General features: G+C 43.2%; 2 protein-coding genes and 2 pseudogenes across 9 annotated transcripts in view; 3 read left to right on the forward strand and 1 right to left on the reverse strand.

Annotated features, from left to right (window-relative positions):
* ARHGEF37 (Rho guanine nucleotide exchange factor 37) overlaps nt 1-2513 on the reverse strand; it is a 54520-nt gene extending 52007 nt beyond the window's left edge. For both annotated transcript variants that reach the window (XM_050794006.1, XM_050794007.1), the window contains exon 1: nt 2337-2513. The gene's annotated coding sequence lies outside the window, so the exon portion shown is untranslated. The remainder of the gene's footprint in view (nt 1-2336) is intronic.
* A 26303-nt stretch (nt 2514-28816) lies between these two features.
* On the forward strand, nt 28817-29366 carry LOC126956799 (60S ribosomal protein L17-like; annotated as a pseudogene).
* Nucleotides 29367-34278: 4912 nt separating this feature from the next.
* On the forward strand, nt 34279-92541 carry CSNK1A1 (casein kinase 1 alpha 1). 6 transcript variants are annotated; one of them, XM_050794030.1, is made up of 11 exons: nt 34279-35006; nt 35677-35783; nt 61446-61572; nt 66329-66427; nt 68834-68917; nt 73501-73640; nt 74855-74933; nt 76749-76823; nt 79531-79637; nt 81393-81541; nt 90006-92541. In XM_050794030.1, the coding sequence occupies exons 1-11, from the start codon at nt 34884-34886 to the stop codon at nt 90011-90013; spliced, it is 1098 nt and encodes a 365-aa protein (XP_050649987.1). In that variant the 5' UTR covers nt 34279-34883; the 3' UTR covers nt 90014-92541. The 6 variants fall into 6 exon arrangements, with proteins under 6 accessions (XP_050649987.1, XP_050649989.1, XP_050649986.1 ...); XM_050794032.1 differs by having other exon boundaries at nt 81393-81505; XM_050794029.1 differs by lacking the exon at nt 90006-92541 and adding an exon at nt 87603-89434.
* Nucleotides 90687-92541, forward strand: LOC126956095 (uncharacterized; annotated as a pseudogene). Its single transcript, XR_007726244.1, has one exon. The product of XR_007726244.1 is annotated as an uncharacterized LOC126956095 (transcript).
* Nucleotides 92542-144179: the final 51638 nt, after the last annotated feature.

Below are 144179 nucleotides of genomic sequence, written 5' to 3' on the forward strand. Positions count from 1 at the left end.
TGACCAGCGTGGGCAATATAGCAAGACCCTGTGTCTACAAAATGTAAAAAATTAGCCAGGTATGGTGGCATATGCCTGTAGTCCCAGCTACTCAGAAGGCTGAGGCAGGAGGATTGCTTGAACCTGGGCGGTTGAGGCTGCAGTGAGCTGTGACTGCACCACTGCACTCAGCCTGGGTGACAGAGCAAGGAGGCCCTGTCTCGAAATAAACAAATAAATAAACAAATTATTTAGCCTATCAATAAACAAGCAATAGGCTTTGGACCGTCAAGCTCTACAAAGGCCATTTTGCTTCTGTTACAGCACACGAAAACACATTCCCTACCTCATTAGTTAAATAAAAAGCCATTTATTTGATCTAGGGCAGAATCAACCAAGGCACTGTTTACCACAGTGATCTGCTGATCCAAGAGGGATGTGAGCCAACTGCCAGCAACTCCTATTCCCTGGCAGAAATTCAGCTGAGGCTCTATTGCTGGGCAAGGGTGGGTGCTGCTCAGGTCCCAGTTTACGTCCTCTTTCTTCTCATTTAAAAACAAACTCTATAGGCCAGGCACTGTGGCTCACGCCTGTAATCCCAGCACTTTGGGAGGCCAAGGTGGGTGGATTGCCTGAGCTCAGGAGTTTGCAACCAGCCAGGGCAACACGGTGAAATCTCGTCTCTACTAAAATACAAAAAATTAACCAGGCGTAGTGGCGTGTGCCTGTAGTCCCAGCTACTTGGGAGGCTGAGGCAGGAGAACTGCTTGAACCTGGGAGGTGGAGTTTGCAGTGAGCCAAGATCATGCCATTGCACTCCAGCCTGGGAGACAGAGCGAGACTCTGTCTAAAAACAAAACAAAACAAAACTCTATAGGTGTTGACCCCATTTGAAAGAGGCCAGTGAAGCCCAATAAACACTCCTTGTTACAGTATCTGGTAGTTTCTACTTTCAGCTTTTGACTTGGAGTCAAATATTGAGGGTAGTGTCTTGCTGCACCCTTATTTAGGATACCATCACGAAGGTATGTGGTGTGGTCTACAAGTCATAATAGGGCTGACTTTACTTTTTCATGTTTATAATTTTTTTAATTGTATTTTATTTCAGATACAACCCAATTTCTTCCAGGTCATCACCCTTTCCTAACTAGCACAGTTTTGATTCACTGGGTTTTGTGTGTCATCACTTTTTAAAAAATTAATGCATAAATAATAATTAATAACAGATGTACATAGTTTCAGGGTACCTGTGATACTTTAATATATTTATAAAGATCAAATCAGTGTACTTGGGATAGCTATCACTTTAAATATTTGTCTTTTCTTTATGCTAGAACCATTCAAATTATTCTCTTCTAGCTATTTTGAAATATACAACAGATTATTGTAAACTATAGTCACCCCATAATCTTCAGCACTTTTATTGAGCATATATTATGTCAGGCACTGGCCTTTACTTTCATTCTTAAGTCTGACAATAACCTGGAGGATGAAGTAGATACTCTTATCCCCAGTCTACACATAAAACTGTGCCTTGAAGAGGTTAAACTTTGCTTCCTGGATCACACAGCTAGCTGTCTGGACGTACGGCAAGTACTCCTCCACCAGCTGCCTCCCTTCAAAGGAGCAAAGAAAGTGCTCTGAAACCACCGTGCCTGGGTGCCAGCCTGCAGGAATTCATGTCAAATCTCAAACTGCGTACAAGGCCTTCTGTGAACCCTTCTACGGGGAGTGGACACAGATCTCTAAGGGGTCAGGGACCCCCAGAAGGTTAAGAATCAGTGCCTGGGCAGGCTGTCCGCTTCCCCACTGTAAGTTTCTGGCGTTCAGAAGCCGGACGTTCTGACTTCTAGTCCCAGCTTTGTCACCACTTTTCTGAGGGACCTTAGCCAAGTCACCTCACCTATGGATCACGGATTTCTGTTCTCTTTTTTCCTGGCCTTGACTGTCTATTCAAAATTATATTTTGCTTGGCAAGGATTCTTTACCATTGTTTGTAGTTTTCCACTGTTACAATGTATGCATTCTTACTGAAAGCTGTCTCAAATCCCGCACGGAAGAAGGCAGAGAGAAACAGGAACAAAGAATAATAATGTTTTTCCTGGCCAGCTTACCTCCCTGGGCCTCAGTTTCCCACCTGTAAAACGACTAAGGTAGGCCACATGGACCAGGTGGCTTACATTCCCATAAGGCTCAAGACACAAAGCTAGTTACCAAGCAAGTTGGGACCCAGGAGGTCGTCGCATCCTGCCTTTCTCTGACCCACCTCCCTTTTCTGATCCTACCAGCAGCTGTTTCCTGCACCCCTCCCCAGCCCCATCCTGCTTGACCAGGCCCCAGTCGCCCGGCGGACTCACCCGCGCGCGCAAGGTGCCTGCCGGCGCTCACACACGGAGCTTGGCCGCCCGGGAGACAGAGCAGCTGGGGCGGGAGGGGTGCGTCGCCCAGCTACCCGCAACCGCGCCGCTTCGCGCGGCTCTGCCCACCGAGGGCGCTGGCGGGCGCAGCTATGCCCACGCTGCTGCCTGCGTGCGTGCGCCGCGAGGGGGTGGCTGGTCCCCAGCCTTTGTTAATTGTCTTTCTGGAGCCAGGTTGTTTTCCGTTCGCTGCTCCCGGAGTCAGTCCCGGCCGGCTCGGAACCGTGCCCTGGCTGGCAGCCAACCCGAAGCATTGCAGGCGGAGTTTAGCTACGTGCCGGCACCCAACCTCCCGCGGCCTCTCGTTAAGCCACCTTCTCCGCTGGCCAGTCATCCCGAAAACAGGAGCCGGCATTTAGGCCACCCGGTGGGAATGCTGACGCCGATATTATTGGATACCTGTGCTCCTGCCGGAATCACCGAACTTTAGGGCTGGGCCTCGATTTAATTCTGAGTGTTGGCTGCCGAGGAGCCCTTGGTTCGTGCCCCAGCTCTCCTGGGAGCCCTGCACAACCTTAGCCAGGTCGCCCAGTCTCTTTTTTTTTTTTTTTTTTTTTTTTTTTGAGACGGAGTCTCGCTCTGTCGCCCAGGCTGGAGTGCAGTGGCCGGGTCTCAGCTCACTGCAAGCTCCGCCTCCCGGGTTCACGCCATTCTCCTGCCTCAGCCTCCGGAGTAGCTGGGACTACAGGCGCCCGCCACCTCGCCCGGCTAGTTTTTTGTATTTTTAGTAGAGACGGGGTTTCACCATGTTAGCCAGGATGGTCTCGATCTCCTGACCTTGTGATCCGCCCGTCTCGGCCTCCCAAAGTGCTGGGATTACAGGCTTGAGCCACCGCGCCCGGCCAAGGTCGCCCAGTCTCTTACATGACATGACGGTGTTGGTCCATTCTTTCACTCTACTGGGAGCAAGACACTGTTCTGGGCACAGAGAACTCAACAGTTAACACGATAGACAAAGTCCTGGCCTTCTTGGGCTCTTGTCCTAGACACTAAATCCACCATTGAAAGTGATAGTTGCTATGAAACGCATGTAAACTTCCATATCGGGGCAACCAAACCTTGTTTGTAGCGTCAGGAATGGACTAGATTAGCTTTTCTCATTCTGCCAGTTCTTTTATTCTTATTTTCATTTTTAGGGCTTAATTTAGGGCTTATTATTTATTATTACTGCTGGTAGTAGTCGTATTGCTTGCTAAGGGCCAGGCACTATACTAAATGTTTTACTTGTACTGTCTCAATTATCTCATTCACAACTTCTCCAAGAGATGGGTATCATTATTATCCTCATTTTCAAGAGAGAGAAACTTGAGCTACAGAGGTGAAAATAACTTGCCCATGACACACAACTACTAAGTGACAGGGCCAGTATTCGAATTCAGACTACCTGAGGGTTCAGGGTGCTTAACCACCACTCTACACCCATAAAACATGAAAACAAGAATAGTGTCTTCTCTTGAATGTGACAGATGAGGGCAACTGAAGGGGAGAGGGGTGGTTTAGCTTGCAGAAGAGAAAAAGCAAAGGTGCCGGGCACGGTGACTCACGGCTGTAATCCCAGGACTTTGAGAAGCTGAGGTGGGCAGATCACGAGGTCAAGAGATCGAGACCATCCTGGCCAACATAGTGAAATCACATCTCTACTAAAAATACAAAAATTAGCTGGGCGTGGTGGTGCACACCTGTAATCCCAGCCGCTTGGGAGGCTGAGGCAGGAGACTCACTTGAACCCTGGAGGCAAAGGTTACAGTGAGCCAAGATCGCGCCACTGGACTCCAGCTTGGCCACAGAGCAAGACTCCATCAAAAAAAAAAAAAAAGAAAAGAAAAGAAAAGAAAAAAAAAGAAAAGTAAGAGGAGGGGAAGTTGAGGACTTTTCAAAAAAGTAGTCCTATGGATTAGACCTAACCTACATGACCTTAGAGGCCTCCAGGATGCAGAAAACTATAAGGAGATGCATTGCAATTTAATATGTAAGGAAGAACTTTTCTAACAATTAGAGTATTTCAAAAATCACATCAGTTGGCGGGGGACGGTGGTTCACCCCTGTAATCCCAGCACTTTGGGAGGCCAAAGAAGGTAGATCACTTGAGGTCAGGCGTTCGAGGCCAACCTGGCCAACATGTTGAAACTCCATCTCTACTAAAAATACAAAAATTAGCTGGGCATGGTGGTGGGCACCTGTAATCCCAGCTACTCAGAAGGCTGAGACATAAGAATTGCTTGAACACTGGAGACGGAGTGCAAGCTTCACTTGCAGTGAGCCAAGATTGCACCACTGCACTCCAGCCTGGGCGACAGAGCGAGACTGTCCCAAAAATCATAATAATAATAACGTCAGTTGCCTGGAGAGCATATCCTGTCACTAAAAGTAAACATTTCAAGTAGAGAAGCTTGTTAGGGATGCTTCAAAGAAAAGTCAGGTGCAAGTTAAAAATTGATTAAGGTGATCGCTAAGGTTCCCTTCAATGCTGATATTTTGTCTATTCTAACCTACTGATAAAGAAACTAACCGAGTCCTAGAGTGGCTAAGTGGCTTGTCCAAAGTCAGCTGGGAAGTGAAGAGCTGACCCCAAAGCTGAGTCTGATTCCTAGATCAGACTTCCTGATTGTTTCCAGGTGAGGGTCTTGTGAGTGCTCAATGCCTCAGTTCACACTCCTGTAAAGTATGTGCCTGACCAGTTTTTCCTGAATGTATGAAATAATCTGCTTTACATGTTTTACTTTGCATTTTTTTTTTCAGAAGTATGTGATGGAATACTTTGCACTTCTAATGTGTGCCCATCTTCCTTGCTTGTGTTGAGTATTCTGTGGTTTTAGATGTAAGTGTCAACACTCCCCGGGGCAACTGCTGTATTATAGGATCCCAAGTATTTATTTGGCAATTTAAGGAGACCGAAATAAGCTGGATAATATTTTTCATTTGAAACTGATGTTTATTTGATTCTATTTTAGGACTCAGTTATTTTGAGTGGCATTTCTAATGCACTGCCACTAACTCCACCATCTTTCACCTGAGTCACACGGATCTTGATGAGCAGCAATCTACTTGTTGACTTTAGAAGGGGCATTATTTTCTCAATCCTCTGGAGAGCTGTTGGTTTGCTTTTGACTGGAAACCTCTAACAAAGGAATCTATGTGATTTCTAGAACAGTTACAAAGAAATGAACATCACCTTGCCCTCAGTGACACAAATCAAAAGGGTTCCCTTTCACTTCTACCTTCGACAGAGTGATCCATTTTTAAATTTTATGTATTTTGAAAAGAAAATACATTTGCCAGTTCAAAATTCAAAAGTATACTGTCAGGGTTAGCTTATTGATCTTTAGATTCCTCTTATTGCCTGGCATAATGCCTTGTGCATAGTAGGTGCTGAATAAGTGTTTGTTGAATGGGTGGATGAGTGAGTGTGAAGACGTTGTAGGAGGCAAAGAAAGAGGTGGATAAGGGTGGGGCAGCAGATATTTGAGAGTCAAGAGACAACAGCCCCTTTCCTTGGTATTTCTTCTTTTGCCTGAGGTGTATGGGCCTTAAAGCGAGCCCTCACAGAACTCCTAGACCAGTTGCAAATTTGACCATGACTTTATTAAGGGATTTTTACTAAAATAAGCAGCACTGGAGTCTTTAGGGTTGCACATTACCTAAAGACTAGCTACTAGCCAGAGTCCATGGTTGCAAGCAACAAAAGCTGATTCTGGTTAACCAAAGCAGAAAAGGAATTTCTTGAAAGAGTATTGAGGAGCTGAAAGAATCAGTAGAAAGGTAAGAGAACTGGGTTAGTAATATAGACAGGCACCATAGGAGGCCAGGTGGCCAGACCCACAGAGGAGACCATGCCAGAGGAAGGATGCTTCTGCTGGACACTGGCAATGCCACTGGCCCTGCCATTCAGGCTCTGGTCCTGGGGACTGGATGCCATAGATGACCTAGCTGCTATTACTGGTACTGAATATTGAATGTCACCACCACTGAAATTCACTAAAATTTACTGAATGAACTTTACACATTGCCTGCTTCTCTTCACTCTTCTTTCCAGAATCATAATCAGAGAAAACTGATACCAAGTTCTTTTGGCTTCCATGAATGAGATCCAGGGCCCTGCTTTACACAATGTCCTGCTTCCCAAATGCATAATGGTAACATGGAGGCTGGGCAACCAGGAAAATGACAAATGTCCACATAGCAATCATCTTCTAATAATTTGTAGGCCCCAAACTAAAAGGATTGAAGAATATAATCTGTATAATGTGCTTAATACAGCAACTGAGTTGAACTCTCAAAACCTGGACAAGTTGGTGCTATGTTTGTTTCTCAACCTTTTACAATTTTAGCTAATCAGAGAACTTCTTTATAGCACTAATACTTTCTTCCCATACCATTTTTTTAATCATTAGAATCACTTGCAGTCCCAGAGGTAAGCAAAGGAAAGTTGAGAAGAAAGAGGTAAGTTGTGCCAAATGTGTACTTAGCACCACAATACGGGCAATGCTATGAGTCAAGTAAATATATTTTTCTGATAAATTTTTAAAAAGCTGTCTACCTCTTTTAGAGTCTCAGTCTTGGGATCATATCTAATTTTTTATTCTACTTTGTAAAATCTACCATTCTTTCCATAGTAATAATGAAAATAGGTGCTACTTATTGAGTGCCTAATACATGTCAGTAATGTTTCATAGATTGGTTCTAATCCTGACAATCATCCTATATGACAGATATTATTCACATCTTACAGATGATGAAATTGAGGCTCAGAAAGATTAAGTAACTTGTCCAAGATTATATAGCTCATAGGTGACTGGGATTTGAAGCCAAGTCTACTACTATACCACAGTGTCTCTCATGTGGTTGCTTTCTGCAAAGATCTCTATAACCATGTGAAAAATGTATTCTACTAAGTCTAGAACATACTTTTTTTTTTTTTTTTTTTTTTTTTTTTTGAGACGGAGTCTCGCTCTGTGGCCCAGGCTGGGGTGCAGTGGCCGGATCTCAGCTCACTGCAAGCTCCGCCTCCCGGGTTCACACCATTCTCCTGCCTCAGCCTCCCGAGTAGCTGGGACTACAGGCGCCCGCCACCTCGCCCGGCTAGTTTTTTGCACTTTTTAGTAGAGACGGGGTTTCACCATGTTAGCCAGGATGGTCTCGATCTCCTGACCTCGTGATCCGCCCATCTCGGCCTCCCAAAGTGCTGGGATTACAGGCTTGAGCCACCGCGCCCGGCCTAGAACATAAGTTTTGAGAATTATTTCTTCTGTCTCCTGAGATACCATTTTTTTTTTTTTTTTTTTGAGACAGAGTCTCTCACTCTGTTGCCCAGTCTGAAGTGCAGTGGCACGATCTCAGCTCACTGCAACCTCTGCCTCCCAGGTTTAAGCGATTCTCCTGCCTTGGCCTCCCTAGTAGCTGGGATTATAGGCATGCACCACCATGCCCGGCTAATTTTTGTATTTTTAGTAGAGATGGGTTTTCACCATGTCATCCAGGCTGGTCTCGAACTCCTGACCTCAGGTGATCCACCTGCCTCACCTCCCAAAGTGCTGGGATAACAGGTGTGAGCCACCATGCCCAGCTCTGCGATATCAATCTGTAAGAAAGACAAGTCAAGAAATTATTGGTTGGCCGGGCATGATGGCTCACGCCTGTAATCCCAGCACTTTGGGAGGCAGAGGTGGGTGGATCACAAGGTCAAGAGATCGAGACAATCCTGGCCAACATGGTGAAACCCTATCTCTACTAAAAATACAAAAATTAGCTGGCCATGGTGGTGCACACTTGTAGTCCCAGCTACTCAGGAGGCTGAGGTAGGAGAATTTCTTGAACCCGGGAGGTGGAGGTTGCAGTGAGCCAAGATTGCGCCAGTGCGCTCCAGCCTGGTGACAGAGTGAGACTCCGTCTAAAAAAATTAATAATAAAAAGAAAAGAAATTATTGGTTGCCGTGTCTTTAGCAGAATTAAACATTTACCACATAACAAATTTAGCAGCCTCATTACTAATGTACAATAATTTTTATAACAAGAGTGTCTGCTTTATTGAGCCTATAAGCCAGGCATTGTGCTAGATGATTCTAAAAGGTAAGTATTACCATCTTCTTTTTACAAATGAGAAACCTGAAAATTTGAGAGATTCAGAAGCTCACACAGGCCTCGCTACTAGGAAATGGCAGAACTGGGGCTGAAACCTCAGTAGTATGACTTCAAAGGCTGCATTTCTTCCAGCGTCTCATACCCTCTCTGGCCCTATTTTATAATTTGTTTGTTTGTTTATTTGTTTGCTTTTGAGACAGAGTCTCGCTTTGTCACTCAGGGTGGAGTGCAATGGCATGATGTTGACTCACTGCAACTTCTGCCTCCTGGGCTCAGGAGATTCTCATGCCTAGGCCTCCAGAGCAGCTGGGATTGCAAGCATGTGCCACCATGCCCAGCTAATTTTGTATTTTCAGTAAAGATGGGGTTTCACCATGTTGGCCAGGCTGGTCTCAAACTCCTGACTTCAGGTGATCTGCCCACCTCGGCCTCCCAAAGTGCTGGGATTAAAGGCATGAGCCTCCTCGTCTGGCCCTGTTTCACATTTTCTATTGAAAACCACCACTTGGCCAGGTGCCAACACGCCCAGCTAATTTTTTGTATTTTTTTGTTGGGGGATGGGGAGCAGGGGTTCACCTTGTTGCCCAGGCTAGTCTCGAATTCTCTCAGCTCAAGCAATCTGCCCAGCTACTTAGGATGCTGAGGCATGAGAATTGCTTGAACCCAGGAGGCAGAGGTTGCAGTGAGCTGAGATTGCATCACTGCACTCCAGCCTGGGCGACACGGCAAGAGTCTGTCTCAAAAAAAAAAAAAAAAAAATACTCCTTTAGTTGCAGCGATGGAAATCCAACTTATCCCAAAACTGCAATGTCCAATAGAGGAAAGGACCATCTCTACTTTGTGTCTCTTCAAGAGAGGACGCCCCTTGAAGAAGCTCTCCAGCAGACCCTTCCTCATGTCTCATGTCTCATTGCTTAGGATAGTATCCCGTGTGCATACCTAAACCAATGACTGGCCTAGATGGATGAAGACCCAAGATTGGGTCAGTCCCCTGAGCATGGAGTCATGTAGCCTTAACAAAATTGGGATCTTGTTGGGTAAGAGGAAAGAAAAAGGGGAATGCTTTTAGGGAGGCAGCCAACAGTGTCTGCTACAACAGGGAGTTGGCAATTCTACAGTGAAATTAGGGAGCCAAAGGTAAGGTGACCTTTCCTACCGAGTCTGTAAAGAAACATTTCTTACCAGGAAAATGAAAAGTTGTATCAGACAGAAAGTACAGACAAGGCATAACAATATGAAACTAGCTTGTGTTTTCCAGAAACTGCAGGCACTTCATTATAAATGGATTGAATGATCTGCATGGATTGTTCAGTGATAGACAAGACTGGAGGCATAAGCAGGCACCAGATCATGGAGGGCATGGGTGCCATACTCAAGAATTTAAATGCAATCTGTAGGTAATGGGGGAGCCATTGAAGAATGAGGACAGCATAATATTATTTAATTCTAGAAAGATCATCTGTCCAGAGAGTGGAAAATGGATCCCAGAAGACATAAGGCTGACATGATAAATCATTTAGGAAGTTGTAGTATTCAGCCAAGGGAGAGACAAAGCCTAGGATTAAGGCTGCAGAGATAGTGAGGTAGAAGGGGAGAAAGTAACAGTAAAACGTTGATGGAGTATCTATAGAATTTGGTGACCTATGGGATGTAAGGAGATGAGTACCTGGGCTGACTCTGGGATTTCTGTCTTGGATAGTCAGATGGATGATGGATGAGATAAATTTTGGGCTAGCTGATACCTGTGCTATGCAAGTGAAAGTGTCAACGGGAAGATGGATGTAAGGTACTGAGAGAGGGAAGTTTGGATTGGCAATATAGACTAGGAGGTCACTGGTATATCCATTGTACATGAAGCCATAAGATGAGTGAGATCACTTAGGAAAGCAGTAAATGCATGAAAAGAAGAGGGCTAAGGCCAAAGAACTGGTGAACACAACCAAGGGGCAGACAAAGAAAGGGGAGCCAGCAAATAATGAGATGGAGCAGTCACATAGACCTGTGAGGAGACCCCACCTTTTAGTGAACTTCTGGATAGACAATATCCTCCAACTTCTGTGTTTCAGTCTGGTCCCATACCATCAGATAAAATTACAGTTGAAATTCTGGATCAATACCCTTCCAAGTATTGTCTGAATGATTGTAATATTTAATTTTCATTTATTGGTTTCTAGATGAAAGTCCCCTCTGTTAGTGCACCTCTGCTAGAAACTGCATGAGAAAAAAGTCTAGTGAAAAGGAAACTCCCTCTCCTGAAACATGCATTCAGTTCCTTGGAATACAGTCTCAAGGTCTTGTCGCTACAGATTTAATGATCTGCCATTGTGTGGGCAAGGATAGAAATAATTTATAAGGATGCAAGTTGATACAGCCATTTTCACTCAGATATTTCATTTCTATTAATTTATCTATCACACAAAGCGTGTAAAGATATTTTTATAAGGATGTTTATTATGACTTAAAAAACATCCAAGTGAAAAGTTAAAAATAGTCCATATAACTATCAACAGGATACTGGTTAATAAATCCCAGTATGTTCATTCACACAGTGGAATACTATGCAGCCAATAAGAACAAGGTTAATCTGGCTGGGCGCGGTGGCTCAAGCCTGTAATCCCAGCACTTTGGGAGGCCGAGACGGGCGGATCACGAGGTCAGGAGATCGAGACCATCCTGGCTAACACGGTGAAACCCCGTCTCTACTAAAAAATACGAAAAAACTAGCCGGGCGAGGTGGCGGGCACCTGTAATCCCAGCTACTCGGGAGGCTGAGGCAGGAGAATGGTGTAAACCCGGGAGGCAGAGCTTGCAGTGAGCTGAGATCCGGCCACTGCACTTCAGCCTGGGCTACAGAGCGAGACTCTGTCTCAAAAAACAAAAAAAAAATAAAAATAAATAAAAAAAAAAAGAACAAGGTTAATCTATGAGTATTGACATGTAAGGATATCTATGCTATAGATATGATACACTGTGAACTTTACAAAACAGGTTGTAGGCCATATATTTATATATATGTGTAAATATATATGGTGCATGTATAATCTACTGAATCATTCAGCAGATATTATTGAAGCAGGCACTGTTTTGGGGATACATTAGTAAACAGGCCAGAAAAACTTCCTGTCTCATTGAGCTAATGTTCTAGTGAAGGAGGTAAAGTCAATAAAACAGTAAACACACACACACAAACACAAACACACACAATTTTAGATACTAATACATGCCATGAAGGAAAATAAAGCAAGGTAAGAAGTTGAAGAGTAACTGGGTATTGAGTGGGTATGGGTAAGGGGATATTTTAAATAATTTGGTCAAGAAAAGTGCTCCTATGGCGAGAACATTTTAGCAGTGACTGGAATGAAGTAAGGGAATGTATTAGGGTTCTCCAGAGAAAAAGAACTAACAGGGTGTGTATACATACACACACAGAGAGGTTTATTTTGGGGAATTGGCTAATGTGATTATGAGACTTGGAATGCTGTGGTTTGGATACAGTTTGTTTGTCCCTACCAAAACTCATGTTGAAATGTGTTCCCCATGTGGTGGTGTTGGGAGGTGGGGCCTAATGAGAGGTGTGTGGAATATGGAGGCTTTACCCTCATGGGTGTCTTGGTACCATCCTCAAGGTAGTGAGTAAATTCTTACTGTGGTGGGACTGGATTAGTTCTTGCAGGAATGGATTAGTTCCTGTGAGAGTAAGTTGTTATAAAGCCAGGATGCCCTTTGGGTTTTCTCTCTTTGCATGTGTCTACTTCCGCTTTGACCTTTTCTGCCAGATTATGACACAGCACAGAAGTCCTTGCCAGAAGCCAGGGCCATGCCTTTGAACTTCCGAGCCTACAGATTTGTGAGCTAAATAAATTGTTTTGTTTTGTTTTGTTTTAAATAAATTACCTAGTCTTAGGTGTTCTTTCATAGCAACACAAAATGGACTAAGATACTTGGTAAGTCCAAAATCTGCAGTGTAGGCTGGCAGGCTGGAGATTCAGGGAAGAGTTGTAGTTTCAGCCCAAACACAATCAGTTTGGCAGAATTCCTTTTTGCTTGGAAGAGGTCAGTCTTTGTTCTCTTAAGGCCTTTAACTGATTGGATAAGGCTTACCCACATTATGGAGGACTTTTTACTCAAAGTCCACTGATGTAAAGGTTAATCTCATCCAAAAACACTTTCACAGAAATATCCAGAATAATGTTTGACCAAATATCTGGACACTGAGGCCCAGCCAAGTTGATATGTTAACCCTCATAAGTCCATCACTTGTCAGCTTGGTACCCATATGCATCTCCGTAAACCATACTTCCAAATAACAATAACAAGTTCATACTTCCACCTGATACTACACACTGTTCTGCATACAACTGAAAATGCACCAACCCTTTCCCCAGAAGAGAATGCAAAGTCCTTGGGTAATGTTTACGTGTCTCCTTGATAGCCTGTAACTTAAATACTACCATGTAAAGTTAACGATATTTACATACTATGATATTAAGTCAATATACCCTATGTTACATAAGAGGATAAAAGAAAGAAGAAACAAACTATATATTCACTCCATATAGATAACCAGTTTTTCCACCATCACTGGTTGAAAAGACTTTCTTTTCCTCCATTGAATTGCTTTGATACTTTGGTTGCAAATCAATTGCCCATATAAGGGTGGTTCTATTTCTGGACTCTCTATTCAGTTCAATGTATCAATTTATCTAATCCTATTCCAGTATTACACTATCTTGATTATAGTAGCTTTATATAATAGGAAGTCTTGAAGCCAGGTATTGTAAGACCTCCAAGTTTGTTCTTATTTTTTCGGGGGTGTTTTGGCTATGCTAGGTCTTTTGCACTTTCATATAATTTTAAAAATCAGCTTGTCAACTTTTTTTTTTTTTTTTTTTTTTTTTTTTTTTTTTTTGAGACGGAGTCTCACTCTGTCCCCCAGGCTGGAGTGCAGTGGCCAGATCTCAGCTCACTGCAAGCTCCGCCTCCCGGGTTCACGCCATTCTCCTGCCTCAGCCTCCCAAGTAGCTGGGACTACAGGCGCCCGCCACGGCGCCCGGCTAGTTTTTTGTATTTTTTAGTAGAGACGGGGTTTCACCGTTTTAGCCAGGATGGTCTCGATCTCCTGACCTCATGATCTGCCCGTCTCGGCCTCCCAAAGTGCTGGGATTACAGGCTTGAGCCACCGCGCCCGGCCGTCAACTTTTTTTTATTTTCACTTTCATATAATTTTAAAAATCAGCTTGTCAACTTTTTTTTATTTTATTTTTGAGACAGGGTCTCACTCTGTCACCCAGGCTGAGTGCAGTGGAGAGATTATAGCTCACTGCAGCCTCGACCTTTTGGGCTCAAGCAGTCATCCCAACTCAGCCTCCTAAGTAGCACGCACCACCATACCCAGCTAACTTTTTATTTTTTATAAAGACAGGGTCTTGCTATGTTGCCCAAGCTGGTTTCAAACTCCTGGGCTCAAGTAGTGCTCCTGCTTCGGTCTCCCAAAGTGTTAGGATTACAGGTGTGCACCACCATGCCTGACCCAGGTTGTCAATTTCTATTTTTAAATAGCCTGCTGTGATTTTGATTAGGATTGAATTTAATCTGTGGATCAATTTGGTGATAAGTGACACCTTAACACTTTTTGAGTCTTCCAATCGATAAACATGCACTGTATCCCCATTTATGTAGGTCTTCTTTAATTTCTCTCAGCAAAGTTTTTAGTTTTCAGTGTAGAGGTCATATTCAACTTTTGTTGATTCCATAAAAATTTTATTTTTGTCTGTAATCCAGCTACTCAGGAGGCTGAGGCACAAGAATTGCTTGAACCTAGGAGGCAGAGGTTGCAGTGAGCCGAGGTTGTGTCACTGCATGCCAGCCTGGGTGACAGAAAGAGACTCTGTCTCAAAACAAAACAAAACAAAACTTGGCCAGTCGTGGTGGCTCATGCCTGTAATTCCAGCACTTTGGGATGCTAAAGTGGGTGGATCACCTGAGATCAGGAGTTCCAGACCAGCTTGAACAACATGGTGAAACCCCATCTCTACTAATTACAAAAAATTAGCTGGGCATGGTGGCGCATGCCTGTAATCCCAGCTACTTGGGAGGCTGAGGCAGGAGAATCACTTGAACCTGAGAGGCAGAGGTTGCAGTGAGCCAAGATTATGTCATTGCACTCCAGCCTAGGCAGCAAGAGTGAAACTCCATCTCAAACAAAAACAAAAACAAAACAAAATCTAGCCAATTAAACATCTTTATTTTTGTGTACAATGTAAGTTAAACTTTTTTTTTTTGAGACAGAGTCTCGCTCTGTCGCCTAGACTGGAGTGCACTGGCATGATCTCGGCTCACTGCAACCTCCGCCTCCTGGGTTCAAGCAATTCTTCTGCCTCAGCCTCCTGAGTAGCTGGGACTGCAGGTGTGCACCACTGCGCCTGGCTAAGTTTTGTAATTTTAGTAGAGATGGAGTTTCACCGTATTGGCCAGGGTGGTCTTGAACTCCTGACCTCATGATCCACTCGCCTCTGCCTCCCAAAGTACTGGGATTAGAGGTATGAGCCACCATGCCTGGCCAAACTGTTTTTGTCTTTTTTGAGACGGAGTTTCGCACTTGTTGTCCAGGCTTGAGTGCAATGGCAGGATCTCAGCTCACTGCAACCTCTGCCTCCCAGGTTCAAGCGGTTTTCCTGCCTCAGCCTCCCAAGTAATTGGGATTACAGGTGCCCACCACAACGCCCAGCTAATTTTGTATTTTTTTTTTTTTAGTAGAGATGGAGTTTCGCCATGTTGGTCAGCCTGGTCTCAAACTCCTGACCTCAGATGATCCACCCGCCTCGGCCTCCCAAAGTGCTGGGATTACAGGTGTGAGCCACTGCGCCCGGTAATATAAGTTAAACTTTAATTTTAATTTTCCAATTGTTTGTTGCTAGCATAGAGATAAATAACTAAGTTAGATATATTGACCTTGTACCTGGAAACCTTGCTAAATTCATTTATTAGTTTTAGTAGGTGTGTTAAAAATTCATGATTTCCTATGTACAAAATCATATCATCTGTGATTAGAGAAAATTCTACTTCATTCTGTCAAATTTTTATGCTTTGTATATCTTTTCTTGCATTATTGTACTGGCTGGGAATTACTACTGCATACACATTAGAATGAATAAACATTAAAAACACTAAAAGCATCCAATATAATACAGTACTCCTACTTGGGAAAAAAAGTTTAGCAGTTCTAATAAAGTTAAACATATGGTCAGGCGCGGTGGCTTATACTTGTAATCCCAGCACTTTGGGAGGTCAAGGTGGGAAGATCATCTGAGGTCAGGAGTTGGAGCCAGCCTAGCAAACATGGTGAAACCCCTGCTCCATGAAAAACACAAAAATTAGCTGGGCGTGGTGGTGCGCACCTGTAATCCCAGCTACTTGGGAGGGAGGCTGAAGCTGGAGAATCGCTTGAACTTGGGAGGCAGAGGTTGTAGTAAGCTGAGACCGCGCCACTGCACTCCAGCCGGGGTGACAGAGCAAGACTCCGTCTCAAAATAAATAAATAAGGCTGGGCGTGGTAGCTCACGCCTGTAATCCCAGCACTTTGGGAGGCCGAGGTGGGCAGATCACCTGAGGTCAGGAGTTCAAGACCAGTTTGGCCAACATAGTGAAACCCCGCCTCTACTAAAAATACAAAAATTAGCCAGGCATGGTGGCAGGTGCCTGTAGTCCCAGCTACTCGGGAGGCTAAGGCAGGAGAATCGCTTGAACTTGGGAGGCAGAGGTTGCAGTGAGCAGAGATTGCACTGCTGCATTCCAGCCTGAGGCGACAGAGTAAGACTCCATCTCAAAAATAAATAAATAAAAATAAAAATAAATAAACAAAAATAAACAGAAGTTTCTCTTATTAGGACCCAGCAATTCAACTAGTAGGTATTTGACCAAAATAAATGAAAACATGTGCCCACAGAAAGTCATGTACAAAAATGTATATACCTTCTTTATTTATAATAGCCAAAATTTTAAAACCTATGTATCCACTTATAGTATAAAGGATAAACTGTGTCACATCCAAAAAACAAAGTACTACTTTACAACAAAATGAAACAAACTACTAATGTATACAACAACATGAATGTATCTCACATATATTAGGCTGAACAAAAGAAGCTGGACACAAAGAGCACATACTATATGACTTCATATACATAAATATACACACATATTTTTTAGAACAGGGAAAACAAATCTATGATAAAAAAAATCAGAACAGTTGTTATCTCTGAATGGGGAAGTGACTGACTAGGAAAAGACTTATAGGAACTTTCTAGAGTGATGGTAATATATTGTATCTTTTTTTTTTTTTTTTTTTGAGATGGAGTCTTGCTCTGTTGCCTAGAGTGGAGTGTAATGGCACAATCTCAGCTCACTGCAACCTCTGCCTCCTGGGTTCCAGCGATTCTCCCTGCCTCAGCCTCCCAAGTAACTGGGATTACAGGCGCACGCCACCATGCCCAGCTAATTTTTGTATTTTTAGTAGAGACGGGGGTTTCGCCATGTTGGCCAAGCTGGTCTCAAACTCCTGACCTCAGGCGATCCGCCCACCTCGGCCTACCAAAATGCTGGGATTACAGGCATAAGTCACCGTGCCTGGCCAATGTACTGTATCTCGATAGGAGTGTGGGATACAAGGTATATGCATTTGTTAAAGCTCAGAGAATTGCACACCTAACATTGTATATTTCTCAGTATGTAAATTTTACTTCAAAACATTGTATAAATAAATACTGAATTTTAATTAGGTTTGCTTTCTCAGAGGTACAGGTTAGCAATTCTGAATCTATCTTAAATAAGTGTATTGGCCAGGCTTAAATAAGTGTATTGGCCAGGCTCGGCGGCTCATGCCTATGATCACAGCACTTTGGGAGGCCAAGGCAGGAGTACTCTTTGAGCACAGGAATTCAAGACCAGCCTAGGCGATATGGTGAAACCCTGTCTCTACAAAATAAACAAATAAAAAAATTACCCAGGTGTGGTGGTGCACACCTGTAGTCCCAGCTACACAGGAGCCTGAGGTGGGAGGATAACTTGAACCAGAGATTAGATAGATAGATAGATAGATAGATAGATAGATAGATAGATAGATAGATAATGAGAATCAGGTTTCTGACTGTTGAGGGAAAAAGTGTGTGCAAAAGAAGAACACTAGAATGTACCTTGTGAAGTTGGACTGGAATTAGATGCATATAAACTGATGAGAGAGAGAAAGAGAGGAAGAGATATCTGTTTGCTAAGAGGTCCTAGAAGTAATGACAAACCAATAGAGATAAACACATTTGGCATCCAGATCTTAGTTTCTAAAATACTACCATTCTCCACTAAGAGGAACCAGGGATCCTCAAAGAAATGGCTGATTCCATGGCTAAGGGAGAGAAAGTGCAAAAAGGGTCTGAAACAATTTATGCCAAAAAGAAAGTGTCAAAGAATCAAGGGGACATGTTAAAATAACATAGGAGCCAAAGGATCAGGAGTCAGCTTGAAGGGGCTTTCACTGACCAAATCTGACATAATTTAACCATCAGAATCAACATTAACAGGTTATAATCCATTAAGTAAAATAATAATCCATAAGTTCATACTGATATAAATAACTGGATGTATAAAGAAAGGAATGAAGAAGAATATAAAATTCAACTAATAAATATAGAAGGAGTGGTATATTTAGAAAAACCTTAACGGATGCCACAGTGAAAGTTTAGTGTGGAACAGCATATTTATGTAGTCTCAAAATACCTTGCCACACATTACTTATTAACAAACAAAAGGGAAATGGTAGTGGAATAACTTTGTGGACACCACCTTAACCAAAAGATAAAAGCTAATGTTATCAATACTGAGATATGCTGGGCTGGCATAATGTAATTTTTGATGTGATGCAAAGGAAAGGACACAATGTTATTTCAGAGGTATTCCTGCCAAAAAGCATAACCTGAATCTTATCATGTACAAACAAACTAAATGCAAATTAAAGGACGTTTTACAGAGAAACTGGTTTGTAGTTTTCAAAAATGTCAAGGTGAAGAAACATAAAAGCTGAAAATTCCAGATGGAAGGAAATTAAGACAACAAGAAATAATACAATGTTTGATCCTGAATTGAATCCTGGACTGGTAAAAAATATAAATCATTATTCAGACAATCAATGAAATCTGAATATGGACTATGGATTAGACAATAGTATTGTATCAATATTAAATTCCTTGAATTTGATAAATTACTACAGTTATAAAGAAAATGTAGTCTTGTTATTAGGAAATATACACTGAAGTATTTAATGAGTAAGTGACATGATTATATATATAATTAGAAGAGATATATATACACACATATATACATATAAAATTGAAAGTGGGGAGTAGAATGACATGTAGTTCTCAGTGAGATAACGGTTCTGTTGGATTGACAGAGAAAGCTATAACCATTAACAAGTGAATAAACTGGTCCTTGTCACACACTGGAAGGACAGTGAACTTGAAATTTCATGTCTTGGCTCCTCCACTTACTATCTTTTGTAACTTTGGGCAAGTTAACTAGCCTGTCTTATACTTAGTTTCCTCATTTATGTGAGCTAGGTATAAAAATCTGGGGTGATAATAATCCCCACAACATAGGGGTTTTTTTGTTGCTGTTGTTGTTTGGTTGGTTTTTGTGGGGCAGGGGGTGGTGTTGAGACAAAGTCTTGCTCTGTCACCCAGGCTGGAGTGCAGTGGCACAATCTTAGCTCACTGCAACTGCTGCCTCCCAGGTTCAAGTGAATTCTCCTGCCTCAGCCTCCCGAGTAGCTGGGATTACAGGCGCCTGCCACCATGACCAACTAATTTTTGTATTTTTAGAGACAGGGTTTCACCATGTTGGCCAGGCTGGTCTCGAACTCTTGACCTCAGGTGATCCACCCACCTCAGCCTCCCAAAGTGCTGGGATTACAGGTGTGAGCCATCGTGCCTAGCCCATGTAGGGTTTTTGAAGCTACAGATAAAATAGAGTTTCTGGGTCGGGTGCGGTGGTGCAGGCCTGTAATCCCAGCACTTTGGGAGACCAAGGCAGGTGGATCACCTGAGGTTAGGAGTTCCTGATGAGCCCAACTAACATGGTGAAACCCTGTCTCTACTAAATATAAAAAAACTAGCCAGGCGTGGTGGCACATGCCTGTAATCCAAGCTACTTGGGAGGCTGAGATAGGTAAATTGCTTGCACCTGGGAGGTGGAAGTTGCAGTGAGCAGAGATTGCACCATTGCACTCTAGCCTGGGCAACAAGAGGGAAACTCTGTCTCAAAAAAAAAAAAAAAAAAAAAAAAAAAAAAAAAAAAAAAAAAAAATTAGAGTTTCTGACATTACAAAGCTAAGACCAGATCATGGAATCACATGTCCTCACCAAGTCACGATGACCGTGAAAGGCCCTGTCTGATCAGTAGTATAGTCTAGATCTAGGCTGTAAACCTCATAAGGGCTGGGGCTATCTTTTTTGTTCTTCATTGCAGTCCCAGCACTTAGTACAGTGACTGGTCCAAAGTGGTATTCAATAAATAAGCCCAGTGCTTACAGCCTTAGAGACATGACTGATGGCTATCATTGCTGGTGGCCACCTATAAGACTAGGTATATTTCAGTGTCTCTTGGTAGCCAGTATGCTTTTGCCATTCATAAATATATGTTGTATAGTAGACAGTAGCACTGACCTGGGAATCTGGAAAACTGCCATTATTTTGACTTTGTCCCCTGCTGCCTATGCCTGTCACCCATTAAGCCACAAAATATTTACTAAATACTTATTACCCAGTGTGCTAATGCTGGGGACACAGTGCAGATATAACTGTAACAGGACTTATTCTCTGCTGTCATGGCTTATCGGTCCACATAGCAATTATAATACAGTTAGATGGCACAATACTAGAAGGAAGAACAGGGTGCTTTGGGAATAAATAAAAGGCCCCGTTCTTCTTATCCTGCATACATGAATTGATGTGCCCTAATTTGGTCCTTTTCATTTACCTTGTTCTGAAAGCACCATAGGTTTGCTGAATCCCCTAATACTTACCTAGCTCCTCCAATGTTATTTTGGCCTCCTTGACTGTAGCTCCTTCCTGGGTATTTAATATCTGACTGTCCAGATTCAGCTTTCTGGCTGTTCATGGTGCTAGGCCACAGTAGGCTGGCTAGAATAACAACTACTGATCATATCCTCAAGATGGCAGTATTGTATAACCATTAAGACCATGATGTGGCATGGGTTCATTAACATACCTTGCTGTGCCATACCATGGGATCTATTAAGAGGATGTCTGGGGTTTTCTTTTGTTTTGTTTTCTGAGACAGTTTCACTCTTGTTGCCCAGGCTGGAGTGCAATGGTGCGACCTCGGTTCACGGCAACCTCCGCCTCCTGGGTTCAGGCAATTCTCCTGCCTCAGCCTCTTGAGTAGCTGGGATTACAGGCATGCACCACCACGCCTAGCAAACCTTGTATTTTTAGTAGAGACGGGGTTTCTCCATGTTGGTCAGGCTGGTCTCGAACTCCTGGCCTCAGGTGATCCACCCGCTTTGGCCTCCCAAAGTGCTGGGATTACAGGCGGAAGCCACCGTGCCCAGCAGAGGACGTCTGTTTTTATATCTTCCCTTAATCTTGAAAGAGATGAGCAGTTTCCTTTCCAGGGTGTTTTGTAGTCCTGAGATGCATAAACTGGAGAAATGAAAAAGCAGGTTCTTTGGAGTAAGAAAAATTTGAGTTCAAGTACAAGATGCATCCTTGACTCTTTTTGTGCACCTGGGCAAGTTAAGTAAGATATCTGGGCTTAAGTTGCCCTATCTGAAATTTAAAATAATGAAATTATTTTCCCAGTGAAATTTTTTTATGACATAAAATACCATAGGTAAGACTAATATTGTATAAAGCACTGTATAAATATTAAAGCACTTTGGGAGGCTGAGTGGATGGATTGCTTGAGGACAGGAGTTCGAGACCAGCCTTGTCAACACAGCGAAACCCTGTCCATCTCTACTAAAAATACAAAAATTAGCCAGGCGTGTTGGTGCATGTTTACAATTTCAGCAACTCAGGAGGCTGAGGCATAAGAATTGCTTGAATCCAGGAGGTGGAGGCTGCAGTGAGCCGAGATCGTGCCACTGCACTCCAGACTGGCCGACAGAGTGAGACTCTGTTTCAAAAAAAAAAAAAAATTAAACTAATTATTACCTATGTGTGGGAAAATCAATCAGGGTAGATGAAAACTCAAACTCAGTATCTTCACATTGATTAGAAGAAAGGTTCTAAAATCTTTAGAATAATCTAGAAATTTTTATCTCTGTTTCCTATGACACATCTGAAAGTCTACAGTGATGACCTTGTCAAAAGGAATCTTCTACATGAAGATATCAGAAGTGGTAATGTCATAGTTGTTACACTTTCTTATTTTTGGCTTTGGACAATAATTGTTAAGTTTCTATTTCAGCTGAAAGCTTGTCTCCCTCCCCCAGGAAGGTTAGAGAAAGTCACCTTTGGCTTGAATTGCCTAATAATAACAGCAGCAGGGTTTATTTCTAAGAGGTTTATGGCCCAAACAAAGTGTTCTCACATATCCCATATCAACTAGGGCAGAAGCTATGGCAATCAATGATACAGTGTAGGACAAAAAAAATACAGGCCTGGCCGGGCGCGGTGGCTCAAGCCTGTAATCCCAGCACTTTGGGAGGCTGAGACGGGAGGATCATGAGGTCAGGAGATCGAGACCATCCTGGCTAACACGGTGAAACCCCATCTCTACTAAAAAATACAAAAAACTAGCCAGGCGAGGTGGCGGGCGCCTGTAGTCCCAGCTACTCGGGAGGCTGAGGCAGGAGAATGGCGTGAACCCGGGAGGCGGAGCTTGCAGTGAGCTGAGATCCGGCCACTTCACTCCAGCCCTGGCGACAGAGCGAGACTCTGTCTCAAAAAAAAAAAAAAAAATACAGGCTAAGAAGAATGACAGAACTTGAAATTCTAAGCAACAAATCATCAAAACATGGCTTCCATATAGGTTAGAGGGGGCTAGAAGGTAAGTAGAAAGAGTCTTAAGTCTATCATTTGCCTGGCCTACAGAACACACACAGGGAAGCAAGATTTAGGAGTTCAGATCAGGTTCCGAGTCTGACAGGAAGCAAGAAGGGTGTAGAAAGGCTGGTGGGTAGCTAAGGTTTAAATAGGTCAATTGGCTTTAGAATCTGACAGGGAGAGGCAGAAGAAATGAACGCTGATGAGGTAGGAATACGCAGCATTGTCTAGGAAGGATGGCTAGTGGGTACAGAAAGACAGAGGTGAGTAACCGGGATCAGATAGCTGGATCAAGGAACCGGAGAGCACACCAGGAACTACTGGGTTTGAGATTCAGACACGATGAAGATAGGTGCTGACTCTCAAAACTGTGGGAGTTCGGGCACAGCTGGAAGTCAGACCCTGACAGAACACCAAGCGGCAGAACTGAGATTCATTGAGTTGCAGATGAATTGTGTAAACGAGCCATGCCGGGAGGGGGATGATTTAAGTCAAATGTAGGCCTACTTATGTAGTCTCTGCTACTTTACTCCCCATTCAGATCTAGAACAGGCAGTAAGCTCTGGACAGGACATATTCCCTGTAAAAGTAAACAGACATACATCATAGAACAGAGGTGTGGAATGTAAGGAATCCTTCTCAAAAGCTGGTGTTCTTGGGTAAGCTCCGGCTTCCTCACACATACAATGGATACAATAGCTGCGGTTACCTAGCTCGTATACTGGCCAGGAAAAGCACAAGTTAGTGAATCACAAAATATGAGCTATACAGTGCCATATAAATACAAACTGACTTTGTATGCTTTGTAGATTAGGGCCCTAAAACCCAAAGTTCTTTTTTTGTCCAAAGTTCTTTTTTTCCCTACTCAGGGTCCTGGCTCTGTTCACTGCAGAAAGTCTTTTTGCAGTGGTGTTGGGCTTAGCAGGATGAAATGGGAGCAGTTAGTTCATTTTCTGTGATAAGCATCAGTGCTTCCTGGCATTAGCATGGAGAGTTAAGAGTTAACAGGATGTGTTCTTAGGACCAGCTCTCCTCAGGAATGGCAACTCAAGCATCTTCCAAATTTAGTCTCACAAAGAAGAGTTAGATTACTATAGTGAGTAATAATGAGTCACGAGGAGCAGTTTCATGCCCTTGCTAATGAACAATGCAGAGGAAGAGAACAGCAGCTGAGAAAAGAAAGGGACATAGAAATTGCAGAAACTCCAAAACACTATAAAATTCTTCCAAATAAAAATAGCTAACACAAATATTCCAAAATGTCACATATGACAGCACATTTCCAGGAATTAATGGTTGTTGTGATTAAAATAGAAAATTTAAAATACAATTTGATTATCTAAATATTGCTGGGACAGACTGATCAGAATAAGGTAATGGGAGTGGGATAGGAAACGCAGGCGAAATGCAGCATTTAGTCTTTTTTTGTGCTTCTCAAGTCCTGGCCTCATCAGTAATGTTTTCAATGAGTAGACAGAACATTGATGACTTGAATTTCCTCCCTGTCAGGACATATCTCTAGCATTGTATATATTACACTGCAGAGTGTTCATTGCAGACAAATGAGTTAAAGCCTCAGGCATTATTTCACAGTAACTCTTTGCCAAGAATAAGACTATGTTGAAGAGCAAAAGTCATTTTGTGTTTTCCCTTTATGAAAATCTATGGAAGGACTTTTCAGACTAAAAGAGATTTACAGAGGTCACTTAAGTAATGCCTCTCCCCTACCTCCAGGGAAAGCGATACTGAAAACTAAGGTATAATTACTGCGTCTTTTCTTTTTTTTTTGATATGGAGTCTTGCTCTGTCACCCAGGCTGGAGCGCAGTGGCGCGATCTAGGCTCACTGCAAGCTCTGCCTCTTGGGTTCACGCCATTCTCCGGCTTCAGCCTCCTGAGGAACTGGGACTACAGGCGCCCGCCACCACGCCCAGCTAATTTTTTGTATTTTTAGTAGAGATGAGATTTCACCGTGTTAGCCAGGATGGTCTTGATCTCCTGACCTTGTGATCCGCCCGCCTCGGCCTCCCAAAGTGCTGGGATTAGAGGCATGAGCCACTGCACCAGGCTTTTTTTTTTTTTTTTTTTTTGATATGGAGTCTTGCTCTGTCGCCCAAGCTGGAGTGTAGTGGTGTGATCTCGGCTCACTGCAACCTCTGCCTCCCGGGTTCAAGTGATTCTCCTGCCTCAGCCTCCCGAGTAGCTGGGACTACAGGTGCTTGCTACCACGCCCAGCTAATTTTTGTATTTTTAGTAGAGAAGGGGTTTCACCATGTTGGCCAGTCTGGTCTCAAACTCCTGACCTTGTGATCCACCTGCCTCGGCCTCCCAAAGTGCTGGGATTACAGGCGTGAGCCACCATGCCCAGCCAAATTATTGCCTTTTTAAAATACTTTAGAAAGAAAGCTACTTCTGTCTCTCTCTCTCTTTTTAAATAGATACGGGGTCTCATGAAGTTTTCCAGGCCCGTCTCGAACTCCTGAGCTCTAGCAATCCTCCTACCTTGACCTCTGAAAGTGTTAAGGATTACAGGCATGAGCCACTGCGCCCACCCTCTAATCTCTTCTAATTTGGGAATATCTTCTAATTTCTTTTTTTTTTTTTTTTTTTTTTTTTTTGAGACAGAGTCTCGCTCTGTCACCTAGGCTAGAGTGCAGCGGCAAGATCTTGGCTCACTGCAACCTCCGCCTCCCAGGTTCAAGCAATTCTCCTGTCTCAGGCTCCCAAGTAGCTGGGATTACAGGTGCCTGCCACCACACCTGGCTATTTTTGTATTTTTAGTAGAGATGGTGTTTCACTTTGTTGGTCAGGCTGGTCTCGAACTCCTGACTTCAGGTGATCCATCTGCCTCGGCCTCCCAAAGTGCTGGGATTACAGGCGTGAGCCACTGCGCCTGGCCAGTATCTTCTAATTTCTAACTACCTATTTATTGCTATGATTCGTGGTTAGAGAATCTGATTTTCCTAACATTTAAGTGTTAAGGAGCACAAGTCAAGATCTGCCTGTCAGAGTTTTACATTTTATCTGAATTTTAAGAAGCTGTAAAAGACAAAGAGTATGTTAGTTTCTTCCTTCTACTTCAAAATATAGGAGTCATCGTCAGTAATAGCACAATTTTTTTTTCTTTGAAAGTACAAACAGGGTTTTACCATATTGCCCAGGCTGGTCTCAAACTCCTGAGCTCAAATCATTTGCCCCCCTCGCCCTCCCAAAGTGTTGGGATTACAGGCATGAGCCACTGCACCCAGCCAATATCACAATATTTTTAAAGCAATCTTAAAATCTGACTTATCTTTTAAAAGATTACAACATTGAAGCCCAGGAAAATATTTAAGGGAGGGTCACAATTAAATTTAGATTTCCTGACCAAGGTCAGGGTAATATTTTCTGACATAATTTAATCTGTCCTTAAATACCCAACTAAAGGGATAATTTGGTTTCTCTTCTCCCACCCCAAAATAATTTTTAAGAATAAAATAGGCCAGGAGTGGTGGCTTACACTTATAATCCCAGCACTTTGGGAGGCCAAGGCAGGCGGATCACCTGAGGTCGAGAGTTCAAGACCAGCTTGACCATCATGGAGAACCCCCTCTACTGAAAATACAAAATTAGCCTAGCTGGGCATGGTGGCGCATGCCTATAATCCCAACTACTCGGGAGGCTGAGGCAGGAGAATCATTTGAACCCGGGAGGCAGAAGTTGCAGTAAGCCAAGATCATGCCATTGCACTCCAGCCTGGGCAACAAGAGTGAAACAAAAGACATGAGACTACTTTTTCTTATACTCGGTTCACTGTAGTTTTGATTTTGAAGACATCTGTTCCCTTTTCCAGGAAACTCATTCTCCTCACCCCTGCCCCCTGCCGCTTGCTTTCACCGAATCTAAGTATCTGTAGAACTCAATTGCTTCACTAACAGGCAACAAATGTGTCTTGTTAGCTATGTCATGAAACAGACATTTTTAATAGCACGAGCACATCCTTGCAAACAACAGACTTGCAAAATTCTTGAGATTTTGAAATTGGGGGGGGGGGAGAGAGAATAGGGGAATTGCACAATTAAATTTATTGAGTTTTAGAGCAATATGCTGGTCAGAAAAGAAAACCTAACAATCTCTTTTAAGTCTGTAAAGATAAATGAAAAGATTAAATAGTCCAGGAATACGGGTTTAATCACCACAAACTATATCAAAACACAATTGGAAATTGTTGTTTATGATACAAGGAACTTTAAGAAGAGTAGCATTTCCAGAAATATATCCTAACCAATTAATTTTAGATGCCAGCAAAGATTTAGCTACAGGAATATTCATTACAGCATTACTTTGTTTATATTAGCAAAAGTTTGGAAACAACCAGAATACTCAACTAGGATTGGTTAGATGTTGTTCCATCAATATGATTCATATCTAACATACGGACATTAAAAATGATATTTCAGAAAATTAGTTGTATGGAAACAGGTCTCCGACAAATCATTACATGAAAAACACAGATATCAAAACAAAATGTACACCATAACCAGTTTTTGCAAATTTTTTTTGTCCCCTCGCTGGGACGGAGTCTTGTTCTGTCGCCCAGGCTGGAGTGCAGTGGTGCGATCTTGGCTCACTGCAACCTCTGCCTCCTGGGTTCAAGCTATTCTCCTGCCTCAGCCTCCTGAGTAGCTGGGACTACAGGTACATGCCACTGCGCCCAGCCAGTTTTTGCAAATTTTAAGAAATGAAAAATAAAATATGTACTTACATTTTTTGGGACAGGGTCTTGCTCTGTTGCCCAGGCTACAATGCAGTAGTGTGATATGCAGATATAGTGATATACATACACATATAAACATATGCATAGAAAAATGCTGGAATTTTATACAGCAAAATGTTAACATTTGGTGATTATCTCTAAGAGTTTTTTTCCAATTTATCTAAATTTTCTAGATTTTTCAAATGTCACATTTATAAGGAAAAGAACAGTAAATATTTTATACATATATAAATATATATATACACACAGATATACTTTTTTTAAAGATCATTAGGTTGTCTGGTTGGGTGCAGTGGCTCACACCTGTAATCCCAGCACTTTAGGAGGCTGAGGCGGGAGGATCACTTGAGCCCAGGTATTCAAGACCAGTCTGAACAATATGGTGAGACCCCCGTCTCTGTTTCTTTCTTTCTTTTTTTCTTTTTTGAGACCAAGTCTTGCTCTGTCACCCAGGCTGGAGTGCAGTGGCGTGATCTCAGCTCACTACAACACTACAACCTTTGCCTCCTGGGTTCAAGCCATTTGCCTGTCTCAGCCTCCTGAGTAGCTGGGATTACAGGTGCAAGCCACCATGCCCAGCTAATTTTTGTATTTTTAGTAGAGACAGGATTTCACCATGTTGGTCAGGCTGGTCTCAAACTCCTGACCTTGTGATCTGCCCAACTCAGCCTCCCAAGGTGCTGGGATTACAGGCGTGAGCCACGGTGCCCGGCCAGTCCCCGTCTCTATTTCTAAAAACAACAACAACAACAAAAAACAAAAAAACGGCCAGGCACAGTGGCTTATGCCTGTAATCACAGCACCTCGGGAGGCCAAGGCGGGTGGATCATCTGAGGTCAGGAGTTTGAGACCAGCCTGGCTAACACGGCAAAACCCCGTCTCTGCCCATTTCTACTAAAAATACAATAATTAGCCGGGCATGGTGGCAGGCATCTGTAATCCCAGCTACTTGGGAGGCAGAGGCAGGAGAATTGCTTGAACCCAGGAGACGGAGGTTGCAGTGAGCCAAGATCAAGCCATTGCACTCCAGCCTGGGAGACAGAGTGAGACTGTCTCAAAAAAAAAAAAAAAAAAAAATCATTGGGTAATAAACATATGGAACTTACCAATCCTTAGAATCTAGAAGCTATAGGAATGAAAAGAATACATATATTCAAAAAATGACATTAATTGAAATACATTTACGGTTAATGAGGCCATAAAAAGTAAGAAATATATGCAGAATGTCTCAAATGTGTTTGAAGTTGCTAACTGTGGAAGCTAAAGCAACTCCTCCTGGATAAGAGGCTAAAGCAACTCCATGTTAGGCCAGGTGCAGTGGCACATGCCTGTGGTCCCATCTACTCGGGAGGTTAAGGCAGAGGCTTGCCTGAGCCTGGGAGATTAAGGTTGCAGTGAGCCATGATTATACCACTGCACTCCAGCAAGGGCAACAGAGCGAGACCCTGTCCCAAATAAATAAATAAATAAATAAATAAATAAATAAATAAAGCAGCTCTTTCCCTAAGTGACCTGAGGTAATCTGTGAAAATGGTTCACTATTCACTTGACCCGGAGAACCCCACGAAATCATGCAAATCAAGAGGTTCCAATCTTCATGTTCACTTTAAGAACACTCGTGAAACTGCCCAGGCCATCAAGGGTATGTATATACGAAAAGCCACGAAGTATCTGAAAGATGTCACTTTACAGAAACAGTGCGTACCATTCCGACGATACAATGGTGGAGTTGGCAGGTGTGCCCAGGTCAAGCAGTGGGGCTGGACACAAGGTCGGTGGCCCAAAAAGAGTGCTGAATTTTGCTGCACATGCTTAAAAACACAGAGAGTAATGCTGAACATAAGGGTTTAGATGCAGATTCTCTGGTCACTGAGCATATCCAAGTGAACAAAGCACCTAAGATGTGCCGCCGGACCTACAGAGCTCATGGTCAGATTAACCTATACATGAGCTCTCCCTGCCACATTGAGATGATCCTTACTGAAAAGGAACAGATTGTTCTGAAACGAGAAGAGGAGGTTTTTGTTTCCAGAAGAAAAAGATATCCCAGAAGAAACAAAAACTTATGGCATGGGAGTAAATTCAGCATTAAAATAAATGTAATTAAAAGAATAAATAAATAAACAAACAAACAAAGCAACTCCATCTTGGAAACTAAACCACTATTTTGGTTTAACTGCAGTTCCAGGAAGTCCTTGAAAATTCCCAGTTTATCTATTGTTCCTTGTGTAACAGCAGATATTTACTGTAAATCCTACTCTTAGGTCAAACAACTTTGATGTTATCCACTTCAATGGTCCTACAGCTCATATCTGAACCACTCCTTTCCCTGTGGTATATAAGCCCCGGGTCTAGTGGGTAATGGCATGGGGATCTACCATCTTGGCTTCTGTTCCTTGAACTCAATTGCTTCTGTTCATAATTCCCTATTAAATGTTTCTTTCTAAAATATTGTATTTGTCAGCTTCTTTCTTCAGCATCCCAACTTCCTCAGACTTTGGGGTACTTTTGCACAGACGTGCCTACCGCAAAACACTGTCATAGATACAGCAATCCACTTTCACAAAACCCCATGGACAATGCAGAGGGGGAGAACAGGGACTGATTAAAGAAAGGGACAGAAATGGCATCACTATCCAAGACTGAAAAACAGGCTGAATGCATTATCGCTCTGACCCAACTGCATATTTCTAATGTCTTCATGTTTTCAGTCACTCCATGACTTCCCTTATGCTGATTATGCACAGGACTATGTAAGACTTAACACCTGACACTGGTGGCTCACACCTGTAATCCCAGCATTTTGGGAGGCTGAGGCAGGCGGATAATCTGAAGTCAAGAATTTGAGACCAGCCTGGCCAACATGGAGAAACCCTATCTCTACTAAAAATACAAAATTACGGCCAGGCACAGTGGCTCGTGACTGTAATCCCAGCACTTTGGGAGGCTGAGGGGGGTGGATCACCTGAGGTCAGAGGTTTGAAACCAGCCTGGTCAACATGGTGAAACTCCATCTCTACTAAAAATACAAAATCAGCTGGGTGTGGTGGTACACGCCTGTAATCCCAGCTACTTGGGAGGCTGAGGCAGGAGAATTGCTTGAACCTGGGAGGCAGGGGTTGCAGTGAGGCAAAATCGCGCCATTACACTCCGGGCTGGACAACAAGAGTGAGACTCCATCTCAAAAAAAAAAAAAAGAAAAAAAAGAAAGAAAGAAATACAAAAATTAGCTGGGCATGGTGGAACATGCCTGTAATCCCAGCTACTCAAGAGGTTGAGGCAGGAGAATCACTTGTACCCAGGAGGCGGAGGTTGCAGTGAGCTGAGATTGTGCCACTGCACTCCAGCCTGGGCGACAGAGTGAGACTCCATCTCAAAAAAAAAAATAAATAAATAAAATAAACAACACCTGGGACACGGACGTTTCTAAGGCATTCCATTTTTCTACTTACTTACACTAAACAATTCTAGAGATTGGCAGGCTACCCTTCTGTTTTTAGCATCCATCTAGACTTCTTGTGCTTGTCTCTATCATTTCACTCGAAGCATGTTCTGGCTACCAGTGACCGTTCCTTGAGTAAACACTGTGGCTTAAAAAAACCAGTTTTTGTTTTTATTATTTAAAAACACTTTTGTAGAGATGGGGTCTATGTTGCTCAGGCTGATTTTGAACTCCTGGCCTCACAAGATCCTCCTATCTCAGCCTCCCAAAGTGCAGGGATTATAGGCATGAGTCACCACACCCAGCCAAGAAAAAAAAAAGTTAATAAAATTCATCTCGAATTCCCTACGAACACAGAAGTAATCCCTGGGACATGATTGTCCAAATTTGTGTTCTACTCTTTCCCTTTTCTCTTTCTTTTGGTAGTAGTTGTGGCTCTAGTCCTGTCATTGCCACTAAGATATCTATGATTTTGGGCAAGTCACTTTGTCTTACTGGGGCACAAATGACATGTGTGAAAGTACTCTAAATTGCAGGCTGGGTACAGTGGTTCATGCCTGTAATCCTAGCAGTTTGGGAGGATGATGCATGAGGATCACTTGAGTCCAGCAGTTCAAGACCAGCCTGGGCAACAAGGCAAGACACTATTTCTACAAAAAGTTAAAAAAAAAAAAAAAAAAAAGACATTAGCCAGGCATGGTGGTGCCTGCCTATAGTCCTAGCTACTGGGGAAGCTTGAGGCAGGGGGATTGCTTGAGCCCATGAGGTCCAGACTACAGTGAGCTATGGTGGTGCCATTGTACTCCAGCCTGGGTGACAGAGTAAGACTTTGACTCATAAGTAAATTGCAAAGCATTAAAAAAATACAATTATTATTATTGAACTAGGTGATCTCTATATTTCCCTCAAGGTCTACAATTTTTATTCTACACTTTTGATATTTTTAGTGAATGCATCTGATCTAGGAGCCAGAAATTGCTCTTTGGTACATTTAGAAGACTCCTTTCTTTTTTTTTTTTTTGAGACAGAGTCTCACTCTGTAGCCCAGGCTGGAGTGCAGTGGCACGATCTCAGTCACTGCAACTTCCACCTCTTGGGTTCAAGCGATTCTCCTGCCTCAGCCTCCCGAGTAGCTGGGACTACAGGCGCCCGCCACCACGCCCGGCTAATTTTTGTATTTTTTAGTAGAGATGGGGTTTCACCATATTGGCCAAGCTGTTCTTGAACTCCTGACCTTGTGATCCGCCTGCCTCGGCCTCCAAAGTGCTTGGATTACAGGCGTGAGCCACCGCACCCGGGCTCAACTTTTAATCAAGCAAGAATATTTAAAAAACCAAAACCACCTACCATCGGCACCATTTCATAAAAGAGCATTTTAATGACACATATGTGAAAAGACTAAATCTCAGAATGAAATATGTGAAATCAGATAAATATATGAAAAATGTATTGCTTACTTTTCTCACATCCTCATGGAAAACTTTGTTAGCGACTTGCACCTGTCCATACACAGACCTTTGGGAATCACTAATTTAGATCACTCCATGCCCACCCTTACCCCGCCCCTGGCTTCATTGAGCATTTTTATCACAACACCAAAATATCATTCTAAATGTATACCTCATTCCCTTATGGAGAACTCCCCAAGCTGAGGAATCCATTAAACTTTGGATGTGTGTGAGAAAATTAGCAGAAGAGGAGTGATCTCTGGAAAATTCAAGATGCTTAAACTTGGCTTTTTTTTTTTTTTAAGACCAGAATTAATTAATTAATTTTTAGACGGAGTTTTGCTCTGTCTCCAGGCTGGGGTGCAGCGGCACCATCTCGGCTCACTGCAACCTCCGCCTCCCGGGTTCAAGCGATTCTCCTGCCTCAGCCTCCTGAGTAGCTGGGACTACAGGCAGACGCTACCATGCGCAGCTAGTTTTTGTATTTTTAGTAGAGACGGGGTTTCACCATGTTGGCCAGAATGGTCTCGAACTCCTGACCTCAGGTGATCCACTCGCCTCTGGCCTCCCAAAGTGCTGGGATTACAGGTGTGAGCCACTGCACCCGGCTGCGTTTTAGGCCAGAATTTAACAGCAGATTTTAACTTAGTCAAAACATGCTTTAGAGTCACCAAAGGCGAACGATGTCTAATAGTGGTGATTTGGGAGTTGGGCACCCTGGGTGTTGGTTGTGCCTTAAAACTTCATGCTAAACTTTAGGGGAAGTCTCTTCCCCTCTCTTCAGTTATCTTCCGAGATGAACCCTATTACTAACCTTAATTACTTGATCACCTTTCAAAGTTGCAGTTAAAATTCTTCACATTTTTCTCTCATTTCTATTTAATTAATTATTTTTTTGAGAGAGGGTCTCTCTGTTGCCCAGGCTGGAGTGCAGTAGCGTGATCTAGTCTCACCGCAACCTCCGCTTCCGAGTAGCTGGGGTTACAAGTGTACGTCATCACACCCAGCTAATTTTTGTATTTTTAGTAGATACGGGGTTTCGCCATGTTGGTCAGGCTGGTCTCGAACAACTGACCTCAAGTCATCTGCCCGCCCCGGCCTCCCAAAGTGGTGGGATTACAGGCGTGAGCCACTGCGCCCAGCCCTCATTTCTATTTTAATTAAATTTTATTTAGGATAGGCTTAGCTTAAATGTTTACGACTGAGGTCTGACTTAAGATGATAGCATAAACCATGGAGGTTTCTTTTGTGAACATTACTATTACTCAACCCAATTTTCCCAGGTCAAATTTTGTAATACAAAACGTGGTCAAGATTTGATTCTCTGATCGATTTTTAGTAAAAAAGAAAAAAATTTCCGTGTAGCTTTAAATGTTGTCAATTAAATTTTGTAATAGTTACCTCTACTCTGTTCAGGTTAATACTGCGGTTTTCAACATGACCAACATACGATTCTTTGTTGTTGTTTTGGTGGGGTTGGGGGGGCATAACAGTTTTTTCACTCTTGTTAAATTAATTTTCTGTTGATTCCATCTAACCCTAATCTTCACTATGAACAAGATACTGAGTTTTCTTCTTAAGATCAAAAGTGGTAGTGAGGCAATAATGCAAAGACGTAGGACGGCAGGAGGATTCCGGCTTCTTTCTTTTTTCCCCTCCTGTGGAAAGAGGGTCTATAACACTCCGTAGTAGAGAAGAAAATTCTAATTATGAAGGGTAATTAGCTAGGTTTTGCTATAACCGAGAGCCCTGAACGATTCCTCAACGCGGGCTGCTTTTCTCTTCCTCTCCACCAGAGGCGATAGCCTCTTTCCAAACAGAAACTGGGTTGGAATAGGCCGGTCCGGGGGAGCGGCCAGAAGAAAGATCAAAGATTAAAAACCGCCTCAAAGAGCAAAGGTCAATACCCAACTCCTAAGGAGGCCTGACACGAAACATGAAGGTGACTCCTCCCAACATCGAGGCCTGGGGCCACTCAGCCTTCCAGAGACCCTGCGGGTCCGAGGCGAGTAACAGGTAACACCGGCTGAGCCGCCGCCGACCGGAAGTGGAAGAAAGCCCGGGGCGGGGTGAGGCAGGCCGCGGCACGCCTGCGCAGTCAGCAGGAGTTGCAGCGCTCATGCGCTACTGGGCGGTGACAGGGTGACGCTCGGAGCGTGGGCCGCGACTCTCACGGATCCGGTTCCGCCCTCTCGCTGCCGATCCTTCGGAGCGAGCGCCCCAGATCCCTTTCCCAGAGTGCTCTGCGCCGTGAAGAAGCGACTCCCGGGGACTGGGGGCATTTTGTGTTGGCTGGAGCTGGAGTAACAAGATGGCGGCGTCGGCGGAGTGACAGGGGTCCCTCAGGGCCGGAGCCGGCGGCAGTGGTGGTAGCTGTATCGCCGCCCTAGCTCACCGCGCCCCTTTTCCAGCCCGCGACGTCGCCGCGCAAGCGAGGCAGCGGCGGCCGCCGAGAAACAAGTGGCCCAGCCTGGTAACCGCGAGAAGCCCTTCACAAACTGCGGCCTGGCAAAAAGAAACCTGACTGAGCGGCGGTGATCAGGTTCCCCTCGGCTGATTCTGGGCCCCGAACGCCGGTAAAGGCCTCCGTGTTCTATTTCCTGCCGCCTTCCTCCGTAGCCTTGCCCAGTGTAGGAGCCCCAGAGGCCTCCGTCGTCTTCCCAGAGGTGTCGGGGCTTGGCCCCAGACTCCATCTTCGTCTCTCAGGATGGCGAGTAGCAGCGGCTCTAAGGCCGAATTCATTGTCGGAGGGAAATATAAACTGGTACGGAAGATCGGGTCTGGCTCCTTCGGGGACATCTATCTGGCGATCAACATCACCAACGGCGAGGTAATCACCTGGGGTGGGGTTCACGATAACGCTGCGCTTTTCCTCATTCCCCCCACCACCACCGCGCACCCCCAAAGTGCTCGGGCCTCTCCTCACCGCACGCACTCGCCAGGGAGTCCAGGGAGCTAGTTTTCCTGGCTTGCGATCCTCGCCCGCTCTCTCCCTAAAAGGGTCAAGAACCCGATAGAAAGGTTGGGGGAACTAGTTTCCCAGCTTGTTAAACACGTCCCATAAATGTCCCTTCGTCGAGCTGTTTTTTTTTTAACCGACTTTTAAGGTGGAAACGGCAAAATCCTCTTTCTGTGATTCCCATGCTTTGCTTTGCTTTTCTTTTATTTAATTCTTAATCCTACTGGGCCTCTTGTTCCAATTAGAACAGTTTCCGATCGCCTAGTTCCTTAAAAACCTCTCACTACGTTCAGAGGTTGCCTCTTTTTTCTGGATGAATCATTTTCCTGCACTTTAGAGGACGTACGATTTCGTCACTACCCCCTGAAGAGGCCTTTGAGGCTGGTTGCCTCGTTTTATAATTACAGAGAGCTTTCTCTTTCCAGCTTTTCACTTCTTCCTTGTAGTCGCGACTTGGAGTTTTGTTAATGTCTCTCTCCTTTCCTAAATGACACTGAATCCGTAGGGATGTTGATGCCATCATCCCCTCTTTCCCCTGCAGGAAGTGGCAGTGAAGCTAGAATCTCAGAAGGCCAGGCATCCCCAGTTGCTGTACGAGAGCAAGCTCTATAAGATTCTTCAAGGTGGGGTTGGCATCCCCCACATACGGTAAGAACCCCGTGCATGTAGGCGATCCGCTGAGGGAAGCACGGAATGGGGAAGTGGGTAGAGGCAGGTAATGAGACCAGCTGAATCCGGGTCTTGTTTTAGTTACCTGGGTTCCTTGTAGCTGGTGCCTTCCTGTAAGTCATCGCAATCACTGAGTAAATTTCAATTTGCCAACTTATTTCATTGTATTACACTGCTCCATTTCGCTTCCGTCATTCTCTTCCCGAGGCTTTCGTTTGCAGTTATGCGTGCGGGTCATCTTTGATCCCTACGCGGAAGGGTTGGCTGCTGCCTTTTTTACGGCGGCACGTCTGATGTTCTTAGGTTTGTCCAGTGAAGTGGATTTGAAGGTGCTGAAGCGACCCGGCAGTGTCAGTTCGAGTTGCTATTGGAGCTGGCTTGGGAAATGGCTGCTCTTTTGTTGTGTTTTTGTTCCAACATGTCTTCCTCCTCCGCTTAGAAAATGGCGGAACGACGTGACTCAACCCCATATTCCTGCCCTTTTCTCAGCTTGGGTTCACAAATTATGCTTCCTTGATTCCTCCTTTAGCAGCCCCGAGTGGATTAAACCTTTCAAAAGCCAAGAATAAAGCTGCAGGAGGCGGTGTGGGGGTTCGAGGAAGGAGATGGCATAGTGACAATGTTTGTGATCTCTGCAGCAGATGTGACATGAAATTGTTGAATTATACTATGTAAAATCCTTTGTGGTTCTTTTAAAAGTGTTAATTACTCTTTCCTTTCGTGAATGGTCATATTTGGCACATTTCAGTCGGGACTAAATTTGTATAGGTAATGGCAAAGGCAGTTTGAGCAGCACCAACTATGTTAAAATTTACTCAAATCAATTGTATTAAAAGAAATCTTAATCACTTAGCCACACTTTGATAAGTAATTTTAACCTGTTGAGTTTGGCAGTAAATCTTAATATCAGAGAAATTGCGGCCTTTGTTGGTGTGGAATATTGGTGAGTGCAAATAGCAGTAACGAGGATAAAAGATGACGAGATAGAAAGACATTGTTCTGTCAAATGGTTAACTTTACTTTGGAGGGTTTTAGAGTAATGTTTTAACTTTTGGGATTAAAGAGCCTCTTCATGGAATGGAGACTAAAATATAGTTTAAAACCAAGCTATTTTTCAGCAACAATCTAAAATACCTTTTGCAAAAATATTCAGAATAGGTGAGAATGGTGTTTACTGTTTGCTGGAGACTCTTTTTTTTTTTTTGAGACTGAGTTTTCGCTCTTGTCGATCAGGCTGGAGTGCAGTGAATGGCACGATCTTGGCTCACTGCAACCTCTGCCTCCTGGGTTCAAGCGATTCTAGTGCCTCAGCCTCCTGAGTAGCTGGGATTACAGGCGCCCGCCACCACACCCAGCTAATTTTTGTATTTTAGTTTCACCATGTTGGCCAGGCTGTACTCGAACCCCTGACCTCAGGTGATCCACCTGCCTCGGCCTCCCAAAGTGCTGGGATTACAGGCATGAGCAACCGTGCCCAGGTTTTTTTCTTTTGAAACGAAGTCTTACTCTGTTGCCCAGTCTGGAGTGCAGTGGCGCAACCTTGGCTAACTGCAGCCTCTGCCTCCCAGGTTCAAGTGATCCTCCTGCTTCAGCCTCCCAAGTAGCTGGAATTACAGGCTTGCACTACTATGCCAGGTTAATTTTTGATTTTTAGTAGAGACAAGGTTTTGCTATGTTGGCCATGCTGGTCTCCAGCTCCACACTTCAGTTGATCCACCTCCCTCGGCCTCCCAAAGTGCTGGGATTATAGGCGTGAGCCACCAGGCCCGGCCTGTAGCCCCTTTTTTCTATTCCAGTTTGTATTTTTCGTATCTTGAATTAAGGACTGGGTTGCATAGTCTTTACATGGAAACAACCCAAATAAAACTGTCCTTAAAAATAAGTTCCAGCCGGGGCTGGGCGCGGTGGCTCAAGCCTGTAATCCCAGCACTTTGGGAGGCCGAGACGGGCGGATCACGAGGTCAGGAGATCGAGACCATCCTGGCTAACACGGTGAAACCCCGTCTCTACTAAAAAAATACAAAAAACTAGCGGGGTGAGTTGGCGGGCGCCTGTAGTCCCAGCTACTCCGGAGGCTGAGGCGGGAGAATGGTGTAAACCCGGGAGGCGGAGCTTGCAGTGAGCTGAGATCTGGCCACTGCACTCCAGCCCGGGCGACAGAGCGCGACTCCGTCTCAAAAAAAAAAAAAAAAATTTTTCAACCGGGCGTGGTGGCTCATGCCTGTAATCCAAGCATTTTAGGAGGCCAAGGCAGGCGGGTCACTTGAAGTCAGGAGTTCGACACCAGCCTGGCCAACATGGTGAAACCCTGTCTCTACTAAAAATACAAAAATTAGCTGGGCATGGTGGCGCGTGCCTGTAATCCCAGCTATTCGGGAGGCTGAAGCAGGAGAATAGCTTGAACCTGGGAGTTGGAGGTTGCCGTGAGTGGAGATGGCGCCACCGCACTCCAGCCTGGCGACAAAGCGAGACTCCATCAAAAAAACACACATACACAAAAAAAGAAACAAAGTTCCAATGCTGATTTATAGTTTTAATGGAGAATTGAATGATAAAATGTGCTATTGGTTGTAAATGAGCAAGTAAATCTTTTGGAAGAAAATTTCAAATTTCTTTTATGAGGTGAATATTAATATGAAATCTGAGATGATATAGATTTGAGGTTTTAAAATCATTCTTGCCTTTAAAAAAAACCTACTATGTGGGAAAATAAGCCCCTCCTGATTTGCTTTCCATCACTATAGTTTTTCCTAGAATTTCATATAAATGGAATCATACAAAATGAGGTCATTTGTGTCTGGCACTTTTCACTTAACATAATGTTTTTGAGATTCATCTATGTTGGGAGATTTTATAAATTTCACAAATCAGGTTAAATTTAATGTATTTGAAATCATTAAAAAGCATTAAGCATTGTCATTTTCAGTGCTAAACCGAAGTACAGTACATGTCCTTTTATCTGGTAGCTTTTATTTAAGACCTGATACAGACCCATAAGGGCAATGAGTAATGTACTGAATAAGCACATGAATAAATTAACTTCTGAGCAGAATTATAGTAATAGGTGCCTATTATAAGGTGGTGAGTGCAGAGAGAGTTATGGTAGTTTTAAGCTGTCTGTGGGTGGGGCTAAACAGATTAACCTCGCTTTCAAGTTAAGGCTTCTTGAGAGGAGATGGGATTTCAGGATCTGGCTCTAAGGAAGAAAGCTTGGTGAACTGGTTTGGTAAGGCATCCAAGAATAGAGAGTGTGGCTTCTGGGTGTAGTCTCTAAGGCAGAACACAGTAATTGGATGAGAGTGTGGAAAGGGTAAATTTGCTTTAGGAGTGGTAGGGTCAGGTATATGGAAACAAAAGTGGTTCATTGGTTTTAAAGTGAAATGTAAAAAAAAAAAAAAAAAAGAAAAACTGTTTCCATTGAAGCGAAAAGGATAAAGATTTACGTAAACGTTCTTTATTTGGATAGCAACATCTTTCCATCCCCCTCAGTTTGTTCCCCACTATTTCTGTATCACCTATGCATGGTACATATTTAATAAATATTTACTTGGTAAGTATTGAATTAAGTTGACTATTTAGTGTTAGCTAGATAAAAGTTATGTGTTATCTATTGTTTTAGAAGTGTTGTCACTAATTTTAAAAAGTTAGATTTTGCTGCCTTTATCCTTCATATACAAATTTGTTCAATCACTTCCCTATGTTTTGTGTTACAAAACTCCGTGTAGGATTTGCTTTTTTTTTTTTGACGTGGAGTCTCACTCTGTCACCACGCTGGAGTGCAGTGGTACAATCTTGGCTCACTGCAACCTCCACCTCCTGGGTTCAAGTGATTCTCCTGCCTCAGCCTCCTGAGTAGCTGGGACTACAGGCACATGCCACCACGCCCAGCTAATTTTTGTATTTTTAATAGAGACGGGGCTTTACCATGTTGGCCAGGATGGTCTCTATCTCTTGACCTCGTGATCTGCTCACCTCGGCCTCCCAAAGTGCTGGGATTACAGGCATGAGCCACCGCACCCAGCCAGAATTTGCTTTAAAGATACTTTGGTATATCTTGCAACAGAGACTGAAAATTATCTGGCCTGCATAGATGACCTGCTTAATCAGGTCCTTCCTGTGTAATTTGAGAGACCTGTTGTTAAGAAGCATAGCATCCAGATTGAAGAGCAAGGATAAACTGGGCGCTGTGGCTCACGCCTGTAATCCTAGCACTTTGGGAGGCTGAGGTGGGCAGATTGCCTGAGCTCAGGAGTTCGAGACCAGCCTGGGCAGTAGAGACAGGTGAAACCCTGCCTCTACTAAAATACAAAAAAAAAAAAAAAAAGTTAGCCTGGTGTGGCGGCGTGCGCCTGTAGTGCCAGCTACTCAGGAGGCTGAGGCAGGAGAATTGCTTGAACATGGGAGGTGGAGGTTGCAGTGAGCCAAGATCGTACCACTGCACTCCAGCCTGGGCTACAGAATGAGACTCCGTATCAAAAAAAAAAAAAAAGAAAAGAAAAAAGAGGCCGGGCGCGGTGGCTCAAGCCTGTAATCCCAGCACTTTGGGAGGCCGAGACGGGCGGATCACGAGGTCAGGAGATCGAGACCATCCTGGCTAACACAGTGAAACCCGGTCTCTACTAAAAAATACAAAAAACTAGCCGGGCGAGGTGGCGGGCGCCTGTAGTCCCAGCTACTCGGGAGGCTGAGGCAGGAGAATGGCGTAAACCCGGGAGGCGGAGCTTGCAGTGAGCCGAGATCCGGCCACTGCGCTCCAGCCTGGGCGACAGAGCAAGACTCTGTCTCAAAAAAAAAAAAAAAAAAAAAAAAAAAAAAAGAAGAAAAAAAAAGCAAGGGTGAGAGAATGGTATCCATTTTCTTGATATTTTAAGAAAAGAAGCTTCCGGTTCTAGGCGCTTTGGGAGCCACAGCTTAAGGTACAGACATGGCCAAGTCCAAGAACCACACCACACACAAGCAGTCCCAAAAATGGCACAGAAATGGTGGACCCCAGGTTCCTGAGGAGCATGCACTTTGCCAAGAAGCACAAGAAGGGCCTGAATAAGATGCAGGCCAACAATGCCAAGGCCATGAGTGCATGTGCTGAGGCTAGCAAGACCCTCGTAAAGCCCAAGGAGGTTAAGCCCAAGATCCCAAAGGGTGTCAGCTGCAAACTCAATTGACTTGCCTACATTGCCCACCCAAGCTTGGGAAGCATACTTGTGTCCTCATTGCCAAGGGGCTCAGGCTGTGCCAGCCAAGGCCAAGAATCAACCAAGGCCCAGGCTGCAGCTCCAGCTTCAGTTCCAGCTCAGGCTCCCAAAGGCGCCCAGGCCTGTACAAAGGCTTCAGAGTAGGTATCTCTGTCTGCCAATGTGAGGACAGAAGGACTGGTGCGAGCCCTGGGCTGCCGTCTTCATGGGACTGGGGGCCTCCTGTGCTATTTGTACAAATAAACCTGAGGCAGGAAAAAAAAAAAAAGAAAATCCTTGGACCTTGTGAATTAATATGTGAGAGCTCACTTAAAATTACAGTTGACTCTTGAACAATGCTAGGGTTAGGGGCACTGAACCCCAACCCACTCCTACTATGCCCCGCAGTCAGGAATCCAAGTATAACTTTTTTTTTTTTTTTTGAGATGGAATCTTGCTCTGTCCCCAGGCTGGAGTGCAATGGTGTGATCTTGGCTCACTGCAACCTCTGCCTTCCAGGTTCATGGGATTACAGGCGCGCCGCCACACTCAGCTAAGTTTTGTATTTTTAGTGAAGATGGGGTTTCACTGGGATGGCCAGGCTAGTCTCAAACTCCTGACCTCAGATGATCCAACCACCTTGGCCTGCCAAAGTGCTGGGATTACAGGCGTGGACCACTTTTGACTCCCCAAAAACTTAACTACTAGTAGACTACTGTTCACTGGTAGCTTTACCAATAACATGAATGGTCAATACATATATATATATATATATATATATATATATATATATATATGTATATATATATATATGTATATGTATAAAGCTCTTCACCCTCATCATCCTCACTTTGGGCTGAGGAGGAAGAAGAGGGGTTGATCTTGTTTGGGTAGCAGAGGCAGAAAAAAACCTGTGTATAAGTGGACCTGTGCATTTCAAGTCCCTTTTGTTCAAGGGTCAGCTGTATTGAGTTTCTGTTAAAACCTTTTTTTGTGTGTTCCATTCTCAATTGAATTAATAAGTTCTCCAAATGAACAATTTTAAAAATTTATTATTATTTTTATATAGATGGGCTCTTGCTATATTGCCCAGGCTGATCTTGTACTCCTGAGCTCAAGTGCTCCTCCTGCCTCGGCCCCCCAAAGCGCTGGGATTATAGGCATCAGCAACTGTGCAGCAACCCAAGAAACAATTATGACATACCGAAAAATTCTTATCTAGATAGGTTTTGGAGGTTTGAGCTGTAGATCTGCCATGTGGTATTGACTGGGTGATCTACAGTCAGTCAGTTCCTTAATCTGTGTGAGCCCATCTGTTTCCTCATTTAGAAAATAAAAAAAGGATTGTTCTAAATGAAAAGGAGAGTGCTGAACAGAAAGATTTAGGGCTTCTTTTGCCAGCTAAATACTCATTTCCATTTGCCTTTGCATACTGAGCTTTTGGGTGGGGTTTTGTTTGAACAAGGGTTCCCTACTTAAAAGTGTCACTGGCCTCATTGATCCTAAGGCCTTTTAGTCCTGGAATTTTAAGACCTATTTTCAAAGGATAGTAGCTAGAAAGAAAGCATTCCAGCAGTTTGATATTGTGTCTACTACTGCCTTCCTTTCTTGTTTTTCCTATTTTTCTTTCATCTTTTATTAGTTTTATTTTTAGCGGCAGGTTCTTGCGCTGTCACCCAGGCAGAGTGCAGTGGCTATTCAGAAGCATGATAATAGCACACTACAGCCTCAAACTCCTGGACTCAAATGATCCTCCTGCCCCTCAGCCTCCTGAGTAGCTGGGACTGCAGATGAATGCCACCTCTCCCAGCTGCCTGGTGTTTTTTAATCACTATTTTTGCCCTCTGTGTCTGAAGGTCAAATGTTTTAGAATGTATTTATAAAGCACTAGTTAATCCTTACTCTTCACTTTTAAAAGCAGCTTAATCTTATCTTTGGCACTGAGCATATATCCTGTGAATAACATAATGGCTGTTACCAGAGAACAGATGATGCTGCTTTGCGTATGTCTTCATTAAGATATATTACAGTATTCATGCTTAGCTTGGACTTAAAAAAAAACCAGGAAAACATACATCACAGATCGTGAGAAATGTGCTTTTTAACTCGAAGGAAAACTGAATTCATGGAGCTGCTTTATACTGGCTTATGAGATAATGTAATAATGCTAGGTAGCATTTTAAGCTAGACAAAATGTTAGAGATGTATATAGCCCTATTCCTACTAATACAAATTAGACTGTTGAATCTCAGGGGAGTTACTAGAGTGTCCTGACTTCCAGTTCTCCTGAGAATCATTATCGCCTTTATGTCAAGCCCAAATCATGCCTGTTCACACCCTCCATATCGTTCCATTTGATGCTGGAGAGCCATCCTGTACTTCTTCACTTGTTGGCATTTTGCCTCATAGAGAAGCTGAAGAGCTCTTATATAAATATAAGTAACCTATTTGTATTTAATTAGATGCTTATGATTCAGGGTGTTCTTATTCTCCCTTTTGAATCTGTGGATTGCAGGATAAAAACTTGTTAGAAATTACTAATTTGTGGCCAGGCGCGGTTGTTCCCACCTGTAATCCCAGCACTTTGGGAGGCTGAGACAGGCGGATCACCTGAGGTCAGGAGTTCGAAACCAGGCTGGCCCACATGGTGAAACCCTATCTCTACTGAAATATAAAAATTAGCCAGGCATGGTGGTGTGCTCCTGTAGTCCCGGCTACTCGGGAGGCTGAGTCAGGAGAATTGCTTGAGCCCGGGAGGCAGAGGTTGCAGTGAGCTGAGATCACGCCACTGCACTCCAGCCTGGGTGACAGAGCAAGACTCTGTCTCAAAAAAAAAAAAAAAATGTGTGTGTATATATATATATTTGTATCTCATTTTGGAGTAAATACTGGAACCCATGTAAAGTATGTGGGTTGTCCTTGGCTTTAGTCAGTGGTCCCCAGCCTTTTTGGCACCAGGGACAGGTTTTGTGGAAGACAGTTTTTCCACAGACCAGAGCTAGTGGGGGGTGGGGTGGGGGTGGGAATGATTTTGAGATGATTCAAGTGCATCACATTTATTGTGCACTTGATTTCTGTTACTATTATATTGTAACATATAATGAAATAATTAAACAACTCACCTTAATGTAGAATCAATGGGAGCCCTGGGCTTGCTTTCCTGCAACTAAATGGTTCCGTCTGGGAGTCATGGGAGACAGTAACAGATCATCAGGCATTAGATTCTCATAAGGAATGCACAACCTAGATGCCTGCAGTTCACAGCAGGGTTTGCGCTCCTATGAGAATCGAATTCTGCTGTTGATCTGACAGGAGGCTGAGCTCAGGCGGTAATGCCAGCACTGGGGAGTGGCTGTAAATACAGATGAAGCTGCACTTTGCTTCTATACTGGATACCGGTCAGTGGCCCAGGGATCAAGGACCCTTGGCTTTAGTCGTTTCTGGAGCTAGATCTTTTTTTTTTTTTTTTGAGACGGAGGCTCACTCCGTTGCCCAGACTGGAGTGCAATGGTGTAATCTTGGCTTACTGCAACCTCCACTTCCCGGGTTCAGGTGATTCTTCTGCCTCAGCCTCCTGAGTAGCTAGGACTACAGGCATATACCACCATGCCTGGCTAATTTTTTTGTATTTTTAGTAGAGATGAGGTTTCACTGTATTGGCCAGGCTGGTCTCGAACTCCTGACCTCAAGTGATCCACCTGCCTCAGCCTCCCAAAGTGCTGGGATTACAGGTGTGAGCCACCGCACCTGACTGGATCATTTTGTTTTAAAGTATATTTAAGCTGTACCTAAAATATCATTAAATCTTGGTTTTCTCATGATCTGTCACTGTTTACCAGGGATTTTTGCTGTCAAGAATTCTGTAAAGTGAAAAGTTAGAATTTGGAACAAATGTTACAAAGTTAGTCCTTGAGTTTAACATAAGTTTTTCTGAGCTTATCTGAGTGTCTTCATAACTTTCATCATTTAACTTGGTGTTCAGTGTATGAACACAGGTAAAATGATGCTTTATTTTGTTACTGTTTTTGCTTCCATTTTCAATCTCAGGTGGCCTTAAAATTTTGGTTGACTGGCCAGGTGTGGTAGCTCATGCCACACCTGTAATCCCAGCACTTTGGGAGGCCAAGGCGGGCGGATCACTTTAAGTCAGGAGTTCGACACCAGCCTGGCCAACATGGTGAAATCCCGTCTCTACTAAAAATACAAAAATTAGCTGGCCATGGTGGCGGGTGCCTGTAATCCCAGCTACTTGGGAGGCTGAGGCAGAAGAACCGCTTGATCCCAGGAGATGGAGGTTGCAGTGAGCCAAGATCATGCCACCGCACTCTGGCCTGGGTGACAGATGGAGACTCCATCTCAAAAAAAAAAAAAAAAAGAAGAAGAAAGAAAATCGGTTGACCAGTACTAACATAGCATAAACTAATGCATGTTTTAGTGGGATTTTTATTTTTTGAGGTGGAGTCTTGCTCTGTTGCCCAGGCTGGAGTGCAGTGGCGCAATCTCGGCTCACTGCAAACTCTGCCTCCCGGGTTCCAGTGATTCTCCTGGCTCAGCCTCTGGAGTAGCTGGGACTACATGTAGGTGCCCGCCATAGCCGGCTAATTTTTTTGTATTTTTGTAGAAACGGGGTTTCACCATATTGGCCAGGCTGGTCTTGAACTCCTGACTTTGTGATCCGCCCGCCTTGACCTATCAAAGTGCTGGGATTGGCAGGCGTGAGCCACCATACCCTGCCGGATCAGTTTTGACAAATGCATATGTTGGTATAAACTACATCCTTATTGAGATAAGGACTATTTGATTTTTTCTTTGTATGCACACACTGCCCGTCCTTGGTAAGTTCTATTCTGTGACAGTGTTAGTTTTATTTTATTTACTTATTTTTTTAAGTCTGTCTTTTGGATTATAGCCAAGCATTATTTTTCTCTCCAGTCCCCAGTTAAGCATTATTTTGATGTTGGTTTTACTATAGATTAATAGTCTGTTTATCACCATCAGGTACATTATAGGATTTATCTGACAAAATTATCAGATGGTGGTTGTGTTGCAGGTGATGGTAGTGAGTATGGTATTCAGTGATCATTGATATCTTTACCTTGCTCTCCTTCGAAGAACTAGAATACTGCCTTTTTCTTGTCAGTGTGAGCAGTGGGGCATGTTACGGCCTTTTAATGGGGATTTTGGAAGTGCTGTACAAAAAGGTTTAGCTGAAGAGAGTACATTTCGATCCTCAACATAAAGGGAAATGGAAAGAGCATTGTATTATGAGTCAGGGTTCTGCCTGTGATGCCGTCTAGCTTTGAACCTATTAATAGAATGAATTATATAATTTGTAAAGTCAGGTTTTACTTATAAAAGGGTTTTCGAAAGCCCAACAAGGCCTTAAGAGTTTTTTAATGCATAACATAAATTGATGGAATCAGTAGGACAGAAGATGCCTCTTGTTCTCTGATATAATGATTTGTTCTAACTTTAAGGTATAATTGCCTTTTAGTTATTCGTAATGTTGATAAGTACTTTTGAAATAAGGGAATAATTGGTTGAATTCAGTGTGGCTAAACATTCTTTTTTCCCTCTGCATGCAACAAAAAGAGTCCCAATATTATCCAGGCATTGCATATGGTCTCATTTAATCATTACACCAATGTTGTAAGTTGGTGTTTCATATAAAGTGTGTGAGTCAAAGTGGTTAATTTGCCTGAAGTCACGCAGCTAATGTGTGATTTGTACAGGTCCTGCTGCATCTTTCCACTCTACCAGTGGTTCTCAAATTTTGCTACAAATGGAATCAAATGGCAAACTTAAAAAAAAAAAAAAAGACACCTAATCCCTAACCACAAGTATTTTGATTTAATTAAATTGGGATATGATGTAGGTGTCATGATTTTTAAAAACTCCCCAGGTGATTCTGATATGTAACAATAGTTATTAATCCCCAAAATATAATAATTAATAACAATTAATAATTTTTACTTTGCTACTCACCTCCATCAACCCCCATCTTTTCCTAGAACTACAACCTAATAAGGCTATACTCTTTTCTCTCTCTCTCTTTTTTTTTTAAAGAGTTGGGTTCTTGCTAGGCCATCTACGCCTGGAGTACAGTGGCTCAATCATAGCTTACTGCAGCCTTGAACTCCTGGGCTCCAGTGATCACCCTATCTCAGACTTCTCCAGTGATCATCCTATCTCAGCCTTCTAAGTAGCTGAGACTACAGGCATACACCACCACACTTGGCTAATTTTTATTTTTATTTTTTAGAAATAGAGTCTCCTTGTGTTGCCCAGGCTGTAAGGCTGTGTTCTTAATTTATATACTTCCTCCTGTAATTAGGAGGTTAATTCAGGAAATCCTGTAATAGGCATCATGATACTGGAAAGTACACTATAATTCCATGTAATCAAATGCTTTGATTTCTGGAAAGTATCTAAAATCGATGTGTGAAACCATTGACCTCTTCACATGTTTCAGATGCATTCCTACAAGAATACATTCTAGAAACTCCTTGAGGGAGAGAACTGTCTTACTCGTAGAGGTATCTTGTGTTTCTTATTGTGCTGGGTACAATAATGAAATTCTATTTTTATTATATAGCTATATACATTTAATTTTTTTTTTTTTTTTTGAGACGGAGTTTTGCTCTTGTCCAGGCTGGAGTGCAATGGCGCAGTCTCGGCTCATTGCAACATCTGCCTCCTGGGTTCAAGTGATTCTCCTGCCTCAGCCTCCTGAGTAGCTGGGATTAGGGGCATGCGCCACCACACCCGGCTAATTTTGTATTTTTAGTTGAGATGGGGTTTCTCCATGTTGGCCAGGCTGGTCTCCAACTCTTGGTCTCAAGTGATCCAGCTGCTTTGGCCTCCCAAAGTGCTAGGATTACAGGTGTGAGCCACTGTGCCCAGCCATTCACTGTTTATTTAGGTTGAGTTTGGTTTTGTGTTTGGCTGTTTGCCTTTGATTGAATTATTACCACCAAGCTCTACTTACAGAAATCCTAGTGTTCCCATTTTTGAACCTCCATAATATTATTTTTTATTTCTCTTAGAGAAGGGAGTGTTGTTAGCTTCTACTCTTCCTATGAGAGCTCTGATAGTTTGAGACTATCTTGGTGAATTTAACATACAACACCTTGTACAGTACCTTGTAGAGAACAAGCATTTCTTTCATTCAGTTGACATTCACATGAGCGTACCTACCCTGTGCCAGACACAGTGTAAGAAACTGGGCAGCCGGGTGCGGTGGCTCACGCCTGTAACCCCAGCACTTTGGGAGGCCAAGGCGGGCGGATCACCTGAGGTGGGGAGTTCAAGACCAGCCTGACCAACGTGGAGAAACTCCATCTCTACTAAAAATACAAAATTAGCTGAGCGTGGTGGCATGTGCCTGTGTAATCCCAGCTACTAGGGAGGCTGAGGCAGGAGAATCGCCCGAACCTGGGAGGCAGAGGTTGCGGTGAGCCGGGATTACGCCATTGCACTCCAGCCTGGGCATTAAGAGTGAAACTCCATCTCAAAAAAACAAAAACAAACAAAAAAAATACTGAGCATAATTCATTGAACAGACAATGATTTTGTGAGGCTTGCATTCTTTTTGAGCATCTGCTCTGAGCCTGGCATATAATTATGAATTTGTCTCCTCCTGAAAAGTAGGAGGAAAGATGTCTAAATCTCAAACTATGTGAGGACATGAATGTTTACTTAAAAGGGTAGCATATTGAGATGAGCCTCAAACAGTACTCTGAAACATTTAGAGATTGCCTTGGTTAGTTGCAACAGTAGGACCCTTAAGACTCTATTCGTGTGAATCCTGGTTAAGTCTGCATTTTTCAAACCTCAGCTGTGTATAAATAATTACCACCTACAGAGTTTGTAAAAAATGCAGGTTACACTGCACTACCAACAGATTTTTGTTTGACCAATTCTGGAGTGGAGACCAAGAGTTGTTTTTTTGTTTTCTTTGTTTTTTGTTTGTTTTTATTTTTGTTTTTATATAATTACCACGAGGAATTTCTACTAAAGACCAGAGAACCACACTGAGAAATTCTGTGCTGAGATTTGTGGCACTTCATTGTATCAAGCTGTTGAGGGTAGTTAGTGAATTTTGCTGAGTGCTGTGGCTGTTGTAGGAAATGGTATTGTCTTGGTTGTTGGCATTTTATCATTGTTGGCCAACTGTTTTTTGTTTGTTTTTCCCTAGAGACGGAGTCTCGCTCTGTTCCTCAGGCTTGGAGTGCAGTGGCGCAATTTCGGCTCACTGCAGCCTCTGCCTCCTGGGTTCAAGTGATTCTCCTGCCTCAGCTCCCTGAGTAGCTGGAATTACAGGTGCCCACCACTGCACCCGGCTAGTTTTTGTACTTTGAATAGAGATGGGGTTTCACCATGTTGGCCAGGCTGGTCTCAAACTCCTGACCTCAAGTGATCCACCTGACTCAGCCTCCCAAAGTGCTGAGATTACAGGCGTGAGCCACTGTGCCTGGCCAGGCAACTGCTTTTTGTAGTAAGAATAATAATCCCTTCTTCTCCATTTTCATTTTCCCCTTTGCTGTGTGTTATGTTTCCAGCCCAGACCTTGTGTTGTTTCTTTTGTATTTGCTACTTAAAACAAACATTATATCAAACTTTGGAATTTTATTGTTTTCTTTTTGTATTCATTTTCTCCACTAATGTAGATAATTTACTTTTGCCTTTTTGTATAGTTTTCATCTACAGTTTCTTATCTAGAATACTTAGCTCTATCCGTTTAAAGAGGATTTGCTAAGCAAATTAATGAAAAGTAGGGGGAAGTGTTCCCTTCATCCAGTTATTTGTTCTCTTAGTATCTTCATACAGAAAACACTATCTGTAATACAAGTGCTAACTTACAGTGCAAAAATTACCCTAAAGAAAACCATCTGAGGCTGGGCACGGTGGCTCACTACTGTAATCCCAGCACTTTGGGAGGCCGAGGCAGGCGGATCACCTGAGGTTGGTTGTTGGAGACCAGTCTGACCAACATGGAGAAACCCCATATCTACGAAAAATACAAAATCAATCGGGTGTGGTGGCGCATGCCTGTAATACCAGCTACTTGGCAGGAGAATCACTTGAACCCAGGAGGCAGAGGTTGTGGTGAGCCGAGATCATGCCGTTGTATTCCAGCCTGGGCAATGAGAGCAAAACTCCGTCTCAAAAAAAAAAAAAAACCATTTGGTGGCTCACCCCTGTAATCTCAGCACTTTGGGAGGCTGAGGCAGGTGGATCACTTGAGGTCAGGAGTTTGAGACCAGCCCGCCCAACATGGCAAAACCCTGTCTCTACTCAAAATACACAGAAAAATTCTGAGTGTGGCAGCATATGCTGTAATCCCAGCTACTCAGGAGGCTGAGGCGGGAGAATCACCTGAACCTCGGAGGCAGAGGTTGCAGTGAGCCGAGATTATGCCAGTACACTCCAGTCTGGGCAACAGAGTTACACTCCATTTCAAAACAAAAACAAAGAAAGAAAAAGAAAGCCATTTGGTCTCTTAATGGTGTATTAGGGAATATTTTGTAGGAGTATGTTTGATTTCTTTTTTTTTCTGAAACTTTTTAATGTACATGTTACCCCTTTTTGAGGAGTGGAGGTAAGTCACTTGAGCCTTAAGAATTTGAGGTTTGAGGCCGGGCGCGGTGGCTCAAACCTGTAATCCCAGCACTTTGGGAGGCCGAGACGGGCGGATCACAAGGTCAGGAGATCGAGACCATCCTGGCTAACACGGCGAAACCCCGTCTCTACTAAAAACACAAAAAATTAGCTGGGCGAGGTGGCGGCGCCTGTGGTCCCAGCTACTCGGGAGGCTGAGGCAGGAGAATGGCGGGAACCCGGGAGGCGGAGCTTGCAGTGAGCTGAGATCTGGCCACTGCACTCCAGCCTGGGCGACAGAGCGAGACTCCGTCTCAAAAAAAAAAAAAAAAAAAAAAGAATTTGAGGTTTGAATTAGGGAGTTAGGAAGGGGTGCCAATTTTAATATTTTACAAGTATGGTGGATGGTAATGGCTTTGGACATGTTGAAATTAAGGTGAATGGCATATCCTGTATTTTACTCTTGTGTAGTTACGTTAGCAGCAAATACAGAACTGAGCCTAGGCCAGGGAATTGGGACTGGGTTAGATCTAAGCAAGATCAGCATATAAGTGATAGTGGAGAAAGTAAATTGAGAGGTGAGGACTCAGGAGAAGAAATTTGGAATTAATAAAGCAGGAGGAGAGTCAGGATAATGCGCTGTTGAAGTTAAAGAAAGTAAGTTTTTAGGAGGAGATAACTTGTATCCAAGAAGTAGGAAAGAAAGACTTAAAGCGTTTGGGATTTGGCTGTGTTAGAGCTCCGTACACAACAGGTGATCAGTAAAGTTACTTGTCTCAATGGTAGGGTCTGAGGATAATCTGAAGAGGGAGTAAGTATATAGAATTGAAAGGATAAGCAGAGGCCATATTTAGGAATTTTTTAATGTATGAAACTCTTGCTTTTTTTGTAGGTAAAGGGCTTTTTTTGGGGGGGGGGCGGGGAGGCATGGTCTCACTGTCACCCAGGCTGGAGTGCAGTGGCTAGCCTCAACCTCCTAGGCTCAAGTGATCGTCCTGCCTCAGCCTCCTGGGGACTACAGGCACATGCCACCACCCCTGGCTAATTTTTTGTTTTTTATAGAGAGACCGGGGTCTGTCTTTGTTGGCCTAGGCTAATCTCCAGGCACCTGAGCTCCAGTGATCCTCCCACTTTGACCTCCCAAAGTGTTGGGATTATATGTGTGAGCTATCGCATGGCTCCTTTAGTTTTTATAACAGAGAAATGACACAGTAAAACTGTAGAGGGGTAACTGGAACTAGGAGAATATTTAATAAGCTAATACAATAATACAGGCATCTTTCAAAATTTAGCCCCGGTGCTAACATTTCTAGGAAGCCACTTTCTTTTTTTTTTGAGTCAAGAGTCTCGCTCTGTGGCCAGGCTGGAGTGCAGTGGCACCATCTCAGCTCACTGCAACCCCCACCTCCCGGGTTCAAGTAATTCTCCTGCCTCAGCCTCCAGAGAGTAGCTGGGACTACAGGCTCACGCCACCATGCCCAGCTAATTTTTGTATTTTTAGTAGAGACAGGATTTCACCATGTTGACCAGGATGGTCTCAATCTCTTGACCTTGTGATCTGCCTGCCTTGGCCTCCCAAAGTGCTGGGATTACAGGCCTGAGCCACCATGCCTGACCAGAAGCCTTCTTTTTTATCTTGTAAATAAATTGCTTCTTCCTGTATTTTGTATTTATGGTCACCTTTATATTGCACTTGTCATTTACCAGTTCTTCAACAGCTTTATTGATTATAATTTACCCACATAAAGGTTAACGTATTTAGGGTGTATAGTTTGTTTCTTAGTATATGTACAAAGTTGTACAACCATTACCATAATTCAAATTTAGAATATTTTCCTCATCCCAAAAAGAAATCTTGAATCCATTGTCGGTCACTCCATTTCCCGTCAGCCCTAGGCAACTACTAATCTACTTTTATATATTTGCCTATTAGAAAACTTTTGATCAAGCTTTTGTAATTTGTATTATGAAGACTGTAAGTACATTTTCCACTTCCCGGTGAAAAAGTATATTTTAACATTGGTACCTCCCTGGACCTTCCAGTTCTCCATATGCTGGCCCTCAATACCATTGCTATCAATGTTGGAGCAGTGATGACAATAACTGACAAAAGTTAGGTCATTTGTGATATTTTTTTTTTTTTTGCAACTACATCCTAGCTCAGTTATTTGTGATCTTTGAAATAACACTTTGGGTATTATGGGGAAAATAACTATGTTAATGGGAACCAAGAAAAAATGAGAGTAAGTTGCAAATATAAACCAGGTTTTCAAAAAATTACCTGAAGAAGAAAATAAGGTCATCTTACACACTGTACCAACCTAAGATGTCACTTAGTTTTTTGTGAGCACCAGACTTCAGCCTGATGCCAATCCTCCCCTTTACCCGGCACTCTTCCATCTATCCTTTAAGAATCAACCTTACTTCTTCAGAGAAACTTTCCCTGATGCCTCCCTTAAAAAAATAGATTGGATCCCCATAATTTGTGCCCCCACAATAGCACTCTTCTCTCCTTCATCATGGTATTTATCCCCTTTCCCCACTATAAGCCACGAAAGCAGCAATTATTTAGTTTTGTCTAGTTAGCTACTCTAAATATTGAATGGATAAATGAATAGTAGCTTTGATAGTGAACAGTGATAAAGTTTTTTGTCTTGTGTTTTTATAATTTTTGGAGTTAAGGAACATCTACATATCTTTGAAGGCAAAGGGCAAGGAACAAAGGTGGAGAATATGAAAATGTACCATAATTCAAGCATCTTAGGGGTAATGTTGTAAGCAAAGGATTAGTAGTAACAAGGCGGCAAGAAGAGAGAAAACAAATCTTAGTTGCCTACGTTACTGCTGAGCAAAACATACATGATTTTCAAATATTAGATCTTATTCTACAGGCTATTTATCTCAAAAGTTGCTTTGGAACAGGGGCTCTTAACCTGGTTCATAACTATATCCACCCCCCATGAGATCTGTGTATTTAGACAGGTAAGGAAAATTACATTTTTATTTTCATGAGCCTCTCACTCAAATCTAGTATTTCTTTTTGATTTTAAGTGTAAGTAGGAAACCTCGTGAGTTTTAGCAGAACCTTTGACTTTGTCACCAATATAAATCACTGATTTTGGGGTGGGGGTGGACGGAGTTTTGCTCTTATCGCCCAGGCTGGAGTGCAATGGCATGATCTTGGCCCACTGCAACTCCCACCTCCCAGGTTCAAGTGATTCTCCTTAGCCTCCCAAGTAGCTGGGATCGTAGGCGCCCACTGCCATGCCTGGCTAATATTTACATTTTTAATAGAGATGGGGTTTCACCATGTCGGCCAGGCTGGTCTCAAACTCCTGACCTCAGGTGATCCGTCTGCCTCAGCCTCCGAAAGTGCTGCAATTACAGGTGTGAGCCACTGCACTGAGCCACTGCGCCCGGCTGAAATCACAGATATTTTTATATCACGTTATTGTTGCAGGTATCTTAAAATATGGTTTACATTCATTAGTATGTCAAAATTATAGCATTTGTTAGACCTGCTCCTATATTTAATGCATTAATAAGGAGAGTGTGGGGCTGGGCACCGTGGCTGACACCAGTAATTCCAGCATTTTAGGAGGCCAAGGTGGGCAGATCACATGAGACCAGTAGTTCAAGATTAGCCTGGCCAACATGGTGAAACCCTGTCTCTACTAAAAATACAAAAATCAGCCAGGAGTGGTGGCATATGCCTGTAATCCCAGCAGATGGATGCGGCATGAGAATCTCTTGAACCCGGGAGGCAGAGATCATAGTGAACCAAGATCACACCATTGCACTCCAGCCTGGGTGACACAGCGAGATCCTGTCTCGAAAAATAATAATAATGAGAGCGTGTATATTACTATATCCCAAATTGTTTTTTTTTTGTTTTTTTGAGACAGAGTCTTGCTATGTCGCCCAAACTGGAGTGCAGTGGCGCAAGTTCGGCTCACTGCAATCTGCAGTCTCTGCCTCCTGAGTAGCTGGGATTACAGGCCCCTGCCAGCATGTGCGGCTAATTTTTTTTTTTTTTTTTTTTAGTAGAGACAGGGTTTCGCCATGTTGGCTAGGCTGGTCTTGAGCTCCTGACCTCAAGTGATCCGCCCACCTTGGCCTCCCAGAGTGTTGGGATTACAGGCTTGAGCCACTGAGCCTGGCTCAAAATTGATTTTCTTTTCTTTGTTTTTTCTTTGGTTTTTTTTTTTTTTTTTTTTTTTTTTGAGACAGAGTTTTGTTCTTGTTGCCCAGGCTGGAGTGCAATGGTGTGATCTTGGCTCACTGCAGCCTCCGCCTCCCGGGTTCAAGCGATTCTCCTGCCTCAGCCTTCCAAGTTGCTGGATTACAGGAATGCTAATTTTGTATTTTTATTAGAGATGGGATTTCTCCATGTTTGTCAGGCTGGTCTCGAATTCCCGACCTCAGGTGATTCACCCGCCTTGGCCTCCCAAAGTGCTGGGATTACAGGCATAAGCCACCGTGCCTGGCCCCAAAATTGATTTTTTAGAAGTAATTTTATGCTAGTTCAATTTCGTTATAATTTATTTTCTTTATAATGCCTTGTATTTTATGTATTTAAAACATCATTCTGAGAAGAGATGTATGAGGAGAAGTATCTGTGGCTTTGAGAATATATCTGTGTATAATGAATGGCAAATAGCTGTTAAGAATGGCATACACAAATATGAGTGTATAGGAAAATTAAAAGGATTTTAGAGAAAAGGGAACAGAGTAGCTGGAAGTGTTTTTTTTCTTTTTTTGGTTTGTTTGTTTTTTATTTTTTTCTTTTTTTGAAACGGAGTCTCGCTTTGTCATCCAGGCTGGAGTGCAATGGTGAGATCTCAGCTCATGGCAACCTCTGCTGCCTGGGTTCAAGCAATTTTCCTGTCTCAGTCTCCTGAGTAGCTAGAACTATAGGTGCCCACCACCACGCCCGGTTAATTTTTGTATTTTTAGTAGAAACCGGGTTTCACCATATTGGTCAGACTGGTCACGAACTCCTGACCTCATGATCCGCCAGCCTCAGCTTCCCAAAGTGCTAGGATTACAGGCGTGAGCCACCGCCCTCGGCCTGAGTAGCTGGAACTGTTAGCAATAGTATCCTAAAGAGACAATTTGAGCTAGTTCTTACAGTTCAGCAAGATCTTACTAGGCCGAATTCCTTTTCTGCTCCCATAAAAAGGAGCATAAAGGTTGGATGATGATGGGTTGGCAAGGGACTAAGTTTGAGAGACGGTATCTTCAGGATATCTTGTAGGTGCTATTAAAATTGGATGTATTCTAGCTCTGATTCAGTGTTGATACTTTTTAGTTGTTCACTGAAGACTCTGACATTAATAACCGAAAGATTGGAAAATGACTTTTTACTTCTATAATTATTTGGCTTATTTGAATTAGGGATAAATAGATGCTTCCTGATGACTTCACTTTGAGTGCAGGGAGTGTTTCTGCATTTCTTGTTTTGTTTTCCTTATCTGCCAAATCAAGCATTCCCTAGACTGTTACAGCTTCTAATATGAGTTTTCATTATTTTACTCAGCAAATGTTTTGAGCATTTCTTGTGTATGCTGGGAATACAGGATTGTGAACAAGACAGATATAATGACTACCCCTAATTAAGTTGATAGTCTGAAGGGTAAGATTAAATTTTTTTTACTGTTATTTTTGTCCTAGTCATGGTGATGGAACTAACATGTATTTGGGTACTTTAAAGTGCATATTACAATAATTACACTGATTTATTCTGGAATATTCTAGGTTTCATAGTAATACTTAAATATTTTTATATGAAAAATATGTATTTCTTTTTTCTCAAATACTCCCATTTTCATGAAGAGATTTTTCAGGAAAAGCAAACCCCTAGCTTGAAATCTCCAGCTATAGTATAACACTTCCTAACTGGTAACCATGTCATTGTCATTCCTTCCCCTACTCCTCCATTTCCATGTTGTATACTGATGCCAAGGCTAATAAGTACTGATTTTAATTATGTCTCAGCCACAAACTGTAGTAATAGTTCACCCAGTTATTTACAGCATTTAAAGCTCATAAGCCTTGCACTGAAGAACCTATACTACAGCTTTATGTATCTGCCACCTCGACTCTTCCCTTTATGACAGCCCATGCTTCAAAATGGTTTGCCCCTGCCTGGTAAGCCCTCTTCTGCCTTGTTTATCAAAACACTGTTCATCCTTCAGGATCTGACTGGTAGCAGACTATTTTCCTAATACGTCTTCAGACAGATTTAGTTCTCATTGATCTTTTGTGTGAATTGTGTTAGCATTTTTTGTCAGCCTCATTGACTTTTGCATGTATTGTCTTACATTTGTGCTTTTTGTATGTCTTAATTTTTAAATTAGATTTAATTTGGATATGCATTTAGAGGAAAGGACATAAGAGCAGAGAGATAGACCTTGCCTTCTCTTGGCATCATCTTCAGACCTTAGATACTTTTATTATGCTGTAAGTAAGTAATGATGGTTGTATAAATTATGAACTCATTCTTCAGCCTACTTTTAGGTAACACTGAAGTCTAAAGGTATAGATTTGAAACAAATGGAAAATGAGAACCCTGAACATTTTGTCTTTTTAAAATTATTATTTTTACTTTCACCCACTAAATTACTTGATTTTTTAAAAATGTTTTGTGACTATTAGGAAGAATAAAGGCCAAATCAATTGGAGTACTTTTTTTAGTCTCATAAATACCTGAGTACCTGCAATGTGCACATAACTTTACCACTGTACACTTAGTAGCAACACATCTTGTACTTAATGTCTAAAGGTAAGACCTGTGGTTTCTAGTTTGAAGGCCTAGAAAGTAGAGAATAAGAGTGAGATTTTTGTGTTGGTGTTTGAGACTATAAACTTAAATGGCCTCAGAGAATCGGGTTAGTGCTTTTTCATTACTCAGGTTCTGTGAAAAGACTATTCAAATAAAAATAAAGCTGTAAGCTCTATCCTACCAGGTATAGAGACAAACACAAAAGTAACAGTAGATGAATATTGTCAAGGGGTTAAGACTGTGGATACAAGCAATAGTTAATGGCTTTGGGAATTCTAGGAAATAGGAGACCAATGTGGGATCGTGACATACGGAAGGTTTCTTTGGCATCTGGGTTTTAAGGTTGGGATTGAAGGTAGAGAAAAGCTCTCAGAATAGACGTGGGAGGCATGGAGGTGAAGGTAGAAACTAAGAATAAGATTGGAATAAGCAGAACACCACTTCTTATTCTGAATCTGTGTGTGATAATGTCTGAATGAGTTAGTCCAGATGGAAAAGCACAGATGGAGGGTGTGACGTGCTAGCTTTAGAGAATTAAGTTATATATTCCTTGAGACCAAAGGAAGTGTGAAAGATGCAAACACCTGTCTCTTAGCTTTAAGGAGTTATAGTACCGGTCCATAGAAAAGAAAGTCCTAGTTGTTTTAGAACTGCATGGTTGCTCCACAGGGAAAAATGCCTTTGAAATGCTTATTTTTTTAAGCTATTTTTCAATGAAGTATTTAATCCTCCTGACTTTGAGAATAGTGAATATGTCTTGTGTTCATAAATTTAAGCAAGGGTTAAGAGTGCACAGTGTGTGTGTTTTAAGTGTGCTTCTCAATTCATCTAATTCTTCCCAGTTTCTAATTATTAAGGGAGTTAGAGGTTTACATGCAGGTGATTTTGTTAGAGGCTTACTTTGCAGATGATTTCTTTATGAAATCATGTTAATTGCATGAAAATATGAAGTCTGAATTTGTGCCTTTTACATTACAGGTTTGTGTTTGGGCTTAGATGGATGGTTATAACATTTGCTTATTTTTTGTAGTTTTACGTCTGAGCCATCAGTGGAAACCTGTCTAGAGCTGAGATGTGGTCTTTTTTTTTTTTTTTTTGAGACGGAGTCTCGCTGTGTCGCCCAGGCTGGAGTGCAGTGGCCGGATCTCAGCTCACTGCAAGCTCTGCCTCCCGGGTTTTTACGCCATTCTCCTGCCTCAGCCTCCCGAGTAGCCGGGACTACAGGCGCCCGCCACCTCGCCCGGCTAGTTTTTTTTTGTATTTTTTAGTAGAGACGGGGTTTCACCGTGTTAGCCAGGATGGTCTCGAACTCCTGACCTCGTGATCCGCCCGTCTCGGCCTCCCGAAGTGCTGGGATTACAGGCTTGAGCCACCGCGCCCGGCCAAGATGTGGTCTTATAAATAAGAGTTGATTTATGCCTTCCCTTTTGCCTATTTGACTTTTTGTGCCTTCTTCCTTAGCTCTTTCTGGATTTGGTGTTCTCTTTTTCTTAAAAGCCTAGATAAATTAGATTTATATTAAACAAGTGTTGAATGTTTATAATGGTAGGTTTGTGACAGCTCTTTAGTCCAGATTTGCCTATCATATAAAAAGGAAGAGGGGAAATAACCGAAGAAAATAAAATGAGGAAAAGAGAAAGGAGAACACAGCTTATTTGCTTTATCACTTACCTTTTAATACTGTTATTATGTATTACCCAAAGCATCACTGTGGGCTTCTTTCAAGTAAATGTTTTCAGCGAATGTGAAAGGTGTTGAATTCCCATAGGGAGAATAAAGAGTGGAAGAGGGAAAATAACGGCAGCTTTAGTACACTGTTTTAAGCAATATGGACAAAACTGTCTCTTCTGGCTGGGTGCAGTGGCTCACACCTGTAATCCCAGCACTTTGGGAGGCCGAGAGGTGGATCACCTGAGGTCAGGAGTTCGAGACCAGCCTGGCCAACAAGGTGAAACCCCGTCTCTACTAAAAATACAAAAAATAGCTGGGTGTGGTGGCAGGTGCCTATAATCCCAGCTACTTGGGAGGCAGAGGTTGCAGTGAGCCAAGATCGCACCACTGCACTCCAGCCTAGGGGATAGAGCGAGAGACTCTCAAAAAAACAAAACAAAACAAAAAAAACCTGGCTCTTTTGCTATCACGTTGACACATTTGTTTCCTAGGAAGTGGGCAAGACCTCTAGAAGGTTAAGCAGACACTCTTCCCTTACTGGAGTATCTTTTTCTGCAAAGAGGATGTGGAAATGGATTTGATTTTGTGTGCTTGACAGTTATCCATGTGTCAGGTTTGGGAAGTAGTTCTCAAGAACAACTGAAACAAAAGTCGTAGGAAGGAACTGAACTTTTTGGCTTATAATCCTCTTAGGATCTCTTACTCTCAACATTAGATTCTAGGGAGCATATTTATTATACCTGACTATGAGACCTACCTGAATAGGTCTGAAATTAAAGCTCTCTGATTTGAGGCTTCCCCTCTGCCCTTTCTCAAGTGCTAAGCCTGAAATTTCTGTAGTTTTGGTAGATGCCATCAAGGGTTAATGGGTGCCCAGGACCACTAGTTAGAATAGACTATTTTCTTAAAGAAGAAACACAAGAGTAGCACATCTGTATAGTTATCTTTGCATTTTCTAGAAAAATATTATTAAAAGATTAAATCCTCATACTCTAGTTTTAATATTGATTTTCTTGAATCTTTGGCATTTATCAGCAAAGCAAGAAATGGCACTAAACAGTTTCCTACTTGACTGATACTTGTTATAATTTTGACACAGATTTTAGTTTTTTGAAAAAGCTGGTGAGGTTCAGTGGTTCAACCTGTAATACCAGTGATTTGGGAGGCTGAGGCAGGAGGATCTTTTGAGCCCAGAAGTTAGAGACTAGCCTGGGCAACATAGGGAGACTCTGCCTTTACAAGAAATTTAAAAGACCCTGTCTCTACCAAAAACGTTTTAAAAATTTAGCTGGTCATGATGGCACGTCTATCATCCCAGCTACTTGGGAAACTGAAATAGGAGGATTGCTTGAGATCAGGTCAAAGGCTGCAGTGAGTTGCGATTGCACCACTGCACCCCAGCCTGGCAACAGAGCGAGACCCTGTCTAAAAATAAATGAATAAATAAATAAATAGATAAATAAGGAGGAAGGAAGGAAAAGAAAGAAAAGCCTGTTCTCCCCTTTTGAATATTTTTAAAACATAAAGCTTTCCAGATACGGTAAATTTTGGTGTTGGTTCTTTTCAGAATTAACAAAAAAATGACTCCAGTTTAAGCTTTAAAATAACTTTTTAAACAAAATTTTAAGTATCACCCAATTTTCTTAGCAGAATTTGATATCTAGAAAAGTTTGAAAGAAAAATGGTAGTGCTTCTTTTAAGGAAAGTACTCTTACCAGAATCATAGGCATCAAAATTTGAAATAATTTATTGCAGTGATTTTCAGTCCTTGGGATAAATGAAACTGGCAATTGATACTTCTTGAGTTATTAGGGACACATTGTGTACAGTAATACAGCCCAGGATAATTAAAACATGATTCCAGTTAAAAGCAAATAAATGTCATTAGTTTGTTATACGGGTTATTTTCTGTGATCTGAAACTAAGCAAAAATATGACTCCCTTTTGAATAAGGACAAGTAGTTATTGATTAAATGCAGTTTGGTAGAACTGGGATGGGAATTCAGATAAAAGAAATCTTTGCTTTCTGAAACATTTTGGAATGACTGATATAGTCATCTTCATTTCTTCTGTTACAAAGTAAATTCAGGTGAGATTAAGGAATTTGCTAAAGGCCACAGGAATCAGTGGCCAGTGGGTGTAAAATCCAGCTGCCCTGGTAACAGGAGATTTTAAGGCTACTATGCATGTCCTATCTATATAGGAGAATGGAGTTGCATGACAGGGGAAAAAATGTCTCATTACCCTTGTTTTGTCTTGGGCCTTGTAGTTAATTAGCGTGTTTGTCTCCCGGGTAGGGGAACATTTGCCTTAAATAATACCTACTCAGAGAAAGAAAACTATCTTATTCTTAGGGTTGATGATATTAAGTGATAGCTTTATGTAATACCCTCTCTTCTCCTTTTGTTTCGTTAGGTGGTATGGTCAGGAAAAAGACTACAATGTACTAGTCATGGATCTTCTGGGACCTAGCCTCGAAGACCTCTTCAATTTCTGTTCAAGAAGGTTCACAATGAAAACTGTACTTATGTTAGCTGACCAGGTATGTGAAATTTTGATTAGAATATAAACTGAGAATAGTACTGTTGACTGGAATTTCATTATATATAAATCAGAGTATTAAAATCCTGTGCATCACTATTTAACCTTAGCATAGGCAGAAAAAAAATAATAATGTAACTTGTAGATATTTTCCTATGGGAATAAGACAAAAACTGGAATTATCTTGGTTTCTTACTCATCTGTAGTCTAGTAGTTTTCAATCTGCTCCTTCAGATGAAGTTTTAGTGTCAAATATAGCAGGTTATTGTAAGATTTTGTTTGGAGAAAGAGTTTAGAGTGTATGTATGCATATAATTGTAGATAAATGTATATTGACATTTTGTTTAAATTAAGCAAAATTGAATATTATGTATTACGTGTGGGACTCTTAGAAAAGCTATATTTTTGAGGATAAAAAGGTCCTGAAGTAATTTAAGGAAGAATTTTTTAACCCAAGTAGATGCTGCTTGTTGTAATGGATTCTCAACCATTTGTATTACTTAAGACCTAGGAAATTTCGAAGATGTCATGAATTAGATTGATGCATTGGCTGTAGGTTAGATTAAATGGTTTTTACAGCCAAAGTTTGGATATTTCGATCTTAAGAAATGAGAAAGATAGAGTAAGGAACAAACCTTAAGGGAAAAGATAATACATTAAGATAATAATTGGTAAATATCAAGAAATGTATAATTTTTTATTTTGATCAATATTTGTTGCCTTTAAGGGCAGGAAAATGTTGGAAATGCTTCAAGTTAAACTCGGTGTGCTTATAAAAATACTATGAAGAGAATGACATTTAAAAATGTAGATTGGATGTCATAAAGTGGATGTCATAAAGTATAATGAGATAAACAGAATTGGTATTTGAAGTGGAATTTTAGTAAGTTTGTAAATTCAGAAGGATGAAGAGAAGTAGGTTAATGGGCACAAAAATACAGTTAGGAGGAATAAGTTCTAGTATTACATTGTATAGTAGGGAAATTATAGTTAACAATAGCTTATCGTTTATTTCAAAATAGCTAGAAGAGTAGAATTGTAATGTTCCCAACACAAAATATAAATGTTTGAAGTAATGAGTATTCCAACTACCCTGATTTGATCATTATACATTGTATACATGTATCAAAATATCACACACACCCCATAAATGTATACAACTAGTGTAGATCAATGACAAATAATTCAAAGGATTAGAAAGCAGTACCCATTTTCTGTAATCAGCACCTGATACTCCCCAAGCTTCTTAACCTTAAAAGTACTGAGTGGCTCAAGCAAATGTGAGCAAATTGTGATATTTGTGGCACAAAACAAACTCAAGCATTAAAAGGTTAAAAGTGGCCTGGCATACTGGCTCTCGCCTGTAATCCGGCACTTTGGCAGATTGAGCCAGGAGGATCTCTTGAGCCCAGGAGTTCCAGGCTACAGTGATCTATAGTAATGCCACTGCACTCCAGCCTAAGCGATAGAGCCAAGACCCCATCTCTTTTAAGTTAACAGCCTTTAATACCAGCCGGGCTTGGTGGCTCACGCCTGTTGTCCCAGCACTTTGAGAAGCCAAGGCCGGTAGATCACCTGAGGTCAGGAGTTCGAGACCAGCCTGGCCAACATGGTGAAACCCATCTCTACTAAAAGTACAAAAATTAGCTGGGCATGGTGGCTCACGCCTGTAATCCCAGCTACCCGGGAGGCTGAGGCATGAGAATCGTATGAACCCAGGAGGTGGAGATTGCAGTGAGCCAAGATTGTGCCACTACACTCCAGCCTGGGGCATAGAACGAGACTCTGTCTCCAAGGAAAAAAAAAAAAGCCTTTAATTTTTTTTTTTTTTTTTTTTGAAATGGAGTCTTGCTCTGTCGTCCAGGCTGGAGTGCAGTGGCGCGATCTCTGCTCACTGCAAGCTCCGCCGCCTACCAGGTTCACGCCATTCTCCTGCCTCAGCCTCCCTAGAAGCCGGGACTACAGGCGCCCGCCACCACGCCCGGCTAATTTTTTTGTATTTTTAGTAGAGACGTGGTTTTACCGTGTTCGCCAGGATGGTCTCGATCTCCTGACCTCATGATCCGCCCGCCTTGGCCTCCCAAAGTGCTGGGATTACAGGCGTGAGCCACCGCGCCTGGCCTAATACATTTTAACTAACATATATGAGTGAATCCTAATAAAAGAGTTATGGCTTATATTTTGTTTGTTCAGTAACACATAAGCATCCATACATTGAACATGTATTGAGATCCTACCACTGTACTTAGTGCTGGGGGTTGGGGTGGCAAAAATAAGAATTAGTCTCTTCCCTCTAGAAAGAAACTTAGAGTCTAACAAAGAAAGATAGAAAAATAAGATGTTCCATCCTTGTTGTAGAGTTGTAGAAGTCTCTGTTGGGTACATGGGTGACAAATGTGAAAAAATGTAATTCTGAGGAAGGGAGATACAAGAAAGCTTTCATTTAAGGTAGTTAACACCTAAGTCTTGCTCTGCAGATGATAGGTAACAGGTGTAAGTTGTTTAAGCCAGAGATTACTGGTTTGGCTTCAGAAGACATTCGTCAAGGTAGAAGAGTACAATTTAGAATCTGTGTATTCATGATAATAAAAGCTCTGGGGAAAATGGGGACAAATAAAAAATAGAATCCTAACACATACTACTGGGAAGAGCAAGAACATATGGACAGAAAGATAATGTTGGCAGTCTTTGGATACGGAATCTATTTAAAAATACAACTTCTAAGTAAGTGTCTTACAGAAAAGATAGAGGTTGGGTGTGGTGGCTCATGCCAGCAATCCCAGCACTTTGGGAGGCTGAAGTGGGAGGATCACTTGAGCTCAGGAGTTCGAGACCAGCCTGGGCAACATAACGATACCCTACTTTCCACAAAAAGTACAAAAAGTATCTGGGCATGGTAACGTGCACGTTTGTAGTCCCAGCTTCTCAGGGGGCTGAGCTGAAATGATCACTTGAGCCCCGGAGGTTGAGGCTGCTGTGAGCCATGATCTTGCCACTGTACCCCAGCTTGGGTGACAAAGTGAGACTCTGTCTCAAAAAAAAAAAAAACAAAAAAACTTCTATTGTATACAAGAAATTCCATAAACAGTCAAAATAAAAAATACTTAATATAAATCTGTTTACATAATGACAGATAAAAGATTGTTTGTTGTATGATGAGAACTCCTAAAAGCTAACAAGAAGACAATAGGCTGAAAGAAAAATAGGCAAAGAGTGGAGCTTGACAGTACATGGAAGAGTAAATCCTCATAAAAGGGCCAGGCGCAGTGGCTCACGCCTGTAATCCCAGCTCTTTGGGAGGCCGAGACAGGTGGATCATTTTAGGCCAGGAGCTCGAAACCAACATGGTGAAACTCCATCTCTACTAAAAATACAAAAAGGTACCCAGGCGTGTGGCGAGTGCCTGTAATCCCAACTACTCGGGAGGCTGAGGCGGGAGAATCACTTGAACCCAGGAGGCAGAGGTTGCAGTGAGCTGAGATTGCACCACTGCATTCCAGCCTGGGCAGCAGAGTGAGTGAGACTCTGTCTCAAAAAAAAAAAAAAAAAAATCCTCATGCAAGGATTTACTCCTAAATCGAGGCCGGGCATGGTAGTTCACGCCTGTAATACTACCACATTGGGAGGTTGAGGCAGGAGGATCTCCTGAACCCAGGAGTTCGAGAGCAGTTGGGCAGCATAACGATATACCGTCTCTACCAAAAATTAAAAATTAGCTGATGCAAAAAAATTAGCCAGATGTGGTGGCATGCACCTTACAGTTTCAGCTACTCCAGAGGGTGAAGCGTGAGGATCACTGGAGCCTGGAAGGTTGAGGCAGCAGTGGGTTATGGTCACTTCATTGCACTTTAGCCTAGGTGACAGAGCGAGGCCCTGTCTCAAAAAAAAACCAGAAGAGTAAATCCAAATTGTTACGGCCTATTGTGAAAGGCAGTGTGATATTATCTATCAAAATGAAAAATACAACCCAGCAACTCCCCATAATTATATGGGGTTTGAAGCCCATAGAAATAAAAGCACTAGTGAGTAAAGATACATGTCTATTAATGGCATTATTTATAGGAGGAGAAAGTGGAAAACAATCTGAGAATACTGTGAGTTGGGGAAGACATAACATCTCTACCACAAAATATCTGTAGCCATTAAAAAGGATATTTGAGCTATAATGTTTGACTTTGCATAATTTCCAATAAATTGATTAAGGAAAGCTGTTAAGAATGGCATGTTTAATATTTAACTTTTGAAATGAGATTACATAAGAATTATAACAACTACTTATAGCTTTATCTGCCAATCTGTCAACATTCCCCACTCCCAAATATATGTGTGTCTGTGTGCGTATGTATATCTAACAGCATGGAATTAGGTCTGGGTAATACCAGGCCATTTTAACAGGTTACTTTAGAAGGCCTAGGATTGAGTGTGGAAAGTTTTTATTTTATTTCCTTTATCGTAGCAACTGAAACAATTCTAAAGGTATTCTTTTTATTATTTGAAAATCACAAACACCAAGTCTTCCTATGGGATTAGACCCTGCCATGGTTTTAATCATTAATACTAGAAGGTGAAGCCAAAGGACACAGCAGGTGTGTGCTTACTAGAAATAAATGGAGAACTTAGTTGTCCTTTCCATTTCATTTTTTCTAACACTGTCTTTGTGAACTCTAAATAATTGAGACACTGAAATACTTAAGAAATAATGTGTTGTTTTTCATTTACTGCTTAACTCAATTATCTCTCCCTTCCTTTTTTTCCAGATGATCAGTAGAATTGAATATGTGCATACAAAGAATTTTATACACAGAGACATTAAACCAGATAACTTCCTAATGGGTATTGGGCGTCACTGTAATAAGGTTAGTCAAATGCTCTTTGCATGAAAGAACAAAGAGTAAAGTTTCAACAAGAATTGCTTTGGTAAACTTTTCAATCTTTTAAAAAGCCATAGTAAGTTGAATTTGCTGTTGACAGTTGCTTTAAAAGATTGTGCTATAAGGATAATCAGCTAACTCCATTAACTTAGTAACTTGAAATAAATTCTCTTCAACTTACCCAACGGAGGTTAGTTACCTATATGGAAATATAAAATTCTAAGGGCTGTATAATGAACTGTAGTTGTCTAAGTTATTTAACTGTTGAACAGTTGTATCTATTTTTCATTCACAAAAATAGCAAAAACCCCCATATTCTTTTCTTCCTGAATGCTTAAAACCAGATTTTAACCTTTGGCTCTGAAGTGTGGGTTTTTATAATATATGTGCTTGTGCCAGTATGGGAACACTGACTTATGTGTCACCATGGTGTTAACATTTGCTGACTGAGCATGGTTGATAATGAGAATTCTTCAGTCCTTGAATTTGTGTATTTAAAAGGATAACTTTTGGGCCTGCTTCAAAAGTAGTTGACAGTTTTTTACTTGGGTGCCAAATTGGGTGAGTTCTCCACCCCTTCCTCTCCCTTTAAAGGAAAATGTAGACAAGTGAAATGAACATTCATACAACAAAACTAGTGTTCATTTGGGGTCTCTGAGAGTGGTTCAATTTATGGGGTGATTGGGTTTTAGCTAGTGGCGCATGATTGCAGTTAGAAACTAATTGTGCTGACATTTTTTTCTGTAATGATTAGTCTTACTGAGTGAATTGCTTTCTTTATCGATACTATGTTGAGCTCGGGCAGACAGGCAGCATTGGCAATGCACTAAGCATGTTGTGATCTGATGATCTATCTGATAGAAATTCTCAACTTCAGGACAACTTGGGGGCTTTTTTGTTTTTTGTGGCTTTTTTGTTTTGTTTTTTTGGAAGGAAGATGCCCATTTGTTTTACTAAACTATTAGGAAATGTTTGGTGTTTTTAGGTCTAGCTATAAATGTTTACCTTTGTTTGCCTGTATGAATGCCAACTGGGAGCCATTACCATTAGAATTGGTGTTATTTGTTAATGTGAGATACTGATGTTGGTCTGATCAGGTTTTAGGAAATTAAATATTTTTGTTCAGCTTTAAATAATGAAAGGTGTTTAAATATACACATATCTTGTCATTCCCAAGTTGCATTAAAAAATATTTTGTAGCTTTTCTCTGAAGTATCCAGGTTTTTATTACTGTAAAGCCTGGTAATACAGTTGAAAAAAAAAATTACTGTTCTTAAATTTTGGGGCAGTTTTGTCCATTTGACTCCAATCTTCTTGGCCATTTCCCAGCCCTCTCCTTCCCGTTTTCTTACCCCCTAAAAACCCATTATCACCATGTGATTCCTATTCTGCATCGTTGACATTGCAGTACATGGTTTTTGCCTTAAATTTAAATGATGACCTAGATATCACTTTGCCTTCCCCCCACAACCCCCTTAAGAATAGCTTGTTAATCACATAGTTGTCTTAAGGAAGTGTAAGTTACCTAGTGGTGAAAACCTTTTTAGGAGGTTTAGGTCTCCTTTTCTCCTTGCAGATATTAAAAATAATTTTGTGGAGCTGCTTGCTGTTTAACACTGTTTTAGAGAGGCCCTGGGGTAGAAGCATAAAGTGTTTTACTCAACTAAGATTCAAATGCTAAATGCTGCTTTTGAACATTTTAGATTAGTGTTTTGTTTATGTAGTTGCTTTTTAGTGTTTTCTGTATTGTAGTTTGAAGAATGCCAGTTGTATGAGACTGGATTCTTTGGTCAGCTTGTTCCAGTAGTTTTCTATTCATGGGGAAAAAAAGGTTTTGGGGGACTTTTGAGGACAATTTTTAAAGTTAAATTTTCTTATTTGGAAAATTGTTCTGAATTTGATATTTAGGAGTGGCCACTCCAATCTTAGTGAATTTGCTCATCTCTTCCAGTAATCAGCCCTGCATGCTTACGAAAATAAATTTTAAGGTGACTAAATGCCTTCTACCTCTTCCTTACTGAAGATTTTTTTCCCCCGTACAACCTTTTTTTGGGGGGGAAGGGCAGATTGTGGTACCAAAGATTGCAGATCTAAATTCCCCATTTTTGATTAAAAAAATTAAAGAGCCAAATGTCACCATTGCTATCCCTGTTTCAGGCAGTGACACAAAATAGTGGCATTAAAAACCTGAGTAATTTCCAGAATTCAAATGTTCTTGAGCATGTGATTCTTATTTGGAAAACTGAGAAGCTACAGTGCTTGGTGGAAGAAGGATGGCATTTGGCTACCCTGTTCTTTCTCTAATGCCTCGGTGTTGCCTGTCTGCGCCGGCCATTGTTGCAATGTAAGCAATACTGTTTGATGCACTGCCACCCTCTATTGTCTGTTTAGTGTTTAGAATCTCCAGTGGGGAAGAGGAAAAGAAGCATGACTGTTAGTACTTCTCAGGACCCATCTTTCTCAGGATTAAACCAGGTCTGAAACTGTCTCCTATTCCAACCTCAATCCCAAATTCATGTGCTTTTCTTTTTTATTGTTTTATTTTGATGATTTTTGTTTTGTTTTAATTCTGGAGAATGTAGATCTTGCTCAAGCACCTCTTACGTTGGCATTATTCAGACATACTTGGCAAACATAACATTACTAAGATATTTCTTTGTGGCTTTTGCTTTAAACTTATAAAGTTTAGAAAAAAGCTAAATGAAAATAGGATATTATGTTTAGATCTCTAACATACATATGAGGAAATGATGTTGGTCTAGTATTGAAATTGTTTACCTAATAGTAAACTTGAGATAGATCATTAGTTTTTAAAAATTTATTTGGAGTTACACAACTTAATGCACGAAATATATTTAAATTCAGTTCTTCAGTGCTGTATAATGAATATATTCTACCTCACCTCTCTTCCCCTTCCCTAAGGAACTTCAGGTAAGTGTAGATCAGATTTCAGATCTAGTGTTTCTAGAACTTATTTCCTCAGTCTGTCTTCTCAACTCTAGCAAATGGATATTTACAGAGCATTATATGCTCTGGAACTAGAAGATACTGCATTCTTAACAATATAACAATAACATAGCTTAAGCACTTATCAAGCTATATGGTAAATTACCATTAGTAATACTTCGAAATATATTAAATTTAGTTTTTGACAGGCTGGATAAAACACCCTACTGATTTTCTTAATTTGTAAGTAGAACTCTTCATATTTTCTTATACTTTTGTTGAAGTTAAATAGCTTTTTTTCCACAAAATTTAAGTTCATAAATGTTCATGCTTCTGAGCAAATGAATCTTAATCATTCAGTTTAGTATACAGTGAAGAGGAAGTATTGGCATGAGTGATCAAAAAACAAAAAACATACTTTGTAATACCTTAATTATCCACATGTATCATCTGGATAATCATTTAATCCTTTTCCACACTGCCCAACTTTATTCCAGGAACCACCTCCAGCTATTAAAAAAGGTTTCAGAAATTCAGTTATTTTTATTCAGGCAAAGAAGTACCAAGTATTGTGACTAGTTAGATAAGGGGTGGGGGGAAGACAGTAGATGGTGGATCATTAGGCATATTATAAGAATAAAACTCTAGTTTTATAGTGCCTCATTTTTACTTACCCATTCACATATTTTGCTTACATTTCGTAGCATCATTTAATAATTTACATAGAAAGTTGTATTAAATTGTTTAGATTTTGTACATACAGGTTAGCTAGGTTTTTAGTAAAATGACCTTGTGAATATTTTAGAAGGGCAGGGGAAATTAATGACCCCTGGTTAGGAAAAAAAAATTGCTGCAAGTACTAAACACTAAAATTAGCAACAGTGATTTTGAAGAAAATGTGCCTCTAGTGAATGGAATTATGGAATTATCTCCCTGCTTTTTTTGGTTTTTGTTTTTTTTTTTTTTTTTTTTGTTTTTGGTGTTTTGTTTTGTTTTGTTTGTTTTGTTTTGAGACAGAGTTTCACTCTGTTGCCCAGGCTAGAGCGTAGAGTGCAATGGCGTGATCTCGGCCCACTGCAACTTCCACCTCCCAGGTTCAAGCAGTTCTGCCACAGCCTCCTGAATAGCTGGGATTACAGGTGCACACCACCATGCCCAGCTAATTTTTGTATTTTTAGTGGAGATGGGGTTTTACCATGTTGGCCAGGCTTGTCTTGAACTCCTGACCTCAAGTGATCCACCTGCCTTGGTCTCCCAAAGTGCTGGGATTGTAGGCGTGAGCCACTGCGCCCGGTCAATTTATCCCCTATTTATCAACTCAGTTCCCTGTGCCTTTGAAGAATAGGCTGCATTGTTTAAAATGGACGCACATTTTACTTATAACATGTAGTCAGTAGAAACCCACAGAAAAGTTGCTTGACCCATTGAAGGAAGTATGTGTGTCTTTGCACATAAAAGCGTATAATAAAAATGCATTATCTTATGCTTATTTGGTACTGACTTTTCCTCATTTGGTTCTGCCTTTACATATTTACAGCTTTTTGGTTGTATCTGTGGCATCATGTGGTTTCATGTAAACACTTCCATTATATGTTTATATTTATTAGTTTTAAACAGCAAAGCATACAGAGAGCTACTAAAGAAGCTTGATAGGTACCTGAAGGTAATGAACCACCAAGAGTTTTATTTCCTTTTTTAATTTCAAGTAGTTTTCCTTTCAGTTGTTTACTGAGAATAGGCTATCTTTGTTCAGTAGTAACATTTTTTTCCTGACGTATTTTCAGTATTTATAAGAGGAGAACGTTTAAAATTATTTGCTCTTTAGATTTTTGTTTTTAGATTGAGATGTTTAAGATCGTGTTTACATATTTGTAGTTTTCTTGATAAATAAGATTTCCTCCTTTAGCATTGTGGGAGGAAAGCACTCTCCAGTGAACACTGACTTTTTATAAAGCAGTCTTTTGGTTGTGAGAAAGTATCTGGTTATTGAGTCACAAATGGAGCTATTGAATATAGATTTAGACATGAATAAATTGTTAGACATACTCATGTCAGAGCTCTTCCCTTTTGTCCTTCATTTTAAAGTACCAAAGGAAACAGTCCTAGAAAATGTGAACTGGAGGAAATTCTGTGTACTAATCACTCTTCATTCAATGTCTACATATTTCTTAGAGATATTTTAAAATGCCATGAAGCTGAATGTCCTTTTGTGTTTATTTTCCCCATGTTTTCTTTTCACTATGAATCTGCAGAACTTAATCATCATTTTTGTTTGCTTAACAAATGTATTTTGCTCATTTTAATATTTGTGTACTGATCTGGTTTTCATATCAAGAGAAACGTAAAGTATGAGCTTTATTTCTTACTGTTTTACAACACACATTTTCCTGTAATGACTTGATTGCTTAGGAAGGGAATTTAATCTTTTTACTTAAGAGAGTCTTCATCCACTTAACATTTACTAATAATTTAATCTTCATTCTTTTATAGTAGACTAAGTAAAAATCAGTATCTCGTTGTTGACCTGGTGACTGAAGCTCAACTGTCAGTGTCTTTACTGTCCAAAGTATAATTGAGAATAGGTTATAATGCTTGGCTGAAATAGATGTTACTCATCTTCCTAAGAGAGGTACTTGGTCAGATCTTTATAACGTAAATCAGTAACTTGCTTTATTTATTGACATGAAATCTGCAGGTTAGGTGATCGAGTTTCCCAGCACATCACAAATTATAAACTGTCAAAAGGGACCCAATAGCCTAATGGAGAGAAGAACTACAAAATTTAGGACTAACTAGGAGCACAATAGACTAGGGCTATATAGTGTGAGGGCACATAGACCTGCCTAGCTTAATATCTGTAGATTAACTTTTATTAAAATACAGCAAATAGGTGATTTTATGACAAAAGCCAAAATTTTAAGTAAAGATTATTTCTTTTCATATGGTAGGTAAATATGAATATGTTTTGGGTTTCTTTTTCATAAAAATAGTTATTTGCTTTTAAAAGGCCTAAGTTCTGGAGCGTAAACTTGAATTACATACAATTAGCTACGTTATAAATGAATACCTTATTCCCTGAGTACCATATAGACATGATAACATTAAACGTTATTTTGTTCTAAACACTAGTTTTGTTTTTAGTTAGCTCACTTAAACTGCTAATTGTAAGCCACCTTGATTTAAATGCTAAGTGCTTTTTGGGGGGATTTTTATATCAACTTGTCAAATTTTCTAGAAGTTTAACCTGACCCACGTGTATAGTGTCAGTGCTAAGTAGTAGTTTTTATTAATGAAAAGTCTTGGTTTCATTGGCAATGTCAGACTTTTAGAGTAGATAACAAGCATTCTGTTGGCACATTTAAGAGTGGCCTTTGTAGGAGGGAAGAGTTCAGATAGCTTATATCTGGATTTTTTTTTTTTTTTTTAAGACAGTTTTGCTCTGTGATCAGGCTGGAGTGCAGTGACGTGGTCTTGGCTCACTGCAACCTCTGCCTCCCGGGTTCAAGCAATTCTCCTGCCTCAGCGTCTTGCGTAGCTGGGACTACAGGCATGTGCCACCACGCCTGGCTATTTTTGTATTTTTTGTAGAGATGGGACTTTGCCATGTTTGGCCAGGCTGGTCTCAAACTCCTGACCTCAAGTTATCCGCCTGCCTCAGCCACCCAATGTGCTGGGATTATAGGCGTGAGCTACCGCACTCGGCCATTATATCTAGATTTTGAAATCTCATGTTTGTTTACCAGTAGTAACAGGTGTATAGACTATCAGGTGTTATGACAGATAGCACACTTGTTGCTTCTGCTGTCAGGCATGTATATGTTTCTTTCTTTATAAAGACAGGCTCCTGAGTATGTAATGAAATGGGCCTGCAAAATCTGCAGATGACAAGGATAAACTACTAGACTTTTTTTTTTTAACTTGATTTATTGATGAAGACTAGTAAAAACTTATGGGGGTGGGGTGTTAAGTCTGTTCATTATCTGCTCTATTAATACTTAGGATACTTTATTTTGATATATTCGAATGCGTAGAGTAGATACCGTTTAATGAATAAGAAGCAGTTTAATTGAACAAGGTTGGAAACCTAATGTTTCTGTATTTCTCTTTTAAAGTTATTCCTTATTGATTTTGGTTTGGCCAAAAAGTACAGAGACAACAGGACAAGGCAACACATACCATACAGAGAAGATAAAAACCTCACTGGCACTGCCCGATATGCTAGCATCAATGCACATCTTGGTATTGAGCAGAGGTAAGTTTGAAAATGGAATGTGCTTATCGTAGCCACAGCAGAAGCCATCAATGGGTTTTTGAAATATTTCAGTTTCTTACAATGTCTGAGGATGTTTCTTGGCTGAGACTTTGAAGGATGCTTATTAATTATTAATCATTTTACCTGCTGTTTTAGACAGTGTAGAGAAGACCGTTAAATGAGATCTTTTGAATTTGTTGTTGTTGTTGAAGGTTGTCTCTTGGGGGGAAAATACTGTGTGATATAAAGTTAGAAGCATAAGTGCGATGTTGACGTTTCTTTTTGCAGCTGAAGATAGTACATATATTTTTGAAGCTATTCGGGACTTTTTATACTTTAGTAATTCACGTTGAGTTTGGGAAGAATGCATTATTTATTTTTGAAAGGAAAATGTTATCAGTATCCTAATAAACCAAAAGTGGGTTGATGGACCATCTCCTGTTATACTTCACTCAAATATGTAAATTAGTATGATCTAGTTTAAAGTAAAAAAGTGTCACAGTCTCTGCTCTCTTCCTGTTTCTTCACATGAGTTCTAGAGTTTCAAGTTCCTTTCATCTTTTACAGTCACTTTTCGCTCCTTAAAACAAGCATAGAAGTAATTAGTGGGAAAAAGCAATGATATGACTCCGGGTTAAACAACCTCATACCAAGAATTTCAGGCTTAAGAAATATCCATGAATATCTTAATACTCTAGGTTAAACTGTAATGTCACTTTTTCCGTACGCCAAGGCATTACCTACACCTACCCTTAAATATATATATCTCTAAATATATATTTGTATGTATGTATATATAGATATGTATGCATGAATACATTCATATAGATGTTCAATTAGTTTAAGTCGTAACTCCTTTTCAGTGCTCCTGAAGTTTTTAAAATGAGTTTCTGCAAAACATAGGAATGTCATCCTGCTTGGTTCATTAAGCTCATTTAGAGGGTTGTTTAGCCAAATCCTTTTTCTTCTTTTAAAATTAAATTGTAAGATAGTTGTTTGTCTTATTTTGGATTCTGTGGGAAAAGTTTTGTTTAGAGGTAGGTAGCGGTAGCACACAAACTTTTTAAAATCACCTTAAATAAGTAGCTTCTTGCGTAAGACACCAAATAGTGTTCCCTCCTCATTTGGGAACATTTCTCCTGGGTACTTGGCTTTCTTTCATATGTTTTTCGTAATAATATTTCCAGTTTATAAAGTTACGTTCTCTTTTCTAGTCGCCGAGATGACATGGAATCATTAGGATATGTTTTGATGTATTTTAATAGAACCAGCCTGCCATGGCAAGGGCTAAAGGTAAACCAGACTCACGTTATCAGATTTTTCTGTCTCTTTTTTAGAATAAAAATATATATTGGAGAAGATAAGATTTAAGGTCCTTTCTAAGTCTGAGATTTTTCTGAGATAATAAAGAATTAACCTTAATTTACTTTTTACCTTTTATTTGGGAAAATGAAACCAGATCATTTTAGTAAGAACTTAGTTCAGCTGAAGAACAGTGTCCTCTGAGAGACAGTAAGCTGGTACCCACTGGTAGCCACTAGCTCTATCCAGATGGAAGTGGACATGGACTAAGAAAGGTGGAGACTTTCTCACGTTAATATGTTGCCATTATGTTGAAAATGTATGTTTTTATGTACAGCAAAACCTGTTTATCCAGCAACACATGTCCTAACATTTTGTTTCTGTTAGCTAGGAGTTTACCATTACTTTTGTGAGTGTGTGTTAATGATAAATCACCGTGTCCTAATTTTGGGTGGGGGTGGGGGCACAGGGAATGGTCATGCTCTGTTGCCCAGGCCGGAGTGCAGTGACACAGTCGTGGCTCACTGCAGCCTCAACCTCCTGGGCTCAAGCAATCCTCCTGCCTCTCAGCCTCCTACCTGTAGCTGGGACTACAGGAACATGCCACCATGCCCAGCTAATTTTTAAATTTTTTTTGTAGAAACAGTGCCTCACTGTGTTGCCCAGACTGGTCTCAAACTCTTGGGCTCAAACAATTCTCCCACTTCAGCATCCTAAAGTACTAGGATTATAGGTGTGAGTCACCACTGTTGGTGTGTCCTAAATTTTAATGGCTATTTTTGTACCTTACCTGTTCTTTAAAGAAATACCTGTATTGATTGAGTGACTGTGAGCTAGTGCTCAGTCCTTGGGTAGGTGGCTTTATCCAATATGAGTATTTTCACTTTAGAAAAATATTGTGACTTATACAGTTAACTCCATTTATTAATGTCACTAATTGATGAACAAACTTTTTTTTGTATTAATCTGATGCCTTTGCCCTTGTGTTGAACATGGGTTAAGAAAATGCTTTTCAGGCTAAGCATAGTGGCTCATGCCTGTAATCTTCAACACTTTGGGAGGCCCAGCCAGGTGGATCACTTGAGCCCTGGAGTTCAAGACCAGCCTGGTCAATATGACAAGACCTCACCTCTACTTCAAAAAAAAAAATAGCAGGGTGTAGTGTCACATGCCCATAGCCCCAATTACTCAGGAGGCTGACTTGGGAGGATTGCTTTGAGCCCAGGAGTTCGAGGCCACACTAAGCTGCACTCCAGCCTGGGCAACCGAGGGAGACCTTGTCTCAAAAAAAAAGAAAGAAAAGGAAAAAGGAAAGAAAATGCTTTTCAGCTGGGTATGATGATGCATACCTGTAGTCCCAGCTACTTGAGAGGCTGAGTCAGGAGGATTGCTTGAGGCCAGAAGTTGGAGGCCACAGGGAATTACTGCTGAGCCTGTGAATGGCTACTGCACTCCAGCCTGGGCAACATAGTGAGACCCCATCTTCTTAAAAATATATAGAAAGAAAGAAAATGCTTCTCAATTTTGGCCCCAGCCATTTTTATTTAAATCTAATATCCATATATTCCTATTAGACTCACCCTTTCCCTATAGCTAAAATTATGTTCTTAGAGAAGAAACTTACATCAGAAGTTAACAGTTTGGGAAAAAAATTTTTTAGATGTATTATACTTTGATTTTTTAAATTCTGGGTTAAAATTTCTCTTGACTCTCACAGGTATATGTTTATATGTCTAGTGCATTAAACTACTAAGGTTCTTCTCAGTAGCACTGAGTATATCTTTTTGATTTTATTCTTTTCCACAGGCTGCAACAAAGAAACAAAAATATGAAAAGATTAGTGAAAAGAAGATGTCCACGCCTGTTGAAGTTTTATGTAAGGTAAGTATGCATGATGAATATTAAAAAAACATAAATGAAGCCAAGCACAATGGCTCACGCCTGTAATCCCAGCACTTTGGGAGGCCAAGGCAGTAGGTCACTTGAGCCCAGGAGTTCAAGACCAGCCTGGGCAACATAGGGAAACCCCATTTCTACGTTAATAGATAAATGATCCAGCTGGGCACAGTGGCTCACGCCTGCAATCCCAGCACTTTAGAAGGCCAAGGTGGGTGGATCACTTGAGCCGAGAATTTCCACAAGACCAGCCTGGGCAACATGGTCAAATCCCTTATCTACCAAAAATACAAAAATTAGCTGGGTGCGGTGATGCATGTCTGTGGTCCCAGCCACTCAGGAGCCTGAGGCAGGAGGATCACTTGAGTCCGGGAGGCGCCAGTTGCAGTGGTACAATCTTGGCTGTCTTGCAAGGATCTGAGATTGCGCCCCTGCACTCCAGCCTGGGTGACAGAGTAAGACTCTGTCTCAAATGAGTGAATAAATGAATGAATGATCCAAGAAGAAAAAGGAACATTTTATTTGCCGGCTCTGGAACTTGTAACATTGAGTTAGGTAGCTATTCACCATTTTAAATGTACATTTTTTTAATTCTAAATATCTTTAACAAGGGCTTTTAACATGGGGTCTTTTTAAATAAGTGTTTTTGCTAGACACAGTGGCTCACAGCTGTAGTCACTTTGGTAGGCCGAGGTGGGTGGATCGCTTGAGCCCAGGAGTTCAAGACCAGTCTAGGCAACATGGTGAAACCCCATCACTACAAAAAATAACAAAAATTAGCCTGGCATGGTGACGCATGCCTGTAATCCCAGCTTCTTGGGGATGCTGGGGCAGGATGCTTGAGTCCAGGAGGTCGAGGCTGCAGTGAGCCAAGATTATACCACTGCAGTCCAGTTTGGGTGACAGAGTCTCAACAACAACAAAAATAAGTAAAATAATAAAAAATAAGTTAAATAAACATTTTAAGTAAGTAAAATAAGTGTTTTATAAGTTTCTGGTTTGTTAGGGCTTTCTAATCTGTTGAAAATTGGGGGAAAATAAGCAGGGCAGGTAAGCATTTTCGATAGAACCTCATTAATCTATAAGAAAAAGTAAGAAATATTCTCCTTACCCTAAACTAGTGCTGGAAGAGAAAGTTTATCAACAATTAGTACATTAAGGAACAGGGAAACATGCAGACAGATTGGAGCAATCCAAAATAGCAACTCTCCAACAATACAGGAATACAGAAGACAGTTTGAATCACACTCATTTTTTCTGAAATTTTCAACTTCATAGAAAGGCAATTGAGTTTAGAATAGAGAGGTATTTGTGTCATGATGAATAACCATGATCTCTTCCATAAAAAGAAGGCCATATGGTCTTTCAGACAAGAAAGAATTATATACCTGAAATTAAGTACAAAGCAGTATACAAATAAATAGTTGAGGGAAGAAATCAGTGAGAGTTAAAATAGTGATTATAAAGTGGTGAGATTGTTTTCAGTCTCATTGTCATGCTGTTTCCCATTAACACAGGCCATAAATGTATATAAATGTTGAGTTTTAGAAAGATGTATAATATGTATTATTTTACATCTTTTAACATGTATATGTTTCAAGTGGTCACCCAATTTATATCAGTGCAATCAATAAAAAATGTTGCAAGCATTTCCATTCTATCCTTCCTAACTCCAGGACATGAGAAATTTCTCAAAATCATAACGTAGAAAGAGACTGCCTCCTTTAACTTTACCACTCTCCACATTGGCATTTACTCTAGGAGAGGAGATATAGAGGTTTGTGCTCTTTTAATATTTTGTATTTCCACATTGCCGATTGGGGAATCCTTTTGGTGACTAATAAATACCTAGAGGCTTGAAAATGTTTATACATTGTTGAGAATCTTTCCTAAGGAGCTAAGTGGAAAAATTCTATACCCATAGATGTACTTAGCAGTATTATTAATAATAGAGAAAAATTAGAATACATCTAAATGTTCAGTTATAAAGAACAAGTTAATGATGTGTATACTAGGTAGAATATCATGCAACCATTTCAAAGCTTCTGAAGACTGGGCATGGTGGCTCACACCTGTAATTCCAGCACTGTGGGAGACCGAGGAGGCCAAGAGTGGCAGATCTCTTGAGCTTGGGAATTTGGGACCATCCTTGGCAATATGACGAAACCCTGTCTCTACTAAAAAATACAAAGAATTTAGTGGGCATGGTGACTCGTGCCTGTGGTGGTAGCTACTCAGGAAGCTGAGGTTGGAGGATCGCTTGAAGCCTGGGAAGTGGAGGTTGCAGTAAGCTGAGATTACACCACTGCACTCCAGCCTGGGAGACAGATTGAGACCCTGTCTTTAAAAAAAAAAAAAAAAAAAAAAGTTTATGAAGAGGCTTTGATGAAATGACAAATTTTAACAAGTGGGCTATGTAAGTTATTTAAGAACATAGTACTGTATAGGACAAGCACATATGGGAAAAGCATATGTATTTCTTCTACTAATATTGTACATAATAGGGTAGGTAGAGTCATGAAATTTTATTTAAATTTATGAGAAGACCAAGCCATCATTTTAGCTCTCATATCTTCCTGTGAAATGGTAAAATATCTCACCCAAAAATATCTTTTTGCTTGTACTTAAATGCATTTATTTTTCTATCTTGAAATGTTTGTTTTTAACTTTGTTTTAACCCTTGAACTTATAGGGGTTTCCTGCAGAATTTGCCATGTACTTAAACTATTGTCGTGGGCTACGCTTTGAGGAAGCCCCAGATTACATGTATCTGAGGCAGCTATTCCGCATTCTTTTCAGGTCAGTTTTTAAGGTATTTTAAGATTATAAACTCTGTGAGGGAAATTGGTTAAATTTACCTAACAAATTCATTCTGATAAATACTAAAGTAAAGCAGATCTGACTAACATGAATAAAAGATTTAAGAAACTGATTTATTTGGGACTAATTTGGCATTTTTCTATTTGCAGTGTAAATAGGTGATTTTAGTTTGGAGTGGATAGAGAGTTGAATCATACTCAAAGTAGAATGTAACTTTTCCAGAATAGTTATAATTCATATTAGATATAAGTGGCTGTCAGTGCCTTCTGGAACTCTCCAACTTTGTTACAGTACCAAATAGAAAAGCAATTAAAATATCACATAGTCATGGAGTCTAATCAAGTGGTAGCAGTCCTAAACTTGGGTAGGGTTCCTTAGGCACAACCCAGAACTGGTCTTGAAAAAGCTGGGGGGAAATAGATTACATGTGGCTCAAACTCTTAGTTGGAAGAGAATAAGAATTGAGGTAATCCAGCCAGGTACGGTGGCTCACGCCTGTAATCCCAACACTTTGGGAGGCCAAGGCAGGCAGATCACTTGAGGTCCGGAGTTCGAGACCACCCTGCCCAACATGGTGAAGCCCCATCAAAATACAAAAATTAGCCAGGTGAGGTGGTGCTCGCCTTTAATCCCAGCGACTTGGAAGGCTGAGGCAGGAGACTCTCTTGAACCTGGGAAGTGGAGGTTACATTCAGCCGAGATCCCGCCAGTGCACTCCAACCTGGGTGACAGTGAGGCTCTGTCTCAAAAAAAAAAAGAGAGAAAAACAAAAAGTAATCTGCCAGACACAATGGCTCACACCTATAATCCCAGCACTTTGGGAGGCTGATGGGGGTGGATCACCTGAGGCCAGGAGCTCCAGAACAGCCTGACCAACATGGTGAAACCCCGTCTCTGCTACAAATACAAAAATTAGCCGGGTATGGTGGCAGGCGCCTGTAATCCCACCTACTCAGGAGGCTGAGGCAGTAGAATTGCTTGAACCTGGGAGACGGAGGTTGCAGTGAGCCGAGATTGCACCACTGCACTCCAGCCTGGGCAATAAGAGCAAAACTTTGTCTCAAAAAAAAAAAAAAGAAAAAGGGAGAGAGAATTGAGGTAATCCTTTAACCCCAGAAAAGTGTCTTCCCAAGGCACCAGTCAGACATCTTATAACCAAACTTCCAGTTGAATATTTACTCTTACTTGTTTTTAGGAAGTACCTCCTCTTACGAGTATTCCCGTAAATAACTGACAGCTTGACTTGATGTTTCAGTTTTCATGTTGCCTTTTTTATACATAAGAGAAATATTTTAGAAGCTGCCACACTTGAGGAAATATTCATTGTGTGAAGAAATGCTCTCACTGTCTTAAAAAGTTAGTAGATTATAAAGCCGGGCGCTGTGGCTCATGCCTGTAATCCCAACACTTTGGGAGGCTGAGATAGACGGATCATAAGTTTAGGAGATCGAGACCATCCTGGCTAACATGGTGAAACCCTGTCCCTACTAAAAATACAAAAAAAAAATTAGCCAGGCATGGTGGCGGTTGCCTGTGGTCCCAGCTACTCGGGAGGCTGAGGCAGGAGAATGGCGTGAACCCGGGAGGCAGAGCTTGCGGTGAGCCGAGATCGCGCCACTGCACTCCAGCCTGGGGGACAGAGCGAGACTCCGTCTTAAAAAAAAAAAAAAGTTAGTAGGTTATATAACTGGACTCTGTTATTAAAGGATTAACATAAAATATTTTGTTTTCCAGGACCCTGAACCATCAATATGACTACACGTTTGATTGGACAATGTTAAAGCAGAAAGCAGCACAGCAGGCAGCCTCTTCCAGTGGGCAGGGTCAGCAGGCCCAAACCCCCACAGGCAAGCAAACTGACAAAACCAAGAGTAACATGAAAGGTTAGTAGCCAAGAACCAAGTGACGTTACAGGGAAAAAATTGAATACAAAATTGGGTAATTCATTCATTTCTAACAGTGTTAGATCAAGGAGGTGGTTTTAAAATACATAAAATTTGGCTCTGTGTTTAAAAAAAAAAAAAGACGTCCTTGGAAAATTTGACTACTAACTTTAAACCCAAATGTCCTTGTTCATATATATGTATATGTATTTCTATATACATATATGTGTGTATATTTATATCATTTCTCTTGGGATTTTGGGTCATTTTTTAACAACTGCATCCTTTTTACTCATTCATTAACCCCCTTTCCAAAAATTTGGTGTTGGGAATATAATATAATCAATCAATCCAAAATCCTAGACCTAACACTTGTTGATTCCTAATAATGAATTTGGTTAGCCATATTTTGACTTTATTTCAGACTAACAATGTTAAGATTTTTTTATTTTGCATGTTAATGCTTTAGCATTTAAAATGGAAAATTGTGAACATGACGTAATTTCAAGAGGTGAGTCTGGCATGACCCCCGAAGTGTCTATCTTCTCAGTTGCAGAGCATCTCATTTTCTCTCTTCAATGCTCAAATAAACGCAAAGCTCAGCACGCACATCTTTTCTAGTCACAAAATAATTCTTTCATTTGCAGTTTAACTACATATGATCTTAATTTCAAAACGATTCCTTTGTCTTTGGCTTGATTTTTTACAGTGTTGCAAATATCAGGCTCCCAGGGTTTAATGTGGAATTGAAGTCTGCAGTCAGGCCTTGCAAATTGAAGATAACTGGGGCAAATGCCATTGAAACCGCTAGTCTATTTCCTTTCTTCCTTTCTCTGGCACTCTTACTGCCTGTAAGGAGTAGAACTGTTAGGGCACGCTGTTGCTATACAGTTTGACTCCCATTTTCATGTTTTGTGTTTTTTTTCCCATTTCTGGGGTAAGCCCTCCAAGTAGTGGGCAAGTAAGATTTGGCTCTTGGTTTCTAATTTTTAAATTTCTGAATGACTGCTCTAGTCTGAACTTGGCCTTTATAGATTAATCTTTGCTTCACATTTTTAGTGTTGTATTTAAACTATTTTATAATTTAAAAATAGATTCTAATCTGAAGATACTTTTCAAGAAATATTAACTCATGTCATCCTCATCCCAGCAGCTCATCTGTTAGGAATGAAGTTGAGATACTTCTATTCCATGTTTCTGTATTTGGGAAGGTTTCAAAGTTGAAGGTTTATTGTCGTCGGGTTTTTCAGATGGTGACATTTAAACTCAGGGTAACAAACACTAATGTTCACACAGTGCTCTGCCTCTGCATCTCAGTTGGGATAATTGCCCCTTTTGAGTGTTTTAATCATTGTGTAACTAATCATAGTGCCAAGAAGTTCATAATGTGTTATGTAGCTAGACCAAGTAGAGTCTCTAACCCAAGGACTTATTACACCTGACAACCTATAGTGTATTTGCTTTTCCTCACAAAATGAAACCAATTTTGCCTAAAGCTAGCTGGGATAATAGGATCATCGCAAGTTGCAGTTTCTATAACTAAAATTAGATTGAGGTCTCATCTGACCTAGAACATTTTACTTCAGGCATTCAGCAGACTTCAGAAAGAATTACCTTATTTTGAATTAGTTTATTTGTTAGTTTACTGTGTATCTCTTATTCAGTAAACAAGCAGAATTTTTGTCCTGCCCTGTCCAGGTCTTAAAGATGAGAAGTTGGATCCACTGAGTTAGTATATTTCCTTGCAGGGGGACGGGGGGGAACTGTAATTAAACTTGTTTAATCCTTATTTTGTATTGTAGCAATTTTTTTTTAAAGCAACTTAAAATCTTATAAAAATTTTATAGCATCATTAGAGACAATGGTCATACAAATTATCACATAAACATCGACTTTAAAAATTAGGCTTTTCATAAAACACATCACATGTCATTGACTGCTTTTCAGAAATACACTTCTAAGGCAGTAAATCTGTATTGCTACTGAAAAGTGCCACTTCACAGAACACAGACTTCTTTTTGCTCTTGGACATCTTGAAAACATCTTTCTTTTTTAATACAAAATCTTGTGCTCAAGACAAATCTTACGTGAAACCCGCATAAACCATGAAAATGTAGCTGGCCTTAGGGCCTTAGGCATGAAATAAGCATGAGGAGCATATTCCCCTAACTTCTAACCCCCAGCCCAGCAGGTTATCCTTTAAGAAATCTCCTAGGAATTCTGGAGTTTGAAAACAATTGCTCTATGTTACTCCTGCTTCCAGTCTCTCAGTAACAAGGGCATTTAAAAGCATAGGCTCTTAAGGTCCACTATAGTGGTTTTTTATTTAAGAAGTAACTCAGCTGGGCGCAGTGGCTCACGCCTGTTATCCCAGCACTTTGGGAGCCTGAGGCAAGCAGATCGCTTGAGACCAGGAGTTTGAGAGTCTGGCCAACATGGTGAAAACCCATGTCTACAAAAAATACAAAAATTAGCCAGATGTGGTGACGTGCACCTGTGGTCCCAGCTACTTGAGAGGCTGAGGCAGGAGAATCACTTGAACCTGGGAGGTGGAGGTTGCAGTGAGCTAAGATTGCACCACTGCACTCCAGCCTGGGTGATAGAGTGAGACTGTGTCTCAAAAAAAAAAAAAGGAACTCATACAACTCAATGATTCATTGATCCCAATAAATCCTTTTAATAATGAGGAAAACATCCTACTAGGTTTTTCTAGTTAAAAACTTTAGGACAGGCTCAGTGGCTCATGCCTATAATTCCAACACATTTGGGAGGCTGAGGTGGGAGGATTGCTTGACCCTAGGAGTTCTAGACTTGCCTGGGCCACATAGTAAGACCCTGTCCCAGCTCCCTCCAATATCCCACCCACAACCCTCCCTCTACCCCCCCCCCGCAAAAAAAAAAGCCAGGCACAGTGGTGAGTGCCTGTGATCCCACCTGTGTTGAGAGACTGAGTTGGGAGTATCACCTGAGCCCTGGAGGTTGAGGCTGCAGTGAGCTATGATCATGCCACTGCACTCCAGCCTGGGCAACAGATGAGACCCTGTGTCACAACAAGGAATTTTTAGAAGGTGCTTTTTAAATGCATTTTATTACTCTTCACTTTCAGAGGATTTAGTATTACTGAACTAAGTTTCATAAGTGTATTTTAAGCAAGGAAATCTCTAATGTAGGAAAATCCCCAAAATGGTAGCATTTACTAATGTTTTATATGGTTATCTTTGAAAAATATGTCTATTTCTTCAGTAAAAGGTGTTGTTTTAATAACTTACTAAAAATGTTTAAAGATTCTTTAAGTCTGGCTTATCTAGTTAATGTGGGCCTATTAAATAATAGGCAGACTTCTGTCTTCCTTATATTCTTTAGATCTTTTCAAATACTCCATTCCAATACCCATCCAAAGACTTTTCTCGGCTGGGCGCAGTGGCTCACGCCTGTAATCCCAGCACTTTGGGAGGCCAAGGTGGGCGGATCACAAGGTCAAGAGATCGAGACCATCCTGGCCAACATGGTGAAACCCCGCCTCTACTAAAAATACAAAAATTAGCTGGGCGTGGTGGCGTGCGCCCATAGTCCCAGCTACTCAGGAGGCTGAGGCAAGAGAATCACTTGAACCTGGGAGGCAGAGGTTGCAGTGAGCTGAGATCGCGCCACTGCACTCCAGCCTGGTGACAGAGCGAGACTCTGTCTCAAAAAAAAAAAGTTTCTCTTTATGCCAATTATTATCTGTACTAGTTTTTAATGTTCAATTACTACAAGATTATAATTATTGTTTTTATTCATGTTCAGAAGAAAAATACACAAGATTCACACCCAACACACTTCGAAATTTAACTCCCTTTGACTATATGTGATTATCAATAAAGTATTTTTCAAGATATTAAAAATAAGTAAAGGAAAATGAAATATTTTTAGGACATTCAAAATCTAATGAAGTTCAGTGTTTCTTTAATTGAGGGCAGAGGTGGGGGAGAATTTCAGAAGGTAGTGAACCCAAAGGTGGATTCTTGCATAATTCTACTATTCTGTACTCTCATCATCTTAACCCATTTGTTTACTACCCTAACCATAGTTACTAAGCGGAGTTTTATCATCATAATATAGATAGCTATCAAAGTGTTGACATTCAGAGGAGATTACAAATATTATTTTCTATCACATTGTCCTACCATGTGGACAAGGAAGTCCACAGTCTTCCTTGAATTACCTTCCAGTTTTACTGGGCTGCATCTACCATTGATGTCTAGTTTGACTTTTTCTGACTTCACCAATTGCTGCTAGGAATGTGCTGGTCACTTAGCAGCACACCCAAATCACAGGGAAGATCTTGAAATACCTGGACAGTCTGAACACACGGCTCTGAATATTCTAAGAAGTACCAGGGAACTGCATCTTCTTGCTGAAATCTTGAATTTTTGTCAGCTTTTTTTTTTTACTGTGGACAGTAAAGCTGGAAAGATCTAAATAACCCAACAGGAAATGCTGATGAAAGTACAAGAGTTGATTTGTAGTCATCTAGAGTCCACGTCTCCAAGACTGCTGGACCTTCAAATTCTGCAACTTGTTAGATCATCTGGATGATAGCACAACTGTTAGAAGACCTAGAAGAATACAGCGTTGCTGTGACTCAGTGGTGCTGAATGCAGACCATCTACCAGCTGGGGAAAGAATCAATTACAACAGGTATTTTAAAACTCCAGAACATCAGAAATGTGTAGCAGAGTGAATTCTGTTATAAGGAAGACAAAAGAATTTAGTCTGTTTCTTAATGCAGTTTAGGAATAATGTATACCTCCTATACTTAAAATTGTCATTTATCTTTCCCAACTTTAAATACTCTTAGTTTCTGTAAGGAAGGAAGAGTTATTAGAGGGTTTTTTTTTTTAAATTATTATTCTTTAACTTTAGATACTGCCAGTCTGATATAAAATTCTCCAAGCTTAATTCTGTGCAACCAACAGAACCACATAAGCAGCCAGGCACTGTGGTTCACTCCTATAATCCCAGCATTTTTGAGGCTAGATGGGAAGATCACTTGAGCTCAGGATTTTGAGAACCATCCGGACAACATAGGGAGAACTCATCTCTATTTTAAATAATTTTTTTAAAAAGAAAAAGGCCGTTGCGGTGGCTCAATCCTATAATCCCAGCACTTCGGGAGGCCGAGGCGGGCGGTGAGGTCAGGAGATGGAGACCATCCTGGCTAACCCTGTGAAACCCCGTCTCTACTAAAAATAAAAAAAAAATAGCCTGGCATGGTGGTGGGCGCCTGTAGTCCCAGCTACTTGCGAGGCTGAGGCAGGAGAATGGCCTGAACCCGGTAGGCGGAGCTTGCAGTGAGCTGAGATCCAGCCATTGCACCCCAGCCTGGGCGACAGAGCGAGACTCCATCTCAAAAAAAAAAAAAAAAGAAAGAAAGAAAGAAAAATAACCCGCAACCATGTTATAGGAAAAGTATATTCAAAATAACTTTTAAAAAGTTGTAGCGTGAAGGGATTCTAAAATTCAGAACCCCGTCACAAACTTACAAGCCTTCCTACTACGTAAATAGCCCTTTGAACTGGTTTCTGGTTCTATTTAAAAAGTCACAAACATTTGAAATTAATCTACAAATAAGAACAGATACACACTGTGTGGGGAGGCTGAGGTGGTAGTATCTCCTGAGCCCAGGAGTTTAAGTCCAGCCTGGGCAACATAACAGCAAGACCCCATCTCAAAAAAAAAAAAAAGCATACCTTTTATTTATTTTTTTTTACAGACAAAGTCTCACTATGTTGCCCAGGTTTATTTGGAACTCCTGGCTTTAAGTGATCTTCCTGCCTCAGCCTCCCAAAGTGTTAGCATTACAGATGTGGGCTGCCTCGTCTGCACCAGAACATATATTTTAGATTTCAGATTGGGTGGCGGGCAGGGATAGAATCTCCTTGTTCTTTATATAAAAATAAACGTTTTTTTTTTTCCTTTTCGCAGATTTTAAATTTAATTAAGCTGTTAACTTCTTAATCATCACATTAATCCTCCAACTCTGTTTTAACTCCCCCCCTCCTTTTTTTTTTTTTTCTAGGAATAAAGGAAATCATTCCTCATTTTAACTGATGTTACAGTGAAGATGGGTTCTTGAACTCTTGGAAGCCTGGATAAGCCACCTAATCTGCAAGATAAAAACCAAAGACTAACGCATATTGGGGAAAAGAATGCTTAGTGCTTGAAGACTGAATGTTGAATACCTGTTGAATATTCCTATTGAGGTTTTTTCCTAAACATACTTCAGTAACATCTTAGGACAATTCACTGGAGAAATGTTGATCCCTGGCTGGAATTTCATACCATTGACCCATCTGAAGAGTTAAAGCGGGATTTGACTGCTCTATTCTACCAGGAATATTGTTAGGCTGTCCTTTCACCAGTTTCTAAACAATTGTAATCATTTATTGACTCAGCAATTCCTCAGATACCAGGTCAAAAGATGTACAGATATATTCTAAAGTTTTCCTATTATTAAAGGCACAAGAGTTTCCTTGTATTTTGACTGACAGTGTAACATGTTTCCATTTTAGTTTGTTAGTGATGGTGGTTCTCCCTTTGAAAGCCATTTGGTATATTCGTAACAATTAGTTTAATATGATTGCATAAGAAAACTGATAAAACCCAACAATTTTAGTAGTTGTGAAAATATGTTTTTAATTCATGTTTAAGAAGAATTGTAGGACTTGAAACCAAATCCTGGTGGGGGAAGGGCCATTTCTGTTTAATCCTTAGTTTCTTAACCTGCATCGTTTATCCTGTATTGTAATTTTTTTCTTTTTTAAACTCCCAAACAAGAAGCTTGAAACTTTTCCTGTATTTTAAAATTGCAAGTAGGTCACAGGGTTTAGTCAGATTTTTTTAAATTAAGGTTTGGCTTGACAGTCTTTAAAAGAAAGGTTTACCTCGCTAATACTTCTTAATAACATGCATCAAATAATATTCCCTGTGGTGATGTATATTCTCAAAGTTTTGTTATCTTTCATTTTTGGCATTTGCTGCTTATGGACTTAGTACCCAGGCAACAAAGATCTATTATGCACCTACTCTGTTGTATGTTTGCTATTATTTCCAAAAAAAACCAGGCATATATGCGTAAGAAATAAATAGTAGAATTATTTTGTTTCTCCCACAAAGATCATGGGAGATGGCCCAACAAATGTTTAAAAAGTAAAAGAGGCCAGGCAGGTTGGCTCACACCTGTAACCCCCACACTTTAGGAGGCCATGCTGGGCGGATCACGAGGTCAGGAGTTTTGAGACCAGCCCGACAAACACAGTGAAACTGTGTCTCTACTATAAATACAAAAATTAGCCAGGCATGGTGGCAGGTGCCTGTAGTCCCAGCTACTCTGGGGGCTGAGGCAGGAGAATCGCTTGAACCCAGGAGGCAGAGGTTACAATGAGCCAAGATCTTGCCACTGCCCTCCAGCCTGGGTGACAGAGCAAGACTGTGTCTCCAAAAAAAAGAAAAAAGAACTAAAAGAAAAGGAGCAGTTTATGATTGAAGAAAATGTGGCCTGGGCTGAAGAAGTGAGGATTGATTGGAGTGGGGTAGAACGAGCTGTATGTAGTTTCTAGCTCATTTGTAAGGAGGTGGACAGAGGGGCATTGATGCCTCAGAGTGGGTGTCTGGTGAGAGGAAAAACGGTGCTTGCGAGATTTTCAGGCTATGTGGGATAGGCATATTTTCTCCCTTTGCCTTTAGCTGTAGATAAAGTGTGGTTATGACCTGAGGCTTCTTGTATTCAAACTTGGCCCGGGGCCTATGTAGAAGCCCTAGGGTCTACTTGTGATGGAGGAGGAAAGTATGTATAACATGTGTAGGCTTGAGTAGTAAATAAAGCCAAAAAAGCATCACTTGCTTAAATTTTTTAATGAGTCACAAAACAATCTAATGCGGCTGGTAAAGAAGTTTTAAAGGTCTGTCTACAGAAATTACATGCTTCTCAGGTCTTTGTTTAGTAAAATAATACAGATAATTATGCCTTGAATGCATTTATTATTAAAGCTAACCGTTTTAATTTGTGTCAGAAATAATGTACACAAGTTTGTGCTCATGGTAGGATTAAAATTGTATTCTTTACTTAAAGCAAAGCAATCTGTTTTTCATTGGTTTGATAAATATTTGAATGCCTAATACGTTCTGGGTGCTAAAAATGCAGAAACATGATCGTTTGAATTACTAATAATTTAATTCTGAGAGGCTTTGAATTCACTGTACCACTCCTTCCTAGAGTCATTCAAAACAGAAAAAAATAGTTTTAAGTATAGATTCATGATTTTCTGTTTTAAAAAGTTGAGTTAATACTTTTCACAAGAGATGAAATAACATGAGCCACTATACTTATTGGCTCAGTTCCACCCAATTTCCATATTTTGGGTGTAATTTAAAATTTTTAACTTGGAATTTTAACTTTTTTTTTGTTTTGATTTTTTACCAGGTTTCTAAGCATGAATTGAGGAACAGAAGAAGCAGAGCAGATGATCGGAGCAGCATTTGTTTCTCCCCAAATCTAGAAATTTTAGTTCATATGTACACTAGCCAGTGGTTGTGGACAACCATTTACTTGGTGTAAAGAACTTAATTTCAGTATAAACTGACTCTGGGCAGCATTGGTGATGCTGTGTCCTGAGTTGTAGCCGCTGTAATTGTGAATATTAACTGAGATAGTGAAACATGGTGTCCGGTTTTCTATTGCATTTTTTCAAGTGGAAAAGTTAACTAAATGGTTGACACACACAAATTGGTGGAGAAATTGTGCATATGCCAATTTTTTGTTAAAACCTTTTGTTTTGAACTATACTGCTTTGAGATCTCATTTCAGAAGAACGGCATGAACAGTCTTCAGCCACAGTTGTGATGGTTGTAAATGCTCACAATTGTGCATTCTTAGGGTTTTTCCATCCCTGGGGTTTGCAAGTTGTTCACTTAAAACATTCTTAAAATGGTTGGCTTCTTGTCTGCAAGCCAGCTGATATGGTAGCAACCAAAGATTCCAGTGTTTGAGCATATGAAAGACTCTGCCTGCTTAATTGTGCTAGAAATAACAGCATCTAAAGTGAAGACTTAAGAAAAACTTAGTGACTACTAGATTATCTTTAGGACTCTGCATTAACTCTATAATGTTCTTGGTATTAAAAAGAAAAAGCATATTTGTCACAGAAATTTAGTTAACATCTTACAACTGAACATGTATGTATGTTGCTTAGATAAATGTAATCACTGTAAACATCTATATGATCTGGGATTTTGTTTTTATTTTGAAATGGGAGCTTTTTTGTTTACAAGTTCATTAAAAACTAAAAACTGTTTCTGTAAGGAAATGAGATTTTTTTTAAACAACAAAAAATGCCTTGCTGACTCACTATTAAATAAAAATCTCCCCAATTTTTTGATAGACTACTTCAAGCCATTTGTTACATGGTATTCCTTTGCAAGTCAATTTAGGTTTCGTGTTATAACTTTTCCTCTTTTTTTAAAAAAAAAAAACGAAAAAAGTAATTCTTTTGTCTGAAGGGGAAAGGCATTCTTTCATTTTTTTTTCTTTTCTTTTTTTTTTTTTTTTATGACTTGCAGGCACAATATCTAGTACTGCAATTGCCAGAACTTGGTATTGTAGCTGCTGCCCGCTGACTAGCAGCTGGACTGATTTTGAATAAAAATGAAAGCATTAAAGGGTTTCCCTACAAAACATTTTTCTTTAAAATACTTGTGAAGTGGCTATAAGCAGTTGACTTTCACCCTTGGAGAGCATCACACTGTGTGAGGTTCAGTGATTGTTGACCCTCCCCAGCCCCTCCTGCTTCTTTAAGTTATCTGTGTGCGTGCGCTTCCTCTCAATCTTCTTTGCACGCTCATTTCTTTTTCTCTGACCCATGAGAAAGGAAAACTTACTGATGATAATTTTTAAATAATGTAATTTATTCATTTATAGCATGTCAGGATAAATTAAAAGAACATTTGTCTGGAAATGCTGCCGGGAGCCTATTATGTAAATGTTAGGTATTTTGTAAAATAACCTTGAAATTGTAAATTGACACGTGTTTGGTCAGATTGTGTCAAGTTTAATTTGTTTTGTTTTCTTTTTTCTTTTTTTATTTGAAAACTACTTTAGCAATAATTAATTCCATGATTATCACATTCTGCCATTAAGGGATATTAGTACCGTAATACTGAAGAAATCTTACTAAGTCTGAACTTTTGGGGTAGGCAGCTTCTTTGTTTCTTTTCTATCCACCCTTGTCGGTTGAGGTATTTGTTTCTTGACTAATAAACCCTTTGATACTTTTAGCCAGAAATCGGTCTCATAAAGCTATTTTTGAGTATAGTTTGTGTAAAATAAAAATGTTTAGCTTTGGTAATAACTTTTCCAAGCTGAACTCCCTCTAGCAAGATATTTTTCAGTGCTTTTATTTACTATGCACTTAGACTATGCACTTTTTCTGAAATATTTTTGTAACACTTTTTTGTATTTTTGCCATTTGAAAAGGTTGTGGTGTAGTTGGTCTGTGATTAAGTTGCAGATTTAAAACTGCTATTAGCTTTGTAAATCAAAATATAGGTGTTTTTTGTCTGGTATATCGTCATTCCATCTGCAGCTGGAGCTGGAATCCCATTGATCTTCTAGCTACCATTCATTTTCTTCACTGTTCACAAAAGAAGAATGTGAAATTCAGTGAATGCTGTTACTAATCCTGTCGCGAGATGAATCTCATTTCACCAAAATTAAATTATGTTTTTCCGCTAAAATGATGATACAAGTTGAAGACACATCACTCTGAAATGGGAAGACCTCACCACTTAAGGCTCCACAGTGGCTTACTCAGCTGAACTCTAGGCTACTACTCTTTACTTTGTTCACCCATTGGGGGGTGCAGTTTTTTTAAAATGTTGGGAGATGGCCATTCTAACTACTGTTGAATGTCTCTGTTTTGGGAAGGTATAACAAGAAATAAAAAAGAATATATATGAAGGGAGAGACTGGTTATCTCCTCCCATATGGTTGTGCTTATCCTCTTATGGCTTACAAATGGATATTTGGAGGTTTGCTTTCACAATGATTTCCCATCAACAAATATTTTTATTAAGACTTTTCTTGTTTCTGTTAGTCCTTGCAGTACTCATAAATGTTTTAAGCTGAGCATACTGTACTAGTCATAAGTTTAATTTCATTATAATAAAAATATCAAACAAAAGGACTTTAGAACCCAAGACAATGAGCTAGTTTTCCCTGAAGTTTGCTGAACTATTAAGGAATATGTTCTTAATAACTCTTGACTAGAATGAGTCATGGGAATTCTAAGAAGGGATGGCCTAGACAATTTTAGCTCAGTTAAATTCAGCAGCATTTAATGCAGGTGAATTCCTGGGTCGTTTTCCAGCTAGTCTGGAACAGTTTGGTTCTGACTCAAACTGGTATAAAGCATTATTTTAGGTTTTCTCTTTGCCAGTTTTTAAGCAGTTACAACCATTTAATCAAGATGTGAGGACATCTACGAAGTATAGTAAAGAAGGGTTGTCCCAGGTGTGTGCTCTCTTAAGTGAGACTTTGTGATACTATACTTTAAATGCATTACCATTGCTTACATTTGGGGGGGGGGTTCTTTCTCCTCAAAACTTTCACGTCTACTGTAATATTCTTAACGACAATCTTTTTTTTTTTTTTTAGCAGTGTATGTTTGAAACAGCCAAAGATTGCAATGAACCAAGTGTAAATTAATCTAAGCAGCCCATGCAGTTTGTGTTGAGTCATCAAACAGTATATTGTTGAAGTGAAATTGTTTTCTGAAATGACTTGTTAGACCAGTTTTGAGGACATACTCAAAAGTAGAGTAATAATGACTCCTGGGATGGAGAAATATGAGATGAACCTGGAACATTCTATTATGGTGCCACAAAGGAAATCTCAAAAAAAAAAAAAAAATGGCCAGGCACAGTGGCTCACGCCTGTAATTCCAGCACTTTGGGAGACTGAAATGGGCAGGAGTTCAAGACCAGCCTGGCCAACATGGTGAATCCCCGTCTCTACTAAAAATACAAAAATTAGCCGGGCATGGTCGCAGGCGCCTGTAATCCCAGCTTATCAGGAGGCTGAGGGAGAAGAATCGCTTGAACCAGGGAGACAAAGGTTGCAGTGAGCTGAGATCGTGCCACTGCACTCCAGCCTGGGTGTCGCAGCGAGACTCCGTCTCAACAACAACAAAAAGGTTGATACATGTCAAAAGGGCACAGGAGCCACTTGAAGGATTTATACTTGCTAAATCTGTGTCAATTATCAAAATAAACTGGTAGCAAGATTACAACTCAATAAGATACCATGATTCCATGTTGACATTAAAAAGGAGAGAAGAGAAAACTCTAACTTGAAGTAGAATGTCAGCTCATTTAAGGTGAAAGGATTTATGTGTTAGAAAAATCACCATTTTGCAAACTATAGTTTTCAGAATCCGTAATGTATGTCATCTGTTTTATTCCTCATGACAGTAATAAGGAACAGTTAAAGAACTGTTTCAGAAAAGAGTGGGGCTGCCCAAGGCAAGGCATCTTGGTAATTGGTAAGCTTTATAGAGCCAAGACTTAAACCTGGTTTTCTTTGCTTTCATGCAGTTAAGCCATGGTGCTTCTCTTGTTATATCACCCTTTTAAACCCAGAGATTGATAATATGAGCCATCATTTACTGAGTGTCATGCACTATTCTAAGTGTTTTACATGTATTTGCCTAATCCTCATCATCCTGTTAAGTACATCTATCTCCATTTTGCATATGAGGATACCAAAGCACAAAGTTGGAGGGAAGATAGTTATATTCCCTTATTTTGTTGATTTGTTTTTTGACACAGGGTCTCGCACTGTCGCCCAGGCTTGAGTGCTATAAGACCTTAACTTTCCCCTTTCAAAGTAGTTTAATAGTGTCTAAATATCTTACATCAAAGTATACATCAAATAGGATGGCAGCCTGGAAAGATTTAAAATCCAGAATGACTGGAAGGTTGGGCAATGAAGATTTTTTAAATTGCAGCTGTTTTCACCTTAGATGTATAGTCTTTTCGGTTTCAAAATTAAATTGACTATAAATGGAGTGTGCTTAATTCAGATCTAAAAATTTTGAAATTAGAAAATTGTGTGCTTGGCTGAGTGCTGTGGCTCACCACACCTGTAATTCCAGCACTTTGGTAAGCCGAGGTGGGCGAATCACTTGAGGTCAGGAGTTCGAGACCAGCCTGGTCGACATGGTGAAACCCCATCTCTACTAAAAATGCAAAAATTTAGCTGGGCGTGGTATTGCACCCCTGTGGTCCCAGCTACTTGGGAGACTGAGGCAGAATTGCTTGAACCCAGGAAGCAGAGGCTACAGTGAGCCGAGACCCAGCCACTGCACTCCAGCCTAGGTGACAGAGTGAGACTCTGTCTCAAAAAAGAAAAAATATTGTGTGCTTATATTGCCTCCCTCAGCCCCCTCAAACTTGGGCAGGGCAGAGCCCATCTATAATAAGGAAATGGATAGTTTCTGCGTTGGTCCTTTACACAAACAGTGAAGTATTTTTATTCTTGGAGCATTTTTGAACTAAGATCCAGGCACTTTAAAAGACAAAGGCAATGAGTAGCTTCCCTGTATCCACACCCAGGAAGTTAAAAAGCAGTCTTACAGAGCCTTAAGTAAAATGTTTGGAGTAACTTGGTTCTTTCTTTGTAGCATTTTCTAACATACTAGTTGACATATATCTGATTAGAGAATACAGATGTACTTAATTGCTTAGGGTGTTAGAGAAAGTAGGAGTGACAAAACAAGATGTGTCCACTGGTATAACAGTGGGATAAGGATATCTTTGAAGTGCTTAGGCATATGTAAATCTCAGTAGATTGCAGAGTTTGGTTTTTTTTTTTTTTTTTTTTTTTTTTTTTTTTTTAGTATTTTTAAATTTACATGAAAATCTGGGAAATTTTAATAGTAATTTTCCAGTCTAGTCATGAATTTTTCATTACATCCACCAGATGGGAACTGATTCTGCCATAAGCAAAAGGCTGCTATGTGATAGTGCTGGGGATTGGGGTGGTGGGGGGATGTGAACAGGCAGAATGGAGTAAGGATCTTTAGTGAAAGTATGAGGGAATGACTTTAAGAGGCAGGACAGTACTTTGTGTGTGTTTTGAAAGTAATTGTGGGCCTGGTGTGGTAGCTCAGGCCTGTAAGTCCCAGCACTTTGGGAGGCCGAGGCAGGTGGATCATGATCACAAGGTCAGGAGCTTGAGACCAGCCTGACCAACATGGTGAAACCCCGTCTGTACTAAAAAATACATACATATATTCAAAAATTAGCTGGGTGTGGTGGTGCGCACCTGTAATCTCAGCTACTCAGGAGGTTGAGGCAGGAGAATCTCGAACCCAGGAGTCGGAGGTTGCAGTGAGCCACTGCACTCCAGCCTGGGCGACAGAGCGAGGCTCCGTCTCAAAAAAAAAAAAAAAATTGTGTGTGTCCTACAAGGCTGCGCTGGTGTCTTGATCCTTTGGGCTTCAAATAGCAAAGGTTTGCCATTCCTTAGGAGTCGTTAAACTCCTTCACCCCTCATCTATCCACTAAAATAGGAGCACTCCACAAAATATGCAGGTCCAGAAGAGAAAGGGGCAGATCATCAGTCTTTTTACTAATTTATCCACTGACATGTTTGGTCATTTTGTGGCTCATTAGTAGAATCAATATGTAGAGCCAAATGCTAGAGCTCATTTTCTTTTGTCTCTTAGAGACCAATTAACGAATATGAAGCCCCAAAAGATGTGCAGATGTGGTCAAGCTCCCCAAGCAAGACCAGAACCCAGGCCAAATAGTACTACTCACATTTAGAGGTAATATATGTTTTCTAGGGGCACATTTAAGCCAGAGCAGTTTTTTAATATAATGCATTTATTAGCCAACCCTTACCTAGTTATCATCAATACTTCATCTATGTGTTGATAGCAAAAAAAAAAAAAAAAAAAAGCCAGTCTTGTTGCTTCATAGTCTTATTAAAAGTTGATTTTTTTTTTCTAAAAATCACCTTAAAACTTGACTAAAACTGTATCTGGACTTAAGATACATTATATCTGCAAGAGTGGAATACATTAATTAGATTTGCAGTCTACTACATAAAACCAAACTTGACCAAGTTATTTTTGCTTGAAGTTGTGGATACTTTTACACTTTTAGAGCACTTCCATGCACCTAAGTTTATATAGATTGTTTTAATATACCAGTGTATTCACTGACAGGGTGTTCTTTCTCATAGTTCTGTAGTACTTTTATAGCCTGTCATTTATGGAACAGAATGTCTTAGGTAAAAAAAAATGTAGCCTTTTCTCGTCATTACCATATTAAGTCTTCAATGCTGCTAATTCAGAGAAGCAAAATAGTTTGAATAACTGTTGGAAACAATTCCTGTGGATTTCAGGCAGCCTGCTATTGGTTCTGTATGCCAATGAACAGCGGCACAAATCTTGGTGAGAAAGTGCTACATTAGATATTTAGGATCAGAAGAAAGGGTGGAGGTGGATATTTTTAGAAACTGCTTTTAACAGTTGCTAAGTAAATATTTTTTATTAATTGCAAAACTGGTTTGCACTGTGCTAACGTATGTAATTCCATTAACAGCATAATGTTTTAGTCTACATTTAGACAGTAAAACCGATAAAATAGCTTCTAGTGTTTCTTGTGCCACCAAAAAAAGTGAAAGTATTTGAGATAGTTTTTAAAATCATTGACCATCCTGTACCCTGCAAAATTATGAAGCATACATTATTGAGTTTTCTATAATGGCATGCATAATTTTTTTTAGCCTATGACAAAGTGCAATTCCTATACAAACGATAATAGGAATTGAGTTTTTAAATGCCAGGCACTGTGCTAGTCCCTGGGAATTCAGGGGTGACAATTCAAACGGACCTATATGCAATATAGAGTGTTACAGATACAGTACTCATGGGGCAGATGGAGACCAGAGAAAATGCTCTATGAATTGCATCTGAAAGGATGAGTAGGCCAGGTATGGTGCCTCACGCCTGTAATCCCAGCACTTTGGGAGGCCGAGGTGGGCCGATCACCTGAGGTTGGGAGTTTGAAACCAGCCTGACAAACATGGAGAAACTCCGTCTCTACTAAAATTACAAAATTAGCTGGGCATGGTGGCGCATGACTAATTCCAGCTACTCAGAAGGCTGAGGCAGGAGAATCGCTTGAACTCAGGAGGTGGAGGTTGCGGTGAGCCAAGATCGCGCCATTGCACTCCAGCCTGGGCAACAAGAGTGAAACTCCGTCTTAAAAAAAAAAAAAAAAAAAAAAAGATGAGTAAGGTTTTGCCAGATGGTGAAGACTCCTCACCTTGAGGAAATTAATCTTGGAGGAATGGTAGCAAAACGTGTTCAGCCAACAGAGAGTACCCATTCCTTAGCACAGAGCCAAATGAGTGGCATAGAAAGTGTTGAAGGTTCACGTGGGCTTGATAATGAGAGTGCCCTCAGTCACAAACATTTTTACCAAAATTTGAAATAATGAAGTATTTAGAGTAAGAAATGTTCAATCCAGCCGTGACCCTATCCAATGACAATTTTATTGGTCTGCAAATCCTTGCAGTGCCACCAAGGAGGAGATTGAACAAAAGTGAGATCATAAATGATACTAAATGTTAGAGGCAGAAGATGATAAGTAAAAGCATTTAAGCAGCAAGCATAAACCCAACTTTAGGGAAATAGGATGGTTTTTAGGGCAGGTAGCAGTCCTGAGAGTAGAATTTTTTTTTTATTTTTTTTTTTTTTGAGACAAAGTCTCACTCTGTCACCCGGCTGGAGTGTGGTGGCACAATCTTGGCTCACTGTAATCTCCACCTTCGGGTTCAAGCGATTCTTGTGCCTCAGCCTCCCAAGTAGCTGGGATTCCAGGCACGCACCACCACAGTCGGCTAATTTTTTGTATTTTTAGTGAAGATAGGATTTCACCGCGTTGCCCAGGCTGGTCTCAAACTCCTGTGCTCAGGCAATGCGCCCACCTTGGCCTCCCAAAGTGCTGGGATTACAAGTGTGAGCCACTGCACCCAGCCTCAATTTTCTGATCAGTGGTAGGAAGTCAGAAAGCAAGTTCTTCATGCCGTCGTCGCACCAAGTCTAACCCTCTAAAAAGTCTTGTTCCTAATGCTAACAGTTGCTTCAATGACAACCTCAGAAATTGGTGGTAAGGACTCACTGGTTTCCATTACATATTGAAAGTTCGGATTTTAAGGCTAATAATCTGCTTCTATGGGATAAATCTATCTTGTCTTTTTTTTTTTTTTGGAAACGGTCTCACTTTGTTGCCCAGTTTGGAGTGCAGTGGCACGATCATGGCTCATAGCAGCCTCGACCTCCTGGGCTCAAGCATTCCTCTGCCTCAGCCTTCCAAGTAGCTGGGACTAAAAGTGCGCACCACCATACCCAGCTATTTATTTTTTTAGAGACAGGATCTCTCTGTTGCCTGGGCTGATCTCAAAGTCCTGGGCTCAAGCCATCCTCCTGCCTCAGCCTCCCACAGTGTTGGGATTACAGGTGTGAGCCACTGCACCCAGTCTTAATGTATTTTTAAATGACCCTATCTGCAATTTCTGTCCTTAGAAGAAAATGTTCTATATTTATAACTGGACATCAGGAAGGAAAACACTGTACATTAATTTTACTCTGAATGATTGCCTGTGCCTTTTAGGTCACATTCAAATGTGCATTGTCACCCAGGAGAATGTCAAGCCTAATAGGAGGACTTTGCTGCTTGCAAAATCTGGAGATCCCTTACTCTGCTTTTTTGTCCCTGGATACTATGTTTGGAGTGGTGACAAGCTCAGAGAGAGAAATGAGAAGAAAGCAGTGATGCATGGAAAGTAAACAGTGAGATGGTCAATTCTCGAAGCTCTGGGCTTCTTTTGGAAAAATACCCCATTCAAGGTCACAGAGCTTTTTAGTGGCAGGGCTAGGAAAGAACCCAACTGATGCCCTTTTGGCCACTGAATTGCTACTCTAGCCACGGGGCAGTGATTTTAAGTATGATCCCAGAACCAGCAGCACCAGCATGGTCTGGGTATTTGTTAGAAATGCACATTCTTATGCCCTGCCACAGACCCACTGAATGGAACTTGGGATGGAGTCTAGTAATCTGTGTTTTAAGAAGAAACCCTCTATCCTGGCCATCCCCAGGTGATTCTGGTGCACAATAAAGTTTGAAGAGCCACTGGCAAACAAAAATGAGACCGAATGGGTGGCAGAATGAACTGGGAAGGGATCTGGTGCAAGACCTATTATTTGTCTCAGTATCCTCATCTATAAAGGGGGAGTAATCACCAGGCTATCAATCTGCAGCTAGTCATGAGTATGGAATGAAGTCAAATACCGTAGGACTTGCTCCAGACAGTGGAGAGCTGAAGGCATGTCTTAGCTTATAAAAACTGCTCATTTCTTCCCAATTGAACATTTGGTGACATGGTAGCTTGAAATCAGCTGTGGTGAGAAATTGGAAAACCCTACCATCAGGACCTGCCTCTCAACCCCAGCTGGATTAAGAGAAAATGTAAAATTAGGAGAGAAATCTGTTTTATGTGTCTTAGTAGGACTTCATTTTCTATCAGAATCACATATCATGAATCTGTGAAGCCACACATTTCCCAGGCGTGGGGTCAGAAGAGAAGTACCTAAAGCCAGACATGCAGGTTTGAGAGTTCTTATTCCAGGGGTGATAGGTGAAGTTGCAGAGCTATGTGAATTCTTTCAGCCTGAGGGTATTGATGTGGAAGTGAGGGCTGAACACAGAACTCTGAGGGATATGAAGCTAAAGAATGATTAAATACTGGAGAAGAATGGGAGTAGTCACAAAGGAGGACATCCAGAAAGTCATGTCTTACGAAGAAGTCAAAGAGAAAGCTGTACTGTTTATTAGTCATGGTACTTAATGACAAACGCTTGAATAAAGGCTTTATGTAAAATGTCTCTCTCCCTAATGTGAGCCAAGTAACCTGCCTTCGATCTTCTGACAACACCATCTGGAACTTGAGGCCTTCCAGATTGATGTAGCAGAGAGGCACACCAGCAATGAACTGGCTGAGGTGGGAACTGACACACACACATACCACTTTTACATAGTTTATTGGCCAGAACTACTCAGCCCCCATCTATTTGCAAAGGAAGCTTAAAGATGTGGGGAAGAGGATAGGTGTGTAGTTCCTTCTAATGTTCTTGCTCACAAATTGTATGTACTATTTTAGAGAAAGTTGGGTGTGTCACAGAAGCAGTCTCTGGCTGTTTGTACCCTCAGGTATCCAGGCTAGATCTTCCAGGAAGGCAGAACCTCAGGCTGTAAACTCAGATGACTCTCCATTGGCTCCTTGCCTGGTTTTCAGGGCTTGTCACATAGGAAAACAAGCCATGCAGTCCCCCGTTGCTAGGAAATGCATAAACATAGCAAGAAATAACCTGCCCATCTGCTGAGGGTTTAGCATTGCAACTTTCCCATAAATGACCAACAGCTGTTTGACTTTTAGGGGGCAATATCTCTGTGTCGGTGGCGTAGGAATAAGTAAGAGAAGAGAGGACCAGGCGTGATAACTCACGCCTGTAACCCCAGCCCTGTGGGAGACTGAGGTGGGCAGATTGCTTGAGCTTAGAAGTTCAAAACTAGCCTGGGCAACGTGGCAAAACCCAATCTCTACAAAAAATACAGAAATAAGCCTGGCATGGTGGTGTGTGCCTGTAGTCCCAGCTACTCGGGAGGCTGAGATGGTAGGATCACTTGAGCCCGGGAGGTTGAGGCTGCAGTGACCCATGATTGTGCCACTGCACCCCAGCCTGGGCAACAGAGTGAGACCCTGTCTCGAAAAATAAGGAGCAAAGAGTAAGTTTTTTTGTTTTTTGTTTTTTTTTAAGGCAAAGGCCGTATCTCCTTTTCCCCTTGTACTCATAGAGTCTAGCATAAAAAAGTGACCAGTAAAGCTGCTGTTGAATATTAATGTACATCAGGATAGTATTCGCTTTCTTTCAGCAGTTTTGACCCAGATTTGTGGTCAGTTAAAACCCTACTATCGGCCAGGCACGGTGGCTCACGCCTGTAATCCCAGCACTTTGCGAGGCCAAGGCAGGTGGATTGCTTGAGGCCAGGAGTTTGAGACCAGCCTGGCCAACATGGTGAAACCCATATCTACTAAAAATGCAAAAATTAGCCAGGTATGGTGGTGGCCGTCTGTAATCCCAGCTACTCAGAAGGTGGAGGGAGGCAGGAGAATCATTTGAACCCAGGAGGCAGAGGTTGCAGTGAACCAAGACAGTGCCACTGCACTCCAGCCTGGGCAACGGAGTGGCAAGACTCCATCTCAAAAAACAAACAAAAAAACCCCTGCTATCTCTTATTCAAGATCTGTTGTCAGGTCACATCTATCTTGAACCTATGCAAAAAAAAAAAAAAAATTGCTTTGTTTTACCCACATGCCAATTGTAGATTCAGAGCTTTTTATTTTATTTTATTTTTGAAATGGAGTCTTGCTCTGTCGCCCAGGCTGGAGTGCAGTGGCGCGATCTCAGTTCACTGCAACCTCCGCCTCCAGGGTTCAAGCGATTCTCCTGCCTCAGCCTCAGTAGTTGGGATTACAGTCACGTGCCACCATACCTAGCTAATTTTTTTTTGTATTTTTAGTAGAGACAGAGTTTCACTGTGTTAGCCAGGGTGGTCTCTATCTCCTGACCTCATGATCCACCCGCCTTGGCCTCCCAAAGTGCTGGGATTATAGGCGTAAGCCACCGTGCCTGGCTATAGATTCAGAGCTTTAACGTGGCCTCACTATTAACCAGTATAACCCCAAAAGGAATCAGCAAAAGACCCCCAGATTCACTTTCTTGAAAATAGAACTGTAATCCTCATCTTAACTGTAAAAGGAATTTTATTAATTCTTGGTCCAGGGCTTTTTTTTTTTTTTTTTCTTTTTTTGAGACGGAGTTTTGCTTTTCTTGCCCAGGCTGGAGTGCAATGGCGTGATCTCGGCTCACAACCTCCGCCTCCCGGGTTCAAGCGATTCTCCTGCCTCAGCCTCCCAAGTAGCTGGGATTACAGACATGCACCACGACGCTCAGCTAATTTTGTATTTTTAGTAGAGATGGGGTTTCACCATGTTGGTCAGGCTGGTCTCGAACTCCCGACCTCAGGTGATCCACCTGCCTCAGCCTCCCAGAGTGCTGGGATTACAAGCATGAGCCACCCTTCCCGGCCTTTTTTTTTTTTTTAAGAGATAGGGTCTCACTATATTGCCCAGACTGGAGTGCAGTGGGTGTTCACAGGTGTGATCATAACAACACACTGAAGCCTGCAGCTCCTGGCCTCAAGTGATCCTCCTGCCTCAGCATCCCAACTAGCTGTGACTGCAGGCACACACCACCGAATGCAGTTCTTATTTTGTTTTAAAAGTATGTTTTCAAAAACCCAGTGTTATAGGCCTAAATCTAACAACTTTAATTCTTTTTGGAGATGGGGTCTTGCTCTATCACCCATGCTGGAGTGCAGTAGCACCATTAGAGCTCCCTGCAGTCTCTAACCCCTGACCTGAACCAATCCTGCCCCACGCAACACCATGCCTGGGTAATTTTTTCTTCTTCTTTTTTATTTTTTTAAAGATGGTCTTGCCATGTTACCCAGGCTGGTCTTGAACTGCTGGCCTCCCAAAGCACTGGGGTTCCAGGCTTGAGCCACCACGCCCAGCCCAACTTTCTTTTTTTCTCTAATTCTTGCTGACCTTCATGCAGACTTTATTATTATTATTATTATTATTATTATTATTATTATTATTATTATTTGAGGCAGAGTTTCACTCTTGTTGCCCAGGCAGGAGTGCAATGGTACTATCTAGGCTCACTGTAGTCTCTGCCTTCCCAGTTCAAGCGATTCTCCTGCCTCAGCCTCCCAAGTAGCTGGGATTACAGGCGTCTGCCACCACACCCAGCTAATTTTTTTGTGTATTTTTAGTAGAGACGGGGTTTCGCCATGTTGGTGGGGCTGGTCTCAAACTCCTGGCCTCAGGTGATCCGCCCACCTCGGCTTCCCAAAATGCTGGGATTTCAGGCGTGAGCCACTGCTCCCTACTCGTGCAGACTTTAGAACTGAAGTGCTTTCTCAGGCTTGTCTGTTGCTCAAGGACTTGCCATCTCTTCTGCTTCCCAAAAGAACATGGAAGATGACTCAAGAACTTATTTGGGTGTGTTTAACAGCTGGCTGTAGAATAAAGCCCACCCTTCGGGTGGCTTGTCACTTTGGTTACACTGTGTGCTCTAGTTATTTGCCACATAAACTTGTACCTCAGGCTCTTGTGCAACTTGAATTCCAAATCTATGCTTTGAAAGGGCTAGCTAATTATCCCAGTTGACTCACTATGTCTACAAATGAATCTACTATCTTGCCTCTCTAAACCTGCCCTTCCTTCTATGCATGGACAAGCAGGACACCTGGGAGCCACCCTTGACTCCTCTATCAAGTCCATCTCACTATTTCCTTGAATGTGCCCTTTACTATCACTTGCCTGAACTCTTTTTTTTTGTTTGTTTGTTTGAAACAGAGTCTCATTCATCACCCAGGCTGGAGTGCAGTGGCATCATCTCGGCTCACTGCAACCTCTGCCTCCCGGATTCAAGCGATTCTCCTGCCTCAGCCTCCCGAGTAGCTGGGATTACAGGTGTCCACCACCGTGCCTGGCTAATTTTTATATTTTTAGTAGAGATGGGGTTTTGCCATGTTGCGAAGGCTGGTCTTGAACTCCTGACATCAGGTGATCTGGTCATCTTGGCCTCCCAAAGTGCTGGGATTACAGGCGTGAGCCACTGTGCCTGGCTGCCTGAACACTTGAAGTAGCTCTTATCTAAACTTCATTCTCCATATGATTCTTCTTGAATGTGCCCCTTCCCACCCCCACTGCTTTCAGGATAATGACCAAATTCCGTGATCTGTTCCCTGCTTACCAAGCTATCCAAATTTATCTCTTGGCTTCTATTCCCAGCCCCAATTTCCATCCCACACTGTACACTCCAGATACACTCGCAATTCCCAGGATTCATTGTGCCATCTTGCCTTCATATGTTTCTCTGTGCTAGAAATGTCTTCCACTTTCTCCAATCTGCGTCTTTGTTCAGAAGCCAATTCAAATGTCTCTGGGAAGTTTCCCACACCACGAGAAAAGCTGGCCCGTGCCTCCTCTGTGCCTTCACTGCCGTGCTTTCCTCGCCAGATTCTGCAATTGTGTTTCTGCAGTTACTCAAACATGCATTTCCTTCTGACCAGACAAAGCTCCCCAAGGCCGGACTTCATTCATCTTTACTCCTAATGCTTGAGGAAGGGCACATGAGTTGCACAGGCTTAGTGACTATTTTTTTAGTGATAGACTCATGGGGGAAGGCAGCTCAGCTATAGCTAAGACAGCCTTGGGGTGTGGAGGTGGGGGCGGTGAGGTGACTTCCAACCAGAAAAGAACTTGTAAATCTATAGACATGGGTCATAAACTGAGCATGTGTTTCACCCAAAGATGTGTTCATTTCTCTCCAGGGGGACATAGCTGGGGGTGAGAGAAGCGTGGAGAACACAAGATTCTGGTATTGAAAAATAGCAAAGAGTCTAAAAATGTTATTGCTGGAAGGGACATTCAAGATCATAAACCTTTAGGACAAGACTGCACCTTTTAAATATACATTTTAAAATATGCTTCAACACTCTGCAGTTGAGGAAACTGGCCCAGAAAGGCAGGACTGACTGCATTAAGGCCATAAAACAATTTAGCGGTTTCTTCACTCTTTTTTTCCCCCTAAGAGACAGGGTCTCACTTTGTTGCCCAGGCTGGAGTGCAGTAGCACTATCACAGCTCACTGCAGCCTTGACGTCCTAGGCTCAAGTTAATCTTCCCACCTCAGCCTCCCAAGTAGCTGGGACTACAGGCGTGCACCCCCATGCCTGGCTGGTTTTTAAAATTTTTATTATTATTTTTTTTAATGTAGAGATGGAGGTCTCTCTATATTGCCCCGGCTGATCTCAAACACCTGGGCTCAGCCATCCTTCCCTGCCTTGGCCTCCCAATATGCTGGGATTTCAGGTGTCAGCTGCTGTGCCCTCTGGATTTCTTCACTCTTAACACTATTGTCTTCATATTTCTCATGTTAATTGGGATTCAGATCAGAAAGCAGAGAGAAAATGGTTTTCAGTTCTCCCAAGATAAAGGGTTGGAAATTAAGAGTCTTTTGAGAAAAATGAAATGTGGATGGTCATCTTGTTGGCTGTCACTGCTGGTTTAGACTTTTCAAACACTTTTATTCACATGTCCCTAAAATAAATCTGAAAATAGTGTATCTCTTTGCACACTTTTAAGTTGACATCTAGTTTTTTATTATTCATTTTAAATATTTTTAGTTTTTGAGATGGAGTCTCACTCTGTCAGCCAGGCCAGAGTGCAGTGGCATGATCTTGGCTCACTACAACCTCTGCCTCCCAGGTTCAAGCAATTCTCCTGCCTCAGCCTCTCTAGTAGCTGGGATTACAGGCATGTGCCACCATGCCTGGCTAATTTTTGACATCTAGTGATTTTTTTTTTTTTTTTTTTTGAGACGGAGTCTCGCTCTGTCGCCCAGGCTGGAGTGCAATGGCGCCATCTCGGCTCACTGCACCTCCCGGGTTCAAGCTCCACCTCCCGGGTTCATGCCATTCTCCTGCCTCAGCCTCCCAAGTAGCTGGGACTACAGGCGCCTGCCACCATGCCCGACTAATTTTGTTTTTGTATTTTTTAGTAGAGACGGGATTTCACCGTATTAGCCAGGATGGTCTTGATCTCCTGACCTCATGATCTGCCTGCCTCAGCCTCCCAAAGTGCTGGGATTACAGGCATGAGCCCCTGCGCCCGACATCTAGTTTTTTAAATTGTAACTTTAAGTAGTTGCAAAACTTGTGGTTGGAGGGTTTCTATAGGGGGTTGTACTTTTTTGAGCACCATTAGAACTCAGATTTGAAATTTCTGTTTTTAATTATATCCCAAGGTCAATGAAAGATATCCATAGTGTTAACTCCTTTCTTTCTTTCTTTTCTTTTCTTTTCTTTTCTTTTCTTTTCTTTTTTTTTCTTTTCTTTTCTTTTCTTTTCTTTTCTTTCTTTCTTTCTTTCTTTCTTTCTTTCTTTCTTTCTTTCTTTCTTTCTTTCTTTCTTTCTTTCTTTTTCTTTCTTTCTCTCTCTCTCTCTCTCTCTCTCTCTCTCTCTCTCTTTCTTATTTATTTGTTAGAGACAGAATCTCAACTCTGTTGCCTAGGCTGGCGTGCAGTGGTGCAGTCACAGCTCACTGCCATCTTAACCTCCCAGGCTCAAACAATCCTCCTGCCTCAGTCTCCCGAGTAGCTGGGATCACAGGCACATGCCACCATGCCTGGCTAATTTTTTTTTCTTTTTTTTTTTTTTTAAAGAGATAGGGTTTCACCATATTGCCTAGGCTAGCCTTGAACCCCTGGGCTCAGGCAATCTCCCTATCTCAGGCCCCCAAAGTGCTGAGATTACAGGCATGAGCCACTGCGCACAGCCATGGCCTCCTTTCTTGTTTTCCTTTTGTCTTTTATGTTTTTCCTTTTTTCTTTTCTTTTTTTGATACAGAGTCTCGCTCTGTCGCCTGAAGTGCAGTGGTGGGATCTCAGGTCACTGCAACCTTCACCTCCTGGGTTCAAGCAATTGTCCTGCCTCAGCCTCTTGAGTAGCAGAGACTACAGGTGCCCGTCACCATACCCAGCTAAATTTTTGTATTTTTAGTAGAGACGGGGTTTTACCATGTTGGCCAGGCTGTTTTCAAACTCCTGACTTCAAGTGATCCTCCTGCCTGAGCCTCTCAAAGTGCTGGGTTTACAGGTGTGAGCCACCACGTGCAGCCCATGGCCTCCTTTCAAGTGTGATTATCTTGGGCTGGTGACACTTATTGAGGAACTGGAGTCACACCCTTCTGGGGCAGCTCTACTTACTATCATCCTTGGAAAATACATGGACAAATTTCAGTCAGAAACTTCACATTGCTCTTTTTTCTTCTTGAACTCCTATTTCCATTTCACTTTTCCCACAGTATTAAGTCATACATGCCATTCATTTCTATGCTATACTCTCTTTTAATGATTGCCATATAGCATTTCTTTGTAACAGACGTAGGCACTTGAATTCCAATTTTAATTTTTAATTTCTTGTGACCATAAACCTTGAAGTGTTACTTCTTCTGGCTAGAATTGCCATTAGAGTTATCAGACCTAACTGATCGAAACCACATAAGTACAATACAAATTTGATAACAGTTTGCATATGGAGAGTTACATTTTATTTATTGAGATGGATTTTTAAAAGGATGTTCATGTATACATTGATAAATATTATTGATTCCTAGATTGGAACAGGAGTCACTATCAACACTATCCTTATTTTTTAATTTTAATCCATATGAGTTTAGAAGCCTTTTTCACAAAATTATGTGGAACTGGAAAGAGTTTTGTTATTACAGTGTCACTCAATTCTTTGGATTCTTTCCAAGATACTTGGCAAAAATCACTTGGAGCTGTTTTATTGAAAATCAGCAAACGACTCCAACAGTTCCTCCTTCAGCATTGTATCATGGCAACGCCTTTTCTCTAAGGCCGTTCCCCTGAAGGAGCTTTGCTGTGATTTGAATGTGTGCCCCAAAGCTCATATGTTGGAAACTTAATATCCAATGCAACTGTTTTTGAGAGATAGGACCTAGGCAGGCATAGTGGCTCACATCTGTAATCCCAGAACTTTGGGAAGTTGAGTTGGGAGGGTCACTTGAGCCCAGGAGTTCAAGACCAGACTGGGTAACAACATACTGAGACCCTGTCTCTACAAACAAAAACAAAAAACTAAATTAACTGAGCATGGTAGCACATGCCTGTAGTCCCAGCTTTTCTTTAGGCTGACGTGGGAGGGTTGCTTCAGCTGGTGTGGGTGAGGCCATAGTGAGCTGTGATTGTCCCACTACACACCAACCTGGGTGACAGAGTGAGACCCTGTCTTAAAAAAATAAAAGAGAGAGTTAGGACCTTTAAGGGGTAGTTAAGTCATGAGGACTCTTCCTTCACAAATGGACGAATTCCCTTATCATGGGAGTGGGTTTGTTATAAAAGTGAATTTGGAGGCAGGAGGATTGCTTGAGCCTGGGAGGTCAAGGCTGCAGTGAGCTGTAATCCTATCACTCCACACCAGCCTGGGCTGGGTGACAGAGCTAGAGCTTGTCTGGTTTTTTTTTCTGAGACGGAGTCTCGCTGTGTCACCCAGGCTGGACTGCAGTGGCTCGATCTTGGCTTACTGCAACCTCCGCCTCCCGGGTTCAAGCAATTCTCTGCCTCCGTTTCTCAAGTAGCTGGGACTACAGGTGCCCGCCACCACGCCCGGCTAATTTTTATATTTTTAGTAGTAATGGGCTTTCATTATCTTGGCCAGGCTTGTCTTGAACTGATCTCGTGATCCACTCGCCTCGGCCTCCCAAAGTGCTGGAATTACAGGCATGAGCCACTGCACCCAGCCTAGACCTTGTCTCTTAAAAAAAAAAAAAGTGAGTTTGGCTCCCTCTTGCTCTCCTGTGCACAGCCCCTTGCCATGTGATGCCTTCTACCATGTTACAGTGCAACAGGAAGTAGTCCCTCGATCTTGGACTTGCCAGTCACCAGAACCATGAGCTAATAAATTTCTGTTCTTTATAAATTACCCATTGTGTCAGGTATTGTGTTTTAGCAGCACTAAAATGGATCAAGACAAGGTTCTTCTTCTTCTTCTTTCTTTCTTTTTTTTTTGAGACAGAGCTTCACTCTGTCACTCAGGCTGGAGTGCAGTGGCATGATCATGGCTCACTGTAACCCCTGCCTCCTGGGCTCAAATGATCCTCCTACCTCAGCCCCACAAGTAGCTGGGATTACAGGTATGAGCCACCACACCTGGCTAATTTTTTATTTTTTATTTTATTTTATTTTTTTGAGATGGAGTCTCACTCTGTCACTCAGGCTGGAATGCAGTGGTGCAATCTCAGCTCATTGCAACCTCTGCTTCCCAAGTTCAAGCAATTCCCCTGCCTCAGCCTCCAGAGTAGCTGGGATTACAGGCACCCACCACCAAGCCCAGCTAATTTTTTTGTGTTCCTAGTAGAGATGGGATTTCACCATGTTGGCCAGGCTGGTCTCAAACTCTTGACCTCAGGCAATCTGCCTGCCTTGGCCTCCCAAAGTGGTGGGATTACAGGCATGAGCCACTGTGCCTGGCCTTATTTTATTTTATTTTATTTTATATGTTTTATTTTATTTTTTATATTTTATTTTATTTTATTTATTTTATTTTATTGAGATGGAGTCTTGCTGTGTCGCCAGGCTGGAGTGCAGTGGTGCAATCTCAGCTCACTGCAACCTCCACCTCCTGGGTTCAAGCAATTATCCTGCCTCAGCCTCCCTAGTAGCTGGGATTTGACAGGTGCATGCCACTACACCCAGCTAATTTGGGTATTTTTAATACAGATGAGGTTTCACCATGTCGGCCAGGATCTTTTTTTTTTTTTTTTGAGAGGGAGTCTCGCTCTGTCGCCCAGGCTGGAGTGCAGTGGCGCGATCTCAGCTCACTGCAACCTCTGCCTCCCAGGTTCACGCCATTCTCCTGCCTCAGCCTCCCGAGTAGCTGGGACTACAGGCGCCTGCCACCACGCCCAGCTAATTTTTAAAAATATGTTTAGTAGAGACGGGGTTTCACCGTGTTAGTCAGGATGGTCTCGATCTCCTGACCTTGTGATCCACCCACCTCTGCCTCCCAAAGTGCTGGGATTACAGGCTTGAGGCAGCGTGCCAGGCTAATTTTTTATTTTTAAATGTCGTAGAGGTGGGGTCCTCACTATGTTGCCCAGGCTGGTTTAGAATTCCTGCACTCAAGCGATCCTCTCACCTTAGCCTCTCAAAGTGCTGGGGTTATAGGCATGAGCCACTGTGCCCAGCCAGGACAAGCTTCTAGAATAAGGTACATCGGTTTTACAATATGCCCACTGGTTGGGGGACCATGAGAACAGGACCTTCTTTTTTTTTTAGACAGGGTCTCACTTTGTCACCCAGGCTGGAGTGCAATGGCACAATCACAGCTCACTGCAGCCTTGACCTCCCACGCTCAAGTGATACTCCCACCTCAGCCTCTGGAGAAGCTGGAACTACAGGCGCATGCCACCATGCCCTAATAATTTTTGTATTTTTTGTAGAGATGAGGTTTTGCCATGTTTCCCAGGCTGGTCTGAAGCTCCTGGGCTCAAGCGATCCACCCGTCTTGGCCTCCCAAAGTGTTGGGGTTACAAGTATGAACCACCACGTCCCACCCAAGAGTAGGAGCTTCTCGAACCAGGCTGCCCACAGGCCCAGGACCCTAAGCAAGGCGTCTCAATAGTTTTCTTCCAGCTCTCATTCTTATTCCTTTTCTTCTCCAGGTTTCAATCTCTGGATCTGATTCCTGAAACTCCTTTGAGCTGAAAGTTAGCTCCCACTGTTATAATCCCTCCCCGTGAGTTGAGTATCTCTTTCAAAGACTTACCCTGTATAATTAGCAAATCAATCCATGATCTAAAATGCTGCTTTAAAAAACAACGTAATAAAGAAAAAAACAAACAAAAAACAACGTAATCAACAGAGGTGGCCTGGGAAAGCTGGCCTACCACATTTACCTCCAGCTTCAAAAAGACAAGTTTGCTGAAAGCTTTCAGTGTCAGCTGTTTGAGCCATTTACAGTCAGCTCTTACACAATACAGAGAACTAGCAGCCTCTACTCAATTCGCTAAAGCACTCTGGAAAATTGTGTGGGGGTGCTGGCCCCTAACTCGCCTCTGTTAGCATTTTAGTTCAGGCCATTAACTTTGCTTTTGTATCTGGATCTAATGGATTCTTGCCTCTTTCTGACCACATTAATTATCTCAGGTTTCACTGGGACCTTTTCCTTGGCTTGTTCCCATTTCTATTAAAGGTGAAGTCACAACATCAAAGCTGCATACATTGCTAACTTTCTTTTCCATTAACTCTTGCTCTAAAACAGAAGCAGCATCCTCCTTCCTCCTGGAAAGCAACTTGATGCCTTGGAAATAACACTGAAGCTAGGGGAGGTAGAAGACCAAGTTACTAGATTTCACTCTGACACTGACAATGACCCAGGTTAACTTTCTTCTCTACCCTGAGATTCAGGTCGTGATCTAGACAATTGGATAAAAATTTTCCTCCTGTCTTATCCTCCCACCATCAGGTATCAAGGCTAAAGCTCTGTTGAGTGTAACACTTTTTTGAGACAGAGTCTCACTCTGTTTCCCAGGCTGGAGTGCAGTGGCCTGATCTAGGGCTCACTGCAATCTCCACCTCCTGGATTCAAAGGATTCTTCTATCTCAACCTCCTTAGTAGCTGAGATTACAGGCGTCTGTCACGACATCCAGCTAATGTTTGCATTTTTAGTAGAAACGGGGTTTCGCCATGTTGCCCAGGCTGGTCTCGAACTCCTGACCTCAGGTGATCCACCTGCCTTGGCCTCCCAAAGTGTTGGGATTACAGGTGTGAGCCACCGCGCCTGGCCTGTTGAGTTTAGAATGGTGCCAAGCACGGCCAGGTACAGTGGCTCTCGCCTGTAATCCCAGCACTTTGGGACACCAAGGTAGGCGGATCACTTGAGGCCAGGAGTACAACACCAGCCTGTCCAACATGATGAAACCCTGTCTCTACTAAAAGCACACAAAAAATTAGCTGAGTGTGCTGACACGATCCTGTAATCCCAGGTACTTGGGAGGCTAAGGCAGGAGAATCTCTTGAACCCAGGAGGTGGAGGTTGCAGTGAGTGGAGATCACACCACTGCACTCCAGCCCAGGTGACAGAGTGAGATTCTGTCTCAAAAAAAAAAAAAAAAAAAAAAAAAAAAGAATAGTGCCAAGCACATAGCTGTTGATGAATGTGAACAGCCAGTATTCATATCCAAGTGGAAGTTATTCCCAGAATTTGAGGCCGAGTTCACAAATAACTCTTTCTCACGATCTCAGGGAACATGGTTGGATTAGGTGGGTTTTGATGTAGGAAGACACAGCTCTGACTGGTGGGCAGACCTAGAGGGTTAAAGCATTATCTCCTTGAGTTCATTGTCCAAGTGGAAAAAGCAAGGGCCACATTGCTGGGGCCTGCGCTCCTAGAAAAAGTGGGTGGATGGGCTGATTTGTCAGTTTGGACCCACCTATCTGGTTTCCACAGCTCTGCTCAGGGGACAGGCGGGCCATGCCCAGTCTGTGGATGAGTCATGGTAGCTGCATATCTGCACAGCAGCTTGCCCTACCTGCCTCGTGGAGGGAATGCTGGAGCTACCTGGGAAAGCCAGACTTGTCCCAGGGTGGCTGCCAGAAGAGCCTGTTCTCCCCAAGCCTGAGAGGGATGATGGCCAAAGTCCAGGGGAGCAGGAGAAACAGCATGTGCCGGACATCAATGGCCCACACTGAGGAGGCCGGGGAGGCTCAGGTCCTGCCCTCAGACAACTGTGGTCCATCCAGAGAAGAGGCCCCACATCTACTCAGGAGCTGGGAGAGGCACTGTGAGGGGTGGAGAGCTCAGTACTGAAGCCTAAGGAGTGAATTCTGGCCCCTCTGTTTACCAGCTGTGTGACCTTAGACAAATCTCTCAACTTAGCTGTAAAGGAGGACATCTGTCCCACAAGGTTTTTATGAGCATTCAGCAATGTTTTATAAAATACGGGTAAATATAAAGGACTATGTAAACATCTAGCTGGTGGAGTTGTAGGAAGAGGGCTTGTAGGCAAAGCACGTCAAAGGCCTGAGGCTGAAGTGAAGTCCTTATGAGGACTGAGGAGGTTACAGAGTCCAAAGGGCTGGAGCGTGGGGTGTGAAAAGGGAGCAGAAGGGAAGTAGAATTCCTAGACTGTGGACCTCATGAGTGCCAGGCACAGAGACAGGCTTCGATTCTGTATGCCATTAGGAGCCTATGAATGTGCCTGTGAGGGGGTAGGAGATGACTTCAGGGCTCTGTATTTTCAGACAAGATCGGGCACATTCAGGGTGGTATGGCCATAGAATGTATTTTCTTCCTTCCTTCCTTCCTTCCTTCCTTCCTTCCTTCCTTCCTTCCTTCCTTCCTTCCTTCCTTCCTTCCTTCCTCTCTCTCTCTCTCTCTCTCTCTCTCTCTCTCTCTCTCTCTCTCTCTCTCTTTCTTTCTTTCTTTCTTTCTTTCTTTCTTTCTTTCTTTCTTTCTTTCTTTCTTTCTTTCTTTCTTTCTTTCTTTCTTTCTTTCTTTCGAGACAGAGTCTTGCTCTGTCACCCAGCCTGGAGTGCAGTGGCACAATCTTGGCTCACTGCAACCTCTACCTCCCAGTTTCAAGTGATTCTCCTGCCTCAGCCTCCCAAGTAGTTGGGACTACAGGCGCCTACCACCACACCCAGCTAATTTTTGTATTTTTAGTAGAGGTGGGGTTTCACCATGTTGACCAAGCTGGTCTTGAACTCTTGACCTCGTGATCCACCTGCCTCTGCCTCCCAAAGTGCTGGGATTACAGGCATGAGCCACAGCACCCGGCCTGTAGACTGTATTTTCTTTTTTTCTTTTTGAGACCGAGTTTTGCTCTTGTTGCCCAGGCTGAAGTGCAATGAATTTTTAGTAGAGATGGGATTTCACCATGTTAGACAGGCTGGCCTCGAACTCCTGACCTCAGGCGATCCACCCGCCTCAGCCTCCCAAAGTGTTGGGATTACAGGTGTGAGCCACTGTGCCCAGCTTGACTGTATTTTCAAATGTAAGGCCTGGCATGTTTCCATGGGGAGGTGACATCGACAATAAGGACAAGGGAGGAAATGTCAGCTCACCTGGGATGCGCCCATAAGCGGGTAACAGCCTTGTGCTTCACCCCTTTTAGAGATAAGAAGCCAGTAGAGTATCCATAGGCTTGGCCCTAGGAGCCCCCCTGGACTGAGCTCCTTGAGGCCAAGGCCCCCAGTGTGGAGACCAGGCACACAGTGGGCTCTCTGGATACAGCTGTAGAATGAAAGAAAAGGCAAGGACCTGGCGTGGGTGGCTCATGCCTGTCTGTAATTCAGCACTTTGGGAGGGTGAGGTGGGTGGATCACTTGAGGTCAGGAATTTGAGACCAGCCTGGCCAACATGGCGAAAACCCATCTCTACTAAATATACAAAAAAATTAGCCAGGCGGCGTGGTGGGGCACACCTGTAACCCCAGCTACTCGGGAGGCTGAGGCAGGAGAATTGCTTGAACCTGGGAGGCAGAGGTTGCAGTGAGCCAAGATTGCGCCAATGCACACTCCAGCCTGGGTGACAAAGTGAGTGAGACTCTGTCTCAAAAATAAATGAATAAATAAAAATAAAAAAGAAGCCTCTAGCTCAGCTCCCTGCTTTACAGGAGGGAGAACAGCCCTGAGCAGGATTTTGATGTGCAGGAGCCACACAGCAGGTGCTGAGAAAGCGAGGCCACAGACACAGGGACTCCCTCCCCTCCAGCCTTCCCCCTGTGAATGGACATGACCCGGGCCGGCACCCCCGAGAAAGTGCCATGCTGCAGGTAAAGACTGCTTTGTCCTGCCAGAGCATGGTTCCCGGAACTTGCCGCAGTCCCAGTAACCCTTCCCCCACAGTGATCGGCTCCCTCCTGGGTTCCTGGGTGTGGGAAGGAGGTGAGGTCAGCAGTTCCAGCAGCCAGGAGAGGAGGGTGCCGCCCTGCCTGAGATGACTTCACTGTCTCCACCTCATCTTTCCCACTCTGCCTACAGTCAGGAGCTTCTTGTGAACCTTGCTGGGCAACTTTTGCTTCCTTGGAAAACCTCCAGAAGAAATACAGGGACACAGGGTCCATTCCACATGCTGCACTCAGCAAAGATTTCTTACTCTGTGTAAGAGAGGCTTGGGCTGCTGTTTGTCTGCTTCCAGCCCCTGCTGGTGCCTCCACAGTGCAGGACATAGGCCCTCCCTCCTCTTCTCTCCAGTGCCCTGGCGGGTCGAGGTTCATGCTACTCACTGGATGGGAAAAGCAAAGGTGGAGAGTCAGCCACAGTAGAGCCAGTGAGCCTGGAAACTCTCCTCTCCCTTCCATCATAGCCCTCTCGTGGTCTCTGCCTAGCGTGCAGCGGTGGCAGGTGATCGTTTGCAGTATTTCCCAGATCATGGTAGCTGACTGTGAACACCCATCTCAGTTGAGTAAGGCCCCGATTGGAACAAGGCCCTGTACCCTCTAGTCCTCCATCACTCCCCACACCCCATTCCTGTGGCTCTCCCTCCACCACCCTCTCCAGTCACCCTGACCTTCTGCCTGCCTCCCTCATGGAGACTGAGGCTGGCCCCAGAGCATTTGCACTTGCAGTCAGCCTAGACTCTCCTTTCCAGCTTTTCTGAAATGCCACCTTCTCCGTGAGCCCTTCCTAGGCCACCTCAAATGTGAAGATGCAACCTATCCTTCACGCCTCCTTCCTTTCCGTGTTTTATTTTTCTCCAACTCACATATTGTATACTTTACTGCTTATTTTAGAGTAGCAATAATCTCAGCCCCCACTAGGATGACAGCAACACGAGAACAGATGTTTTGTTGGTCTGTTTGCTCAACACAATGCCTGGCACACAGCAGGCTCTCTACAAACGTCTTTGAATATTGAAAGAATAGATGAGTGAATGCATAAATAAGAGAGTGACGAAAGCTATTTTGCCCTCCCGAGCAAGGGAAGTTCCCTCCCAGCTATGGAAATCCTGAAAAGTGCAACAGATGGACTCTTATAGGAGAGAATGGGCCAAACCATGGGTCAGGATCTTGGATATTAAAACTATCAGGGATGGCCAGGCACAGTGGCTCATGCCTGTAATCCCAGCACTTTGGGAGGCCAAGGTGGGTGGATTGTTTGAGGCCAGGAGTTCGAGACCAGCATGACCAACATGGTGGAACCCTGTCTCTACTAAAAACACAAAATTTGCTGGGTGTGGTGGCACATGCATGTAATCCCAGGTACTCGGAAGGCTGAGGCAGGAGAATTGTTTGAACCTAGGAGGCAGAAGTTGCAATGAGCTGAGATCATGCCACTGCACTCCAGCCTGTGTGACAGAGCAGAAGACTCTGTATCAAAAAAACCCAAAAACAAAATAAAACAACAAAAAAAAAGCTACCAGGGATGAGCACCACCTCCACTCCTTTCCCCAAGCATACTTTATTTTTTAATATTTATTATTATTATTTTTGAGACAAAGTCTTGCTCTTTTCCCCCAGGCTGGTGTACAATGGTGCGATCTCAGCTCACTGCAACCTCCACCTCCCAGGTTCAAGTGATTCTCCTGCCTCAGCCTCCTGAGTAGCTGGGATTACAGGCACCTGCCACCACGCCCGGCTAATTTTTGTATTTTTAGTAGAGATGGGATTTCACCATATTGGCCAGGGTGGTCTCGAACTCCTGACCTCAGGTGATCTGCCCGCCTCGGCCTCCCAAAGTGCTAGGATTACAGGTGTGAGCCACCGTGCTCGGCATTATTATTATTTTGAGGCAGGTTCTCACCCTGTCACCCAGGCTGGAGTGCAATGGTGCCATCATGGCTCACTGAAGCCTCAACGTCTTGGGCTCACTTGATCCTCCCACCCCAGCCTCTCAAGTAGCTAGGACTATGTGCCACCACACCCAGCTAAATTTTTATTTTTTAAACAGACCTCAGCCTAATTCTTTCTTTTTTTTTGTTTTGTTTTTGAGATGTAGTCTTGCTCTGTTGCCCAGGCTGGAGTGCAGTGGCGGGATCTTGGCTCACTGCAGTCTCCCGCTCCCGGGTTCAAACAATTCACCTGCCTCAGCCTCCTGAGTAGCTGGGATTACAGGTGTGCACCACCACACCACACCGGCTAATTTTTGTATTTTTAGTAGAGATGGGGTTTCACCATGTTGGTCAGGCTGGTCTCGAACTCCTAACCTTAGGTGATCCATCCACCTCGGCCTCCCAAAGTGCTGGGATTACAGTTGTGAGCCACCACGCTAGGCCATTTTTTTTGTATTTTCAGTAGAGACGGGGTTTCACCATACTGGGCAGGCTGGTCTCAAACTCCTGACCTCAAGTGATCCACCCGCCTTGGCCTCCCAAAGTGCTGGGATTACAGGCATGAGCCACTGTGCCTCGCCCCCTCTTCACACCTTTTTAATGTAAGATATAAGTTATATATGATAAAGGGCACACATCTGAAGTAAACACCTTGATGAATTCTTACATGTTTGTCCACTTGGCTACCCACCACCCAGTTCAAGATATGAGCCATTTTTATCACCCAAGGAGGCTCCCCAAAAGGCAACTGTCATCTTGGCTTTATCATCGTAGGATTGGCTTTGCCTGTTTTAGAACTTCACCTGAACAGACCCAAACAGTGTGTGCTCTTTTGTGTTCAGCTTTTTTTTTTTTTTTTTTTTTTTTTGAAGCTGGGTTCCACTTTGTCATCCAGCCTGGAGTGCAGTAGCACAAATGTGGCTCACCATAGCCTAAACCTCCTGGCCTCAAGCAATTCTCCTGCCTCAGCCCCCCCAAGTAGTCCCCCCCAAGGACTACAGGCACACACCACTACACCTGGCTAAGTTTTTGTTTGTTTGTTTGTTTGAGACAGAGTCTCACTCTGTTGCTTAGACTGGAGTGCAATGGCCCGATCTTGGCTCACTGCAACATCCGCCTCCCGGGTTCAAGCAATTCTCCTGCCTCAGACTTCTGAGTAGCTGGGATTACAGGCGCCTGCTACCATGTTTGGCTAATTTTTGTATTTTTAGTAGAGGGTTTAATTGAGGGTTTAGTTTAGGGTTTCACCATGTTGGTCAGGCTGGTCTCAAACTCCTGACCTCAGGTGATCTGCACCCCTTGGCCTCCCAAAGTGCTGGGACAGGCGTGAGCTACCGTGCCCGGCCATGCCACAACCCGGCCCACACCTGGCTAATTTTTTATACTTTTTGTAGAGACAGGATTTTACCATCTTGCCCAGTCTAGTCTCAAACTTCTCAGCCCAAGCCATTCTCCTGCCTTGGCCTCCCAAAGCACTGGGATTACAGGTGTGAGCCACTTCGCCTGGCTATGCCACCACACCTGGCCCACACCTGGCTAATTTTTTTACTTTTTGTAGAGATGGGGTTTTACCATCTTGCCCAGTCTGGTCTCAAACTCCTCAGCTCAAGCGATTCTCCTGCCTTAGCATCCCAAAGTGCTGGGATTACAGGCATGTAAACCTCCCAGTGTCGAGTCTGGTTTTCTTTTGCCTAACATTGTGTCTGTGAGGTTTACCCACATTGTTGTGTATCACAATAGTTTGCTCTTTTTTATTGCTGTGTAGTATTCCTCTTCACTTTTTTTTTTTTTTTTTTTTTTTTTTTTGAGACAGAGTCTTGCTCTGTCCCCCAGGTGGGAGTGCAGTGGCGCAATCTCAGTTCTGCAACCTCCGCCTACTGGGTTCAAGTGATTCTCCTGCGACCGAGTAGCTGGAATTACAGGCATGCATCACCACACCCAGCTAATTTTTTTGTATTTTTGTTAGAGATGGGGTTTCACCATGTTGGCTAGGCTGGTCTCGAACTCCTGAGCTCAAGTGACCTATCTGCCTTGGCCTCCTCTTCACATCTTGAGTGTACAGTTGTATGATCTGGACCAGTTCTTTCGTCCGGCCTAACAGAGGACATGGTGAACCCTGCCTCTCTACTTGCTCTTAAGTCTCTTGCTTTATTTACATAGACACACAAGCTAGAGACACTTGGTTGCTGTGCTTCAGCCTTGGGGTCCTCATAACAGCCCACAGCAGACCGGCATCAGGGACAAGTGCTTTGGCCCTAGAATCAGGCCTGTGTTCAAATTGTTCACCTGCCACTTATTTGCTTGGTGACCTTCAGCAAGTCACTAAGCCTTCATTTCTTTTCTTCATCTATAAAATGCAGATGTAATTATACTACTGACCACATGGCATTGATGCAAAGATTTAATAAAATGAGCCATGTCCAGCCTGGGCAGCATAGTGAGATCCTGTGTCTAAAAATACAAAAATTAGCAAGACAGGTTAGTACACACCTGTAGTCCCAGCTGCTCAGGAGGCTGAAGTGAGGATAGCTTGAGCCCAGGAATAATTTGACACTGTAGTGAGCTATGATCACACCACTGCCTTCCAGCCTGGGTGACAGAGCAAGACCCTGTCTTAAAAAAAAAAAAGAGCCGGCCGGGCGCAGTGGCTCAAGCTGTAATCCCAGCACTTTGGGAGGCCAAGACGGGCGGATCACGAGGTCAGGAGATCGAGACCATCCTGGCTGACACGGTGAAAACCCCGTCTCTACTTTAAAAATACAAAAAAACTAGCCGGGCAAGGTGGCAGGCGCCTGTAGTCCCAGCTACTTGGGAGGCTGAGGGAGGAGAATGGCGTGAACCCGGGAGGCAGAGCTTGCAGTGAGCTGAGATCCGGCCACTGCACTCCAGCCTGGGCGGCAGAGCGAGACTCCGTCTCAAAAAAAAAAAAAAAAAAAAAAAAAAAAAAGAGAGCCATAAGTCTGGTACTCAGGCATAGACGATGCTTTGAGAAGTTAATTATTGTTATGGCTTAGACCACCAGACACTCCTCCAAAACTGAAGTTCCAGGATCTTTGCCCAACAGGCTGATCCACAGCTATTTCTTGGCCACCTCCCCCCATGCCTCTACCAGGCTCCCTGCTCAAGCCTCCATTTTTGCAACTTTCAAAACTCATTTATTTTTTATTTTTATTTATTTATTTTTTGGAGACAGAATTTCTCTCTTGTTGCCCAGGCTGGAGTGCAATGGTGCAATCTCTGCTCACAGCAACCTCTGCCTCCCGGGTTCAAGCAATTCTCCTGTCTCAGCCCCCTGAGTAGCTGGGATTACAGTCATGCATCACCACACCTGGCTAATTTTGCATTTTTAGTACACACGGGGTTTCTCCATGTTGGTCAGGCTGGTCTTGAACCCCCGACCTCAGGTGATCTACCCATCTCAGCCTCCCAAAGTGCTGGGATTACAGGCATGAACCACCGCACCCGGCCTCAAAACACTTTTATAAAAGGGCACAGGGAACAACTGAAACCCAGAAGAGATGCAAGGAAGCACACATATATCAGGATTGTTTTACAAGCTCCATAATTGAAGCTTTGTATCATCGTCGGGTCAGATTCATTATCAAGGCTTTCATTCAGGACTTTGAACTTCAACTTCACAAAGTGCTGAGTGAGGAAGCAGTTTAACTGCGGAAGGCAGGCAGCACTTTGAGATTCAATCTGGTCTCCCAGATGAGAAGCCTGCATCATCTCACGCTCACGCATGGAGGTCTGTTGCCTCCCAGCTAGAGAGCTGCCGTCCCTACCAACGTGACCACTCACAAGACACAGCCCCGCCGAGGGGAGCATCCCAACATCACCCCGTGACTCAGCCTCCTGGGACTACCAGCCTAGCATGGTGACGTGGTGCATGAAGTGCCTGTATCAAGGAGAGCCTTGGGAGCACATCAGTCAGCCGACTCACCACCAGCAATGACTGTCACTTCCCCTACAAGCTTCACTAAGGATTTACAACAGCAGCGATAGGATCTGACACAGGTGGACAGCTGCGCAGTTTCACAGTCACGCATCGAGTGGGACTCAGAGCATCTCCAGGAAGCACTGCTGTCTTTGTCATGTGACATGAGAGCTTAGATCCATCAGTGAGCGTGCTGAGCCCCTTCCAACCTGATCTCCCTCCCATGCCCCCAAGTTCCTCCTTACTGTGAAATTCTGGAGTCACTGCTGGTCACATTTCAGGGATTTGTGGGGCTCTTGCACTACCCTGGGATGACCACCCCATAGGACCCAGTGCAGCACACTGGCAGCCACTGTGCCGAGAAATAATAACAAAATGATAGTAAAGAACATTCGCTGAGTGATGACTCTGTGTCTGGCACAGCATGCATTAGCTCATTTCATCCATTCGACAATTCTGTGAGGCGGTGTTATGGCTTGAACATCTCCCTGCCTAAAAGATGTAGAAGTTGGCTGGGAGTGATGGCTCACGTCTGTAACCCCAGCACTTTGGGAGGCCGAGGCAGGTGGATCACGAGGTCAGGAGTCTAAGACCAGCCTGGCCAAGATGGTGAAACCCTGACTCTACTAAAAATACAAAAAATTAGTGGGCGTGGTGGTGGGCACCTGTAACCCCAGCTACTCAGGAGGCTGAGGCAGAGAATTGCTTGAACCTGGGAGCGGAGGTTGCAGTGAGCCGAGATTGTGCCACTGCACTCCAGCCTGGGCGACAGAGCGAGACTCCGTCTCAAAAAAAAAAAAAAAAAAAAAGTGATTGTAACCTTATTTTGGAAATAGGGTCTTTGCAGGTAATCAAATTAAGTTGAGGTCATTAGGGCCCTGATCCAGTATGACTGCTGTCCTTACAAAAAGAGAAATTTGGACACAGAGGCACACAGACAGGTGAGAACCATGTGAACATGAAAGCAGAGGTCTGGGTAACACATGTATAAGTCAATGAATGTCAAAGACTGCGAGAAAAGCAGCAGAAGCTAGGAGAGGTCTCGAACAGAGACTTCCCTCACAGCCTTAGAAAGACTCAGCCCTACTAATACCTTGATCTGGGCCTGCCAGCCTCCAGAAATGAGAGGCAATATACTTCTGTCATTTAAGTCACCCAATTTGTGTTACTTTGCTATCTATGATAGCCCTAGCGAGCTACTACAGGCGGGTGTTATTATGACCCACAGTTTAGAGGCAAGGAAGCTGAAGCTTGACTCTGTCCTGGCTGTAGAGAGAGTCCAATGATGGAGGTACTGAAGTTCAGGAAGTTCAGGATGGGCTGTTTGTTCCACCAGCTCTTGCTTGGCTGTGGACATTTACGTTTCTTTTTATACAGACGGGGTCTCGCCACGTTGCCCAGGCTGCTCCTAAACTCCTGGGCTCAAGTGATCCTCCTGGGTTGGCCTGGCTGTGGGCTTTTACTCCTACTGCAGCAATAGGGAGTTTCGCAGTCTGAAGCTCAGCCTGTTGGCTTCTCCCTGCCCCCTTCCAGTCCTTGAAGGCCCAAAAAAGGAAGGGCTGAGTCAGTGGTTGGGGAAAGGAGCCATAAACAGACACAGGCCAAAGGCTGCCGAGCAGGCTGCTGGGATGAAGGACGGGGGCTGACTCCCAGGGGTGAGGGTCTGGCTGGAAGATGGTGGCAGCACCAGATCGGCCTGTGCTGGAAGGGCCTGCAAGTGGCGCCTTCCTTCCCTCTTGGGCTCTCTCAACCTCAGAGTCCTGAATGGGCCTTGGATGGAGGTGGGGACCCTGTCAGGGGCACAGAGAACGGCATGGGCACAGCCAGGGCAGGAAAGCCTAGCCATCGGTGGAGGGTGCGAAGATGGGTGGACAGAGAGCAAGGGCTCTGGACTCGGGTACACCTGGGTTCAAACCCTGTTTTCTTTACTCACCAGCTTGCTGAATTTGGTTTGACCTCCCTTGGCCTCAGTCTCCCCATATGTGCAATGTGTGGTACTGACGTAAAAACAGACATGCAGCCTGGCACCATGGCTCACACCTATAATCCCAGCACTTTGGGAGGCTGAAGTGGGAGGATCTCTTGAGCCCAGAAGTTTGAGATCAGCCTAGGCAACATAGTGACAGCTTGTCTGTACAAAAAATAATTAGCCAGGTATGCTGGTGTACACCAATGGTCCCAGCTACTTGGGAGGTTGAGGAGGGTGGATCACTTGAACTCAGGAGTTCAAGACCAGGCTGGGCAACATGGCAAAACCCCGTCTCTACCAAAAATATAAAAAATAAAAAATAAAAAATTAGCCAGGTGTGGTGGCCTGCACCTGTGACCCCAGCTACTCGGGAGGCTGAGGTGGGAGGATCACTTGAGCCCAGGAGGTGGAGGTTGCAGTGAGCTGAGATCACACCACAGCATTTCAGCCTGGGTGACAGGAGTTGAGACCCCATCTCAAAAACAAAAGGCCGGGCACAGTGGCTCACTCCTGTAATCCCTGCAATTTGGGAGGCCGAGACGGGCGGATCATGAGGTCAGGAGATCAAGACCATCCTGGCTAACATGGTGAAACCCCGTCTCTACTAAAAATACAAAAAATTAGCTGGGCGTGGTGGTGGGCGCCTGTAGTCCCAGCTACTCGGGAGGCTGAGGCAGGAGAATGGCGTGGATGCGGGAGGCAGAGCTTGCAGTGAGCCAAGATTGCACCACTGCACTCCAGCTTGGGTGACAGAGTGAGACTCCCATCTCCAAAAAAAAAAAAAAAAAGGGAAAGAAAAAAACCCCAAAACAACAACAAAAAAACAGACACATAGAGCAGTGGAATAGAATCCAGAAATAAATTCACACATTTACAGCCAATTCATTTCCCACAAAGGTGCCAAGAACGTACATTGGGGAAGGGGCAGCCTATTCAATAAATGATGCTGGGAAAACTAAATATCCACATGTAGAAGACTAAACTAGACCCCTCTCACTCACCATACACAAAAAATCAAATCGAAATGGTTTAAAGACTTAAATGTAAGATCTGAAACTATGAAGCTACTCGAAGAAAGCATTGGGGAAATTCTTCAGGAGATTGATTTGAGCAAAGATGTTTTGAGTAAGACCTCAAATGCATGGACAACAAAAGTAAAGATAGACAAATGGGATTATATCAAGCTAAACATTTTCTCACAGCAAGGAAACAATCAACAAAGGGAAGTGACACCTACGGAATAGGAGACAATACCTGCAAACTGTGCATCCAACAAGGGGTTGATAAGCAGAATGTATAAGGAGCTCAAACAACTTAATAGCACGAAAACATACAATCTGATGAAAAAATGGACAAAACATCTGAATAGACATTTCTCAAAAGAAGACATACAAATGACAAGCAGGTATATGAGAAAATGCTCAATAACACTAGGGAAATGCAAATCAAAACCACAATGAAATATTATCTCACCACAGTTCAAATGGCTTTTATTAAAAAGATAATAGCAGGCCGGGCACAGAGGCTAACGCCTGTAATCCCAGCACTTTGGGAGGCCAAAGCAGGTGGTTCACTTGAGCTCAGGAGTTTGAGACCAACCTGGGCAACATGGTGAAACCTCATCTCTATCAAAAATACAAAAAATTAGCTCATGCTTGTAATCCCAGCTACTCGGGAGGCTGAGGCAAGATAATCGCTTAAACCCAGGAGGCAGAGGTTGCGGTGAGCCAAGATTGTGCCATTGCACTCCAGCTTGGGCAACAAGAGCAAAACTCTGTCTCAAAAAAAAGAAAGAAAAAAAGAAAGAAAGAAAATAACAGATCACACCTGTAATCCCAGCATTTTGGGAGGCTAAGGCGGGTGGATCGCTTGAGCTCAAGAGTTTGAGACCTGCCTGGCCAACATGGTGAAACTCTGTCTCTACTAAGATACAAAAAAATTAGCCAGGTGTGGTGGTGGGTGCCTGTAATCCCAGCGACTCAGGAGTCTGAGGCAGAAGAATCGCTTGAACCTGGGAGTTGGATGTTGCAGTGAGCCGAGATTGTGCCACTGCACTCTAGCCTGGGAGACAAAGGGAGACTCTGTTTAAAAAAAAAGAAAAGAAAAGAAAGAAAATAACAGAAGCTAGCGAGGATGTGGAGAAAGGGGAAGTGCTTTTACACTGTTGGTGGTAAATTGTTATTATTTTGAGACAGAATCTTGCTCTGTTGCTCAGGCTGGAGTACAGTGGTACGATCTTGGCTCACTGCAACCTCCACCTCCTGGGTTCCAGAGATTCTCCTGCCTCAGCCTCCAAACTAGCTGGGATTACAGGTGTGCACCACAACACCTGGCTAATTTTTGTATTTTTAGTAGAGGGGATTTCGCCATATTGGCCAGGCTGGTCTCGAACTCCTGACCTCAGGTGATCCGCCCACCTCGACCTCCCAAAGTGCTGGAATTGTAGGCGTGAGCCACCGCGCTTGGCTAATTACAGGAATGTAAGTTAATACAGAGACTATGGAAAACAATATGGACAGTCCTCAAAAAACTAAAAGTAGAACTACCACATGATCCAGCAGTTCCACTACTGGGTATACAACCAAAAGAAAAGAAATCAGTATATTGAAGAGATACCTGCACTCTGGCATTTATTCAGTACTATTCACAATAGCCAAAATATGGAATCAACTTTAGTGCCAATCAATGGATGAACAGATAAAGAAAATACGGTATATACATATGATGGAATATTATTCAGCCATAAAAAATAAGAAAATCCTGTCATGTGCAGCAACATGGATGGAACTGGAGGACATTATGTTAAGGGAATGTAATGTCAGGCATAGAAAGACAAATATTGCATGTTCTCACCCATAAGTGGGAGCTAAAAAAATTGATCTCATGAAGGTAGAGAGTGGAATGGTGACTACTAGAGACACGGGGAAGGAAGAGTTGGAGGAAGAGGGAGATAAATAGAGGTTAGTTAATGGGCACAAAAATACAATTAGATAGAAGGAGTAAGCTCTAGTGTTCGACAGCACAGTAGAGCCACTATAGTTAACAAGAGTTTGGCCAGGTGCAGTGGCTCAGGCCTGCAATCACGCCAGCACTTTGGGAGGCCGAGGTGGGCAGATCACCTGAGGTCAGGAGTTTGAGACCAGTCTGGCCAACATGATGAAACCTGTCTCTACTAAAAATACAAAAATTAGCTGGGCATGGTGGCTCATTCCTGTAATCCCAGCACTTTGGGAGGCTGAGGTGGGTGGATCACCTGAGGTCAGGAGTTTGAGACCAGCCTGGCCAACGTGGCGAAACCCTCTCTCTACTAAAAATACAAAAAATTAGACGGGTGTGGTGACAGGCACCTGTAATGCCAGCTACTTGGGAGGCTGAGGCAGGAGAATCACTTGAACCTGGGAGGCAGAGGTTGCAGTGAGCCAAGATTGTGCCACTGCACTCCAGCCTGGGCAACAAGAGTGAAACTCCGCCTCAAAAAAAAAATTATGTATGATTATAGGCATTTTTTTTTTTTTTTTTTTTTTTGAGACGGAGTCTCACTCTGTCCCCCAGGCTGGAGTGCAATGGTGCAATCTTGACTCACTGCCACCTCCACCTCCCGGGTTCAAGCAATTCTCCTGCCTCAGCCTCCTGAGTAGCTGGGACTACAAGCGTGCCAGCTACTGGCCTGGCTAATTTTTGTATTTTTAGTAGAGATAGGGTTTCATCGTGTTGGCCAGGCTGGTCTCGAACTCCTGACCTCAGGTTATCCACCCCCCTCGGCCACTCAAAGGGCTGGAATAATAGGCGTGAACCACCGCACCCGGCCCAGTGGCCGTCTTTCTTCCTTTGGTCTTTTCTTTTCCTTTTCGTGTTAACAGCAGCAGAACACTTCGTATGAGAGGGCTCTTGGGCAGTGGCTTCTATTCTGAGGCCCACTGGAAACCAGGACCGTCAGACTTGCCTCATCTCTGTGGCAAGGTTGTGCTTTGATTTTTTTTTTTTTTTCCTCTCTCAATCTCATAGGAATTGCAGGACACCAAGAGAAAGTGACCTTTCAAAGAGTTTTACTTTTCCTTTATTCCTGTGATTCTTCCCTGTCCTGGGCACCTTGCTGGAAGCAACCTCAGAAAGCAATAAGGTAGCTAACATCCATCAACTCTCAGAAGGCAGCTGGAAAAGGGTGGTCCAGTTGATGGTCTATCTTGAGTTGGTTAAGGAGTTATTTTCTGCCCTGGAGTCACAAAGATAATCTCCATTTTACTCTTCTAACTTTGCAACTTTGCCTTCCCACTCAGATTTTTTTTTTTTTTTTTTTTTTTTTTTTTTGAGATGGAGTCTTGCTCTTTTGCCCAGGCTGGAGTGCAATGGCGCTCTCTTGGGTCACTGCAATTTCCACCTCTTGGGTTCCAGTGATTCTCCTGCCTCAGCCTCCTGAGTAGCTGGGATTATAGGCGCATGCCACCATGCCTGGCTAATCTTTGTATTTTTAGTAGAGACAGGGTTTCACCATGTCGGCCAGTCTGGTATTGATCTCCTGACCTCAGGTGATCCACCTGCCTCGGCCTCCCAAACTGCTGGGATTTTAGGCGTCCCACCGTCCCCGGCCAACAGTCACGTTTCTAATAGGCAGAGTGTCTTCCTGTGGCCTGGTGGCTTTGGGCTTGTGTCTGGAATCTGCTGACCAGCAGCTCTCTAAGTCCCGGCCTCAATTTGTAGCTCTGAGAAACAGCCACAGGAAGCAGAGAGATCATGGATGTGAATGAAACTGCTCTGTAAATCAGAAGAGGTGCGAGGAGGCTGTGGGCAGATGCTGATGAGGCCAAGCAGGCTCCTGGGAAACAGAGGCGGCACCCAGAGGGCAGAGGCAGCCTGGGAGCCCTGCCCTCCTCTCAGCTCCATCCCTGCCCCCAGTGACCACCTTGGGAGGTGATACCTTATGTGTGGGAGGGCAGGGCCTCTGTCTCTTCTCAAAGGTGTAACCCAATACGAGGGCTATGAGAATGCCCAGGGCTCTGAAGAGCTCCTGAGCTGCCCACTGGATGTGGGGCAAAGCCCTTCTGGGTGCCAGAAAGATGGGGGTTTCCAGGAGTCATTGTTCCTGTGTTTTGGCTTGTTCCTTAGATGGGGTGTGGTGGGAGAGGCTGGACTTGACCGAAGACCTGGGCCCTGCTCCTCGCTCATCGAGGACTCAAACCGGGACCCTTTGCCTCTCTAGGCCTCAGTCCCCGATGTATAAACTAAGATATTATTTCTGTCCTGTAGTAAAATTCTGAATTCTCTTTCCCACCTCAAATTACAAGAGGTATTTATTGAATGATTTCTGGGTTTGGTGGGGGGAAGCCTCCATATACTTTGTTTGTTTTCTGAGATGAGGGTCTGGCTATGTTGCTCAGGCTGGATTTGAACTCCCGGGCTCAAGTGATCCTTTTGCCTCCGCCTCCTAAATAGCTGGGACTACAGGCGCCTGCCACCACGCTGAACAACCACTATACACTTTTATCAATTTAATCCTTACACCTCTAAGAGGTAGCTACTATTGGCAAGTGACAAAGATGGAATTTATGCTTTTGTAGTCTTAAGAATGCGTTAGCCGGGTGCAGTGGCTCACGTTTGTAATCCCAGCACTTTGGGAGGCCGAGGCAGGTGGATCACAAGGTGAGGGGTTCGAGACCAGCCTGGCCAACATGGTGAAACCCTGTCTCTACTATAAATACAAAAATTAGCCAGGCGTGGTGGCACATGCCTGTAATCCTAGCTACGTAGCAGGCTGAGGCAGGAGAATTGCTTGAATCTGGGAGGCGGAGCTTGCAGTGAGCTGAGATCACACCACTGCACTCCAGCCTGGGCGACAGAGTGAGATTTCGTCTCAGAAGAAAAAAAAACAGAAAAAAGAGAATGCATTGCCCCAGCCCTGTGAGGCCCCCCAGGTCATGGGTCCCTGGCAGTTGGCACCTCTTCCACTCCACTGTCTGATGCCGTGTGCTTATCTGGCCAGTGTCTTCCACCTGCCACCAGGCCCTCCTGAGACCCTCTGATGTGCTCAGCTGTGGGCTTCACTGAAGGCCTGCCCAGCCTGGGGGATGTGTGTCTGGTGTCGGGACCCTAGCTCGCCAAGCCCTGCACTGGTCAGTCTCTAACACAGGTTTCCCAGTCCACAGACATGCTTGTCAGCCTCTCATGGCTGCTTGGCTTACATTCTGATTTATTGAAAATGCTAGGCTGGGCGTGGAGGCTCACCCCTGTAATCCCAGCACTCGGGAGGCTGAGGCGGGTTGATTGCTTGAGCCCAGGAGTCCCAGACCAGCTTGGACAGCATAGCAAGAACCCATTTCTGTTAAAAATACACAAAAATTAGCGAGACGTGATGGCATGTGCCTGTGGTCACAGCTACCCAGGAGGCTGAGGTGGGAGGATCACTTGAGCCCTGGGAAGTTGAGGCCGCAGTCAGCTGTGATCACACCACTGCACTCCAGCCTGGGTGACAGGGTGACAGAGCAAGACTCTGTTTCGGAAAAAAAAAAAAAAGAAGAAGAAGAAGAAGAAGAAGAAGAAGAAGAAAAAGAAAAATAGAAAAATCTGGCAGTACCAGGCCTGTGTTTGCTCATGGAAAAATTCAGCGGGAACTGGGGCCCTTGGCCCGACTTTGCCCTGTGCTCCTTCTCAGAGTGCCTCTTATCTCTAGTCCCCTTCCCTCATCTTTGTCCTCGTTTCTGTTATCTGCCCCCTTCCAGAGGTGGGTGAATTTTTTTACTCTTATGTAGTCTGTATGTCAAAATAAGTCAAACAATTGAAGGGAAGCTCTGCTCGCTATGTCCTGCTCTTGTTGATTGACAGACCACTTGAACACATCGAGGCTCCTTCCTTCCTCCCTCCCTCCCTTCTTTCTTTCTCTTTCTTTCTTTCTTTCTTTCTTTCTTTCTTTCTTTCTTTCTTTCTTTCTTTCTTTCTTTCTTTCTTTCTTTCTTTCTTTCTTTTTTTCCTTCTTTCTTTCCTTCCTTCCTTCTTTCCTCTTTCTTTCTTTCTTTCTTTCTTTCTTTCTTTCTTTCTTTCTTTCTTTCTTTCTTTCTTTCTTTCTTTCTTTCTTTCTTTCTTTCTCTCTTCCTTCCTTCCTTTCTTTCCCCCTTCCTTCCTTTCTTTCTCCCTTCCTTCCTTTCTTTCTTTCTCTCTTTTTCTTTCTTTCTCTCTTTCCTTCTTTTCTTTCTCTCTTTCTTTCTTCCTTCATTCTTTTTCTCTCTCTCTTTCTTTCTCCTTCCTTCCTTTCGCCTCTCACCCCCCAACTCTCTCTTTCTTTCTTAGATGGGGTCTTATTCTGTCATCCAGGCTGGAGTACAGTGGTGTGATCACAGCTTACTGGAGCCTTGAACTCCTGGGTGATCCTCCTGAGTTGGCCTCTCACCTCCTTCTCCTGAATCGCTGGGACTACTGGCACATGCCACCATGCCCAGCTCGCTGCTGTTTCTTAAAGCATGGTGGTCCCCATTCGATACAGTGGGTGCCTCCCCAGGGCTGATGCTTTGGTCCCCTCTCGAAGCGCTGATCAGGTCTCAGGTGAGTGTGGAGTCCCTCTGTGATGTGGGGGAAGCTGCCTGTTTGACTCACAGAAGAGACAGAGATAAAAGGAGATCAAGTGACCAACTTCAAACCCTAAGCCAATGAGTCAGCGTTTAACCCTCAAGCCTTGCCCTTGGCTCAGGCGTCCCCTCACTATATCCTGAGAGTTATAGGTAATTAGAACCTCTCCCTGAGGACACTGACCACTGGTTACAGGTCCTCCCTGGCTGCGTGTTCTGCTCAGGTGGGGAACGTTGACTCACACCCAGGCCATGCCAGTGGCCAGAACAACCTAGAGATCATTCCCTCCGTCTAGGTCTTTCACGTCAGCTGGAGTAGCTTGGCAGCAGCTTCTGGAGTTCACCATTGAGGGCGATTCTGCATCTGTGCTCAGTGAAGGGGATGGAGTACTACTATTGACTGGTGATACTGGCTGTGGGCTGGGAAACAAGCAGCGGGGGCCTGTGTCTCGAACTGACATCCTGGATCTAGCCTGTGGGTCAGAGGCCCCTCATGGGGTTGAGGGGAGCTCATGAGAGAGAACTGGGCTCTACAGTTTTTATAAAGGGAGCTGAAGCACGAAGGAGACAGTTGAAGGCATGACCCTCAGGCTACACACAGGCCAAGCCATCCTCAGCGTGCCTGCCACTCCCACAGCCCCCTTCTCAGAGGCTGCCAGGCTGGTGCCACAGAGCCCACCCCCCCACCTCCAGCTACAGCTGATTGGACGTGGGTGGGAACCCCATCTATAGGCTGATTCACCAGGCTTTGAGGCAGCCAGGTGGGAAATTAACTGGACAAATAGATCCTCTTTTAGGGAATGTGAATTCAAGGCAAAGAGTGGAAGAGTTGGCAGCAAGAACTGAAGCCGTAAGATGAAAATGGAGAGAGTGAGGAGAGAGGCTGAGTGGGGGTAATGATACACCCTAGAGTGATGAGGCTCCCACCCCAGTTCCTGAAGCTGACATGACCAGCTCCCTGGAGTCACCTTGGGTGAGGGTGTGGGAGGCAAGAAATATAGGCTTGTTTACCAATAATTGGGTCCCGATTACCCATTGAATCGATCTCTTTTTGTAAAAAAAAAAAAAAAAAAAAATCCTCATTTATTTATTTATTTACTTTTTTATTTTTTTAAATTATATTTTTCACTCTGTCGTCCAGGCTGGAGTGCAATGGCATGATCTTGGCTCACTGCAACCTCCACCTCCCAGGTTCAAGCAATTCTCTTGCCTCAGCCTCCCAAGTAGCTGGGATTACAGGCGCCCACCACCATGCCTGGCTAATTTTTGCATTTTTAGTAGAGATGGGCTTTCACCATGTTGGCCAGGCTGGTCTTGAGCCCCTGGCCTCAAGTGATCCACCCGCCTCGGCCTCCCAAAATGCTGGGATTACAGGCATGAACCACCGCGCCCAACTTTATTTATTTATTTAGTTGTTTATTTATTTTTGAGACGGAGTCTTGCTCTGTCGCCGAGGCTGGAGTGCAATGGCGCCGTCTCGGCTCACTGCAACCTCTGCCTCCTGGGTTCAAGTGATTCTCCTGCCTCAGCCTCCCGAGTAGCTGTGACTACAGGCTCATGCCATCTTGCCTGACTAATTTTTTTGTATTTTTAGTAGAGACAGGGTTTCACCATATTAGCCAGGATGGTCTCGATCTTTGGACCTCACAATCTGCCTGCCTCAGCCTCTCAAAGAGCTGGGATTATAGGCGTGAACCACTGTACCCGGCCTTATTTACTTTTTTAAAGACAGGGTCTCACTATGTCGCCCAGGCTGGAGTACGGTGGTGAAATCACAGCTGATTACAGCCTTGAACTCCTGGGCTTAAGTGATCCTCCTGCCTCAGCCTCCCAAGTAGCCAGGACTATGGTCTTGTGCCACACCCAGCTAAATTCACTTATTGTAGAGACAGGGGTTTTGCTATTTTGCCTAGGCTGGTCTCAAACTCCTGGGCTCAAGGGATCCTCCTGACTCAGCCTCCCAAATAGCTGGGAATACAGGTTTGAGTCACAGCACCTAGCCACTTGAATCTATTTCTGGCCAAAGGGGTTTTTCCTGTGCTGAGGGCTGGGGCCTGCTCTCTAGACCGACTGGGCCTCAGCTTCCAGGTGCGGACGGCAAGTCCACACAGGCTCCCTGTGAGATCATGGAGTGGGGTTCCTCCCGTGACAGCTGACTTCAGTTAGAACTCATGCTGGGAGCATTTCCAGAGCCATGGAGGGCTGGGGACCAGCCACTGTGGGTAGAGCATGGCATCTTCACCATGACACCTGTCTTCAGGTGCCAGGTCTAGGAACAGGTCTTAGTCTTGGGGTGGTAATTTGACCTTAAGAAAACACGTACATTCCTCACAGCTGCAGTCTGGTTTGCCTTTTCATTACTTCAATAAATATTGACAGTGGATAGATAAAAGCCTGGGCTTGGGAGCCAGGCAACCTGGATTTGAATCCTAGCGGTGGTGTGGCCTTGGATAAATTATATGAGCTCTCTGTGCCTCAGTTTCCTCAGTCATAAAATGGGGGTAGTAATGGCCCCTCAGGGGGTCACTGGGAGGGATACATGTGAACACTTACAACAGTGTGAGGTACTTAGTTTGTTCTGCTAAGTGTGAGGCCTTGTGCCCTGTGCCAGCTGCTGAGGGTGCAAAGTGGATCTGGCCCCTGCCCTCACAGAGCTTCCAGTCTAGCATTCAGCAGTGGCTATGGGTCCTGCCGCACCTTGTCTTTCACACTGTGGGGAAACTGCTCTTTTCTGGGCTTGGTCTCAGCCAGCCTTTGTGAGACCGCCATCCGCCCCACATGTCTAATCCTGCTGTCTGATTCCACAGCTGCTGTATGCTGGCCAGTGACTGAGGGGAGGGAGGCGTTAGGGCTGTGAGTCAGGAAGACCAATGTGTCCCGGGGGAGCCAGGGATGGAGGACAGAGGGAAACAATAGCAACCCCAGGAGCAGCAGCGACAGCTCCCTCTGTTGAGGTCCCACTGTGCCTGGGGCCAAGTCCTGTGCTTTATGGACACCCCTGTTTTTGTGTGCTAGCGTTGCTGTAGCAATTCACCTCCTACTGGGTGGCTCAAGACAGAAACTTGTATCTTTCACAATTCCAGAGGCCAGAAGTCCCAAATCAAGGTGTCAGCTGGGACACACTCCCCCGAGACGCTCTGGGGAGAGTCCTTCCTGGCCTCTTCCAACTGCTGGTGGCTTCCAGCATTCCTTGGTTTGTGGCAGCAAGCTCTAATCTCTGCCTATCTCAATCTCAGTCTATCTTTACATGGAATTCTCTTTGTGCATATTTATGTTTTGTGTCTGTGTCCAAATTTCCCTCTGCTTTTATGTCTTGTCTTTATTATTATTTTTTATTAAGATGGAATCTCTCTATGTTGCTCAGGCTAGTCTTGAACTCCTGGGCTCAAGCCATCTCCTGGCCTCAGCTTCCGAAAGTGTTGGGATTACGGGCATGAGCCAGCACATCTGACCAAATTTCCCTCTTTTTGTAAGGACACCAGTCACATTGGATTTAGGGCCCACCCCAATCCAATATGAACGAATCTTAATTGGATTACATCTGCAAAACTCCGTTTCCAAACGAGGTCACATTCATAGGTTCTGATGGACGTGGAGTTTTTAGGCGACACTATTCCCTGCAAATCCCTTAGTCATCACTTGATCAGAATGAATTCAGTGCTGTTCATTTATCCCGCTTTACAGATGAGAAAACGGAGGCACAGGCCAGCCCAACGTCACACAGCAAGCTGACGTAAACCCAGCTCTCTGACCTACAAAGGGCCGCCTTGTCCCTAACCAGACACTGTGGCGCTGGAGGAGTACACAAGCCTCACTCGGGAGGAAGAAGGAGGCAGCAACAGGAAATTCCTTCACAGGGCAGCGTCCAAGGCTGCTTATCAGTGCAGGGACTGACCTTCAGCCTCTCGTCCTTTTTACCCTCTTTTCTCTACAGACCCCAGTGCTTCCCTGAGGCAGGCAGGAAGTGGCTCAGCCTAGTGCTCTGCTGAGGCCTGTTTTCTGCTGAGCTGGCCCATATTAGCCCGCAGAGGCAGCAGCAACTCAGGAGGAAAAGAACTGGCTGGAACAAGCTGGAAAGAATGTGTATCTGGGGTCAAGCAGAGGGGAGAGGGCGACAGCCTGCAGCCAGAGGCCCATTGCCAGGGAAGGGCCTTTATCTCCTCTCAGAGGCTGAGCTCTTTCACGTATCAGGGACACGGAAGCTCAGAGTGGTGAGGCCCAGCCCTGTGGCCTGGCCAGAGGCCCTGCCTTAGCTCAGAGCTGCTGATTGGAATCGGAGGGGTGTATTCGTCAGGGAGGGCCCTTAGAGACATTGTACAAATAATTGAACATCAGACTCCCTACCTCAGAATCCTCAGGACCAGGTGCAGGGGTGCATGCCTGTCATCCCAGCACTTTAGGAGGTCAAGGCGGGAGGATCACTTGAGGCCCGGAGTTCAAGATTACAGTGAGCTATGATTGCACCATTGCACTCCAGCCCGGAGACGACAGAGTGAGACCCTGTCTCCAAAGCAATCAATCAATCAATAAGAGAATCCTCCTCAACACAGCTCTCCAGACAGCTACTATCAGTCAGTTGGAGCTGGCATAAGAGTTAAAAATGACCCTGTGGTTCTAATTCCAATTCCAGACCCAGAAGTCTGAGCCTTGGTGGCATCTCGCAGTATACCGAAGTCCAGAGAGGTCCCGTGGCCGGCCGTGAGGCAGGTTGGGCCCAGGTCTCCCCATCCAGAGTCCAGGCACCATTTCATGACACTGGGACTTCTTTTTTTTTTTTTTTGAAATGGAGTCTCTCTGTTACCCAGGCTGGAGTGCAGTGACACGACCTCGGCTCACTGCAACCTCTGCCTCCCGGGTTAGCAATTCTCTGCCTCAGCCTCCCGGGTAGCGGGGATTACAGGTGCCTGCCACCACGCCTGGCTAATTTTTGTATTTTTAGTAGAGATGGGGTTTTACCATCTTGGCCAGGCTGGTCTTGAACTCCTGACCTCATGATCCACCTGCCTTGGCCTCTTAAAGTGCTGGGATTACAGGCGTGAGCCATTGCACCCAGCAACACTGGGACTTTTTATACAGGGGCGACACCCAAACCTTCCTGCCTTCCCCCTCACTGTGAATCACTCCTGGCTGCTACCAACGGCGAGGTTTCGCAGCTGCTGCAATTGCAGCCCTGGCACTGGGGTTCGAGGACAGCTGCTCCTGCTGCGGGACCCGCCCCGTCCCCGGGCAGTGTGGCCTCTTTAGTTGGGAAACTCAAAATTGTTTTGAAGTACAAGTAGGAGTTTGCCTGGGTGAAAAAGTTCTGGGCAGAAGAATCAGCATCAGTGAGGACCAGACCAAGCAGAAGGAAGAGGGGTGGGAGGGGGCTGAAGGGGCTGGGAGCAGCAGAGACACACGAAGCCATTGCTCACAAGACCTGGGCTCTAGTCTTGGTTTAGCTACGAGCTTGCTGGGATGCTCGGAACAAGTCCCTGCCCTTCTGGGCCTCAGTTTCCCCATTGGTACAGTAGGGAGGCAGGGATGGATGCTTTGTCAGGGTTCCCTAGTACCCTTCTCGTCTCTTTCCTGGCCAGTGCAGGGGACCCAGATAGTTATCTTTGGAGAGGCCCAGCCTGGCCTGGAACTCCACATTTCCTGGGCCTCTGCCTGGCCCATTCCGGGATTGCAGGGAAGAGAGACACTGGTGTCCTTCTCTCCTCTCTGTGCCCTGGCAAAGGGTACGAGACACACAGTGCTCTGTGACCCTGGGAGAATCATGTACACTGTCTCTGGGTCCTTTCCTCCATGGTACAGCTAGCCACTGGCTGGGACCCAAGGCTCTGACAGCTGGGAGGGTGGCTGGAGGCGGGGACGCCTGCATAGCCAAGGAATGTGTTTACTTCCCCCATGTGCTGGAAGGAAACTGAGCAAGGCCCCTGCTGAATTCCTTCCCAGTCAGGCCTGCGGGCCTCTGCACCTCCTCCCCAAGCTGGCCCTATTGTTCTAGGCAACCCCTCTTACAAGCTACATTTCTGCGACCCTCTTGCCTCATTTTATATCCCTCCATGGATATAAACCCTGACACAGTTGGGGTAACCCATTGGTGTCAGGCTTTTGGCCTGGACCCAGGACCTGGAGCCCTCCCCGCCAACTCTGTATCTAACCACTGTGAGGCCCTGACAAGTCGCTTGCCTGCTCCAGCCTCAGTTTCCCCTTTCTATTATGAGGGGATAGGAGGAAGTGGGCTCTGAAGGCTCCTTCAGTCCCAGGAGTCAGCGCCTCAGCGACGCCTCCTGGGAAGGCAGGGTCATCCGACGGTTGTAAGCACGGGCTGCCATTTGCCGGGAGGCTCCAGCACTTGGAGGTGCCAGGCTCCATTCCAGATGCTGCTGACACAGCAGCAAAGAGACAGGTGCAGTCCCGTCCTCAGCGAGAGGGGCCATGTTGAACAAATACTTCATTGTAAACTGGGTGCATGTTCCAGAGAAGACTTGTGATGAACCAGTTATGAGAGAGGGAAGAGCCTGCTCTAGATGGGGGTCAGGGAAGGGCTGACCAGGGAGGTGACATTTAGGTTGAGATGTGGAGGAGAGATGGTACCAGTGTCAAGAAAGGGGTGGGGGAGAGTGCTTCAGGCTGAAGGCCAGTTTGTCCAGTGGAATGAGGGGCAAAGACTGAGTGGAGAGCATGGGGCTCAAGGAAATGGTTCCAACATTTACAGCCTGGGGGACCTGAGAAAGGGCCCTTAACCTCCCCAGTGTCATTTTCACCATCTGCAAATCAGTGATAGTATCCTAAGGATTTAATCATGTAGCGCCCCCTGCTTGCTTCAGGGCCTCAGGAAGAAGAAGCACTAAAATGGCAGTGAAGTATCTAGTTATGTTCTGTGCAGGTGTGATTTCTATTAGTCTGCTTATATTTTATAACCCACTTCCCTTTGCTTGTTCATTTTTTCTGGTCTCTGGAACTTGATTTAAGATCTCTGTTTTTTTATTCTTTTGCTCCTATTTTTTAATTTGTACTTTCATGTTACTTTTTATGCCTTCCTTTACACTTCGGTTAAGGTGACAATATTATGATTACTGCTATTATTATTTTCCATGAGTCTGTCTTACAAGCGGAAAACGGAATTGTGGGAAAATGATTCCAAGTGTGTAAGCTGCTGTGCAAATGTGAGGAATTCTTATCACATACCCAAACTGTCTTGGAGCTGCATTGATATATAACATATTGTATCACAGAATCAAAAACTCCATGTAAACCTGCAGCCTCATCCCTGTGCCAGGGAGAGGCAAACATGAGGCATTTTTCCCCATGTGGCTTTAGGGACTTGAGTGAAGAATGTCCCAAAAGGAGACAGGTCCTGTGGGAAAGGCTGAGGAAACTGGGAAGAGAAGCTCTGGGAGCCCAGAGCACTGTCTGCAAGACTGGGTGTCCCTCCTGAGGGAGAGAACTGGGTTCGTATGCAGAGTGAATGAATGAATATGAGGCAGAATTTTCTAACACTTTTCTAGCAAATCTATTCCAAAGACAAAGTGACCTGAGAGGTAGTAAGCACCCTGTCACTCTAGCTGTGTGAACTGTACAGTTACTCTTCCTATTAATACAGTGGTTTGGAGAGGATTCAAGATTTGGGTGGAAGATGTGTGTATTGGGGGGGATGGGAGGGTAAAGACTATGGGAAAATAAGAGATAATGTGTCATCAATTAGGATTAGATTTGACTGCAGGAAACAGAAGCCCAAAACAGTAATGTCTTATACAACATGGATACTTTTCTTTCTTACTTACTTCTTTCTCCCATGAAAGTCTGAGGATGGGTGATCTGGGCTGGTGTGGTAGCTCTTCTCTGCCTAATTGCAGGGATAAGAGGGTGAGAGGGGGGTCATGCCTCCTCTCTTTCAAATCACATTCCCTATCATGTGGCCTTCATCCTCATGGTCCAAAATGGTGGCCAGCATATCCACATTCCCGGGAGCAAGATGAAAGAAGGGACAGTGTCAGAAGGATGAAGGGGCAAAGGTGGAAAGGGCAAAGGAAGATTCTCAGAAGCTGCCAGGGGTGTTGATGCTCTCACCTCATTGGCTAGACTTAGTCACATGGCCATGGCCAGTGGCAAAGGAGGATGGGAAAAGTTGTCTTCATTCTGGGTGGCCATGGTTGCAGCTACCAAGTCCATCTTTGTGGAAGAGGAGAAAGGATGTTGAGGGACAATCAGCAGTCTCTTCCCTAGATGATATTCCTGATCTCTTTCCATTCTAAAAGTCGAGTCCATGCATTTGTTGTTCTCAATTCTCTTTTTTTTTTTTGAGACGGAGACTCGCTCTGTCGCCCAGGCTGGAGTACAGTGGCCGGATCTCAGCTCACTGCAAGCTCCACCTCCCGGGTTTACGCCATTCTCCTGCCTCAGCCTCCCGAGTAGCTGGGACTATAGGCGCCCGCCATCTCGCCCGGCTAGTTTTTTTGTATTTTTTTAGTAGAGACGGGGTTTCACCATGTTAGCCAGGATGGTCTCGATCTCCTGACCTCGTGATCCGCCCGTCTCGGCCTCCCAAAGTGCTGGGATTACAGGCTTGAGCCACCGCGCCCGGCCTTGTTGTTCTCAATTCTCTATCACTATAGCCAAGGTCTGAACACTTGCCGTTGGCCCAAAGCAGGGATCTGAGTGACATGGAACAGTGAGACAGGCGAGGGAAGGCAGGAGAGCTCAGAGAGATGCCAGACATTAGAGAAGGACAGCCTCTCCATTCTTCTTGCTGACTAAGCACCTTCCCAATGTTTGGAAGTCTGTTCCTGGGAACATGTGAACTGAGCAACCTGAAAAATTGCCTTCCCTTGGGGCAATCAAGTGTTCTGTCCTTGGCTTTCAAAGCTGGGCGAGTTGTCAAATGGGTACTTGAAGGATGTTTCCATATTTGTACAAAAATGGAGGTGAAGCTATTGTTCACTGTGTCAGGAAGTGCCCTGGATTTAACTGCTTGAGTGAAGGGATTCATTCTGGAATTCAGAATCAGGAAAATGCTTATCTCCAGCTGAGCTCATATGACTTTCTTAGTCTGCCAACACATCAGATAACGCAGTGGCCCTCTGTTGTGTTTGTTTCTTAGCATTATGCCTTTCTCCTCCTTTTGGTAACGTCAGCTGCTTTTCTTCTGTGCAACCCACCCCCTCCCCACCCCAGCTTTCAGTCCATGTGCTTCTGATGGGGCTGAGTCCATCCTTTCTTCTCCTCCAGGGCGTTAGCACAATACTCAGGCCTGTCTAATTGGAGTCATGGTGATGAACCTGGATTTGTTCATGGTCCAGTTTGGGCCATTAAAAGACAGTCCTGGGACTTCTGCTAACATAATTGGTGGGGTGGCGGGGAGGGGTGAGGGGAAACACATCTTTTCCAGTGTGGGTGCTAAGCTGAGAAGATATAAATCTGGAGGTGCTGGTGGCTATCTTTGCACCTTATAGAAAGAGTTTTCTTGGGAATGAGGGAATAGAATCAATACAGAGGACAGCAGAGCAGAGAAAGGACAGTGTGACACATTACCAATGACATTAACGGGCCCCTGGAACCAGCCATGCCTGAAGCTGTTATACCGCTGAATGTCTTTCTTTCTTTCTTTTTTTTTTTTTGAGATGGAGTTTTGCTGTTATTGCCCAGGCTGGAGTGCAATGGCATCATCTCGGCTCACCGCAACATCCGCCTCCCGGGTTCAAGTGATTCTCCTGCCTCAGCCTCCAGAGTAGCTGGGATTACAGGTGCATGCCACTATGCCTGGCTAATTTTGTATTTTTAATAAAGACAGGGTTTCTCCGTGTTGGTCAGGCTGGTCTCAAACTCCCAACCTCAGGTGATCCACCCACCTCAGCCTCCCAAAGTGCTGGGATTACAGGCATGAGCCACCGCGCCCAGCCTACCTCTAAATTTCATAGTATATGGGTCAATGTTGTTTTTTGTGTAAGCCGGTTTGAACTGATTTTCCATTACATGCAAGTGAAATTATCCCCAATAATACATTAACTAAAACATAATTCTGCCAGGAAATGGAGATAAGAATTTTGTGATTAAGAATGCAAAGTCTGGCCGGGTACAGTGGCTCACGCCTGTAATGCTAGCACTTTTGGAGGCCAAGGCCAGTAGATTGCTTGAGGCCAGGAGTTCAAGACCAGTCTGGCCACCATGGCGAAACTCCTTCTCTAGCTAAAAATATAAAAATTAGCTGGGCATGGTGTTGCTTGCCTTTAATCCCAGCTACTCAGGAGGCTGAGGCATGAGAATTGTTTGAACCTGTTAGGCAGAGGCTGCAGTGAGCCAAGATCCCACCACTGCACTCCAGCCTGGGCAACACAGCAAGACTCTGTCTCCAAAAAAAAAAAAAAAAAAGGGCTGAGTCATCTCAGCCTGATGATGTGTCTGCTGTTCTATAGACAACATGTTAGGAGCCTAACGAGCTTGGACACTGCGGCAGAGTGTCTGTGAAATGGTTGCCAGTGATTCAACCCTGTGCGTGTGTGCTGCCTCCCAGTGGGAGGTGAAATCCGTTCTCCCTCCCCTTAAATCATGACTCATAGCTTGTTTTGTGACTTGCTTTGACTAATAGAGTGTGGCTTATGTGATAGTGTGCTAGTTCCAGGCTGAGGCCTTACGAGACCTGGAGGCTTCTGCTTTGACTCCCTTAGAGTTCTGAGCTGCCATGTAAAGAAGTCCAGTTACCCTGTGGGAAAGATTATGAGGCCATGGGAGAGATGAGGCCTGGGCAGGCACCCGATGTTTCAACCCCCACAGTGGAGGCATAAGACATGTGAGGGAAGTTATATCGAACACTGTAGCCCCAGCCAACACCATGCATAGCAGAAGAACCACCCAGGGGAGCTCAGCCAACCCATGTGTGGGATATGATGAGGTTTCTCTTCAAATAATCTGATCAATCTTTTATTCTTTAATTCATAGTACCCACCCCCCCTTTTTTCCTTTTACTCCTTTTTCCTTTTTGCCTTTGTTAGATGCCCAGGCACACCTCAGTACCAGGCGTTATCAGTACCAGCTCACATTCCTTTCCTTATTTGGAAAGAGGACTAACTTTCTAGCTCATTACAGACACCCCTTCCCCTTCCTCTTTACTTCCTTTTACGTGCCCACCCTATCTAAAAAAAAAAATCAACGTTTAGTCAACCAGGATTAGTTTAGATTGTACGACCCGATCCTGGCCAATGGGGAAAGGGTACAAAGGCAGGACTTGCGCCAAGAATAAAAGCTCTCGTGCCCTTTGTTTAAGTGTGCTCTCATGGCAACTAGCCAAGAAGGCACCCCGCTGCACAGAAGTAAAATTGCTTTGCTAAGAATCCTTTGTTCGAGTGTTCAATTTCCTTAGGATTTTGAGCATTATTCGTAACACGTGGAAATCATGAGAAATAATAAATTGATATTTTAAGCCAAGTCATTCCAGCACTTAGGGAGGCCAAGGTGGGAGGATCGCTTAAGCCCAGGAGTTTGAAGCCAGACCAGGCAACATAGTGAGACCTTATCTCTACAAAAAATAAATTAGCCAGGTATGGTGGTGCATGCCTGTGATTACAGCTACTTGGGAGGCTGAGGTGGGAGGATTGCTTGAGCCCAGGAGGTTGAGGCTGCAGTGAACTGTGACTGTGCCACTGCACTCCAGCGTGGGTGACAGAGCAAGACCCTGTCTCAAAAAAAAAAAGCTATTTTAAGCCATGAGTTTTTGGGTTGGTCTGTGTTGCAGCAAACCAAATGTTACGGTTTAAGCTGACTGAAACACCCACTTGAGCAATTTTGGAATATCAGGATGTGTCACTGTATTAGTCGTTTCTTGCATAGCTGTAAAGAAAATACCTGAGACTGGGTAATTTATAAAGAAAAGAGGTTTAATTGGCTCACAGTTCTGCAGGCTGTACAGGAAGCATGGTGCTGGCATCTGTTCAGCTTCTGGGGAGGCCTCAGGAAACTTACAATCATGGCAGAAGGGGGAGGGGAAGCCAGCACATCTTACATGGCAGGAACAGGAGCAAGAGAGAGAGGGCAGGTGCTGCACACTCTTAAACCAACCAGATCTCATGAGAACTCACTTACTGTCATGAGAACGGCACCAAGGGGGATGGTGCTAAACCATGCATGAGAAATCTCCTTGCCCCCTCCTTGCCCTCACATGATCTAATCACCTCCCACCAGGCCCCACCTCTGACACTGGGGGGTTAGATTTGGGTGAGGACACAGATCCTAACCATATCATCACTCACTGGGTGTCTTATCTGAATGAGGCCCTCACTGAGAAACCGTGGTGGGCTGTGTTGGGACTGAGGGTCAGATTGGTAGAGAATCAAGACTAGGATTCTGGAACAATGAGAGAAGGAACTCTGCTTTGGCACTGGAGGGTCCTGGGTTGCTGAGAGTTCACCTCGAGGAAAGAGAGAGGTAGAGCCAAGATATTTGCTTGGCAGCCTGACCGATGTCAGGGAACACCATTTGCGAGGCAGTCATTTGAACTGCCTTCAGCCCAGCCTCCTTTTGGGGAGCTGAAGGGAGGGAGAGCAGAGACTGGCTGCCCTAATCCCCCAGGCAGTGGTGGGCATGGCGGCAGGGGAGAAGACCTCTCACAGCCCGCCTTGGGACAAATAGGCCCACGAGGGCTGAAGTGCGGTGGACAGAAGGCCAGGAAAAGGTGGCCTGGGACAGGGGCTCTGGAATCACAGACCACCGAGTCCTTATGGGCTTAGAAGACCCTGGGCCAGGAGAAACCAGAGTTAAGATTTAAACGTCTCTACCCTCCTCTGTTTTTCTGTTTCATCATCCTGCTTCATTTGGGATTTGCCTTTCTAAACCATCTGAAATCCTTTTCAGAAGCACGTGAGAGGCACATCAAATGCCTGAGAGCTGGGATTATCCCTGGAACCCCAGCAGGAGGGAGTGGAGCCTGCAGTGCCCCCTCAGGCTGCACCTGACCCACCCCAGGAGGGCCTCGAGTGTGAGCGCATGAGTGTGTGTGTGAGTATATGGAGGGGTGTGTGTGTGACTGTGTGAACATTGTAAGCGTGTGTATGTGAGCACTTGTAAGAGCTGTGTGAAAAATGAATGTGTGTTAGTGTATGAGAGTATGAGTGTGTGAGTGTTGTGTATACGTAAGTGTGCACGAGAGTGTTTGCGAGTGTGCAAGCTGTGTGGAAATGGGTGAGCTCTGGTTTGTATGAGTGTGTTGGTGTGAAAGGGTATGAGTGTGAGCCTGAATGTGTATATGTGTGTGTTAGCGTGTGAGTGAGTGTATCTGAGTGTGTGAGTTTGGGGTGATTTGTGTGAAACGTGTTAGCGTGAGTGTGCGTGAGAGTGTGCATGTGTGAGAATGAGAACATGACCGTGTGTCTGAGTGTGAGTGCTACTCTGTCCTCCCCATGGCACCCCGGTGATCTTTAGAAAACATACTGGTATCGTTCACTACCTAGTGGAAGGCGCTGCAGGGGGCCCACTGCTCCTAGGACCAGCCCATGTCCCTGGTGGGGGACTTGCCCTGGCTAATGGGGCTTCTCCTCCCCAGCCTCAGTCCCCTCCTTCCATTCCCCAGACCGGCCACAGCTGGTTGAAGGCAGCTCCAG

The sequence above is a fragment of the Macaca thibetana genome, chromosome 6 (assembly GCF_024542745.1).
Source record: "Macaca thibetana thibetana isolate TM-01 chromosome 6, ASM2454274v1, whole genome shotgun sequence".
Taxonomy (NCBI): domain Eukaryota; kingdom Metazoa; phylum Chordata; class Mammalia; order Primates; family Cercopithecidae; genus Macaca; species Macaca thibetana.

Excerpts from the sequence above, each read along its gene's own strand:
- CSNK1A1 (XM_050794029.1), top strand. The coding sequence starts at position 34,884 with ATGGCGAGTAGCAGCGGCTCTAAGGCCGAATTCATTGTCGGAGGGAAA. Across the intron at positions 66,428-68,833 it reads TTGGGCGTCACTGTAATAAG|TGTTTAGAATCTCCAGTGGG; the intron begins GTTAGTCAAATG and ends TTGTCTGTTTAG. Across the intron at positions 73,641-74,854 it reads CATCTTGGTATTGAGCAGAG|TCGCCGAGATGACATGGAAT; the intron begins GTAAGTTTGAAA and ends TCTCTTTTCTAG.